This window comes from Anguilla anguilla, chromosome 3 (assembly GCF_013347855.1).
Source record: "Anguilla anguilla isolate fAngAng1 chromosome 3, fAngAng1.pri, whole genome shotgun sequence".
Taxonomy (NCBI): Eukaryota; Metazoa; Chordata; class Actinopteri; order Anguilliformes; family Anguillidae; genus Anguilla; species Anguilla anguilla.
This window is the reverse complement of record NC_049203.1, coordinates 32,159,738-32,281,633: the sequence shown is the minus strand read 5'-3', so window position 1 is coordinate 32,281,633 and position 121,896 is coordinate 32,159,738. Positions and strand designations below refer to the sequence as shown.

The 121,896-nt window shown below is 40.9% G+C and overlaps 3 protein-coding genes and 1 long non-coding RNA gene across 6 annotated transcripts; 1 reads left to right on the top strand and 3 right to left on the bottom strand.

Moving 5' to 3' along the window:
* Positions 1–1,132: 1,132 nt before the first annotated feature.
* LOC118223567 lies at positions 1,133–14,130 on the bottom strand. The gene is made up of 3 exons (XR_004764464.1): positions 14,016–14,130; positions 1,879–1,973; positions 1,133–1,666 (listed from the first exon to the last, which is right to left on the bottom strand). It is a non-coding gene; the product is annotated as an uncharacterized LOC118223567 (long non-coding RNA).
* Positions 14,131–14,186: 56 nt separating this feature from the next.
* On the top strand, positions 14,187–23,173 carry LOC118223566 (cytochrome b reductase 1). The gene is made up of 4 exons (XM_035410268.1): positions 14,187–14,893; positions 15,551–15,759; positions 18,030–18,184; positions 21,717–23,173. Exons 1-4 carry the CDS (start codon positions 14,707–14,709, stop codon positions 22,012–22,014), a joined length of 849 nt encoding a protein of 282 aa, XP_035266159.1. The 5' UTR covers positions 14,187–14,706; the 3' UTR covers positions 22,015–23,173.
* A 15,053-nt stretch (positions 23,174–38,226) lies between these two features.
* Positions 38,227–45,371, bottom strand: LOC118223243. 3 transcript variants are annotated; one of them, XM_035409500.1, is made up of 3 exons: positions 41,119–41,936; positions 40,068–40,425; positions 38,227–38,985 (listed from the first exon to the last, which is right to left on the bottom strand). In XM_035409500.1, exons 1-2 carry the CDS (start codon positions 41,752–41,754, stop codon positions 40,114–40,116), a joined length of 948 nt encoding a protein of 315 aa, XP_035265391.1. In that variant the 5' UTR covers positions 41,755–41,936; the 3' UTR covers positions 38,227–38,985; positions 40,068–40,113. The 3 variants fall into 3 exon arrangements, 2 of the variants coding, with proteins under 2 accessions (XP_035265391.1, XP_035265390.1); XR_004764415.1 differs by lacking the exon at positions 41,119–41,936 and adding an exon at positions 43,225–45,371 and having other exon boundaries at positions 38,237–40,425; XM_035409499.1 differs by having other exon boundaries at positions 38,237–40,425; positions 41,119–41,932.
* An 11,786-nt stretch (positions 45,372–57,157) lies between these two features.
* Positions 57,158–59,767, bottom strand: LOC118222813. Its single transcript, XM_035408681.1, has 2 exons — positions 59,020–59,767; positions 57,158–57,576 (listed from the first exon to the last, which is right to left on the bottom strand). The coding sequence occupies exons 1-2, from the start codon at positions 59,765–59,767 to the stop codon at positions 57,428–57,430; spliced, it is 897 nt and encodes a 298-aa protein (XP_035264572.1). The 3' UTR covers positions 57,158–57,427.
* Positions 59,768–121,896: the final 62,129 nt, after the last annotated feature.

Genomic DNA, 121,896 nt, shown 5'->3' with positions numbered 1-121,896 from the left:
TCAGTGAGGAAAAATGGACAAGCAACTTATCTTTATGGTACAATTGCACTCGGTTTTATACAGTGTTTCTCAGTACAGGGATAAGCGTCTGAAAATGACGCTTGGACGGCAGTTTCAACTTGTTTGCTGGCTAGCTAGTGAGGGAGATAGAGAGATCGCTAGCTAGACAGTTACATATTGATACTTATTTGTAATAATACTATGCATTCATTTAATTAGAAAACAAACATGTCCCATGTATAATGTTTGAAAATAGTGTTGAAAAAATACTGCAGTTGTGTTCCTAAATAATCAGATTGAATTTAACACATGAGTGTGGCTTGTAACCTCTGTCTGTGCTTAATTAGTGTCCATTACTTTAACAACCTAGCCTAAGTGATTGGGGCAATGAAATCAAGATGCTTGTTTGATATGTGGTTTCACAAAAAAAGGCCATCGTCTTGAATCAGTGATTTATGGGGAAAACAATATTGCAGTTTAAAATGAAATTTTATCTGTAAACAGTTATGGTATTTAAGAACACATTTTTCCAAATTCTTTGAGCGTAGAAATAGCCCAGTGCTTGTAGTGTTAATTTTATACTATCTCTTCTCTTTGCGTTTATCAAGGGCATGAGGATACTATAGCATAGGAATCATTATTTGATTGAAATTAGTGCTTATAGTGTGAATCACAAAACTGTTGAAACTATGAACTAATTATGAAAAAATCCACTATAATAGCCTCCTAAATTTGGTGTTGACATATAATCCAATGTACAGTTATATTGATCTTAAATGGTCATATCTCAAGATTTCCACCGTAAATCCTATTGGGTATGCATATAGTCTGGGCCATGCTCATCACAAAACAGTTAAAACTGTGAACTACACTGAACAAAAATATAAACGCAACACTTTTTTTTGCAGCCATTTTTAATGGCGTTTAACTAATACCTCAAAGATTTGTACTATGTGCACAAATTTGTTTATATCACTGTTAGCTAGCATTTCTCCTTTGTCAAAATAATCCATCTCCTGCACAGGTGTGGCATATCAAGAAGCTGATTAAAAGCCATGATCACTACACAGGTGTTCCTTATCATGGGGTCAATAAAAGGCCACACTAAAATGTTGAGTTTTTTGTTGTTCAACACCACGTCACGGATGCCTAAAGAGTTAAGAGATCATGCAATTGGCATGGTGACTGCAGGAATGTCCTGCAGAGCTGTTGCCAGAGTAATGGGTGTTCATTTCTCCACCATAAGCCGCCTCCAGCTTGTAACCACGCCAGCCCAGGACCGCCACATCCAACTTCTTCACCTGCGGGATCGTCTGAGGCCAGCCACACAGACAGCTGATAAAACAGTTGGTTTACACAACCGTAGAATTTCTGCACAAACTGTCAGAAATCGCCTCAGGGAATCTCATCTGCATGCTCAATGTCCTCACCGGGGTCTTGATTTGTCTGCAGGTTGGCATCACAATCAACGTGAGTGGGCTCACCTTCGATGGCCACTGGCACACTGGAGAACAATCCTCTTCACTGATGAATCACGGTTTCAGCTGTACAGGGCAGATGGCATGTAGCACTTATGGCATCGGGTGGGTGAGTGGTTTGCCGATGTCAACTTTGTGAACAGAGTGGCCCATGGTGGTGGTGGGGTGTTGGTATGGGCAGGCATATCCTATGGGCAGAGAACTCAAGTAAATTTTATCCATGGCAATTTGAATGCACAGAGATATCATGAAAAGATCCTGAGGCACATTGCTGTGCCATTAATCCACCACCATCACCTCATGTTTCAGCATGATAATGCACGGCCCCATGTTGCAAGGATCTGTACACAATTCCTTGAAGCTGAAAATGTCCCAGTTCTTCCATGGCCTGCATACTCACCTGACATGTCACCCATTGAGCATTTTGGAATGTTCTGGACCGGCGCATACGACAGTGTGTTCCAGTTTCCACCAATATCCAACAACTTCATACAGCTATTGAAGAGGAGAGGGACAATATTCCACAGGCTACAATCAACAATTTGATCAATTCAATTCAAAGGAGATGTGTTGCGTTGCATGAGGCAAATGATGGTCACACAAGATACTGATCTGTATTCTGTTCATTTCATGGTATCTTCTTTTTTGAGGAATCTGTGATTAATAAATGCATATCTGTATTCCCAATCACATGAAATCAATAGATAAGTGCTTAAAAGGGGCGACATAGCTCAGGAGGTAAGACCAATTGTCTGGCAGTCGGAGGGTTGCCGGTTCAAACCCCGCCCTGGGCGTGTCGAAGTGTCCTTGAGCAAGACACCTAACCCCTAATTGCTCTGTTGAATGAGAGGCATCATTTGTAAAGCGCTTTGGATAAAAGTGCTATATAAATGCAGTCCATTTACCATTTACCATTAATGAATCTATTTAAGTTCACTGATTTACGTTTATTAGTGTGGTTGCCTTAGGCAAACACACTACTATTATTAGTGTGGTTGCCTTAGGCAAACACACTATTATTATTGCACATATTATTTATTAGTGTGGTTGCCTTAGGCAAACACACTATTATTATCCCACATATTTATTAGTGTGGTTGCCTTAGGCAAACACACTATTATTATTAGTGTGGTTGCCTTAGGCAAACACACTATTATTATTGCACATATTATTTATTTATTTATTAGTGTGGTTGCCTTAGGCAAACACACTATTATTATTGCACATATTATTTATTTATTTATTATTATTATTCCACCCATTTTTTGGACCGCTACTCCTCCCAGAGTTTTCGCACCACATACATGTGCAATATGTCAAATCGAGCGGCTTGATCTGGAATGGTTTGCTATTACTTTGTGGAAAGTTTCGTTGCACGGTTCTTGAGAAATTCCACTTTTTTGAGGATGAATGAATGGGGCTGTGACGTCATACATATGTGAGTTATGAAGTTACAGCATTGGTCGGCTTTGCACACGTGATGCACTCTGCTCTACGTTTTTACCCGGTTTATCTACTGGGTATTCGGAACCCATATACGGCGCATATCTCCCTTTTGTCGTAATTACAGAAAACACACATTCGTACACCTCAAATGCTTTACACCACAATTTAGATAAGACCTTGACGAAGACGTACATGCACGGATTGTGTTGTTCAAACGAGGTTTCCTGGCTACTTAGCCACCAGAAAGGATATAGCTGAATGCGGAAGTGAACGCGATAAAACGGTATTCCAAATACAAAATTACAAATTAAAACGTTGTCAGCTAGGTATATCAGCAAACACATGGCTTAGGCATACCCAGACGTCCTCAATAGTAATAGTATTTCACAAGATATTACACAAATTCGTTGACGACGTTTCGTCAGGTGCAGAGTCTTTGAATGCTAGTGCTAACAAACAGTGAATGCATTCAATGCGATGACGAGAAAACTTTCAGTTGACCTAAAACCGATATTCCAAAACCAAAAATAGACGTGTTATACATGGTTAGAAAGCTTATACTCTCACCTACTGAATGAATGAATTCTCAATCAAGCCAGACTGTACTAAAAAGTGCAACAACGCCGTCAACATGTGTTCAGCAGCTTCTGGTCCGGTCTTACTCCAGAAAACGGTGTCATCTTGTAATACCACACGTTGCTTTGGGTGTTGTCGAACTTAGTACAATCTGGCTTTATCTACACTTCATCGATCCAATAGGTGACAGAATAAGCTTTCTAACTATGTATAATATGTCAAATTTTACTTTTGTAACACCGTTTAAAATCCCAGAGTATTGGAAACTTTGGTCTCATTAGAGCTGCATTACGTATTCATTCTGTTGTAGCAGGGAAAGCAACGCTTTCTGACCCCAACGCGTTTGCTAAAGTACACAACTCCACTTGCATGTTGTTGATGCACCCCTTGCTGCAACAGAAGCTAGTAGTACTGGCTACCAGCCGATACTTATTCACAGAAGCTGTATTTAAAATGCAACTATTTTAACACATATTTCTCCATAACCTTAGGCAAAGGCAAACACACTATTATTATCCCACATATTATTATTAGTGTGGTTGCCTTAGACCATCACACTACTATTATCTCACATATTATTAGTGTGGTAGCCTTAGGCAACCACACTAACTAGACAATTCCTGCAGAAAGTGTGGTTGCCGCCAATGCAAAGTCGACTCAGCAAGATTGGTTGCACGGTTTTTGAAAAATTTGAATTTTTGTGGACTATTTTTCCCCATAGGGAATGAATGGCAGAATTTACAGCCTTGTGATGTCACAATGCTCTGTCTTCTCACCCTTGTGATGTCACAATGCTCTGTCTTCTAGCAGCAGTACTCTGGTCTCTCTCTAGATTTGAACATTCTGCCATTCATCTCTGTGGGGAAAAATTGCCCACAAATTGTGCAATGCCTCATTGGACATGGTAGAGAGTCCTATGTCCATTGGTGTAGATCAGCCTCGCCCCCCTTCCTGATTGGCCGATGTTTGATATTTCATAACTTTTGAAACGTTTGTCATAGAGTACTATGGGTCGCGTCATTGGACTCAGTAAAGACCTAGCAACCGCCTAGAACTCCATAGCAACCCCCTAGCAACACCCTAGCAACCGCCTAGAACTCCATAGCAACCACCTAGCAACACCATAGCAACCACCTAGAACACCATAGCAACCACCTAGCAACACCCTAGCAACCACCTGGAACACCATAGCAACCACCTAGCAACACCCTAGCAACAACCTGGAACACCATAACTGCCTAGCAACACCCTAGCAACCACCTATAACTCCATAGCAACCACCTAGCAACATCCTAGCAACCACCTAGAATACCCTAGCAACACCCTAGCAACCGCCTATAACTCCATAGCAATTGCCTAGCAACACCCTAGCAACCGGCTATAACTCGATAGCAATCACCTAGCAACACCATAGTAACCACCTAGAACTCCATAGCATCCACCTAGCAACACCCTAGCAACCACCTAGAATACCCTAGCAACCACCTGGAACACCATAACAACTGCCTAGCAACACCCTAGAAACCGCCTATAACTCCATAGCAAATGCCTAGCAACACCCTAGCAACCGGCTATAACTCTATAGCAACCACCTAGCAACACCATAGTAACCACCTAGAACGCCATAGCAACCAACTAACAACACACTAGCAACCACCTGGAACACCATAGCAAATGCCTAGCAACACCCTAGCAACTGGCTTTAACTCCATAGCAACCACCTAGCAACACCATAGTAACCACCTAGAACTCCATAGCATCCACCTAGCAACACCCTAGCAACCACCTAGAATACCCTAGCAACCACCTAGCAACACCCTAGCAACCACCTGGAGCACCATAACAACTGCCTAGCAACACCCTAGCAACCGCCTAGAACTCCATAGCAACCACCTAGCAACACCATATTAACCACCTAGAACTCCATAGCATCCACCTAGCAACACCCTAGCAACCACCTAGAATACCCTAGCAACCACCTAGCAACACCCTAGCAACTGCCTAGAACTCCATAGCAACCACCTAGCAACCACCTAGCAATGCCCTAGCAACCACCTGGAGCTCCATTGCAACCACCTGAAACTCCATAGCAACCACCTAGCAACCGCCTAGAATTCCATGAAACCACCTAGAACTCCATAGAACCACCTAGCAACACCCTAGCAACTGCCTCAGACATCATAGCAACTACCTACCACTGTTCACTCTGTTCAGCAGAAAGTCGACTTTGCATTGGCGGCAACCACACTTCACAATTTCTGCAGGAATTGTCTAGTTATTATTTATTATTTATTCCACCCATTTTTTGGACCGCTACTCCTCCCAGAGTTTGCAATATGTCAAATCGAGCGGCTTCATCGGGAATGGTGTGCTATTACTTTGTGGAAAGTTTCGGTGCAGGGTTTTTGAGAAATTCCACTTTTTTGGGTAAAAAAAAAAAGTTTTTTCCCATAGAGAATGAATGGCGGAATGTTCACCCTTGTGATGTCACAATGCTGGCCTCTCACCCTTGTGATGTCACAATGCTCTGTCTTCTAGCAGCTGTACCCTGGTCTCTCTCTGGCTTTGAACACTGGGCATTCATCTGTATGGGGCAAAATTGCCCACAAATTGTGCAATGCCTCATTGGACGTGGTAAAGAGTCCTTTGAGTATTGGTGTAGATCAGCCTCGCCCCCTATCCTGATTGGTCGATGTTTTATATTTCATAACTTTTGGACCGTTTGTCATAGAGAATTATGGGTCATGTCATTGGACTCAGTAAAGACCTAGCAACTGCCTAGAACTCCATAGCAACCCCCTAGCAACACCCTAGCAACCACCTAGAACACCCTAGAGACCGCCTAGAACTCCCCGGCAACCACCTAAAACACACTAGCAACCACCTGTAACACCCTAGCAACCACCTGGAACACCATAGCAAATGCCAAGCAACACCCTAGCAACCGGCTATAACTACATAGCAACCACCTAGCAGCACCATAGCAACCACCTAGCAACACTCTAGCAACCACCTGGAACACCATAGCAACCACCTAGCAACACCCTAGCAACCACCTGGAACACCATAACAACTGCCTAGCAACACCCTAGCAACCGCCTATAACTCCATAGCAATCACCTAGCAACATCCTAGCAACCACCTAGAATACCCTAGCAACCACCTAGAATACCCTAGCAACCACCTAGAACACCATAGCAAATGCATAGCAACACCCTAGCAACCACCTAGAATACCCTAGCAACCACCTCGCAACACCCTAGCAACCACCTGGAACACCATAACAACAGCCTAGCAACACCCTAGCAACCGCCTATAACTCCATAGCAACCTCCTAGCAACCACCTAGAATACCCTAGCAACCACCTAGCAACACCCTAGCAACTGCCTATAACTCCATAGCAACCACCTAGCAACATCCTAGCAACCACCTAGCAACACCCTAGCAACCACCTGGAACACCATAACAACTCCATAGCAACCACCTAGCAACCGCCTAGAATTCCATGAAACCACCTAGAACTCCATAGAACCACCTAGCAACACCCTAGCAACTGCCTCAGACATCATAGCAACTACCTACCACTGTTCACTCTGTTCAGCAGAAAGTCGACTTTGCATTGGCGGCAACCACACTTCACAATTTCTGCAGGAATTGTCTAGTTATTATTTATTATTTATTCCACCCATTTTTTGGACCGCTACTCCTCCCAGAGTTTGCAATATGTCAAATCGAGCGGCTTCACCGGGAATGGTGTGCTATTACTTTGTGGAAAGTTTCGGTGCAGGGTTTTTGAGAAATTCCACTTTTTTTGGGTAAAAAAAAAAAGTTTTTTCCCATAGAGAATGAATGGCGGAATGTTCACCCTTGTGATGTCACAATGCTGGCCTCTCACCCTTGTGATGTCACAATGCTCTGTCTTCTAGCAGCTGTACCCTGGTCTCTCTCTGGCTTTGAACACTGGGCATTCATCTGTATGGGGCAAAATTGCCCACAAATTGTGCAATGCCTCATTGGACATGGTAAAGAGTCCTTTGAGTATTGGTGTAGATCACCACCAGAACATCATAGCAACTACCTACCACTGTTCACTCTGTTCAGCAGATAGTCGACTTTGCGTTGGCGGCAACCACACTTCAAAATTTCTGCAGGAATTGTCTAGTTAGTGTGGTTGCCATAGGCAATCACACTATTATTATCGCACATATTTATTATTATTATTATTATTAGTGTGGTTGCCTTAGGCAATCACACTATTATTATCGCACATATTTATTATTATTATTATTATTAGTGTGGTTGCCTTAGGCAATCTCACTACTATTATCCCACATATTATTAGTGTGGTTGCCTTAGGCAATCACACTACTATTATCCCACATATTATTAGTGTGGTTGCTTTAGGCAATCACACTATTATTATCGCACATATTTTTAGTGTGGTTGCCTTAGGCAAACACACTATTATTATTGCACATATCCTTTATTAGTGTGGTTGCCTCAGGCAACTACACTATTATTATCGCACATATTATTATTATTATTCATATATTTTATTCTTTCCACCCATTTTTTGGACCGCTACTCCTCCCAGAGTTTTCACACCACATACACGTGCCATATGTCAAAATGACCGGCTTCTTTGGGAATCGTGTGCTATTACTTTGTGGAAAGTTTCGCTGCACGGTTTTTGAGAAATATTAATTTTTATGCCCAATTTTTCCCCATAGAGATGAATGGAGAAGGTGACGTCATTCATATGCGAACGGTGAAGTTACAGCATTGGTCGGCTTTGCACACGTGATGCGGTCAGCTCTACGGTCTCAGCAGGCAGGATAGGAAATAGCTGATTGCGGAAGTGAAAGAACGATATTCAAAATGAAAAATTACAAATGAAAACGCTGTCAGCTAGGTACATCAACAAACATATGGCTTAGGCATAACCAGAAGTCCTCAATAATAATAGTATTTCACGAGACATTACGCTAATTCGTTGACGACGTTTCGTCACATGCAGCGTCTTAGAATGCTAGTGCTAACAAACAGTGAATGGCTTTAATGCGATAATGAGAGCACTTTCGGTTGACCTAAAAAAAACGATATTAAAAAACCAACAATATACGTGCTGTTATACCTGGTTAGAAAGCTTATGCTCTCAGCTACTGAATAAACGAATTTTCAAACAAGCCAGACTTTGCGTATTTGCATGCTAGTGCTAACAAAGAGCGAATACGTTCTATGACATGATGACATAGCTTTCGGTTGACCTAAAAAAACGATATTAAAAAAACAAAAATAGACGTGCTGTTATACCTGGTTAGAAAGCTTATGCTCTCAGCTACTGAATAAACGAATTTTCAAACAAGCCAGACTTTGCGTATTTGCATGCTAGTGCTAACAAAGAGCAAATACGTTCTATGACATGATGACATAGCTTTCGGTTGACCTAAAAAAACGATATAAAAAAAACAAAAATAGACGTGCTGTTATACCTGGTTAGAAAGCTTATGCTCTCAGCTACTGAATAAACGAATTTTCAAACAAGCCAGACTGTACTGAAAACTGGAACAACGCCGTCAACAGCACGTGTGCAGCAGCTTCAGGTCCGGTCTAACTCCAGAAATTTGGGTCGGCTAACACGTAGTAGGCTATCCTGTGTCTATGAGGTCGTATCTAAGGTAACAGATTAAACTCTGAATTGCAGCACAGTTAAATGTTTTTATTTGAATTGTAAAAATGAGCTGAACTTAACGTAAAACCATAAATCAATCACATTAATCTCCCTAGCCCTGTCTTGCTTTTTAAAATGGAGCGGTTGTGCAGTGCAGATATAACGTTTTTCCAAGACCCTCTGAAGTGGCCAGCTAGCTTTATGATTCGCCGTCACTCGTCACAGCATACCGTGAGTAAATCGCTGATCTCAAGTATTGATGAAGGGTTAATTTAGCTCTGAATATGTGTGTTGCAAATGAACTCGTTGCCGTGATGTTATAGCATGTATAGCATACTCTGTCTCTGCTTATACTACAGAAACTGTTCACTCCGTTGAGCACAAAGTTGACTGCGTTGGCGGCAACCACACTTCACAATTTCTGCAGGAATTGTCTAGTTATTATTATTATTCCACCCATTTTTTGGACCGCTACTCCTCCCAGAGTTTTCGCACCACATACACCTGCAATATGTCAAATCGAGCGGCCTGATCGGGAATGGTGTGCTATTACTTTGTGGAAAGATTGGTTGCACGGTTTTTGAAAAATTTGAATTTTTGTGGGCAATTTTTCCCATAGAGAATGAATGGCGGAATGTTCACCTTTGTGATGTCACAATGCTCTGTCTTCTCACCTTTGTGATGTCACAATGGTCTGTCTTCTAGCAGCAGTACTCTGGTCTCTCTCTAGATTTGAACATTCTGCCATTCATCTCTGTAGGGAAAAAATGCCCACAAATTGTGCAATGCCTCATTGGCCATGGTAGAGAGTCCCTTGTCCATTGGTGTAGATCAGCCTCGCCCCCCTTCCTGATTGGCCGATGTTTGATATTCCATAACTTTTGAACCGTTTGTCATAGAGAACTATGGGGCGCGACATTGGACTCAGTAAAGACCTAGCAACCGCCTAGAACTCCATAGCAACCCCCTAGCAAAACCCTAGCAACCACCTAGAACACCCTAGCAACGGCCTAGAACTCCATAGCAACCACCTAACAACACACTAGCAACCACCTGGAACACCATAGCAAATGCCTGGTAACACCGTAGCAACTGGCTATAACGCCATAGCAACCACCTAGCAACAACCTAGCAACCACCTAGCAACACCCTAGCAACATTCTGGAACACCATAACAACTGCCTAGCAACACCCTAGCAACTACCTGGAACACCATAGCAACGACCTAGCAACACCCTAGCAACCACCTGGAACACCATAACTGCCTAGCAACACCCTAGCAACCGCCTATAACTCCATAGCAACCACCTAGCAACATCCTAGCAATCACTTAGAATACCCTAGCAACCCCCTAGCAAAACCCTAGCAACCACCTAGAACTCCATAGCAACCACCTAACAACACACTAGCAACCACCTGGAACACCATAGCAACCCCCTAGCAAAACCCTAGCAACCACCTAGAACACCCTAGCAACGGCCTAGAACTCCATAGCAACCACCTAACAACACACTAGCAACCACCTGGAACACCATAGCAAATGCCTGGTAACACCGTAGCAACTGGCTATAACGCCATAGCAACCACCTAGCAACACCATAGCAACCGCTTAGAACACCATAGCAACCACCTAGCAACACCCTAGCAACCACCTAGCAACACCCTAGCAACATTCTGGAACACCATAACAACTGCCTAGCAACACCCTAGCAACTACCTGGAACACCATAGCAACGACCTAGCAACACCCTAGCAACCACCTGGAACACCATAACTGCCTAGCAACACCCTAGCAACCGCCTATAACTCCATAGCAACCACCTAGCAACATCCTAGCAATCACTTAGAATACCCTAGCAACCCCCTAGCAACACCCTAGCAACCACCTAGAACTCCATAGCAACCACCTAGCAACACCATAGCAACCGCCTGGAACACCATAGCAACCACCTAGCAACACCCTAGCAACCACCTGGAACACCATAACTGCCTAGCAACACACTAGCAACCGCCTATAACTCCATAGCAACCACCTAGCAACATCCTAGCAACCACCTAGAATACCCTAGCAACACCCTAGCAACCGCCTATAACTCCATAGCAACCACCTAGCAACATCCTAGCAACCACTTAGAATACCCTAACAACCCCCTAGCAATGCCCTAGCAACCAGCTGGAGCTCCATAGCAACCACCTGAAACTCCATAGCAACCACCTAGCACCACCCTAGCGACCGCCTAGAATTCCATGAAACCACTTAGAACTCCATAGAACCAACTAGCAACACCCTAGCAACTGCCTCAGACATCATAGCAACTACCTACCACTGTTCACTCCGTTCAGCACAAAGTCGACTTTGCGTTGGCGGCAACCACACTTCACAATTTCTGCAGGAATTGTCTAGTTATTATTATTATTCCACCCATTTTTTGGACCGCTACTCCTCCCAGAGTTTTCGCACCACATACACGTGCCATATGTCAAATTGACCGGCTTATTTGGGAATCCTGTGCTATTACTTTGTGGAAAGTTTCGCTGCACGGTTTTTGAGAAATATGACTTTTTTTGGCCAATTTTTCCCATTGAAAATGAATGGGGACGTGACGTCATAAAAATGTGAATTATGAAGTTACAGCATTGGTCGGCTTTGCACACGTGATGCGGTCCGCTGTATGTCCTCACCAGCCACCAGAAAGGATATAGCTGAATGCGGAAGTGAACGCGATAAAACGGTATTCCAAATGCAAAATTACAAATGAAAACGCTGTCAGCTAGGTATATCAACAAACATATGGCGTAGGCATACCCAGAAGTCCTCAATAATAATAGTATTTCACAAGATATTACGCAAATTCTTTCACAACGTTTCGTCAGGTCCAGCGTCTTTGAATGCTAGTGCTAACAAAGAGCGAATGTGTTTAATGCGATGATGAGAGAACTTTCGGTTGACCTAAAAAAACGATATTCCAAAACCAAAAATAGACGTGCTGTTATACCTGGTTAGAAAGCTTATGCTCTTACCTACTGAATAAACAAATTCTCAAACAAGCCAGACTGTACTAAAAAGTGCAACAACGCCATCAACAACACGTGTGCAGCAGCTTCTGGTCCGTCTCCAGAAAAAGACGTCAGCTTGTAATACCTCACATGTTGCTTTGGGTGTTCTCTAACTTTGTAGTACAAACTGCCTTGATCTACACATCATCAATCTAATAGGTGACAGAATAAGCTTTCTAACAATGTATAATATGTCAAATTTTACTTTTGTAATACCGTTTTATATTCCAGCGTGTTGGAAACTTTGGTCTCTTTATAACTGCATTCAGTGAGTGAAAGCAGCGCTTTCTCACCCCAACGCGTTTGCTACAGTACACAACTCCACTTGCTTGTTGATGCACCCCTCGTTATAACAGAAGTTATTAGTACTGGCTACCAGCCGATGCTTATTCACAGAAGCTGTATGCAACTATTTTAACACATATTTCTCGCCTCATTTTATTTCTTAGAAATTTGGGTCGGCTGACACGTAATAGGCTATCCTCTGTCTACGAGTTGGTATCTAAGGTAACAGATTAAACTCTGAATTGCAGCCCAGTTAAATGTTTTTAGTTGAATGGTAAAAATGAGCTGAACTTAACGTAAAACCATAAATAAATCAAATTAATCTCCTTAGCCCTGTCTTACTTTTTAAAATGGTGCCGTCGCGCAGTGTAGACATAGGGTTTTTCCAAAACCCTCTGAACTGGCCAGCTAGCTTTATGATTCGCCGTCACTCGTCACAACATACCGTGAGTAAAACACTGATCTCAAGTATTGATGCAGGGTTAATTTAGCTCTGAATATGTGTGTCGCAAATCAGCTCATTGCCGTGATGTTATAGCATGTATACCATACTCTGGATTCTATTGCATGAATACCTGGAAGGTTTTCTTTAAGAATATATTGGACTTTGCAGGAAACCGTTTGATTTCTTTAGTTTATTGCATTAAAAAAAAGGTATGTATAGAATTTAATGACCATTTTGAGGATTTTACGATCCAATAATTCCAGATTCCTACAGTAAAAATCCACAAACACTTTTGCACGTATACCTTGGAAGTAGGACTTCAAAAATCGAGTTTAATTTCCGCGAAACTATTTGAATTGATCATTTTATATAATATTAATAGATTTAACGTAATAGCTATTTTTGAGTATTTAAATCTCAGTTTTGAAGTATTTATTTTTTTATTTCTTTATTGGAGTGCTGAAAGCGCAAGTAATACCTTTATCTGCGGTAGAATTGTGTCACAATCGGTTTACCGTAAAGAGCGACGAAGACCGCGCACAAACTTTTTAGATTGCTTGACCGATCTTTCTCGAAGTGCTGATGGCGTGACCGCAGTTTCCTATATACCGTTATAATGACCTTTAGTCGTCATATCTCCTCAAATCGTACCGTAAAAAATCTATTATTTAGTAGGGTATGCATACTAGTCTAGACCTTTGTCATTCACAAATCCAGAGAAATTGTGGACTATGTAACACACTCGCATACTTTGTATTTGTTATATCCCAGAAGTAATTATTATAATACTGCGGTAAAAACAATTTCATCATAGGTGTGCACTTACTCTGAGCCTGGTTTAATACAAATTTGGCGTAGGCTATGTGTGGCCTAGGTAAATCTTGAAAAATGCGCTTTTATAAATTGCAGCAGTAAAGTAAAATATATTATTGTCCTTCGAGAGTATTCCTTTTCAAAATGCCAGGAGAAAAGAATACTCCGCATTGTTCCGTATATTTTTATATTAATTAATTGACATACTACTAAACTTTCTGTCTTTCTTGACGTTGTGCTTACCGAAGTACCACTATACGCCGTGTAGAGCGGATGGCTTGACAGTAGTAATTTATTGACCTACTACATTAGGCTAGTTCATTTTCTAAATACCACATGAAAAGAATGGCTCTTTCTGTCTTTTCCAGACGTTGTGCTTACCGAAGTAACACTTTAGTGTAGCCGCGCACACAAATTTGACGAGCGGATAGTTTGACAGTTTTTTCAAAGAGCGGATTGCTTGCTAGCAAACCCTAGATTAAAGTCGGGGTTAGCCCACTTTTGAATTTGCCAGTGTGAAACGTCTGTGCAGGGTTAAGAGGCCAGTTAGCCCACAATTAAAATGGTTCTAGAATGCATTTAGCCCAGGGTTAAGTCCAGTGGGGAAAGCCCTTTATTTGGACGTTTCGTTCGCGAGCTATTGTTGCCGGAAGTCCGAATATTTTTATTTTGTATTTATTTTATTTATTTATTATTTTGAAAGTCCGAACATTCCAATATAAAACTAACTTTATGGCGGTAACGTTAAATCACGTGAGGTCAGGTAATACTAGTCCAGTGTGAATTGACACGACTGAAATTCCAAACCAACAAGCACGCAGGGATTTCTGTTAAGTGGCCCAACCCACAGCATAAAGTCTTAAAATTCCTCGAGTTTGCACTCATTTTACCCCAAAGGAAGAAGTTCGCCTCATCTTCCGCTTTACTAGCTGAGATGAAAAATTACAAACAGTTTCTGTTTTTACTTGTCGCGGTCGTGTCAGTCGGCTTCGTCTCAATTGTTTTTGTTCTGCGATGGGTACTGTATTTTAAAGAAGGCCTGGCATGGGACGGAGGACCGGCCGAATTCAACTGGCACCCAGTATTGATTGTTACCGGATTTGTTTTCATACAGGGAATCGGTGAGAGAGCCAACGGTTTTAATAGGTTCTGCCCATGTATTGAAAACTGCGATTGGCGTTTGTCTCTTTGCTAACCAGACATGCCTGGTCTACGTTTAGATTGATAGGCAAATAGGATCATAGCCTTGTCTGCGTTGAACGAATTTATAGCGTGATAATTTATAGGTAACAGTAGTTAGCTGTATAACTATTAAGCACTGCCAAACTCATGGTTCTGTTATGTTGTGTATTCACATTTAGCCAATCTACATTGAATGAGCATGCTGGGATTGCAGTTTTGAACTATGTCAGTCTTCATTTTAGTTTGAGGCTCATGTTGTATTAGTGAATAATAGATTCCTTTATTTAGAGAGCCTCTACAGAATCCAGACAGGATAACTTGATAGGGTCTCTTTCTCATGTGCACGTTCATTCATGTCGGCATGCTATAGCTAAAAAAATCTTGAGATCATGATGTTGTGTCGTCTGTTTTAGAAGAAGTCATTAACTATACAGGATATTGTCATAATTTAATAACATAACTAAGCGGTGTCTGACATGTATTGTCACTTGTAAATAACTACATGGCACAGTGGCCTTTGTTCCTTTAAAGTCTCATAACCAAATTTTATTATGGGGTCCTGACTCTTTCTAATTAATTTTGGACTTTGGTTTCAGCCATCCTGGTGTACAGACTCCCATGGACATGGAAGTGCAGCAAGCTTATGATGAAGTTAATTCATGCTGGCCTGAACATCCTGGCTTTTGTTTTTGCTGCCATATCTGTGGTAGCAGTGTTTGACTTCCACAATGCTGCAGACATTCCCAACATGTACAGTCTGCACAGTTGGGTGGGTCTGGCTGCTGTCATTCTTTACGGCCTACAGGTGAGTGGATAAGATGTTTATCTGAGCAAACTGCATCATGAAATAGGGTATGAAATTAAAACATATTTCTGGGCTTTCCTCATGGCATGCCCAGATAAAGCAGTGATGTAGTGGGCAGTAGTGTAGTATAATGGGTAACCTGCTTCAGTATATATCCAGCTGTATAAATGGAGAAAATGTAAATGCTATATAAAGTTGTGTAAGTTGCTCTGGATAAGAGCGTCTGCTAAATGCCTGCAATCAGTGGCGTAGGTTTCGTTTTTAACGGGGTGGGCACATTAAGCGGGTGGTCTGGGGGTCCTCCCCCAGGAAATTTTGAGCATCAAACACTTCATTTCCTGCATTCTGGTGAATTTTTATGCACCAATTTGTGCCTTTTCTGCATCAATTTATGGTGGAAATGTAAAGGAAAACACAAAATTCAGGGGGACAAATGCACATGTTCAAAATATTGAGGGAGCGCTAACGTTAAAAAGAGATATTAATAGCTAAAACAAACTTGTAATTTTACTCATGTTAGCTAGCAAACAAATAGCAAGAAATCAAGCTTGTTCTAATGAAAAACGTTTCAGCTAAAATTAATAATCCATTCATTACTTTCTAGCCAGCTTACCAGGTTAAAATTATTGTGGTTATGTTCAGTTTAATTCGTTCAAAATCAAAACACGACTTGCAAGAAAATATTGGTAGGTAGCTAACAAGCAAACAAGCTAGCCTTACAATCAAGGTTATTTGATTCTTACAATCCTACTCAAGTTAGCTAGCAATGCGTTTATTACTTTCTAGCCAGCTTTCCAGGTTAAAATTAACTGTGGCAATTCCTTATGACAATGAATTATTTTCCACCACGTAAGTAATTCAGTTCATGTAAACCGTTACGTTGATACACACTCCTCTCTTGAGCGTCTAGCAGCGACTATGGGCGAACTATCGAGATGCTTGTACTCCACGTAGATCATAAACCCTTGAATATAAAAACGACTCATTGAAATCGGTTGAGGAATGTAAACGTTATAATGCTTTTTAATCAGAAAAACCGCAGCTCCCCCGTTTACTTGTATTTGTTTACAGGCCAGTCTTGCCTGGACCAATATGGCGGCGACGTTGACGTACGATTCAAAGGCCAATGCGGCGTCTATGTATATATGTCTACGGGTAAATCTATCGCTGTTTCCGTCACAGAACTTTCGACACAAGCAAAATCGGAAGCGCTATCCTAAATTTTCTTCATACCGTTTTTATTTCTGTAAGGGGTATGGGAAGTGAAGTCCATAGTGTGATCGTCTTGAGCAATCACCTCTAATTGTTGACTACATATCCCATTTGTGCTTTCGTAAGCTCAAACTTTTCGGTGCCATGGGGTTAAATCATTGCTACTGTGTGAAGAGGGGAGTCAATAATTCACGTTATGTTTACAGGCGTTACAGACCTTTCCACAAAATTTTGAAGTCATCTTTTATTGCTATTGCAGCCTTTATTGTATGAAAGCTTTACATGGGAGAGGGATCAGTTATGGTTGGGGTTGACAGTTCGATTCTTTACAAACATTGGGGGGGACTCGTCCCACCCGTCCCACCCGGTTCCTATGCCAATGCCTGCAATGTAATATAGTGAGCTGCCCTGTTATCAGGAATTCAATTTTGGCAGTGTTAGTACCATAGACATATAGGATCCATATGAGGACGGAGTGTAGCACAGTGGGTAAGGAACTAGACTTGTAACCGAAAGGTTGTAGGTTCGATTCCCGGGTAAGGACACTGCCGTTGTACCCTTGAGCAAGGTACTTAACCTGCATTGCTTCAGCATATATCCAGCTGTATAAATGGATACAATGTAAAAATGCTTTGTAAAAGTTGTGTAAGTCGTTCTGGATAAGAGCGTCTGCTAAATGCCTATAATGTAATGTAATGTAATAATATAGTTAGTACAGGCTGACCTGGAGTTTTCAAATCAAGTTTTTTTGTGTGCTGTTTCCGAAACTGAATGATGCAGCAAAGGGAGGGGGGGGGAAAGCATATTTTACTGTGTTCATATGGTGCAAATACAGTAATCATAGTACAGCAATCAGCCATTGACCTCCTCCGGTATCTCATTTTTTAAACGAAATTGTATTATGCCTGAACTGCTGTGTTTGAAATTTATAAGGTCAACGGATAAAGTCAAAGAGTGAGTATATGTGTCTATAAAGCATTATTTTTGAGACAAAAGTATCATAGTACCAGGGCAGATTGACCTCACTTACCTCTGTTCATTCCTCTGGTAATCAACAGATTGCTCTGGGACTGTGTGTGTACCTGGTGCCCATCACCCCAGGGTCCCTGCGAGCAGCCTTCATGCCAGTTCACGTCTACAGTGGTCTGTTAATCTTTACCAGCGTTATTGCCACTGCACTGATGGGAATCACAGAAAAGCTCATTTTTGGTCTGTAAGTATTATGTATAATATAGTGCAATCTTTATGTTTTACCTGAAGGAGAAAACACATAGGACCCATGAAATCGTTTAGCAATCTGGTGAATTTAGTTTGTATGCACTGTAAGACAATTGACAATCCTTTTTCATTTTCCTCTATGAGAATATAAAATGCATTATTCCTTTGTAGACTGTTAGTTTCAACATTCCAACCTTATCTACCACTTCCCCTCTGGATCTTCAGCTCCCTTTGGCCAGTGGAGACATGTTACCAAATGTTTGTGCATTGTAAACCATGCATGAGGTGTTGACCTCCCGCTGGATGATAGCCTCAGACTGCACCAGCTCTGCACCCCGATAATCGCTCTGTTTCTGTAGAGCACCACTGACAACTAGTAGACCCACTTAGTATTTCAAGGCAGCTTAATAAATACCATTCTAATACCCAAACGGTCTGGAAAAGTGTGTGCATGCTATTAGAATCTTACAGTACTGCGTTTCTGAGTTTCCCTGCACCACTAAGAAATAATTCATCATCTCCCCGTAACCTGTACTTAAAGTACTGTAATCATGTTTGGCATGGTTATCTTTTAAAATTTGTGATGACGGTCAGGAGACAAAGTATGTCCAATTGTCTTGTACAGCTGAATAATTCAACCAGATCTAATTTGCCTAAATAGCTAGGAACACACTAACTAACCAGAGCACTATACGGTGAGCAGAGGGCAAAACGTGAGTCAAGGTAAAAAAGAGTGTACAGTCATACACAAAATCCAATCAGCAAACAAACAGAGGGGTTAGGCAAGAATCGGAATTGAATACGAGAGCGAATGGTCAGAAACGCAAAATCACGGGGCAAACAAACTAGAAGGGCTAAGGAAAGAATCAGATTCGAAGGAAACAAGTCAATGGTCATACATGAAACCAGAAGGGCAAGACGGGAATTGGAGTCAAACAAAGATAGGGTCAGATACGCAAAGTCAAATGAAGCAGTCACTAAACACACCACACCAACCACAAGTTTGACGAGCTAGTCTCCGCTGATTGGTGGCAAATGGTGGCTTTTTCAAGCCGAGCAACCGGATACAGAAACAACCAATTAGAACCAATGACAACCAGACGAAGAAACACATGCAAAGGTAACAAATGTAAACACAAACTTACAACGGGGGTCATAACAACACAGAATACTTAATTATCCTCATGACACCATTTTCCTATGACAGAAGGGGAGAATAAATAAATACATATAAAAATGTGAAATATTTATGCCTATAAATACTGAATTTTAAAAACCTATTTAGACATACATTAGCCCAATTAATACACTATAGGTTTGCTAGTCAAAGTTTTGCCAAATACTGTAAGTACAATAGTATACTTTCTTCAACAATGTAAAAGAATAAAATATCTTATTTGTGAACACAAAGCACTTTGGATTAATGCGCTATATAAATGCAGTCCGTTTACTATTTACAATTTTCTAAACCAAACTATTTAATTCATGCATTTTATTCATGATGTGCTTTTCATATACCCAAAGCACTGGATGCAGACAATTGTTTCAGACATATTTTGTTGTCATTTTAAAAAATGTGTAACACAGCTGAATTGCTGATTATTCCCACTATAAATGACTGCCATTTGACACTTTAATGTGACATGCATTCAATGACCACATTCTCTTCAAATGGTAAGATGAAAAAACACAGGGCCAAGTTACTTGAAAAAATTTAGGAAACATTGGGTAGCAGCATTGCTTTGGAATTTGTAATTTGTGTGAGCTAAAATAGCCAGTATTTATTGTAACTTGGCCTAATTTTGCTATCAGTACTTTCACTGGCAGGCCTAAATTTTACAAGACTTATAGACAGTTTTTTGCATGTGTGAGTAACTTGGCATTTTTGTAAATGTGTTTTTCCTAAGATAACAATATGATCTATAGACTATTTTATTAAAAGGGCACAATATTTAGCAGTGCGGCACTATTTCTAATGAAAGCGTTGCTTTGTTGGTATAGAATCCACTGGGAAATGCATACTGAAAACATACACTTTCATTCACGTTATTTAGGCTACATTATATCATGCAGGCAAAAAACGGGGTTAAATTGTATGCCAATTGCTTTCAGTTTCATGCAGGCAAGTGTTTGTCATTGCAATACAAAGACATTTGGGTGAGGGAGATGGTAGGGCTCCAGCAACTGCATAGCTAACTCATTGCGGATTCGGTTCCTTTACGTATTTGTTCTTAAACGTTGCCTTTCAGTTTAGGCACTGTTGCTTTTGATCACACAGACAGGAGGGGCTCGGAGAGCACACCACACTCAAGTGGATCAATTCTGTTGTTGGCTAATTGCTGCTACACAGCCCAATGGTGAAAATTGTTAAATAGGAGTTGCTGCAGCTTCAGTTAATGGCAAGTTTGCAACTTACTGAGAGCTGAGCTAAATTAACTAATCTTTACATGGAAGGGAGTCAGTACCTTTTGTTTCACCAAAAAAGTTTTTTCAGAAGGAACAAATCGTTCACGAATGACACGTCCCTACCTCTGAGTGTTCTGTCCGCTCAAGAACTATGCCTTGAACTACCGATGGGTTCGTGCTGGCATTGACGTCCGCAAAGGTTTTCTGTGTTGCTCAAGCTTGTCTGGTCCAAGCTGTATTTGTTAGCTTTGAATCTAGCACATCTGCCTTGCCTTGGTCTCGGAGATCCCCCTTTTTATCCTCCCTCTTTCCTCTTCTTCTCTCCACATGACTTGTAAGTAATGTCACAATTAAATTTTCACCTTCTGTGAGAGACCCTCTAGCCCTGTGGATATATGTACAGTAATAATCCTGCATGTGCATCTTACCTGTCACCTCATAGTCATATATGTTCATAACTGTTATATCATATTGGGTTTCTATTTAGTGTACTGTATGTCTTGTCCGTCCTGTCATAGCTGTATATTTTAGTATCTTGTGTGTTATATTAGGTTAACATCGTATCCCGTGTTATCAACTTTTAATTGTCAGCGTTACTTATTATTAAAATTCTTCATTGCTAATCGGGGGCGTATGAAACAGGGAGGAAGGTAGGTAACATGAATGCTATGCTATTACTGTTAACGTATTAAAATACAGTGCCTTCGGAAAGTATTCAGACCCCTTCACTTTTTCCACATTTTGTTACATTACGGCCTTATTCTAAAATTGATGAAATTAATTTTTATTCTCATCAATCTACACACAGTACCCCACAATGACAAAGTGAAAACAGGTTTTTAGAAGTTTTTGCAAATTTATTAAAAATAAAAAACATTTACATAAGTATACAGACCCTTTGCTATGACACTCAAAATCGAGCTCAGGTGCATCCTGTTTCCACTGATCATACTTGAGATGTTCCTACAACTTGATTGATACCACCTGTGGTAAATAATCCAATAAATCAGTTTAAATGTAATAACTAACTCAAACAGGTATTATCAGTCTGGCAACACAAACTCTTATGAATAGGTCTAAGGTCTATTCTTATTCTTTTAAAATCCTGTTTTTCTTTCCAGGAAAAATCCTAAGTATAAGGACTCCCCCCCAGAAGCAACTTTTGTAAATGTTCTCGGAGTGTTAATTATGCTTTTTGGAGCTCTTGTCGTTCGGATTGCCACATGCCCTTCCTGGAAACGCCCGAGTGAGCAGCTTGTCAGCAGCCAACACAACAATAAGGGAGACGCCAACAGAACCATGGGGGGCATGGCTCTGTCCACATGCAGCCCCACCGACTGTTATGACCCAGAGGCCAACTGCGATACCCGTAAGAGGAACAGTAAACCAGATGATCCAGGACAGAGGTCGACCGTGTAACTTCATAATACATTAATTTCCATGTATTGTCATGACATACATTTCTTATCAGACCAGGAATTAATGTATCTCCCAACAGCAATTGCACACAGTTTGTTTTGTTTTTGTTTTTCCCTTTGGTATGATTCTGAGCTACTGTATTTAATCCATGTTTTTTTTTCTCCCCGACTTTCTGGTAAACGGCTTTAATCACCAAAGTTACAATAATTCAGGCACTTTCATCATTTAAATGGCATGAAATGTGAATGCTTTGCAAAACAACCGTATTGGCTGAAACTGAATAACTGAGAAGCTATTTTAATGAGTAGTTGCTTCTCACCGAATTCCAAACAAAATTGGACAATTATTTTTTCCTTCTCTCAGCCCTGTGTGCCACTTACATTACCATTACAGAACTTGGTGGAGCTGTAGAAAATGTGTACTTACAATTATCATGCATAAAAAGTGATTCTAGGCCTGATTCTAGGTAAATTAGTAACATTCATATATATATATATATATATATTGCAGCTTGTTTTAGTTTTATCAGTACTACAGGAGCTGAAAATTATGAATGCATGCGCAGCATAAAATGTATCACTGGAAATATTCAGTCGCAAATTCTGAATGGTTGCTATTGAATGTAAGATTGTTTTTGAAATGTTTGCATTTGTTTAAAGGGCACTTTGTGTTTTTATTGGTATTGTTATACATATACATTTGTTGTTACAATTTATTTTATCAGCAATTGCTCTTCCCAGTATTGAATGGTTAATTGCGACTCTAGGTCTGTCAACTAATTCATCATTTTCCAAGGACCCTCCAAAACTCAAGCAGCCCTTGGGCTCACTCAGTCTGCCAGCTGAACTGCTGCTGCACAAGAGGACTGCAAAGTTGATACAGGCAGCACTGCCACAGAATTTTGTGATTTTTGTATTCTCCGAACAATGAATGGAGAAATTTTGAACTTTGTAATGACCTGTGTAAGTAGCAACACTACTTTAGTATATGCATTGTTGTGTCTCTGAAGGGAAGCCATTTTGCATGGTTTTATAAAAGGTCTATTGAAAATGAAATGCAACTTTTGGCTTGGCTTATCTTATAAAATTATAGTTTTAAAGTAAGCTTACTTTATGTTCCTGGATGTAGGCATTTTAATAAAAAGCAAATATGAAAATTAGTTTTTCATTGAAAATGATTTCTCAGGATGGATGCATGTGGATGAATGAGTCATTGTTCTGTTCTGATATATTTAAAAAACCATCTCAAATGCACAAACGTTTTATGGGAGAATACAGAATTCCTAACAGACCTCAGCTTTGTGAATTTTAATCTTTCATATCAGTGCACTAGGACTCCACTGAATGTATTTACAACACCTCAATTTGGCCTTTGGCAAAACAAATACCCAGGCAATTGTTTGATGGGATGCACTACATATTATGTTTGATGTGCAAGCAGGGGTTAAATTGGGGATGGACGCGGGTGGATGGCGTCCACCCACCTTTGGTAAATAAATAATTTTGACCGGCAGTTTTACAAATAACTATGACAATCCAGTCCATTTTTCGTTTGTTCCAGTCTATGTGTACCCTCTAGCCAGTTACTCGCTCAACCAATCAAAAATCCGAAGAAGAAAAAACTCTTTTTATATAGACAGGCACAGAAAGAAAAATAGCGTTGATTGTCTTGATTGTTTGGAAGCGGACGTGGTAGACAATTTCATTAAAGTTACAATCTCGAAGATTTCCGTTTCGTTCTCTTTGGCGGTACCAATGGCGAGAAGTGGTAATTGCAGGTGTGTTTTTGGATCTCACTTCCGATAGATCCAACCGGATCCAACCAGTGTCACCTGTGTGACGTCAGCCAGTTGATACCTGGGCCACGCCAACTGACTGTTGTTATACGCCAAATGGTTGTTATAAAAGTAACATTATGTACATAGTCATTCGTTGTCTAACATTAAGCTCACTTAAACTGTCTTTACACTGCCGAGCTGGGATACAATGCTGTAGCAGACCTGGGGTAGAATTAGTGATGATCAATTTCCATAAATGTTCTTTATCCTTTTGCTCGGTATGAACATCTTTACACTGCAGAGAAGAATTCGCGGGATTCACTGTGGCTCGTGCAATTATGTATCTCGTGCACAATAAACAGTCTTTTTCGTGAATGATCGTTGTGTGATATTTTTGAAACAACTGCCTTGCAAAACGTTACCCCTGGTGTTTCTGGTTTTGCTAGCTAAACTGTTCAAGAATAAAGCTGAGCTGGGTGTTAAATTAACAATCAGAACAAAAAGAATAAAACAAAAACAAAGGAGATTTCATCAAAAAAGGGCATCAAGGCTGAAGGAGCATATGAGGAAGCGAAATAATAACAATGCTAATCCATACTGCCATATTCTTTTATTTAGTTTTCTCCGGCTTGACATCTTTACACAGAAATCAGACCGGGCTCTGCTCCACGTATACCCCGGCTTTATTCCGATCATTATAATATATTGATGAACTTGATGGCAAGGTAAATAACGGTAACGTTAAGGCCAGTTCAGATCAATGATTCTCAACGAGACGAAACGGTTTTAGAATGCTGCAGAGAAAATTGCAGCGGTGTGAACTGGTTAGTAGCAGAGCCGTTGCCTGCCCTGGGGTCTCAAAAGAACCACCATGTCAAATCGCCAAGTGCAGTTTTAGAACGTTTACAATCAGACGTCTTGGAATTTTGCGAGTTGCATCCAGTCTCGTTGCGAATCATTGGTCTGAACTGGCCTTTAGTTAGCTACACTGCAACGTTGCAGCAAGGTAGCATTGCATTCGAGAGACGGTTTGCTAGGTTGGTATCGGTCGGTAGCGTTAGCTAGCGTTTTTTCTAATCATTAGCTGACATTAGATTGTGTTAATTACATTAGCTAGCCAGCTAACACAACGTTACCTGATATGAGAGATGGATACTGCGCAACGTTGTCTAAACTAATGTTGTCTTACTTGACATGGTCCGGTAGCTGGCGTTAGCTGTGCAAATAGCTATGTAATTTAGTAATGTTACATTGTCATCAAATGTAATACGAAATCTACATCAACAACTAATATAACCTCTCATGTTACACAAAAACTTTTTAGGGTTCCATAACCACCACCCCCAACCCCCCGCCCCTGTTATTGTAACGCTAGCAGACCCTGGATAAAACAGTACGCCGCTCACACACAAGTGAGTTGAAGAGCGAGCCTGTTGTGTTAGCTCCGCCTACCCTCTCTGGCGGACCAACCACTGATGGGTGATGGAAAACGCGTCACTAACTATGCGCCGCTTGTGATTTTTTCCCGGGAATGTCGCCACAGATACCCAGTTCTTTAATCATAAATTATATAAATTAATATAATAGACTCAATCACCATTGTGTTACCTAATTCGGCGATAGATAGTGACTTAACAGACATTTATTTTAATGAAAATCTTTGAGATTATTACTTTAACATGTAATTTCATCTTTGCAACATTTTAAAGAGAGATGTATAAACAGCCCCCACGAACGCCGGCTATTATTAACGGCAACTTTGATTGCTTGAGCAAAATCAGGTTGCTGGTCAGCAGCTAAGCTAGGATTGAATATTTCCCACATAGGCCTACATAACGTTTTAGAAGCGGCGACTGGTGAGCTGAAAATTTGCGGGGCGCAAAACTTTCCGTTAAACTAATCATTGATCTCAACCGGTTCTCATTAGTAATTTTCCTTTATTATCAAGTGTGCCAACGATCGGACTAATCAAATGGCAAGTAGCCTAACACACAGCGTCTTCATACCGTGTTAGGGGGATTAAATCATAAATTCAATTTATCCGTTAAAAATATGTTTTAATCACAAAGTGGACTACACTTAAGATACACCAGTCTGTTATCTACTGTGTTAGCTTTCAGAATGACCAGCAAAACAAAACCTGCACTTCAATTTTGTTTACAATTTACGCATTGCAGATATTTGCCATGAATACGCGTGCGGAGAAAGAAGTGCATGCATTCGCAAATAATGTTGATCAAAAATGTGCACAATTTTGTACTGCAAATGAAAATAGCCTAAATGTAGGTTATAAGGCCTAGGCTACTTGCTAAAACTGCCTATTTGGGGAGAGCTGGCTATGATAGTATTGAGCAGCCTATTCTGTGGATTAATTATATTGATACTCAAGGAAAATCAGGGGAAGATTCCGCCACTGCTTAGTGATTAAAACTGATTTTTATAAATCGCATTTATCATTTAATCTCCCTAACACAGTGCGAAGAAGCTGTGTCCCCCTTTCCAATTGCTTAGATCGTTTGCATGCTTGTTAATCACTGAAAATTAATTAAAACGGTTTGAGATCAATGGTTAGTTTAAAGGAAAGTTTTGCGTCCCACCAATTTTCAGCTCACCAGTCGCCGCCTATTAAGAAAGATGGATAAAGGAGGAAGAAAGGGAGGACAAAAGAGGAGGATGACCGATTATTTTCGTGGGTAAAAAAAAATTCTCAAAATTAATGACACTGAATAAACTTTAAATATTTTATGTAAAAGCTTGCATCAATAGTATACATTCTTTTTAAAATATTGTGTCAAGATGAGTCACACCCCTCTGAACCTCCAACACACAGAAACACGGGAAACCACAAGTTCTTTCCGCACTTACGTGCTCTTTTATTTCAGCCGATCTGGCTTTTGGTAGTTATACACCAGACACAATTTTTCTTTCCGTTGTCCCTTTTCTTGTACAGAAAACGTATGTTTGTTATACAAGAAAAGGGACAACTTCTTCTTTCAAGACTCCCGGTCTCCGCTTTTAAAACCCCAGGCTCACTGTTGAACAATCAGAGGCAATCAACGCAATCAAACAATTAGCAATTATCGGCACCGATTACCTCCACCTGACAGCTGTGACGTTGGATCCGAGAGCCGCTCCTGTCACTCCACGCCAAACCACGCCCACCCTACCACACATTGTTTTCCTTAATTACAATTATGTGCACAATACGTTAAAGATACAACTATTTTGAGCTGATGCATTCATTGGTTTGTACCTTTTTTCACCCACCTCCCACCGGATCTCAGGGTCCACCCATCTCCCAAATCCCAATATAACCCCTGTGTGCAAGAACCTTTTTCAAGAGTTTGGGTTGAGTTTGAAATACATTTTAATGAAAAATTCTGATAAACTTTGTCAAATGAAATGTATAAACCTATGTTCTTAATCATCTCTATGCTTTAAGCCTCTATCATATATACTATATTAATTATGCCAGATAAGGTTGTATTAGTTTTGGTAAGGTGTTTAGCAACTCTGTAAGGTTCCATTTAATCTGATAAACAACCCTTTGGGGACAATGAATGTATCACTTTTATTTGATGCTTGGGATAAAATGTGATTTGTCAGTTGTTTCCCATACTGGAGCCTGTTATGTTTAAATGAATTCACACAATATTATCAGAAACAAAAAAAACAAACTAAAAAAAACAGACAAGCCTGTTTACATTGTCGGACGACAGGGCAGCTCCCTTCTTCTGAACAATATGCCCAGACAATGAAAAACTGCGTTCACGCTGTTTTACTCGGGAAAACATGGATTCCCATAGAAAACGCTGCTTTATTTTATTGTTAAGGCGTATATTAAATAAGTAAATAGAGTGAAACCGCTAAACTAGTTAGGCTGCAGTAATACTGAAATGTAAATATTACTGAAATGTAAATATGATATCACTGTCAGCTGTTTCGTTATTGCAGCATTTGTTTCTGAGCAAAATAACGTTTTCTTGCTACGCTGGCTTGCGAAAAAAGTTGCTGATGGATATCGTAACTTTTACATTTCACATATTGCTATAATGAATGGGAAACATACACGATACACGCATATCACATAATCACGCACCCAAATGAAAAAGCATGAAAAGCCTAATACACCATTTTTCTTTCTTACCACGAACTACAAATGCCGCCATTTATCTTAATGTGACGTTACCAATCCGGAAGTCGGAGCTCAGAAATGATGCTCGAATTTCCGACCTATAATTCCGAGTTCTACGACCGTTCAATTGCTTTTTTCACAAGCCGGACCTCGTTTTTTACTAGTTCCGAGTTGCCTTGAATGCAGCATAAGGGTCGGGCAAACGTTCATCGTAAGAGATGTGCGTTAACGTGCGTTAAAAAAAAAAAATTAGTGGCGTTAAAACGAATTTGCGTTAATGCGTTATTATCGCGTTAACTTTGACAGCCCTAATATGAACACAATTATACCAACTGTGGTAGGTTGGGTAGGCATTCGTTTGTGTGTGTGTGTGATCTGTTAAATAAAGGAGAAAACAGAAAGAAATTAAATTAATATATGCACACTTGGCATTTGGGACAATATTGACATTGTTGCTAGTTCACACAAATTATATAAACTGATGACGACCATTGTCATTAAATACAGTATTTACCTAATACGTATCACGATAATTACAATGAAACATAGATTACATCATAGTGATTCTCACTTACAAGAGAAATGCGGCAGTGCGAAACTAGCAAACAAAGTCGGGTCAGAAAACGCGCGTTCATATCGGATTAACATAAATAAGCCCACAATGTGATTCATCCAGAAACTATGCATTTAACTGACTCGAATGCATGATCAAAATAAAGTAAAGTAATTTTCCGATACTCACATTAGTTGCATGAACGCATAAGCGGCAAAAGTAATTCGGGAAGTTTCCATAAATGGCTACCGCTCCTCCAGCGCACATGCCAGACAAACCAAAAGGCAGTTTTATTGAAAAGACCGCACCAGGATACTAGGACACAACATGCTTTCTCACAAATCGAGAGTTGAATTTTGCATTGTAATTCTCGTATTATTCAATAATTTTGTATCCATAGGAATTGTAAAATCCTCATTGACCATGTTCTTAATTTTACGCCATGATCTAATTGTATTATTTATGACAAAATTTCCTACTTTCTTACTCTTTTCATTAAGAGAACATACAGATAAATACAGTCGGGTCCATAAATATTTGGACATTGACAAAGTTATTGTTATTATGCTGTGTCTACCACAGCATATTGGAGTTGAAATTAAATAACAAATATGAGCTCAAAGCGCAGACCTTCATCTTTAATTTGAAGGTACTTACATCCAAATTGGGTGAACGGTGTAGGAATTACAGCACTTTTTTTTATGTGCCCCCCCCCCCCCCCCCCCTTTTTAAGGGACCAAAGGTAATTGGACAATTGGCTGCTCAGCTGTTCCATGGCCAGGTGTGTGTTATTCCCTCATTATTTCATTTACAAGTAAGCAGATAAAAGGTCTAGAATTGTGTGCCATTTGCATTTGGAACCTGTTGCTATTAACTCTCAATATGAAGTCCAAAGAGCTGTCACTCTCTGTGAAGCAAGCCATCATTAGGCTGAAAAAAAAAAAAAAAAACCCATCAGAGAGATAGCAAAAACGTTAGGTGTGGCCAAATCAACTATTTGGTACATTCTTAAAAAGAAAGAATGCACTGGTGAGCTCAGGAACACCAAAAGGCCCGGAAGACCACGGAAAACACCTGTGGTGGATGACAGAGGAATACTTTCCCTGGTGAAGAAAAACCCCTTCACAACAGCTGGCCAGATCAAGAACACCCTCCAGGAGGTAGGTGTATCTGTGTCAAAGTCAGCAATCAAGAGAAGACTTCACCAGAGTAAATACAGAGGGTTTACCACAAGATATGATTTATATCTTGATTTATTGGTAAGCCTCAAAAACAGGAAGACCAGATTAGAGTTTGCCAAAAAACATCTTTAAAAGCCTGTACAGTTCTGGAACAACATCCTATGGACAGATGAGACAAAGGTCAACTTGTACCAGAATGATGGGAAGAGAAGAGTATGGAGAAGGGAAGGAACTGCTCATTATCCAAAGCATACCACCTCATCTGTGAAGCATGGCGGAGGTAGTGTTATGGCGTGGGCATGTACGGCTGCCACTGGAACTGGTTCCCTTGTATTTATTGATGATGTGACTGCTGACAAAAGCAGCAGGATGAATACATTATACTTCATTAATGAAGATTTTTTAAATATTTATCCATTGTTCACTCTCTGATTGTTTGATTATATGATGTAAATAACCTTGAGCAGCTAACTGATGTAACTCAAGATCTGGTCCACCTTCAGATTTGGCCAGATGGAGCACCTGACTTTATATAAGTCTTAGTATATAAGTCTCTATTAGTCTTAGCTTTATTATAAAATCTGTAATAATTAAATTTACTGTCTTAAAATAAGATTTTGGAGGTATAGATGGAAATATATAAAGCATATATAAATCTGAGAAGCCGCATCATTCTAATTACATTAATTTGTTGTTACATTAAGGTAACCTGGAGCTTCTACCCTTCTGATTTCTGTGTCAAATAGGAGACAATCCAGTTAAAGGCAAATGGGCTCAAACCTATTTCCAACAGCTTAAACTCTTTAAGCCCAATGGCCATGAAATTATACGCACGCATCTGACAATAACATTGTCTTAAAATTTTGCTTTCATTGGCCATTGATTCAACGTACAGTACTACAACCCTTGTACCGTTGTAAACTTTGGTGCAGAAATCCACTTCTCAATTGTTAAAACCCACAAGAGATAACATAATAAATAACAAGGCAGAGAAAGTGGCATCTTTCTAAATATGCAACTTCTTACCTTACAAACAGTGAATAAATTATCTCTAACAGACATTTCAGTGCTGAGTGAATCACCTGATGGCAAGCTCCTACTTGAAAAATATTGACCCTCTCTATGATCTACCCATTGTGACTCTAGCCCAGGGGTGGGCAATTCCAGTCCTGGAGGGCCGGTGTGTGTGCAGGTTTTTGTTTCCACCAATTGCCCTGGGTAAATGAGCTGATTGATTGTATAAACCAACACTGATTCCGTTGTAAATTAGATTACAGAAAAAAATTTGGCTGTCATTCATGCGTTTATCAAGGAATGTATCAAAAATGATGGCGTAAATGTTAGGGCTAATTGCATAATTAAGGCCAGAAGTTGGCATGAAAACCAGTAACAGATATGGCCCTTGTTGCCCGCCTCTGCTCTAGCCCTCGCTGGAAACCTCGTAAGAGCGTAGTAGTAGGAGGGATCTTATCTGAGCAGGGTATTGTGGGAAGTGGAGTTCCACAGGGATCGGTGCTGGGTCCACTGCTCTTCCTCATTTACATAAATGACCTTGACACGGACATTTAAAGTACACTAGTTAAATTTGCAAATGATATAAAACTGGGAGGTTTAGCCAACAGTTTGGAATCTACTAAAGTAATCCAAGAAGATTTAAACAGAATCCAGAAGTGGGCAGAAACCTGGCAAATGAAATTCAATATAACTAAATGTAAAGTTCTACATATGGGGAATAAAAACATAGGGTAGGATTACTTTACGGGTGGTACAAAATTAGAATGTGCACATGTCGAAAAAGACTTGGGAGTAATAGTTGATCAAAGCCTATCAGGGTCCGGTCAATGTGCTGTAGCAGTAAAAAAAAAAAAAAGCCAATAGGATGCTGGGATACATAGCCAGGAGTACTGAGTATAAATCTAAAGAGATCATACTCACCCTATACAATACCCTTTTCAGACCACACTTAAGAGTATTGTGTGTAGTTCTAGGGACCGTACTACAAGAAAGATATAGAGGTGCTGGAAAAGGTCCAAAGACGGGCAACCAGATTGATTCTGGGTATAAAAGATAAGTGTTATGAGGAAAGGCTTGAGATGCTTGGACTTTTCAAGCTTAGTAAAAGGAGACTTAGGGGAGATTTTATTGAGGCTTTTAAATTTATTAAAGGGATTAACAAAGTGAACTACAGGAAATTATTCAAGTTGAGTTCGGTTAACAAAACAAGGCGGCATAAATGGAAACTGGCAAAGGGTAAATTTCACACAGACATTAGGAAATATTTTTTTCACACAGAGAGTGGTCAATGTGTGGAATCGCTTGCCTGGACATGTAGTGGAGGAAAAAACACTGGGGGTGTTCAAGGACCGGCTTGATACAGTGTTAGATACTATCTAGCTTTTAGGTAAACTAAGCATCAAGTACAGTTTAGTGGTAGGAATAGACAAGCAGTGTTGAGCTGAATGGCCTGTTCTCGTCTTATGTTATGTTATGTTATGCAATATGATGCAGTTACCTGACAGTCTCATATTCTTCAAGATCATTTCTGCAGTTTGAAATAATACAAATTACAGGGCTACTTACAGGTGGTTCCCCCTCTTCTCTTCCCCTGACAGTTGAGCACAAGAAGGTCAGAGTGCATGCTAAGGGGAAATCAAGTGGTTTGATTGTTAGTGTGTGATAAGCAACCATTATGAGTAGGTGTTGTGTACTCTCCAAAAGGACTATTTTTGACTGCAATACAGGGGGATTGGATGAGTGGTAGTTTTGTCATGTTTTAAATATACTTATTTCAGTGTAGCTACATTGTGATATTAAGGTTCAAAACCCAGCTATCAAGTGCTGGAGCAAAGGTGTTAGTGGTGACATCAGGAGTGACTAGAATAGAGCTGATAGTGGTCAAATTGTTGGATTAGTGCATTAGGAAGTGTTACTATTTTCAACCCACACTCTCAGACTATATATACAACATTACAATACAATGAGAAAAATGTTCGACATTACAACATAATGACAAAAATAGCCAACATAATGACAAAAATGTCGCTGTGAAGTCATCCCAAATCCAACTGCAGCCTGCAATGTTGGTGCAAATTCTTGTTCTGGAAACATGTGTCTGAATGGAACCTGCTCCTACCTTATAAGCCCACAAGGTCACTCCGATCTCAAGACGCAGGCTACTTGGTAGTCCCAAGAATTTCCAAGAACCTAAAAGGTGGTAGGGCTTTCTCCTACAGGGCCCCACTACTGTGGAACCAGCTTCCAAAATTTATAAAGGAGTCAGACACAGTCTCAATATTTAAATCTAGATTAAAAACGCACCTCTATGCTCAGGCTTACAATCAGTTGTAGTCTGGAGACAGGGTGCGAGAAGCCTGTAGTCATAGAGCTTTGTAGGTGGCAATCCTTTCCTTACTGTCACCTGTCAATCAGCTGTGACCCGACTTTACATGGGCTGGCTCTTGATAGGCGGGTATGGTTGTCTACCCCTCATGACTGCATGGGCTCTCCATCCCTGTCCTAGTAGATATGCAGCCATATTCTACTCCTGGCGGGGTCCCCCCAATACACACCACTGCCACTTTACTCACTGTTTGCTATATTGCAAATTCCCTAATTGCCGTTTCCACCCTCTTCCCCACGCTGGAGGGCAGGGCTCTTGCCCCAACCCTCGAGAGTGCTTCGAGAGTCGTCTGGTTTCCCCCACCTCTGCGGTCCAGCCCCTCCTTCGTCATTGCCTCCACCCTGCCCACATCTGCCGCCACCTGCTGTTCCCCATCACCGCCACCCGGCCCCACCCATTATCTGAGCCACATCATCTATCATATCTTGTGCATAAACTGGCTGACATGCTGGTCACCAGTCGGCACCCTGAGCCGACCAGAGGAGGATGAGTTTCCCCCTTGAGCCTGGTTCCTTCCAAGGTTTCTCCCCATCTGCCACAGGGAGTTTTCCCTTGCCACTGTTGCCTTAGGCTTGCTCCTGTGGGGGTTTAGGCTAGGGTTGTCTGTAAAGCGTATTGTGGCAACTGTTGTAAAATACGCTATACAAATAAAATTTGATTGATTGATTGATTGACACGCAGAGAGAGATAGCCCCCAGGGGCTTGAAGGGTAAACAGGGATTATTGTGCCCCATGTTGGGTCTCACCCTTGTATTTTCTTAACCATTTAATGCGGAACCACACCGGAGTTCCGGTCACTGGAAGCAGCTGATGGAATCGTGAGCGTGTGTGGTCCAGACCAAACTTGGATAAAATGTCTTCCGATTATGTTTTTCATCTGGATCTTGTCTCCAGGTTCAACCAGGTATATTTCTTCTTTGTACTCAGCCAGGTCAGGTCCAGTTCTGTGATCCTGTGAAACACACAGGACAAAAGCCTGAAATATTCACCTAAACGGTCACCCATTACATGCAATTCCCCACCAACACACTAATCACCAGGAGTCCTCATGGGTCGACCTGTAAGAATTTCAAAGGGTGAAAGCAAATGTTAATTAATCGGTGTTAATTACTCGGTCCCGCTTTCACGGAGAGGAGCACCGCTGGTGGCTGCGTCACCCAGTCTTACCCTAAAATGGAGAACAAATGATTAGTTAGTTTGGATTGATTAGTTAGTTTCTTGTACTAATGTTAGTTTCTTGTACCAGTCCCTCATTTTGTATTGGGGGCTCCTGCACTAGTCAGGAGTCTCCTATTCACCCACAAGCTCAAATGTCACAAGTCATTTTAAAATCCTTATGCTTACATCCTCAATTATCCACATACAAGAACTTTCAAACACGTTTCTGCCAAATCCCTACTTGCAACTTCCCTGTAAATCTCACTGGCTTTCCAGTGCCTAACTTCCTGCCATGTTTGAGCAAGGTCCTCAGCGTTTCCCACAGTACTGCAGTAAAGGCAGTATACTACCTTGCATCAGAACCCTTCTCTTCAGTTCAATATTTCCGCCTTTTACTTCCATCTTTCACACGTACTTGAATCCTCCAATGCTACATACTAGTTCCTCCATCTCTGGCGTATTTACACGGCCTCTGTTGCCCTTGGTAACCCCACAGATCACCCACAGGTACATTCACGGTAGGCCTAACATAAAAATACGTTATTCTGCAGACATTCAAGCACTTCACCGCACGCACATAACATTTCCAAACACAAGACACAAATTGAGCTCAGTCCATAGCAAACAGGCCTGATGCAACAATACAACGTTTTCTGCAGACATTCACGCGCTTCAACTAACGCACATAAAGTTTCTGGACACATGACACAAATTTAGCTCAGAACAAGCAAACAGAGCACTTTCTCTCACGCATTCACTCGCATTGGCAAACAACCAAGGTTCTGTTCTTGCGCACTTTGGCACACAGCCAAGTTTTTCACAACTCACAGTGCTACCCTGAAGCACTTTCTAACAGCAACCAGCATGCGCCAAACGGCAGCAACACCAAAACCTGTCCAACAAAAACGGACGCTCCCCCGTCCTGTGCGTCCGACATGACCCGAAACGCAGTCGTGCCAAATCCCGACACGCACATTACTAAGCAAATTGACGCTCCCGGCGTCCTGGGTCTGACGTGACCCTACGCATCCTGGGTCCAAAGTGACCCGAAATGCAGTCGTGCCAAATCCCGACACACTGCTACTGACGCTCCCCGCATCCTGGGTCTGACGTGACCCTACGCGTCCTGTGTTAACACTACTACTGACGCTTCCGGTGTCCTGGGTCCAACGTGACCCTACGCGTCTTGTGTTAACACTACTACTGACGCTCCCGGCGTCCTGGGTCTGACGTGATTCTACGCGTCCTGTGTTAACACTACTACTGATGCTCCCGGCATCCTGGGTCTGACGTGACCCTACGTGTCCTGTGTTAAGACTGCTAGGACTGCCACATTAAAGACAACCTTAACATAACCACATTAAAAGACAAAAATCATCATCAGTTGTTACAACAAAGTCCTGCCCACATAACTATTTTTAGACAAAATACAAAACAGGAGTCACTCCCAAATTGCACCAAGGAAAATCAACGCCTAATGAGGGTGGTAGGTTTTGTTTAACCCTCCTGTTCTGTTCATTTTTTAGGTACAGCAAAAATGTTCCCGGGTGATATAAACATACAGGGGGGGTTTGCAAATACATGAAATGAACCATTTTCATTTAGAATGTTGATTACACTAATTAAGGCCAGGAGAAGAAGTTTCATACTGAAAAAATAATTTTAAGCATTTTTCCTAGATTTTCAAACTTTAAAAAGGGTCAATTTGACCCGCAACATAACAGGAGAGTTAAGAAAAGATACTCACCCTCTTGTTGATTCTCGTTGATTCAAGTGGAAGATATTTCCTGTCCCTTTGTGGTCGCCAAAACTGTTCGGATTATTATTATTATTGTTTTGTCCTTCTCCGTGGAGTCAAATGCAGGACGATGAAGAACACGCTGATGATGTCTCCCCAGAGAATTTGATGTTTATTACAATGCGCAAGGGAGAGACAAACTCAGAACAATCGGGCAGTGCGCCAAGCAAGTCTCCGCCGATCACGCTGTGTGGTGTCTTGATATGCAGTCCGTGGTCATACACATCAAAAGATTCAGTTAAGTGGCGGGTCAGAGACGAAGGTCCTGTCCTTCCCTGGGAAATCTCACAGCCATTTAGCAAAGGTATGTGACATCCTTGCCGCAGACACTAGAGGTGTTATACTGAGAATATGCAAACTTTACACAGTAATGGTATGAAAAGGAAACACAATACGCTACTAAAGCCGCATTTCCACCAAAAGTACCCGGAACTTTTAGTCCCAGGAACTACTTTTCAAGGAACTAAAAGGTTCCTTCAGCCCATTGTTGTCTGTGTTTCCACCGCGGTCTAAAGCCCCGCGAAGATTAGGCAAATTAGCCCACTGACGTATGAAAAAGCGACGTTGTCGTCGGTCCATCTGTCCTATAATTTCTTCTGTAACCCCATACTACCACCGAAGTAGCCTACATTATTTTCTAATAACCGGGACAGCCCGGAGGGGTTTATTCCACTTATATACAACAGGTTACCAACAATGACTATATATGGTTACTTTTGCGGCTTATATCAGCCAACTAGGCCAAGGATGGACCTCACTTGGAATTGGGCAGTCCTGGATATTCAATTTCTTTGCAGGCTAAGTTGCACTTCTGTGGGTTGATGGTTAGGCCAGCCTTCTGGAGTTTGGCCCCGACCTGTTACATATGAAAGAGATGTTCTTCCCATGATATGCTGAAAATGACGATATCATCCAGGTATGCTGCGGTGAACTCCTCTATCCCCTGAAGCACTTTGTCTTGCCCAGGGGTGAATGTGTGGGTCCTAACCTTCTTGTCATACCCTTTACCCTGGCTTCCTCTAAGCTGGCTTGGGCCAAAGTTGTCGTCTTGTCTAGCTTCTTCATCCTCTGGAGGATGTATGCCACCACATTTTGGTGGCATACTCTCTGGATTCCCCCTGTGATAAGTCTGACAGTACCACACAGGCATGGAGCGCTAAAGGCTAATTCATACTTTCCACATCCGCGAGGGTCCACTTTGGTCCACGTAACATTAATGTCGTCATCCACCCATGTCCGCGCGGGTCCACACGGACCCCTATGCGGACGTCCGCGCGCAGCCCAAAATTTGTGACCGTGCGGACTGTATGCATAGCAAGCGCGCCGACTGCGCACGCTCCAGATAACAAAATGGATGCTTGTTTTGAAGAGAGGCTGTGCGAGGAGATCCGCCATTACCCACATTTATATTGTCTTGTGTTCATAAAAATATTCTTTCACCACTCAAAAATCGTATTCATTCATAGCAACAAGATAAACCCGTCACTAGCCTTAAGATATGCCAATACGGCAGTGAAAACGCTGCTCACTGAATAACGAAATAAACGAGACAAAGTTTTTAAAAATGATACCATGTCATTCTACAGTCAATATCTAGGACTAAATATTGAATAAATATACAAGCTCCCATTGGTTTTAAGCGTAGAGATGTCCCTTTTGAGACTGAGTGGTCATATATTGTCTTGGACAATCCGGTTGTGCATTTGTGATGCCTGGGTACCTTCCAAAATAGCTGTGCGTAATACCACACCTGTTGTTTACGGCGTTGTTACCCTTTTTAGTACAGTCTGTCTTGATTGAAAATTCATTTATTCAGTAGGTGAGAGTATAAGCTTTCTAACGATGTATAGCATGTCTAATTTTGCTTTTGGAATAGCGTTTTATAGGTCAGCGTAACCGAAGATTTTCTTATCATCGCATTCACTTACGCATTCACTCTGTGGTAATGGAATTGGAATGGAGTGTAGATCGATAACAGACAAATAAGATAAAATGAAGTATTTATTTAATTATTTACCTATCTATTTATTTATTTATATAATTCCACATTTATTAATCTAATTATTTATTTCATTTTAGCACATTTAGTCCTCCATAAATTGAACATCACTGGCTGCTGTCTCAGGGAATCATGAGTTGGTGGTGTTGGTAACCAGAAATGTTGCCAAGAACAATAGTGACCGTCGTTCCAGGTAGAAGCAGATCCGAAGTTAGTGTTTAAAAATCAGGAAGCATTTATTATACAGAAAGCCAGCAACAGGGATTCACACAAAAATGTTCAATTCAACTGTTAGAGTTTGTGGAGTTTATACAGTTACATTTACATATATTCAAATTTGTGCGCAGAATACAGCATGAACTCTGATTGGTTGTTTGTTATACAGAGTTGCCCTATAGGCTGCAATTTCTACCACTGTGTCTTATTGGTTGTCTTTGTAAAACAATGGCGGACTCTCACATGCACGTGAGGTTTTGGAATACACAAATCTGTCTGTCTCCTACAGCACAAACTTTCTGTATCCTAACAGTCCCTCCTTTTGACACAACATGAATCTCATGGTTAAGTCAATTTTACAGTTACATTTATTTAGTCATTGTTCAGGGTGAGGGCGAAAACCTGTCAAAAACCTGTGTTAGGAAAACTTCAGGCAAAATTCCCTAACGTCCCCCTTACGGGCGAACGAGATGTACTCCAAGAACATAACTTGTAAAGAAAAAAGTCCTTCTGTTGCTGGCTGGATGGATAGTGACATTGGTTTGGTAGGGAAGGCTCGATTCAAGGCTTGGTGGGATTTCTTGCAATTTACTCCTGGTTTGCAGCAACATGGTCTTGGAGGGGTGGTGTCCTCGGCGCCGGTATGGTGTCATGGGAGTGTCCTCTCCGGCATATGAGGAAGAAAACAGAATACCATGTGAGGGCATTATCAAGTACTCCCAAGTTATTACAACTTGGTTCTATATTATGTATGCTGTCGGAGTCTTTGTATAGTGAACAACTTGTGTGGTTTGCTCATTAGTTTTACCACAGATTAACTGTACGAAAATTAATTTCACAACTTTAATTATCAATGCCAGTACAGTTAATCCCAGTATAATCAGAAAAATGTATTCAACTACAATTTTGCCAAGGTCACCCAAATAGCTCGATAACCATTCAAGAAAACCAGGTGTTGTAGGTGATATTTCATGTGCGGACCGGGAAACATTATTGATTTTTGAGATCACACGTTTCAGGTCATCCTGATTATCGGGAATATAGGAACAGCATTCGATGCCAATTATTTTACATGTCCCACCCTGAGCTGAGAGGATATAATCTAATGCAGCTCTGTTCTGTAGAGCCATCACTCTGACAGCTGTCAATTCCTCTGAAATTTTGCCTAGACCTAATGCCGTGCTATTGGCCAAAAGCTCTACCTCTTTGGAGAGGTCGCCAATTTGATCTAGAGCGGACATAACCCCATAAGTAGGAATGAGAGCACCAAGTGCTCTGTTCCAAACAGACTGATGGTGAGTTCCAAAGACGTCAGTTGATCTTTCATATCTGACTCGGTCCGGTAGAATAGATGTAATTCTCATGGCCGGGACCAAATGTCCTAAGGCGCAGATACCAGACCATGAATTAGGCAACTCAGAATAGGCATTGTTCCCACAAACCCAATAGACTCCCATAGCTGTGTGGTTTTGTACAGGTTTATCATGGTAGTTAATAACCGTATTGCAGTCCAGGGTCTCTCCAACATAAATAGAGCCATTTTGTTTGAGGCACCACAGATATGGGCCAAGAGACAGAGCAATGTTAATGGGTTCAGGATCACATATATGTTTAGGTCTGGTAACAAGTTCACTTTTGCTATCGCTATCTGCAGTGTTATACTTGGAGGCGATAGGTACGGACATCATTGGAACACCAAGTGCGACAGAATGTGGTATTAATCCACAGACATAGCAGCCAGTCTTATTTGCATGTTTGGCTGTCATGTGAACTAATTGCATGTAAATGTTATTGTCCACAGCACTTACTCCACCATGGCTCAAAACTGTGATTATAATTACAAATGAATTCAGCATGTTGGATGGGAGCATAACTTGAATGCTCAATTTGGTTGAGTATGTGAAAAAATTGGAACGTTTGCACCTGATTCGTGAAGGCTGCAGTCGTCCGTGGCAGGGAGTTCTTCAGGCTTTTTGAGGTCTTCGGGTGATGGGCATGGTTTGGTCCGGGATTGGTGGATCCAGACCGGGATGCCTGTAACTCGAAGAGCAGTCTCAGAGGTTAGTAAGACCTGGTGTGGTCCTTGCCATCGTGGTTGGAAAGATCTAGGATGAGGGGCTCTTATCATAACCCATTGTCCAGGTTCATATGTCTGCGATTCTTGCCCCCCCTCCTTTTGTTTATCTTTCAGAGTCTGTAATGACAAAGCCTGGGAGGTTAGGTTTTTCACCGCTTCATTCAAGTTTTGGCAATACTTCAGCAATGCATCTCCCACTATAAGAGAGTCTTCTGACCCCTTACAAAGGCCAGGGGCTAGTGACATGGCTCTGCCAGTCACTAGTTCGTAGGGAGACAGTTCAGTTACTGCATTAGGGGTTGCTCTCATCGCCATGAGTGCAGCTGGGAGGCCTTGGACCCAGCTTCCCCCCTTCGACAGCAACACCTTGGTCAGCTTTTCTTTCAGTGTTCGATTTGTTCTTTCGACCAGACCTGAACTTTGAGGATGGTAAGGGCAGTGGAATTTTTGTTTGATTCCCAGGTACGAACATACCTGTTTTATTACTTTACCGGTGAAGTGGGTCCCTTGGTCTGAGTCTATGTAGCAGGGAAGGCCCCAGCGTGGGCAGAATTCAGATGCGATTATTTTTGCCGTGGTTGCGGCATTTGCACAGGCTACAGGGTAAACTTCTACCCAGCGTGTGAAGTGGTCTATGAGAACGAGACAGTGTTCTTTTCCATGGCTCTTTGGAAGAGGGCCAATGAAATCCATCTGGATTTGCTGAAAGGGTCCAGTAGGCCGTGGCTGGTGTTTCATCATTACTTTTATTTTTGGACCTTGATTGCTTTTTGCACAAATGATGCAACGCCTAACGAAATCTTTCATTACCTTGGTCATTTTGGGAGACCACCAATGAAGTGACATGTTGTGCCGCATTGTTCTTTCTCCATTGTGTGCAATGCCATGGTATACTTCACAAAGCAATGAAAGGATGCTCTGAGGGGCAACAACTTTCCCGTCCTGTGTGTGCCAAATGTTGTCATCATTAAGAGTGCATGCATTTTCAATCCACGTCCATTTTTCAGCTCTTGTACAGGCATCCTGTAGTTTAGCTATGTCAATGTTAGTTGGACCCGACATGTCAATAGCTGCAATTTTGTAAGTAGGCAGGAAGTCATTTAAAGCTGCTGCTTTGGCAGCTTCATCTGCCCAGTGGTTACCCAAGCTGATTGCATCTTGTCCTTTAGTGTGCGCTTTCACTTTTACAACTGCTAGTTTGTTTGGTAGTTTAGAGGCAGTTATGAGATTCTGAACAACCCCCCCATTTTTTATCGGGGTACCTGATGAAGTCAGGAAACCCCGAGATGACCAGTTAACCATAAAGTCATGGACAACACCAAATGCATACCTGGAATCAGTGTATATAGTAAGTCGTTTCCCAGAACCCAACTCACAGGCATGAGTGAGGGCAACAAGTTCAGCCACCTGTGCTGAATCTGAACTTGGAAGGCGGCCTGATGCCATTACCTGACCAGCAATGTCAACAACTGCATATCCTGTAACTGGGTGGGCCCCATTGTAAAAACGAGATCCATCAACAAAAAGTGAGAAATCATTGTCAGAAAGAGGTGTTTCAGAGATGTCTGAATTGGATGGGTGATCTGGAGACAATGGGCACTCATGTGGCTCCCCATCTCCCTCGACAGGTAAGAGAGTGGCTGGGTTCACAGCTGGGGAGTGGATGAGTGTGATAAGCGGAGCTAACAAGATGGCTTCCCATCTAGTCCACCTGGCTGCTGAAACACGAGAGAAACGGCCTTGGGTTAGTATGTTATGCACAGCATGAGAGACATTGACAGAGAGTGGAGCTCCTGAGACTAGTGCAGCGGAGACCGTTACTGCTGTGGCGGCAGCCTGCACTTCCTGTAAGCAAGGGGAAAGACCAGAAGCGACAGAATCCAGGCGAGAAGAATAGTAAGCAACGGGGCGTTGTATGCCTCCATGGGGCTGAGTAAGAACGGCTGTCATGTGGCCTTGTTTCACAGCTGACCATAGAAAGAACGGGAGGTCAGAACAAGGGAAACCTAAAGCAGGGGCAGAAGTGAGAGCAGATTTGAGAGTGCTGAATGCATCTTCACACTCGGTTGTCCAATCAACGGTCTCCAATGGGCGATGGGAGCCCTTCAAAAGAGCATTGATTGGTGTTGCAATAACAGAAAAGTCAGGTATGTGGTTCCTGCAGAAGTTAAAATGTCCCAGAATCTTACGAACATCACGGACAGTGCGGGGACGCGGAGCAGTGGCAATGGCAGTTCTCCGGTCAACAGTGAGTTGCTTCGAGCCCTGGGATATGGTAAAGCCCAAATACTGGACAGCGTCTTGTGCGATTTGGGCCTTCTTTGGACTTGCTTTCATATTGTATTTTTCCAAAGCTTTGAGTAAAGCTTCCAGAGCCTGGAAATGAGAGACAGGGTCAGAAGAAGCCAAGAGAATATCATCAACATATTGGAGGCACTGTGTTCCTTCATACTGAGACCATGAAACTGTTGCTAGAATCTTGGCCATTGCGCGATGGAAAAGCGTAGGGCTGTTATGAAAGCCCTGAGGCATGCGTTTCCATGTGTATTGCGTGTTCTGGTGTGTGAAGGCAAACCAAGCTCTTGAGTTTTCAGCAACAGGCAGGGCCCAGAATCCATTGGCAATGTCTATCACAGAAAATATACAGTGACTAGGTTTGATATCAGCAAGCAGCGTGTTTGGGTCAGAAACAATTGGAGCAAGTTTGTCTGCAGCAGCATTAACCGTTCTGTAATCAATTGTCAGGCGCCATGAGCCATCTGGTTTTTGCACAGGCCAGACAGGAGAATTACAGGGTGAGACACATGGCTCAATGACCTCCTGTGAAAGCAAGGACTGAATGATTGAGCCAACTGCTTGAGCAGCTTCTGGTTTAATCGGGTATTGTTTCACAGGTGAGGGCATAGTCCCTGTTACCTCAAGTGGTGGTAATGGTGCAGCTCCACAATCCAGTTTGTGCACAGACCAGCATGCAGGGAATGTTGCACATAAAGCTTGGAACTTGTTAGTCAAATCCCAGGAATGGACAATAGGTGTTGCAACAGATGCTATAGCAGTATGGGAAAGAGCAGCTAATGGCAATGTCTTGCGTTTATGAGAAGCGTCACAAACTGATAAAGCCATAGGCGAGTATGCAACAGTAGCTTTCAGTAATCTCATGCCGTCAGAACCGAGGATGGTACCTTCTGCAGTCCTACAAATGAAAAATGATTGTGTCCAATAAGCATTATTGGATTCCACAAGTACTGGAAAGGATTTATATGCGCGGACAGAATTACCCCCAATGCCAGCAAGATCAATGGAATGCTTTGTACAAGGGAGCGGTAGGTCAGTGATAGAAACAGAAGCGCCAGTATCAATTAGCATATCGCATGGCCGGCCTCCTACCCACGCACTAAGATACGGTCTGCAATGAGCCTGAGTTTCTATACTACTGACTGAAAAGGAGGCCGGTAATTCCTATGCTTTCAAACTGTTTAACATGGCGACAAGTTGTTCTCGGTTCAAATGCGCGTAATCGTCATTGGAGCAGTGCGCGATAGGCCCAGCTTCTTTGTCTGAGGTTGCGTATTCTCCACTGGAGGCGTGCGCCTTAGGTAGGGCAGCTAAACATTGTGGCGCTCGATGTCCCTGTTCTCCACATCGAAAGCATTTATCTGCTTCTTTGTTTGGGGGGGTGTTACGCCTACTTCTCCTATAGTCCCTCCCTTTGCATCGATCCGTGCTATGGCCCGTTTTCCCACAATTATCGCACTTCAGAGAGTTGTAGCGAACAGCAGCAATGGGATGTAAAGTTGAACTCTTCTTCCGTATCTGTTCCTCTAATCGCGAGGCCCACGAAACAATGTCACTAAACGTATTACCCGGGTGTATGCCGATTGCTAGTACCTTCTGAATATGCGGGGCAGCCTCTGCCAGTAATTGTTGCGTAAAAACAGCCATGTCTCTATTTGGATTAGGGAAGCCACAATGCGTTTCAAATGCTTCATACTTCCGATCGGCGTATTCAGCAAAGGGCAAGCTATTTTGTACTACTGCCGTGAAACAATGCCATTTTGGCGCACCTTTACCTAAAGCAGTCTTTACAGCCTCGCAGAAACCGGTAATCGCGTTTTGTAATTCATTATGATTCGCCCAGGGGCCAGATGCCCATGGTTCCTGTCGGAGATCAGCTGGTTCAATTTTGTTCCAGCTTGAAACTGGACATTTTGCACGCACAACTGAAAACATGTCTAGAGGGTGTAGAGACATGCTACGCTGTAGCTCATTTAGTTGTCGCCAAAACGGTAAATTGTCGTCTTGCGCATTAAGATTCGGCAAATCCTTTAATAAAGCTCTCATTTCGATCAGGCTTAAAGGAACGTGATCAACATGCAGTCGTTGTTCATTTCCTCTACCGCGAATTTTAGTAACCATAGGTGCCATGGGCACCGTTTTATTCTCCTTTTCAAAATACAGTGGGTCAGTTATAGTGTGACAATTTAAATCTGGGTACAAAGATGGAACACCTTTTATTTCAGTCGGAATGCACGCAAGCGCTGTGCTCTGGTCAGAGCTGTTGCCTTTGTTCTCAAGAGATTCTATCTTCTTACGCAGACCAGCTAATTTCGTATCTTGTGCTTGTAGCCGATTATACATTTCGTCACACTTCTCTATGAGCCTCATATGCTCCGTAATTAGTACAATGGTACCGTAAGCCGTCCTATTCTTTTTTTGTTTCCCCCACCATTCTAAGGAATCCGGCGTGGATCCTTCGGGGTCCCAGCCATTTTTACTCATCGCCTTTGCTTGCTTTACATACTTTTGCTGCAGATATGTGGTTATACTCCCGTTTGCATTCTCCTTGTTTGGGGCCATTTTTGCTCGCGAATTATACTTTGTTGGTAATAAGTTACGTCTCTCTGTATAAACGCACGTTACTGGCTAATAGGTTACTAAAGACAACCAACACGAAACAATAAAGACTAAGAGGCCAATATTAAACGTAAAATTCAATAATGTCCACAAAACTTGTCGGGAGTGCGACACACACGCTCTCTCACGACCTGAAACAGAGACAGACTACCCACGTGAAAGAAACTCCGTCTCTCAACCCTGGGCCCGGGGCGTCACTGACTGACTCTCCCTTAAACGAACAAACAAAGATGCGGCTTTGCGCTTCTTAGGTATCTTCGACCTAATACCCAGTAGTGAAAATTAATCACTTCTGTGCTGTGGGCGACACACTCGCTTACCACGGCCACGCAACCACGTGTAGAATTTAGCCTGGATTCACACTTTCCATAGGCAGGGGTGACTCACAAACACCCGGTCACAATAGGCTTAATACACAGGCCTATATCACAGTCAGCAGCACTGGTAACACATCATCAGCACTGATATTTATAACAAACAATCGTGTAACGTTACACAGACGTTATACCAAAAGACACAGTTTTTAAGCACAAACAACTGATCGCTTCTACACCGGTCAAGATATACGTTATCGTACCACTAGGTGGAGCGTTCCAGACTTCCGCAGTTTTGCCGTCCAATTCGCCAAGCCAATGGTAGTAAAACCCGTTTACTCACTTTTTTGGTCAGGAAAACAACGAAGTTCTGGAAGACGAATCCACCCTGCTCGCAGCGCCAAATTGTTGGTAACCAGAAATGTTGCCAAGAACAATAGTGACCGTCGTTCCAGGTAGAAGCAGATCCGAAGTTAGTGTTTAAAAATCAGGAAGCATTTATTATACAGAAAGCCAGCAACAGGGATTCACACAAAAATGTTCAATTCAACTGTTAGAGTTTGTGGAGTTTATACAGTTACATTTACATATATTCAAATTTGTGCGCAGAATACAGCATGAACTCTGATTGGTTGTTTGTTATACAGAGTTGCCCTATAGGCTGCAATTTCTACCACTGTGTCTTATTGGTTGTCTTTGTAAAACAATGGCGGACTCTCACATGCACGTGAGGTTTTGGAATACACAAATCTGTCTGTCTCCTACAGCACAAACTTTCTGTATCCTAACAGTGGTGAACACCTGCGTGTCCATTCTGCTTCTTCCGCTCCAGCTTCTGAATGGATTTGCCAGGGCACCTGCTGCTGAATTTGCTGGAAACAGAATGCAGCAAACAGGAGATCGACAACAGAAATAGGGTGAATGGCGAAAATCCTTTTTGTGCAGCAATAATAATAATAACAATAATAATAATAATAATTAAAGCCGCAAGCGGCGTTGGGAGGGGGCCTATGGAGCGATTTTAAAATGGCTTTGTCCTCATGATCACATGCCTTCACCCAACATATCTACTGAATATCATGATGATCGTATAAAATATTGATGACTTATGGCCAATTTTGTGCTAAGAGATGCTGTCGGATGACTTAGTTGCGTCGCCATAGATGTGTCCTGGCCGCTTCCCGTACAGGCCTTTACTATGTCGTAACGCTTAGATGGGATGTCGTAACACTTAGATGGGATGTCGTAACACATATATGGCCCGGCGTGTATGTACAGCTGCAGTGCTTCCATGCTGTAACTAAAAAAGGCGTCACACTAGTGTTGTCACGATTCCAAAATTTTGACTGTCATACCGATACCAGGTTTAGTATCACGATACTCAATACTGAAACAATATTGATTCAATATTCGGTACCTAACAATTCTGAAAATACCTTCATAGATCAGAAACCTAATGTCCAAAAGGGTTAACCTCATTTTCGAATTCACAGTTTATTAAAAACCTGGTTTATTAACAACCTTTAAGTTGAAGCCTGTTCAACATATTAACCCTCTGGGGTCTAAGGGTAAAATGAGGCACACTGGTGATTGTGCGATGCTCTGACATTTGTGTAAATTTCATCAACTTTATATACAGTGATTCCATAGTGTTTCATATCTTTGTTTTCAGCACAGACTCAGCTACAATAATATGGCAGCAGTAAGTAGGTCATAATCATGTGTGGATTGTAAACTGCTCTAAAAACACACAAACTGTAAACAGTAGTTTTGAACATGCACAGGAATGTTGTAATAAAGCACACTGAACAATTGTGAATAAGACTTTTGGTCACTGAACTGTGTTCATCAAGGTCTTGGGTATCAAAAGATGACAAAATATTTTATCAAATCCAATGAGAAATATAAAATACATTGCTAAAAGTTAGTGTTGTGACTACTATTTTTCAACACCAGGTGAGAATGGGAGGGAAAATGGCCTTTCTGTAATAAATATGCATTGGGTACGACGACCTGCCAGCTAAGTAGGCTATTCACACCTGGCCGCATGCCTCCCCACCACTAAGACAAAGACTCAGTGAGCCATTTAGAAGACAGAAACAAAGACATCTTTTGATTTTCAGAACATTTATTGAAGCAACTATACGCATGGAAGATGAGACTGGTGTACTCTTGCAACGCTTGCGTGGCCTCTTAGCTAGTGGTGAACTAGGCCGTGTTTCCTGATCAGCATCTCTGTAAATATGATAAAAACAAAATTGTTAGGAAATGTGACATCAAATCAAACTTTATTTATATAGCACATTTCCTTCAACGGGTGAAAATTAAATGTGCTTTACAAAAAAGGGGCAAACCACTAACTAATGAAAACAAAACTTAGGAAATGTGACATGGTTACATCATATACAAACAAAGAACCAAACAAACACAACCAGATGCAGAGAGGTAGCCTATAATTTTGAGAAGCAATGGTTAGAATCGTTCGTAGTGTGGGAATTTACAAGCGCGCATATTAGTGAATATTCCTACAAACACACAGAGAATGCAATACAGCACACGTTTACAAATAATGCAAGCTATCAACGAAACAACATTAGCTAAACTAAATAAACATTGCTATTCCAGCTCAACTACACGCAACTCATCAATAACAATGCCTCAATCTGAAGTAGGCTAGGTCTGTTTAGCTAAGTGGTTATTATATTGCTATTTCCCGAATTTACTTACAGTATGCTAATATCGATTGTGCGAGGACATCAGTTTTAGAATCTTAGCCACGCCACGGGCTATTTATTACCAATATGATCGAAAAACATACAGCCTACCTGATACTTCTAACACAACCAGACGCAGAGAGCCTAGCCTATAATTTTGAGATGCAATAGTTCGAATCGTTTGTAGTGTGGGAATTTACAAACACGCATATTGCTGGATATTCCTACAAACACACAGATACGTTGCAATACAGTACACATATTTACCAATATGATCATAAGAAATATACTTACGCATGAAGTTGATCCTCAGCTGGATCAGTTCGCTGTTCGAAATGACACCGCTCTTCATCAGTGTCGGCTTCCGGACGGACCATTTTCCAAAATTAAACGAAATGTTCACCTCAAAAGAAGTGAATTAGGCGGCACTTTGACATTCTATCCCGCTTTCGCAGACTTGGCATTTCTCACATGGATCTCGCATCGCCCCTCCTTTAGTCTCCTTCTATGGAGGGTAATTATAATGTTGTTAACATGTGAATGCGATTTGGGCGGACTTCCTGCTGAGCGAAATTCACATAGTAATGAGTAAAGGTTAACAAAGAATACATGATCTAATTAATCACATTTAGAACATTTAAAACAATTCATATTATTTGCCAATGGGCGCATTGGAAAGTCGCGATTCTAAGGTTTCTGTCAATGTTTTTGTTGCGTCTGTATGATAACAGCACGTGAAGTTAATCATCCAAATAGAAACGAAAGTTAATTTCATCTTGTCGAGCTCCGCCGGCGGAGCTCTCAACCCCAGAGGGTTAATAAGCATAGGCCTATCGTGTTACAACACTAAACAATAGAAAAATATATTAAATATATTTCAAAAATTTAACTATTGTAAACTAAATAATCTTTAAACAGGTCTTTCACTTTTAAATAGATCTAAAAACAGAATATTCTAATAACAATACAGCATCTTCCTATAATAAAATATTTACAAATTAGAACACCTATTGCTACTGAAGTCAACTGAGTGGAAGCTTGCGCTGTATCAGGGAAGTGAATGCACAAGCGCAGGTCACCTCACTTGGCAACCTTAGTTGCTACTGCCATCTAGCGAAGATTCTGACAAACTACACTTTTCATCCTCTAAATCAGTAATGCGGGAGACACATTTCCCTGGCTTTTACATTTGACGCAAAACTACCGTCGGACAATTGTAATATGGAACCTTTTTTTTTTTTTTTTTTTTTTTTAAGTACCGAGAAAGTGCTGAAGTTTCGTATACGGTGCAACTCTACGTCAGACATATATTCCAATCCATAGCTCAGCTTAGCAGAGAATGCACATTTCAGAGCGCCTCAGAGACAGATAGAACAATAACACATAAATACGCATTTCAAATAATAAAGACGACATTGAGAAAAAACGAAACAAAAGACGAAATATCAACTCGCAACCTGCGTAGTGCTCGCAGAATAGCCTACCGTATTATTTATTTAGACACTGGCATATAAGAAAATATTCGGTTATGCTGACCGATAAAACGCTATTCCAAAAGCAAAATCAGACGTGTTATACATCGTTAGAAAGCTTATACTCTCACCTACTGTATAAATGAATTGTCAATCAAGCCAAATTGTACTAAAAAGGGCGACAACGCCATAAGCAACAGGTGTGGTATTACGCACAGCTATTTTTGAAGGTAGCCTACCCAGTTATCACTAATGCGCGTATATTTCACAGACGGATTGTCCAAGACAATATATGACCACTCAGTCGCAAAAGGGACATCTCTACGCGTAAAACCATTGGTAAAATTGTAGATTTATTCAATGTTTAGACCCAGGTATTGACTGTATAAAAACAAGGTATAATTTTTAAAAACTTTGTCTCGTTCATTTCGTTATTCAGTGAGCAGCGTTTTCACTGCTGTATTGGCATATTTTAGGGCTAATGTCGGGTTTATCTTGTTGCTACGGAATATTACATTACATTACAGGCATTTGGCAGACGCTCTTATCCAGAGCGACGTACAACAAAGTGTATAATCATAATCAGGAACAAGTGTGTCGAAAACCCTAGAGAGAAGTACCGTTCCAAGTGCAGGGAACAACCGCATAGTGCAACTTGGACCCTGTAAGTTAAACTGATTAACACTAACACAAACAAGAACAGCAACAACGCAGTCTATGCAAAAATACAAGCAATAGTTAAGACGAGTTAAGTCACCTACGAAACTACCTAGTTACAACCCTAAGCTTACAGTCAATTTAGAGATTAAATTGAGAATACGATTTACAGCATAAATTGCGTCTTTTGTTTATATTCAATATTAGAAATTGCAGCGAGAAACTGCAGCTGTAGACACAAGATAGTTTATGTTATGGTAGCAACGGAACGAAGCGGACTACATATATATTACCGTTATTGTTATATTATACCAGCCTGTTTTCGCGCGTTGGCACAGAAACTCAAAACCTACCAATAAAATGGTTTAGCTATTTCTCAGCATAATGACAGATTTAAAGACTAAAAGAACTCACCCGATACTGTCTTCAAATGGATCCATGCCAAAGAAAAGTAATTATTCATCTTCTCAAAAAGCATTTACTAACAAACCTTTAATAGCCTAGCATGCACTCTGGCTGGCACTGTCTTCCATTGCTTCCCCGATGTTCAGACCCTCCCCTCACTGATAAAAACTAGACCTTACGGTGTCGGATTACTTGCGTCGCCATGGATGTCGCTTGCCGTAAAGAAGTTTACTAGATGTCGTAACCGTTTAGATTTGGAGCCACAGCTCTTCCGCACCCCACCTAATAAAAAAGTCCAAATGGCAGGCAAACAATATGGCGGACATATGTAGTCCCAATAGCAAAGTTGTAGAGCACATTCACATGCATCGTTCGATGAAGTTTTGTGTTGATCTGACTTACAGTGTAGGAGTTATGACCTTTTAAACATGACCCTTTGTTATAGCGCCACCATCTGGCCGACATAGGTGATTTGTAGTGACTGAATAGTGGGGGGCCATAGGAACCCACCTACCAAATTTGGTTGGTCTACAACTTATGGTTGCTGAGCCTCAGACATTTTAGCGGAGAAAACTGCCACACCCCAACTAAAAAGTCAAAATGGCGGGGAAACAATATGGCGGACATAGGTGGTGCCAATGGCAAAGATGTAGAGCACGTTCAGATGCATAGGTTGATCAAGTTTTGTGTTGATCTAACTTATGGTGTGGGAGTTATGGCCTTTTACGCAAAACCCTTTGTTATAGCGCCGACATAGGTGATCTTTAGTGCCTGAGTAGTGGGGGGCCATAGGAACCCACCTGCCAAATTTGGTTGGTTTACAACTTATGGTTGCTGAGCCTCAGACATTTAAGTGGAGAAAGCTTCCACGCCCCAACAAAAATGTCAAAATGGCGAGTAAACAATATGGCGGACATAGGTGGTGCCAATAGCGAAGTTGTAGAGCACATTCAGATGCATAGGTCCATGAAATTTTGGGTTGATTTACCCTATGGTGCGGGAGTTATGGCCTTGTACGCATGGCCCTTTGTTATAGCGCCACCATCTGGCCGACATAGGCGATTTGTAGTGCCTGAGTAGTGGGGGACCATAGGAACCCACCTGCCAAATTTGGTTGCTCTAGGACTTATGGTTGCTGAGCCTCAGACACTTTTAGCGGAGAAAAATAAGAATAATTAAAGCCGCAAGCGGCGTTGGGAGGGGTCCAAGCATTGGGCATACATGTTTTTTGGCTGTATTGTGGCTGCTATGGAGTGATGTTAAAATGCTTTTTTATTGTCATGATCATATATGTTCATCCAACATATGTAGTGAATATCATGATGATTGTAGGAAATATTGATGACTTACGGGCAATTTTGTGGTAAGAGACATGTTTCGTCGATGTTAGAGAAGTGTGTTGGTTGACAGTGGGCATAACATGTATGTGACTGGGCCCATTTATATTGCGTTTATGTAGGTTGTTCTGCTGAGGCTGTGTATGTGATTTGGTGGTGAGTGGGGCAAAATTGAAAAAGCCTTGTAGAAAAACCTTTTTTTCAAAAAAGTAAAAGTGGTGGGCAAAGAATATGGTGGACATAGGTGGATAGAATGGCAAAGTTGTAGAGCACGTTGAGATGCATAGGTGAATGAAGTTTTGTGTTGATGTGGATTATGGTGTGGGATTTATGGGCTTTTTAAGCATGACCGTTTGTTATAGTGGCACCATCTGGTGGACATAGGTGATTTATAGTGCTTGAGTAGTGGGGGGCATAGGAAGCCATGTATCAAATGTGGTTGGTGTAGGACGTATGGTTGCTGAGTCTGAGAAACTTTTAGCAAAGAAAAATAAGAATAATTCTAACAGAGACAATAGGGTTTCAGCAGCTTTGCTGCTTGGAGCCCTAATAAGAACTAGATAGTATAGATGGCAGTAATGTTGATTCCCTTTGGAGATGAGGTAGTATGACATGGCTTGTATCCAAGATCTGTAGTTTCATATGATACCACTACTGTCAGGGTAGCTTAAAAAATGGGGCTGCTTGAGGTAGACTGTAAAATACAAATGTAGCTAAGTATAAAATGAAGTCTGTACAGTGTGTTAAGAAAGTTTTTGTAAGACAATGTGAGAATGGTAAAGATGTAGTGATTTTTAGTCCAAGAAGTCCAGTTAATGTCGTTAAGGATAATTGCATATTTAAATGTATTATTTAATGTAACCAGTAATAGGAGAAAAGTAATTGTTTATTTGAAAGTGTTTTGGAAAATGACACAGAAAAGACTGGGAATCGCAATAAAATGGCAAGTGATGAGAAAAACACCAAGTAAAAATGTATGCAAATAAAAAATGTGAAAAGACAAATGAAAATCATGAAAAAAATGGCAAGAGATCAGAAAACACCAAGTGAAAATCTATGGAAATAAAACGTGTGAAAAGGAAAATCACAAAGAAAAAAGGCAAGAGATCACAAAAAGATTAAGTAAATTTTTTTAATTGTAATATAAATAAAGAAAAAAATACAGAGTAAAATCATAAGTAAAATGGCAAGAGCACAAAAACGCAAAGGGAAAATAAATGTAAATGTAATATACAAAACAACGCACATGGGCCATCCAATTATTGGTCATCCCCTGTATGCCCCTCTCCACAGAATGAGATTGTATTTTTAGCGGTAGCTGACTGGGGGGGGGGGGGGGAGGGACACGCTTTTTAAAATGAGTTATGAAATAATACCATATAAGGTGGGGCACTGGAAATATTTGAATTGGGAAGTACTTTGTGAGAAAGAAATAACAGAATACAGTTCCATGGCTTCAAGTTGTGTCAAACAAATAAGGAAATATATACAGTGGTCTATAGCTTTAATTTGTGTGAAAGAACTGGAAAACATATACAATGAGTGCTCAATTGGTAGAGTTTGTGAAATAACGGGAAAATATACAGTACTCCACTGGCAACACTTCGTGTAAAATAAATGGGAAAATATACAGTGAGTGCTGCATTGCTACACTTTAAGTGACTGCTGCACAGCCTACTTGTTGCAGTGTGCGCACTGTTTGTTTCAACATCTTATTTTACAGGGCTTTGTGGGAAAATATTCCAATGCACAGTATGGGAAGGCGTCAGGATGGGGTCCATTTATGGAGATGCTGAAGTAGGCAGCCAGGTGTTGAAGCTGGTTTCAGAGGTCTGTTTTCACCTGAGGATAAAGGAAAGAAAAAAGGAAAACCAGAAAGTGCAGTAATATGAAGAAAATGCGTAATTATTTGTTGTGCTTTTCAAAGTGATGCTCTTAACCTGTTCATCGTCAAGAAATCATGTTGACAGTTCATACTGGAAATGGGGATAAGTAGTGCAATGTATTTACAGAATATAGTGTTGTTTCCCCAAAGATGGTATTTGTTGATATAACTGTGGTGCATATCGATTTTCAATTTTCAAAATGTATCCCAAAATTTCTTCATGATTAGAAGCAATTTTGGGATAGCGCTTCCGATATTGCTTGTGTTGAAAGTGCTATGACTGAAACAGGGATAGATGTAGTCACTTGCCACATCTGTCCAAAATGTAACACTGCTGTTTGGCCAGCGGTGTTGTCTGTGGGGAAAAGCCAACAACAAATCTTCCTCCTGTGCATGATCACGTTTTGAGTGTGCACGGAGAGGAGGGCCTATTCACAGATGGGTCCATTGTCGATGTGTTTGTGAGAGAGAGAGAGAGAGAGAGAGAGAGAGAGAGAGAGCGGGGCAAGGAGGGGCTGAGCGAATCAATGTGGTGTGCGCAGCTGTGGAATATTTTACCCATTTTAAAGTGTAAAAAAATAGAAAATTAATATGTGGTGGGCTGGGACAAATAAATCAATGTATCGGAAAGAGTTCATTGTTTGCTTCAGTTAGCTAATGGCATTGGTCTTGTGTCATAGGCTGCATGAGAGGCAATAATTTGATTCAGCATTTGTTTTCTGGAATTTGTATTGATTTACTGGAAAACATCAATGACAAGACAGTTATGGAAACTGAAATATGTTTGCATTATTTGAATATCAATTTTATAAGCTGTGTTATCTTTGACATAGATATGGTCGATTAAGGTGGCCTTTTCAGTAGTTGCTTGTTTAACAAGTTGGGTATATCCATGTTGCTGCATTAAATCTTGAACAGTTTGTGTAATGAAGAGATTTTCATTGAAGTCGCCCATTATTATTTTGGTTCCCAAGAATGTGTCAAGATGATGAATCAAACGCAGCAGTTTTGTTCTGAAAGTAACCAAACTGTAGGATGGTGGTCTGTAGAGGATGGCAACGTTTGCTTCCAGTGACTTTATGTTGAATGTTAAAGATTCAATGTTTAGACATGGCAAATGTGTGATGTTGCAGTCTGCATCATTTTTAAAGTAAACTCCAACACCACCACGCTGCTGTTTCTTCAGTTCCATGAAGATATGTTCAGTGTCATCATATGCAAGGCACCTTGGTTTGCTGTGAAATGAAAAGTTGTTGAGATGAGTGTCTTGGGTAGAATGTTCTTGTTTTAGCCATGTTTCTGTCACACAAATGACGTCAGCTGTGAAATACCTGTGATCACATCGAATGTCTTTGATATGAGCAGAAAGTCCTTGAACATTGTGCAGAAAAATTCTGTACGTTGTATTGAAGGATTGAAGTGGTGGCTCAATGAATACAGGCATGTTTTGTATTGAAGTGTGAATTGTGTCATTAGCATATATAGCAGTGGCTTTAAAATCTTCGATGATGAGTCCTTCAAGAGATGTTACACGACTCAGTGCTACATATGCTTGTCCAGAGCTAAACATTTTCTTGAGAGAGACAACAGCTTTCTCCACTGTTAAGCCTTGTACTTTGTGAACAGTGCAAGCCCAAGCTAATTTCAGAGCAAACTGACGTCTCACACCACCACTGTTTGTTATTCTGTCCTCTTCAGGCTCAATTGGTGTGGCTTTTTCCAGTCCAGCTTTGGAAGATGGTTTTTTATTTCGAGCCATTTTTCCGACTTTTTCATTATCAAAGGTGACATATATCCTTGATGGGAAAGTGTCATCATCCTTGTAACATATGTCAGAAACTGTTCCTGTTAGGTGATGAGTTGTCTGATTTTGACAGAATTCTGTACTGTGATGCAAAGGTTGCCAAACACATTTCAGGAAATGCTTCTGTTTTTGGTCTTCCTTTGTATTTGTCTGTGATGCTGTTCATCCATATGCTGTCATTTTCAGTGTTAATACATTTGAGTCTTTTCTGAAGAAGATGAAGCGGAAGACTCATTTTGATAGGATGTTGACCAGTTGGAATGAACTGAACCTTTCTTGATCCCTCTTTGAGTCTCATATTGGTTAGTCGGTATATGCTCTGTCAGGACCACTGTCATCAAGTAGAACTTTATTGACAATAAAGGCAATACAGTTATGTTTGGCGGTATGGCTCTGTTCTGGAGCTCTCCCGCCAACCACGCAGCCCGCGTGGAAAAGGCCGGGAGGCCAGCGGCCAAACCCCAAAACAACCATATGCCAATATGCTATTAATAAGTGTCTCCGGCTGATGTGATGACTATGTGTACGACCACCTGGAGGAAGCCCTTCGTCCAGTCGAGCCTTTCGGCTTGAGGCCGTCTATTTTGTACGTGGATCAGTGGTTATGTGTACCAACAGCATGTTGGACGTTCCCCTGAAGCCAATACTTAGATGTATTATTAATGAATAACCCAAAGGAACATACTATGTGTGGTATGATATTAGGCTATGTGTACCGACAGCTTGTCGGTATTTCCCCCGAGCGCCGAATTTAATGAATACTTAGCTACTAACTGCATCAGTGTAAATGAATCCTCACTCGTTGCCAGACTTGCAGAACATTTATTATTAGACATATGACGGAGGCGGAATGCCTTACTCTATGCAGCTGAGCTCATAGCTTTTTGAACTGAAATTATTTCGTCCACGCCCGGTCGAATATAATGTTCGTAAGCATCAGAAGACCAGCGCCCCATGGCTTTCAGAGTGGAGACTGGGGCGAGTGTAGCAGCTGTCGTCGATGCCCCAATGCGGAAGGAGTGGGCGGTGTATAGCTCCGGAGAGAGATTGCAGGATTGGCAAACTAGCCGAAGGCGGGCAGCAAACCATGATCTCGTCATGGCATTCCCTTTGTCGGTGGCGAAGAGAGGCTCGTCCGGGCTCGCGTGGGGACGCCACCGCAGGTACCGTGCCATGGAAGAGAAGGGACAGAAAACAGTGCCAGTTTGCGCAATAATGATGGGAGTTCCTTTAGCATTTTTGTCAGTTTTTGAGGTGAATAATAAAATACTGTGAACCAAAAGATAAATTTGAGTATGTGAGATCGAGGGACGTGCGATACCAGTTTGTGAGTTAGAGAGATAGTGAGGGGGAGACGTTTGTCTATGCTTTCAGGGCTTCTTTTCATCAAGCCATTGAAGAGCAGACGAAGGGATGGATTCCCGAGCAGGCTACCAACCGAGGGATCCATACATCTTAAATGGAATTGGATTCCTGCTACGAGTGTCTTGATGGAGGAAGGCTGCATTTTTCTAGAACTACGAAGGCGCAGACGATTGATATATTGATGGGCGAGACGGCGACTGAAAATGCGGCGCAGAAGGAGGAGAAGTAATACCATGCCGAATCGTACATTTTTTATGTAGATTTGGTCAGTCCTGATCTCATGTAGTGGGAGGCGGAAGCCAGGTATGTTTGCAAGGAGGCATTTAGTCTAGCACCGTTTGGTTGAAGGTTGGGCATGGCAGGCTGGAAGGTGCGGCGTCTGGACACAGGGTTCGGAACTCCTGGAATTTAAATCAGGACAAAGAGTCAGCGATTCGATTATTGAGGCCTGGTATGTGAACAGCGCGGAGCGTGAAATTATTTGTGACGCAGATCCAAGTGAGGCGTCTAACTAGCCTATTGATAAAACGGACGAATGAACGCCCTTTATTAATTATCTTCACCGTTGCCTCATTATCGCAATAGGCTAGAATTTGTTTCCTTGGCCAGCGGCTTCCCCAAATGATACATGCGACGACTATGGGGTATAATTCGAGCAGTGCTGTAGAGTGGGCATTTAAAGTCATTGACTGCAGCTCTTTAGGCCATGCATCTGCGAACCACTGATTATTGAAGAAACCCCCGAAACCGATTGAGGGTGCTGCTTCGGTAAAAAACTTAAGGGTGGCTGACGTTTCTACCTGATCATTATGGAAGAACGAGATACCGTTCCAATTGTCGCATAGCCTAGACCAAAATCGCAGGTCGGATCTGCAACCTGCGTCCAAGGTGATATTATCGTGCAAGTTATTTGCGGTTTTTGAAAGGTCGAGGAGTCTGGATATAAAGGAACGTCCCTGAGGGATTATTCGCGTTGCAAAATTAAAATGCCCCAGTAATGAGAGCAACTCCTTTTTTGAAAGAGATTCCGCGTCCGCCGCAAATTTAATAGCTTCGTGAATGCGGACCAGTTGACCAGGGATGCCTGCATGAGGTTACTATCCAGGATAATGCCCAGAAACTCGATGGCTTTAGCGGGGCCTTTAGTTTTCTCCTCCGATAGAGGAGTTCCTTAAATGTGTTTTTTAAAACACATTTTTACAAGGCGCATTCACCTGGGGCACACAGACTTGGGATGCCCGTCTCCGCAGTAGCTGCAAGCATGTATGAATTTACAGTTAAAAAAAAATGCGCAGAAATTTTCATTGAAATTATAGCACAGCGGGGTTTGAAGGGCAGTCTTCACAAGATTTCCCCACTACGCTCGTGTTTTATTTTAGGGACAGCGGGTTTGAACAGTGACGCCGCCTTGGGGCAGAAGCTGGTGGTGTGGGTAAATGAATCGCACACCGTACAGGAGAGGGGGCGATGCCCCGTGAAATGCCTACTAATTAGGGCCAAATCGACCACGGACCATTCAAGCCTCTGGTTAAAACGCTGAATGTACATAGCCGCTTTAGCGGAAAAGGACTTATGGTATTCGTAAAACAAAGTCCCCCCGTACGACATGGCTAAGTCAGAAATAATAGACAGGTAAGTGTCCAGTTCCTTCCTGCGTTCGGGATTGATTTCGCATATTGTGTCTCGGTAAACTCCAAATGCTGTGTTAAATTTGGCCATGGTCAGACTTTTGGCAAGCCTGGGGTCGCTATCTTTAAGCAGCACTGAAACGTCCTCGCAGTCTATTATGCGATTGTCACTGGTCTCCGAGCACAGCAATATTTTTGCTAAGTTGATGTTATTACCTGCCAGGATGAAAGCTCGCAGCTGGGGAGAAATGGCAGCCGCTGGAGGAATGAAGGGCACCCCAGCCAGGGCCGCGGGGACTGCAGTTGCCAGCGTCCTCCGCGGTGCCATGACGGTAGGAGGTGGCGCGTAGCTGACATCATCGACGGCGGACGGGGAGATGTCGGGTCTGTTGTTCCCTTGGAAGTAGGTAGCGGAGCGGGGATCTGAGGTAGAAGAGGGAGCTTCTAGTGCTTGGATCCGGACGTCCATCTGGGAGAGGGAAGATTGGATGTTGTGCAAGGTGGCCAGGACTGGGTCTTTGTTTTGCTTATTTGGATTGGACGGCTGTTGTGTTCTTGCCCTTTTGGCGGGGGCGGTGGCTGCGGTAGGGAACTCGGGGGCGCGGGCGCAGTTTTTGCGTTTTGCTGTAGCTCTCCTGGGGGCGGATGGTGTGGCTGCGGGACCTTCTGCGGCTGTGGCCGTATCCAGATCGGGAACCTTCTCGATCAGGAAACTGAAGAGTTCTTTGTGGCTGGCTCCGAGGGGAGGGTGCAGTCCACGTCGAAATAGGGCTTCCAGGATTTTCTCCACCGGCCAGTTAGAAGCGCTTCGGTTGGAGGGGCTGTGGGTTGCCAGGCGGGAACTCCTACGGACGGAAGTGGAGTTTTCGTCCTGGACATGTCTGGTTGTACCGTCTGGTTGCGGTTGCGTCTCTACGGCATCGTCCTCTGTCCAGAGATGTTCATCTTGGTCGGCGGTGGACATCGTATATTTAAGCCAGGTAAGAATGACGGGTATTGATATTACTGTCAATAGTCACATCTCAGGTTTGGTGCCGGATTGTTGAGCTAGCTACTTGCGAATGCAACGTGCAGCACTTGCATGCAGGAGGAGCTGCCGAATGAGTAGAGGGAGGCTGTTTAAATAGACCGCTCTGTTAGTGAATGTACTGTGATAGGCGAACATCACTCAGCTGAGCCATCAGCCGATTCGGCCGGAGCGCTTGACTCTCGTGACCTGCCAGAACTACGCGATGCTCCATTTTTCGTTAGGCTCACTATTGTGGTGCATTTCTTCTTCAGAAATTTTATTCCTTGTGATGAAAGTGTTTTTTGATGGTGGCCGCGGGAAGTTAAAGCGACAGAGTTTTGTTTTTTCTGCAGCTCTTTGAATGCCTTTTGCTGTGTTGTTGCACAGTAGAGACAATGTTGTGCATTTTCTTATCATCAAGAGGTGGCATTTCACATGTCACATATTGATTAATAAATGCTACACATCTGCATCATCAGCTTTATCAACTTGAGGTGCATTTTCAACCGAGAATAGACAATGAGTATGAGGTGAACCTCGTTGTTGAAATTCCACTCTGTAGAAGTAGTCAACAATTTTTCCAATTGGTTGAGCTGGTGACATGATGACATCTTTAAGGAAACAATGAAAGCGATAATCAAACATTCTGGCAGCTGTTACGGGATTCTTTCTCAAGAGATCACATCTCTCTGACTAGTCCAGATCATCAGTATTTATATGTTTGCCTTCTAGCTGGAGGAAAATTAGCAATGTCTCTTTCCATCGCATGTCAGCTGAAGAAAATGAACAAAACCATGTTGGGATTCCAAGCTGTCTGACCATAGCAAAAAGATCTTTCTGAACACTTTGCCAGAAAGCAGGTGTGCCTCTGATAGGTTTCATGAATTTGTATCCCTCGTCAAAATGGAGAATTCTTTGTAGTGAATCTTCGTTCATTAGCATGTCTGATGTAATTTTTCTGCCAGAGTCACATCCTTTTCTTAGTGCAATAGATACATTTGAGACCACTTGGTTAATCTCAGATAAATATTGTGCATAAAAAATGTAGTCCAGGTTCTTTGCAAATCTTCCATCTGCATTGAGTATCCGGTTATTGAAATATCTACATATGGTTAACTTTTCTTCCCTAGTATCATTAAATGTACCGGTTCCTTTGGGGAAAAGAACAGGAAAGCATTTTGCTTCATTGCCTTCATTGGTTAATAATCTGACTGGGTTGTTGTCTTGTGCTGGGGCCAGAGACAAAATTCCATCAAAGTGCTGATCCATCACCTCTTGGACAATATCAACAGGTTGTAAACATGTATCATTGAACATTCCATGTTTCTGTGTTTTATGTATTGATTCATCAATGTGTTCATCATCTGGTGTTGTTTCAGTGGATTCTTCATCATTAGCGTTTTCTGGATTAATCTCAACACAGGTTTCATTGTCAAAAGACAGAGGTTCAGATGTGTGCTGATTTATGTCATCATTTTCATTGGGTTGTTGAATTTTGTTCAGTGGATTAATCCATTCGTTGTTGAAGGTAATATCTTTATACCATGGGTTATGTTGTTTCAAATATGAGAGCTTTATGAATAGCAGCACTGTTTACATATTGATATTCATAGTGGCCTTTGTATGTTAACTTTCTCTATAATTTCACACGGATCATCAAATCATCATGCTCTGGTCTTGGAAGTACACTTGCAATCTGAGGGACATTAGATGGTACACACGTGACAGGTCCATGAACACCATTTTGTCCCCCTTTCGGTAAAGCAAGCATCTTCATAAAAGGAATGTTTATTGCAATCAAATGTTGTTCCAACGAAGTTAAGTTCTTCAGCTGTGGTGGAATGGGATTCAAAACCAAATTATTAGCAACACTTTCCGGAGGCATTCTTCCATCAAGAAGTTTTCTGTGACATGTGTAACAAATCCACAGTGTACTATTAGGATCTGTGCAGTGTTTTACACAGGCGCTTTCACGTTTGTGAAGGTATGTTTCAGTAATGCATTTACTGGCCAATGAAGCTGTAGTATTGCCTTTTTTTTTCCATATGTGTCTTTTTTACATTGTATGACTTGTTGTTTAAACAATTGTCGATGGCATACGGAGCAGACATATTGGGGACCAGTGCTAACCTTGTTTTTGAATTCCTGAACAATGTAGTCCATTTGTTGTCTTTGTTTCTTTGATTCAATCCTTCTGGTAATATTACACTGTTTCAGATTTTCCTTGTGTTGTTCATCAGTGGCATATTTGTCTGTGCTGTATTGTTTTGTACTTGCACGGTGTTGTTCATCAGTGGCGTATTTGTCTATGCTGTATTGTTTTGTACTTGCAAGGTGTTGGTCATTAGTGGCATATTTGTGTATACTGTATTGTTTTGTACTTGCACGGTGTTGGTCATGAGTGGCATATTTGTCTATGCTGTATTGTTTTGTACTTGCACGGTGTTGTTTATCTGTGGCATATTTGTCTATGCTGCACTTTTTCTTATTTGCACGATGTTGTTCATTAGTGGCATATTTCTGTGCACTGTATTGTTTCACATTTGCCTGGTGTTGGGCATCAATGGCATATTTCTGTGCACTGTACTGTTTCACATTTGTTCGGTGTTGGGCATTTGTTTATGCTGCGTTCTTTGATAGTTTTCTTGTAGTTTTCATCTTCATTGTATCTTTTAATTCCTCTTTTATTTTTTGCATCTTGGAATTGTTTGTTCATTTCATATTGCTTGTTTTTTCTGTCAAGCTCACGTCGACTTGAAGAAATGCTTATCTGATGTGACTGTGGACAGTCATTGGACTTCTTGCAGAGTTTAGTGCATAGGTCAGAATTGTGTTGCTTAACGCATGTAACTACTTCATAATGAGATGCGTTGCAGTGTTTTAGGTATATAGCTGTGGGAATTGTCTTTCCATTTGCTGTGGAATACTTGAACCACTTGTTGCGACTGTATGTGAAAACATCAACTCCAAAGAGATCTGCAGCTGCTTGTATTTCTACCTCAGTTGCCCAAGTTTGAACATTACATTACATTACATTACAGGCATTTGGCAGACGCTCTTATCCAGAGCGACGTACAACAAAGTGTATAACCATAACCAGGAACAAGTATGACGAAACCCCTAGAGTGAAGTACCGGTCCAAGTGCAGGGAACAACCGCATAGTTCAACTTGGACCCTGAAGGTTAAACTGATTAACACTAAACAACGAGAACGGCAACAACGCAATCTATGGAAAAAATACAAGCAGTAGTTAAGACAGTTAATGCACCTAAGTCACCCACGAAACAGCTGCCTAGTTAGAACCCTAAGCTTACAGTCATTTACAGGGGGGTAGGGAGGGATGGGGAGAGGTGCAGCCTGAAGAGGTGAGTCTTCAGTCGTCGTTTGAAATGGGTCAGTGTCTCAGCTGTTCTGACCTCCACAGGGAGGTCATTCCACCATCGTGGGGCCAGAACAGACAGGAGACGTGTTCTGGAAGTGCAGGTGCGAAGAGGGGAAGGTGCTAGGCATCCTGAGGTAGCAGAACGGAGGGATCTGGCTGGCATGTAGGGTTTGAATATCTTGTGGAGGTATGCTGGGGCTGATCCCTTGACTGCCTGGTATGCTAGGACCAATGTTTTAAATTTGATGCGAGCTATAACAGGCAGCCAGTGGAGGGTAGTGAGCAGGGGAGTGACGTGGGAGTGTCTGGGGAGGTTGAAGACCAGACGAGCCGCAACATATTTCATGCGTGATGCTTTTACATAGTTTTCAACAGAAAAATATCCATGTCGGAGAATAGCAGCATATTGTAATGCATTTGTTTCCATATGTTTAACCACAGCTAGTCGGATTTTTCTGTGATGACCTTCACTTCCACTAATGGAAAATGACAAAGCTCTGAAAAAGCAGTTACCATCACCTACAATAGCCTTTGTCTCACAAGGATCTTTCATTGGGACATTCATTGGAACTGGTTCTTGTGTATGAACGTATTCAGGTGAGTTGTGGATGATGTTAATTTTTGAACAAAGTTATTTTTTTTGCTGCATAGTCAAATGGGAGAATGTGAGACATGGGCTTTCCATTTCATTGACAAAAACAACTTCATCTGCACTTGGATTTGGCATTGTTAGGTTGCTCTTGGACATGTTGTAATGTAATTGACATTGTTTTGACCTGCTCAAATGTATAAATGCAGTCCATTTATGTACCATCAGCCTTTGAAATAGCTTTTGACAGCCCTTGCATACATCTAGGGAAGTCATTGTTATGGTATCAGTGGTATTACTGGCTTCATGTAGATTGTGGGATTTAGGACCTATATTTTGAATCTGGAGATTACTGGTGATAGCTGCAAGATCTGTTCTTTTGTGGCTTTCTTTGGCGTGCTTACATGTTGTTTCATTTGTTCTGGGACAATCTCTTTCTGTGTTATTATTATTTACATTACACGGTGAAACATTTTTTCCTGTGACATCTACAGGATTACTCTGCAACTGTCTCTTCCTTGTAACTTTCATCTTTATTGCACTGGTTTGAATTGGAGTGGCCTCTTTCTCTTTTTGACATGGTAGAGCTTGTTGTTCAACATGGTTTAGGCCTACATTGACCTCAGTTTGCTTATGTTTTTGCAGTTTTTGACGTTTGGCAGCTTGCCATAGAGGTTTTTGGTCTGCGTGTTTCACAATTACTTCTTGATGCAAAGATTGGAAGTTGTAATGTAATTGACATCGTTTTGACCTGCGCAAATGTACCAGCAGCGTTTGAAATGGCTTTTGACAGCTGTTGCATACATCTGGCAAAGTTATGGCTACGGTATCGCTGGTATTATTGCCTTCATCTAAATTGTAGGATTTTGGAGCATAATTTTGAATCTGGACATTACTGGTTATAGGTGCAAGCTCTGTTCTTTTCTGGTCTTCTGTGGCCTGTGTACATATGGTTTTATTTGTTGTGGGAGAATCTGTTTCTGTGTTGTGTAAATCATTTCCAATGAGGTGAAACATTTGTGCTAAAGACCTAGGAGTCGTATACGTGCCAGTCTTGTATGCATCCACCAAAACAATTGTTTTGTTAACATCAACATTAGAAACAGGAATGAGGCTTTCAAAATGATGGCCATTGTATGCCAACACCAATGGAACATCAGTATCTCTTGCATTTGCTGGATCTATTGCATCTGCAGATATTACATATATTGGACTATGAGGTTGAGCAGTTGTTGTTTTCCAAGGTGTGTTGAAAACAAGGATATCTTTCTTAGTAGTATGAGCACAACTAAGGATAGCCATATCACCAAAATAGTCAAGGTCATAATGGTTAGTTGTTTGCAAAGTTTGCCATGCTTCTCTCCACTGCTGTTCTGTATATATGTTTGGATAGTATGGAGATGCCTTAATTTTCTGTTCACCTACAGTATTCCAGACCTTTCTATAGTGCTCAGGCCTTTCTGGCAAATGTTCTGCAAAACATTGTCTTGCATTTATGTTATCAATAATGGATTCATACAAGCAATTACCATTGGCCTTGTTTGGATTGCCACTTCTAAGTTGGACACCATGCTGCTCTGCTATGCTAATTGCCGTCTCAAACATTGAGTTGCCTTCACCTATACCTCCTCTTATGTGGTTCGTGACCTTTTTTATGGCAAGTACTGCAGCTGGTCTGCTGTTTATTTCTTTTTGTTTGTTTTCAATATCACCATGAGCAACTGTCTGTAAGCACACTGTCTTGTTATGGTCTGAATCTCCCCCACTTGTGTCATGCACAGAAGGCATCCCCCCTTTGTTGTCCAGTGTATTTGGTGGCTTACTTGGCAATGATTTCACCCCATTTGGCTTACAAGTTATTGGCAATGTGTTGTCATCACACAGTTCTGCAATACTAAACTTACTGGGACATTCAAAAGTGCGCTGGAAGGGAACACAGAAATTACTTACCATCACCCACCTATATACCCCATTTATGTGTTGTGTATCCTGAAGCCCTTTGCCTACTTCTGAAGGCATGTGACCCCCTTCCCCCTGACCAACAACACTTCCTTCATCCCTAGCAAACTTCTGTTTCTGTACTATTTGACTAGCCAACTCCTGTTTCAGTCCTCTCTCAGTAGGCAACTCCTGCTTCTGTTCTGTCTGTGTAACACTGGTGTGTATGTTTCCCATCTTTCTCCTCCTTACTACCTTATCCCTAACATCTTCCTGTTCTACAACTTCTTTGACCCTGTCAACTACTACCAAAGGCCTATGACCCACATGACCTGAACCAGCACCACTTTAGCTTTTTTATGTGCAGGGGTTTCTTCTCAGCCACAGACTGGGGTGCTGGGTCATGGACAGGCTTGGCGTTCTGGCGGTAGGCCGAAGGGTAACATAGGACGTATGTGTCAAAGATGTGTTCCATCCTACCCCCGCTGAGAATTCGCTGTAAACACAAGTTGATGTTAGGAGTTAATTACGTTGAATACTTACAGAATACTTTTTGGAAAACGTAATTGAACAGTTGTACAAAGTGTATACATCAACAGAAACGTACTTGCTGTATGTCAACAAACAGTCCTTTGGCAGCATGCTGACGTATACAATGACGCCGATCCCGAACCTGCATCCTCACATCTAGAAACAAGCACAAACAACATGACTTAAATGAAATATGGGTCTCCAACGTAACAGTAACACATCGGGATGCAGACACATTGGCATGCAAGAATTACCTGGAACAGTAGGCAGCAGGTGTGTCCATTGGTCATGGTCGACATACTTCATTTTAACAGCTGCACAAAAGAACATACAGATGTTTGGGTTTTTAAAAAAAAAAAAAAAAAAAAAAAAAAAAGCAGAGACAGAACATTGTTCAAATATTGGACACCACTAACAATGGACAATTTTATGTAACACACAGAGCAGTTATTACCTGGAAAGGGCTGATAGGATGTTGCTGAGCGCTGAGATGGAGCAACACACTGTGGCTGTGATGAAGTACCATGCTCCTTCTTATTTTTGTGGAAGCATCGTTTGAGTGTAGGATGCACTCTAAGTGGCACAGGATTGACAGGGATGTGCAGGATGCTGTATGAAGTGTTCCAAATGAAGTCCGCAAGGAGAGGCATACCTTTGTCATCACTTAGGTGTACCAAATCCTGACACCACAGATGCCTTAAACAAAAAGTAATGACAATAATAATTAAGTCCCAGAGAAACATGCATAAGAATGTACTATGTACTCCAAGAACAGTGATGTTGTAACCACAACTTCTTGGAACATACCTTTTCGATGGCTGGAAAACATTGTTTGTTGAGAAGTACCGCACTCCCATCTTTGCTGCAACTCGGTGATATTCATGCTTTAGCAGAAGCTGGTATTCCAGTGTTGCATGTACATGTCGTATGGGGAAATCCACCACAAACACCTACAAATAACAAATTCCTATTAGCATTAAAACAAAACCTACTTAATTTCTGTGACTATTACTAGTCCCTTTGTGAACACATAACATTTCACTGAAGGACATTATTGCCTTTGTCTGAGTGTGTTTATGATTTCACACATACCTTGTTTTGCCAGTGTTGCAATGCAACACTGAGGAGAGTCCCAAAGGCCCTGGCAGCCTCCTCAATAGTGCGACTTGAGGTCATGTTGTTCCCCGGAGCAAGTAGGCACACTGCATCCGGAGTACGTGGAGTATCACCAAGATGGGAGATCTCCAAACGCAACGCTGTTGCATCTCCTCCAGGTGTGGCCATAAAACAAAGGACAGCCGACCCTCTGGCATGTTCACAACTCCATCAGCAAAAGATCTGAGATGTGAATCGCCAACAACGAACACAAACTACATAAAGAAAACACAAATCAAACATGTTACTACATAAGGGAAAAGACAAATCAAACATGTTAATAAACAGTGGTCTAAAATAGCTAGGGGTCCAGAAACAAATCCAAAATCTGTCCAAAAAGGAATAAATGCCTTTAGTCCATTGTAAAGCATATACATGAGCCCCTTATGAAGGTTTAAGACGAAACATTGATATCAGATTTAAACACAATGCACAAATATTGTCACACAATGCTGCACAGTACCTAAATGTGTAATAATTAACTATGGTATGTATTTCTATACTCTGTACTCTTACTGTATGTTTTTTTGTATGGGGATGGGACGACATGAAAACAATTTTTAACCATCGACCACGTTTTGGCAATGTTCCAACACTCTCCTCATCACTGTTGTATGCGTCACAAAAACGATTAGACTACTAACTAACGCTTACATTACAGTGTGAAATATCCACATTATGTAATACCACTAACCTACTTAAACACACTCAATTTCAAAAATAACGTATATACCCGAAAGCAGTAATACTTACATAGCATATCAGTAGATAGAGACAGAGACGGTAAATCAATGACAGTTCTATCCGCTTCGGTTTTCTCCAGAAAACGATGTCAGATAGGTATTAGCAAACATTTGGCTTAGCTATGGCCCGAATATTGCCCCGCAGTCGCGCTGACAAGGTTTTGTTAGGTGTAGCGTCTTTACTGCTACCAAAGAGTGAATGTGTAAGTAAATGCGGTAAGAAAATTGTCGGTTACGCTGACCTATAAAATGCTATTCTAAAAGAAAAATTACACGTGACTGAATGCATTCACATTCCACAAATAACTGCTAACAACATTTATAGCACTTTTTGATAATTTGTATTTGTTCTAATACTGTAGCTTATTCTTCTGCCTAGTTGGCTTTGGAGAGGTTAGGTCAGAATAGTGTTCACTGTGTGAACTAAACTGTGTTCTTGGCTAGAAATAGCTGTACAAAATAAGTATTCTATCTTATTGAACCTGTGTTTTGTAATTGTCCATGACCATGAAATGCACTTTTTGCAGCGTCTGCCAAATAAATGTAATGCAATGTAATATAGCAGAAAACATGCACACGTCATAAAGATTTTGTTGTTGAATTGATGAATTCAACTCTCATCGTCATTTCCATATAATCGCAAAATGACAAGAATAAATACAATGAAAACTCGGACTTGCGAGTTTTTAACTAATATTGCAGTGGTACACCCACCGTTTGCTTTCATCTATTTTAGATTCCTTCAAACTTACTGCTAGCGAAGCAGCTAAATACTTGAGTGCAGTAAAATTATGGCACTTTGCAAAAGCAAAAGGGACGATTACTAGAATTAACCTGTTATTTTACCCTGACAAAAAGTGCAGAAGGCGATTTTTCCCTGTATATAGGTTTGATTTTACTGTATATCCAAAGTAAATTACGCTGAACTACCGCATACCTCACATAACTGTGTCAAACGTTTTGAGTCAGTTATAAGGGGCTAAGAAACAAAATCCGGATGGAAATATTCAGCAACCGAATTAAAGCGTTTGCATGTTTTGGTACATAATATGCTGTCCGAGCACGAATGCTTAATATTTTATAAAAACAGACTTGATGCTAAAGCAAGAAAAGAACAGAAGAGCATACATGTTATAATCCTTGATCTTAATTTCTCATCTGTTCCAAGAAGTTGGCAGGCTATAACCAAAAGTAAGGCTACTGCGCGACATAACATAAAAGTTTGAATTGAAGTTATTATTATGAAAATATCGGTTCACAGCTGCAGATTTTTACTCGACCAATGAGAAATGTTCATCGCTGCTAGGCCCACCGCCAAAGTTCCTGTACTTTTGGAAAGTACTACCCGCCGAGCAGGGACTTTTTGGGGGGTAAAATAATTTAGACCCTAGTCCCTGTGGTGGAAATGCACTGAGATCCTAAAAAGGTTCCTAGTTCCTGCGCCAGAAACGTGGCTAAAGTCAGCACTTTGAACCGCGTACTGAGAGGTGGATTACACTGTTGGGCGCAGTATATTTATTCGCCTCTGGGCGGCGGTGTTATGATACGTGTGGACGGGGCCTAGCAGCCAAGTTAACGTTAACCGACTATTTTATATGATCTAAAAGAGTACATTAGCCAACGGTGCAAAAGTAGCTGCATAAACAGTTGATTACAGTGAGATTTAGCACATTCGTTGCAAAACACGTAGCCAAGGTAGGAAGCTATTCGCTAAACAATGAAAATGAGAAACTTACCCCAGGCCTGGTTTGTGAACGCTGGTCTTCAATGAAAACTGTGGTCGTTTGTTAACGTGTCGATTCCAATTGCCTTAATAAACAAATGTTTTAATATGAATTTGACTATCAATGTTTATTATTTGCTTTTTAATTCAACTATGAGAGATATAATGGTTTCACAAGGAAAACAACCTCAAACGAAGGCGCTTGCTAAGTAGCTACCCAGAAGTGAAATGGCAGGCAGGAAGCCTGTGGGGTTTTATCGACGCTGAGAATGCTGGGATTTTTCCCAGAAGCCACTGACTTTCAAACTAGGAAAAGGTAGAAGCTGATTGTAGAAATCTTCACGCACTTCACCGTATAGATAAATCGTCTCCATTCCACTCATAGCTACCTAGCTAGCTAGCATGTCCTCACCTCTGCAACGTCATTTGTTGTCGTCCGTGTGTCCATACATCTGTACTAGCTCATTCAATGCACGTTTGTAAATATGTTCATATTCTTGTGTTTTTATCTGTAGGCCAATGTATTTTATGCTATGTATGTATCTATGTGCCCCCCCCCCCCCCCCCCGCACCGTTTGGTGAAGCTGTAGCACTCATTTCGTTTACATATGTGTCTGCACATTGTGTTAATGTCAATAAAATTGCATTTGTCCCACATTTCTTTTGAATCGTATGAGCCTGGTCTCAAAACTGTGTAAATGTCTGATTTTTTTTCTCAGAGTACCGATTTAACATAACTGGACTTCCAAATGTATTTACTCCCATTTCTCCCCTACTTTTGAGACGCACTAGCAATTAAAAATGCTAAGCGATGGCAAAACCTATAGCCTAACTATGAAGCTATTATGCTACTGCATACTATCATACTATCTCTTCTTGAACATCATTCCGATACTTTTATTTGTTTCATTCATGGGGAAGGCATACGTTTGTGGAAAGCAACGCACGCGCATTTACGCAGATACCCGCCGTTGCCTTTAACATTATTTTACATCTACCAGTATGCTTTGGTTATACTTTTCTGAGTAGTAACTGTCTATATCTCGGTTTTTGCCCCACATATCATTCGTGCAGATAATACAGAAGCCTGAGATATGCTTGTATCCACCGACATTGTGCGCATGAGAACTACAGTCTCTTGATGTGTGAATGTGTGAACATTTCCAGCCTATTTGTTGTTGCGTAGTTAGTGTGGCTGCTTGTCTCTGAGAATAATGTGAGGACAAGCATTAGATTGCTCATCCTGCGTCCTGATGTATATTGGCCCTGTTGTTTTAAAGACATATGAATACAGCCATTGGCCTCCTGCCCATCTTCATAATCACACTATTGTTAACATAACTGGGCGCTTTTAATGCAAAGTGGTCATCATTGCATGTGAATGCATGAACGCGCCAGATCTCCGCTCCACAGGACAGCCATTTACACGTCTGGCCGCTCCGGAGGACAGGCATTCACACGTCTGGGTACCACCGCTCAGTGCGCGCTGCCTAACTATCAACCTATTGTATAGTCTATGCTGCTGCATACCATCTTTTCTTCAACATCATTCCGATACTTTTATTTGTTGGATTGATAGGGAAGGCATACGTTTGTTGAAAGCAATGCTCGCGCATTTACGCAGATACCCGCCGTTGCCTTTCACTTTATTTTACATCTACCAGTATGCTTTCGTTATACTTTTCTGAGTAGCAGCTGTCTATATCTGGGGTTTTCCCCACATTTAATTCGCTTACAGCTTAGCAGAGCATGCACATTCACAGACAGATACCATGTCCAAAATCTCTCCAAAAAGTAATATAATGCTTTTTGTCCACTGTAAAGCATTTAAATGAGCCCCTCATGAAGGCTTAAGATGGAACATTGCTATCAGATTTGAAAATAATTCAAAAATATTGTCGCACAATACTCTACAGTACCTAAATGTGTAATCATTCAGTCTCGTATGTATTTGTGTACTCTGTACTCTCGTATGTTTTCTTGTATGGGGTTGGGACGATATAAAAACTATTTTCAACTGTCCACCACGTTTTGGCAATGTTCCAACACACTCCTCATCACTGTTGTATGCGTCACAAAAACTATTACATTACTAATAACTACCTTGTCTGAAATACTAACGTTTACACTGTGAAATATCCATATTTCACATATTTAAAGGTTAATATAATGTCATGTAATGATGCTGGCCACTGTGCTCTCCTGTTTGACTGAGGATAGCAGATATGAAACGCTGGTTGCGCGTCATCCAAAACCGGTTAAATAACTGAACAGTTTATGAGTAATACAAACGTTTTGGATTGATGTTTTAAAAAATTATATACAGTTTCACGCCGTAAAAGCCTGTTTTTTTTATTTTCCCTTTGTCCCCCCACTACGTGGTAGAATCCGGCGCCAGTGGGTGTTAGGTGTCAGAAATGGTTCTAAGGTGACGAGACTACCTGATGACGTTACGAATAGCAAAGGGTCGCAGAGTATTTAATAATGAGCGCGAAGAGCTGGGCCACACAAAAAATATAATGGCTGAAGGAACACCTCAACACGCGTCGCCATCCAAGTTACCAACGGTACACAGCGAAGACGGGAAACAGCTGTGGGAAAAATTCCAGCTACTTGTTGTAAGTGCAAGCCTATATACTAAAATCAGCAGTAGTCTACTTTATGCGTATACAACTGTTGAATGGCTTATAGGTGGCGGTATAAATAACACGAACCAATACTTCAATCAGGACGTACAGTGACGGTTTATATTTTGATGTCATATTACAGTATGCCTGCTGAGACGAGTCTACCAGTCGGGACGAATTGGCAGAAGAGGCCTTGAAGGCGGCCACATGGGCACTGGCCACTATAGGCAGATTGGAGCGGCAGAACCGCGCCGCCAACCAGCGAAGTCGCCAACAGCACGAGCGAGTGCTCAACTGCAGCACAAACTAGAGGCTTCTGACCTGGAAGTAACAAAGCTGCAAGCGACCGTGGCTTTGCAGTTTGATGGTACGTTGCTACTCTGAAGGAGAAATTACGTATTTCTAATGTTAAAGCAAACACAGATCGCCTGACAATGAATAACTGTTCAATCCATGTATTCCTTTAGATCGGAGAATGGCGACCACGGCTCATGCAGATGTGGAAGAAGGAGCTGATGAAAGCGCAGACAGTGAGCCTACTTACGATTACCTGCCAGACTGAGAGAGGGCAGAACATACAAACACGGACACGGTTTTCCCCACATTTCATTCGCTTACAGCTTAGCAGAGCATGCACATTCACAGACAGACATCATGTCCAAAATCTCTCCAAAAAGTAATATAATGCTTTTTGTCCATTGTAAAGCATTTAAATGAGCCCCTCATGAAGGCTTAAGATGTAACATTGCTATCAGATTTGAAAATAATTCAAAAAAATTGTCGCACAATGCTCTACAGTACCTAAATGTGTAGTCATTCAGTCTTGTACGTATTTGTGTACTCTGTACTCTCGTATGTTTTCTTGTATGGGGTTGGGACGATATAAAAACTATTTTCAACCGTCCACCACGTTTTGGCAATGTTCCAACACACTCCTCATCACTGTTGTATGCGTCACAAAAACTATTACATTACTAATAACTAACGCTTACCTTGTCTGAAATACTAACGCTTACAGTGTGAAATATCCATATTATGCAATACCACTAACCTATTTAAAGACACTCAAGTGAATGCGATGACAAGCAAATTTTCGGTTACGCTCACATAAAACGCTAGTCCAAAACCAAAATCAGACATGTTATACATCGTTAGAAAGCTTATACTCTCACGTACGGAATAAAAATGGCGACAACGCCATAAACAACAGGTCTGATATTACGCACAGCTATTTTTGAAGGTACCCAGGCATCACACATGTGCGTATATTTCACAAACGGATTGTCCAAGACAATATAGGACCACTCAGTTTCAAAAGGGACACCTCTACACGTAAAACCAACGGTAAGGTTTTATATTTATTCAATATTTAGTCCCAGATATTGACTGTAGAATGACATGGTATCATTGTTTTAAAAGTTGTCTCGTTTATTTCGTTATTCACTCAGCAGCGTTTTTTAAAAACTTTGTCTTGTTTATTTCGTTATTCACTCAGCAGCGTTTCACTGCCATATTGGCATATCTTAGTGCTATTGTCGGGTTTACCTTGTTGCTATGACGGAAAAAGATTTTTCAGTGGTGAAATTTTTCAATTTATGAATGCCCAATATTGTCCCTTAAGAAGTTCAGACCGTCTAGACCCCACGGTCTAAAAACTAGACCCGACGGTGTCGGATTACTTAGTTGCGTCTCCATGGATGTCTTCTAGCCGCTTGCCGTAAAGAAGTTTAATAGATGTCTTAACACTTAGAATTTGGAGCTACAGCTCTTCCGCAACCCCAACTAATAAAAAAAAAAAAAAAAAAAAAGTCCAAATGGCAGGCAAACAATATGTCGGACATAGGTCCCAATAGCAAAGTTGTAGAGCACATTCAGATGCATCGGTCGATGAAGTTTTGTGTTGATCTAACTTATGGTGTGGGAGTTATGGCCTTTTACGCATGACCCTTTGTTATAGCGCCACCATTTGGCCAAAATAGGTGATTTTTAGTGCCTTAGAGTAGTGGGGGGTCATAGGAACCCACCTGCCAAATTTGCTTGCTCTAGGACGTATGGTTGCTGAGCCTCAGACACTTTTAGTGGACAAAAATAATAATATTATTAATAATAACTAGACAATTCCTGCAGAAATTGTGAAGTGTGGTTGCCGCCAATGCAAAGTCTCTGCTGAACAGAGTGAACAGTGGTCGGTAGTTGCTATGATGTTCTGATGGTGACTATGCTGTTTTAGGTGGTGTCTAGGTTGTTGCTAGATGGTTGCTATGGAGTTTGAGGCGGTTGCTAGGGTGTTGCTAGGTGGTTCTATGGAGTTCTAGGTGGTTGCTATAGAATTCTAGGCGGTTGCTAGGGTGTTCTAGGTGGTTGCTATAGAGTTCTAGGCAGTTGCTAGGATGTTGCTAGGCGGTTGATATGGAGTTCCAGGTGGTTGCTATGGAGCTCCAGGTGGTTGCTAAGGCATTGCTAGGTGGTTGTTATGGAGTTATAGGCAGGTGCTAGGGTGTTGCTAGGCAGTTGTTATAGTGTTCCAGGTGGTTGCTAGGGTATTCTAGGTGGTTCTATGGAGTTCTAGGTGGTTGTTATGGAGTTCCAGGTGGTTGCTATGGAGCTCCAGGTGGTTGCTAGGGCATTGCTAGGTGGTTGCTAGGGTATTCTAAGTGGTTGCTAGGATGTTGCTAGATGGTAGCTATGGAGTTATACGCAGTTGCTAGGGTGCTGCTAGGCAGTTGTCATGGTGTTCCAGGTGGTTGCTAGGGTGTTGCTAGGTGGTTGCTAGGATGTTGCTCGGTGGTTGCTATGGAGTTATAGGCAGTTACTAGGGTGCTGCTAGGTGGTTGCTAGGCAGTTATGGTGTTCCAGGTGGTTGCTATGGAGTTATAGGTGGTTGATAGGCTGTTGCTAAGCAGTTGTTATGGTGTTCCAGGTGGTTGCTAGGGTGTTCTAGGTGTTTGCTAGGGTGTTGCTATGTGGATGCTATGGAGTTCTAGGTGGTTGCTATGGAGCTCCAGGTGGTTGCTAAGGCATTGCTAGGTGGTTGTTATGGAGTTATAGGCAGGTGCTAGGGTGTTGCTAGGCAGTTGTTATAGTGTTCCAGGTGGTTGCTAGGGTATTCTAGGTGGTTCTATGGAGTTCTAGGTGGTTGTTATGGAGTTCCAGGTGGTTGCTAGGGTGTTGCTAGGGGGTTGCTATGGAGTTCTAGGCGGTTGCTAGGTCTTTACTGAGTCCAATGACGCGACCCATAGTTCTTTATGACAAACGGTTCAAAAGTTATGAAATATCAAATATCGGCCAATCAGGAAGGGGGGCAAGGCTGATCTCCACCAAAGGACAAAGGACTCCCTACCATGTCCAATGAGTCATTGCACAATTTGTGGGCAATTTTTCCCCATAGAGATGAATGGCAGAATGTTCAAATCTAGAGAGAGACCAGAGTACTGCTGCTAGAAGACAGGGCATTGTGACATCACAAGGGTGAGAAGACAGAGCATTGTGACATCACAAGGGTGAACATTCCGCCATTCATTCCCTATGGGAAAAAATTGCCCACAAAAATTAAAATTTTTCAAAAACCGTGCAACCAATCTTTCCACAAAGTAATAGCACACCATTCCCAATCAAGCCGCTCGATTTGACATATTGCACGTGTATGTGGTGCGAAAACTCTGGGAGGAGTAGCGGTCCAAAAAAAGAAGGGTGGAAAGAAAGAAATAAAAATAATAATATGTGCAATAATAATAGTGTGTTTGCCTAAGGCAACCACACTAACTAGACAATTCCTGCAGAAATTGTGAAGTGTGGTTGCCGCCAACGCAAAGTCGACTTTGTGCTGAACGGAGTGAACAGTTTCTGTAGCATGAGCAGAGACATAGTATGGTATACATGATATAACATCACGGCAACGAGTTAATTTGCAACGCACGTATTCAGAGCTAAATTAACCCTTCATCAATACTTGACATCAGCGTTTTACTCAAGGTATGCTGTGACGAGTGACGGCGAATCACAAAGCTAGCTGGCCAGTTCAGAGGGTCTTGGAAAAACCCTATATCTACACTGCGCGACCGCACCATTTTAAAAAGCAAGACAGGTCTAGGGAGATTAATGTGATTGATTGATGGTTTTACGTTAAGTTCAGCTCATTTGTACCATTCAACTAAAAACATTTAACTGGGCTGCAATTCAGAGTTTAATCTGTTACCTTAGATACCAACTCATAGACAGAGGATAGTCTATTACCTGTCAGCCTCAATGCAGTTATAAAGAGACCAAAGTTTCCAACTCGCTGGAATATAAAACGGTACTACAAAAGTAAAATGTGACATATTATACATAGTTAGAAAGCTTATTCTATCACCTGTTGGATCGATGAAGTGTAGATAAAGCCAGTTGGTATTACAAAGTTACAGAACACTCAATGCAGTATGTGTGGTATTACAAGCTGACGTCTTTTTCTGGAGTAAGACCGGACCTGAAGCTGCTGCACACGTTTTGTTGACGGCGTTGTTGCACTTTTTAGTAAAGTCTGGCTTGTTTGAAAATTCGTTTCTTCAGTAGCTGAGAGCATAAGCTTTCTAACCAGGTATAACAGCACGTCTATTTTTGTTTTTTTAATATCGTTTTTTTAGGTCAACCGAAAGCTATGTCATCATGTCATAGAATGTATTCGCTCTTTGTTAGCACTAGCATGCAAATACGCAAAGTCTGGCTTGTTTGAAAAATTTTTTATTCAGTAGCTGAGAGCATAAGCTTTCTAACCAGGTATAACAGCACGTCTATTTTTGGTTTTTTAATATCGTTTTTTTAGGTCAACCGAAAGTGCTCTCATTATCGCATTAAAGCCATTCACTGTTTGTTAGCATTAGCATTCTAAGACGCTGCATGTGACGAAAAATTTGCGTAATTTCTCGTAAAATACTATTATTATTGAGGACTTCGGGGTATGCCTAAGCCATATGTTTGTTGATATACCTAGCTTGACAGCGTTTTCATTTGTAATTTTAAATTTGGAAAACCGTTTTTATCGTGGTCACTTCCGCATTGCCCTATATGCTTTCTGATTGCTGCTGAGGACGAACAGTGGCCCGCATCACGTGTGCAAAGCCGACCAATGCTGTAACTTCACCGTTCGCATATGAATGACGTCACCTTCTCCATTCATTTCTATGGGGAAAAATTGGGAATAAAAATTCATATTTCTCAAAAACCGTGCAGCGAAACTTTCCACAAAGTAATAGCACACGATTCCCAAATAAGCCGGTCAATTTGACATATGGCACGTGTATGTGGTGCGAAAACTCTGGGAGGAGTAGCGGTACAAAAAATGGGTGGAATAATAATAAATAAATAAAGAATATGTGCGATAATAGTAGTGTGGTTGCCTTAAAGCAACCACACTAACTAGACAATTCCTGCAGAAATTGTGAAGTGTGGTTGCCGCCAACGCAAAGTCGACTTTGTGCTGAACGGAGTGAACAGTTTCTGTAGCATGAGCAGAGACATAGTATGGTATACATGATATAACATCACGGCAACGAGTTGATTTGCAACACACGTATTCAGAGCTAAATTAACCCTGCATCAATACTTGAGATCAGTGTTTTACTCACGGTATGCTGTGACGAGTGACGGCGAATCATAAAGCTAGCTGGCCAGTTCAGAGGGTCTTGGAAAAACCCTATATCTACACTGCGCAACCGCACCATTTTAAAAAGCAAGACAGGGCTAGGGAGATTAATTTGATTGATTTATGGTTTTACGTTAAGTTTAGCTCATTTGTACCATTCAACTAAAAACATTTAACTGGGCTGCAATTCAGAGTTTAATCTGTTACCTTAGATACCAACTCATAGACAGAGGATAGCCTATTACGTGTTAGTCGACCCAAATTTCTAAGAAAGAAAATGAGGCGAGAAATATGTGTTAAAATAGTTGCATACAGCTTCTGTGAATAAGCATCGGCTGGTAGCCAGTACTAGTAACTTCTGTTATAACGAGGGGTGCATCAACAAGCAAGCGGAGTTGTGTACTGTAGCAAACGCGTTGGGGTGAGAAAGCGCTGCTTTCACTCACTGAATGCAGTTATAAAGAGACCAAAGTTTCCAACTCGCTGGAATATAAAACGGTACTACAAAAGTAAAATGTGACATATTATACATAGTTAGAAAACTTATTCTATCACCTGTTGGATCGATGAAGTGTAGATAAAGCCAGTTGGTACTACAAAGTTACAGAACACTCAATGCAGTATGTGTGGTATTACAAGCTGACGTCTTTTTCTGGAGTAAGACCGGACCAGAAGCTGCTGCACACGTGTTGTTGACGGCGTTGTTGCACTTTTAAGTACAGTCTGGCTTGTTTGAGAATTTGTTTATTCAGTAGGTGAGAGCATAAGCTTTCTAACCAGGTATAACAGCACGTCTATTTTTGGTTTTGGAATATCGTTTTTTTTAGGTCAACCGAAAGTTTTCTCATCATCGCAATAAATGCATGAGCTCTTTGTTAGCACTAGCATTCAAAGACGTTGGACCTGACGAAACGTCGTCAACAAATTTGCGTAATATCTTGTGAAATACTATTATTATTGAGGACTTCTGGGTATGCCTAAGCCATATGTTTGTTGATATACCTAGCTGACAGCGTTTTCATGTGTAATTTTGCACATGAAAACGCACCCGTAAAGGCCTTTACTATGTCGTAACACTTAGATGGCATGTCGTAACACTTAGATGGTCCCGTGTGTATGCACAGCTGCAGTGTTTCTCCACCGCAACTAAAAAAGGCATCACACTAGTGTTGTCACGATACCAAAATTTTGACTTTGATACTGATACCAGGTTTAGTACTACGATACTCAATACTGAAATGATACTTGAAACTTAAACGATGCTAATTCGATACTCGATACCTAACGATACTGAAATTACCTTAATAGATGAGAAACGTAATGTCCACAAGGGTTGACTTCATTTTCGAATTCATAGTTTATTAACAACCTGGTTCATGAACAACCTTTAAGTTGAAGCCTGTTCAACATATTAATAGGCATAGGCCTATAGTGTTACAACACTGAACAATAGAAAAATATGTTAAATATATTTCAAAAATTAAACAGTTGTAAACTAAATAATCTTTAAAACAGGTCTTTCACCTTTAAATAGATTTAAAAACAGCATATTTTAATAACAATACAGCATCTATCTATAATAAAATATTTCCAAATTGGAACACCTATTTCTGCTGAAGTGAACTGAGTCAAAGCTTGCGCTGTATCGAGGAGTGAGTGCACAAGCGCAACGTCACCTCACTTGGCAACCTTAGTTGCTACTGCCATCTAGCGAAGATTCTGACAAATTACACTTTTCTCTCAAATCAGTAATGCGGGAGACACATTTCCCTGGGTTTTACATTTGACACAAAATTACCGAACGTCAGAAAATTCTAATACCGAACCGTTTCTTTTTTTTTTTTTAAGTACCGAAAAAGTGCTGAAGTTTCGGAATACCGTGCAACACTACGTCAGACACATATTCCAATCCATTGCTCAGTTTCGCAGAGAATGCACATTTCAGAGCGCCTCAGAGATAGATAGGATAATAATACATATTTCATATAGCCTAATAAATACGACATTAAAAAAAACGAAACAAAAAACGAAATATCAACTCGACATCCCTGCTAGCATGCGTGCTGCGCGAAGAATACCTTATTATTTATTTAGACATTGGCAGACTACAGCATTTGCGTCTTTTGTTTATATTCAATAGTAATTGCAGCGAGAAACTGCAGCTGTAAACATAAGAAAGTTTGTTATATTATGGTAGCAACGGAATGAAGCGGACTACATATATAGGCTATATTTACCGTCATTGTTTTATTATACCAGTGTGTTTTCGCGCGTTTGCAGAGAAACTCAATTACTATCAAAAAAATGGTTTAGGTATTTCTCAGCATAATGACGGATGGAGATGGGACGAAAATAATTTTCAACCGTCCACCACATTTTAGCAACGTTCCAACACTCTCCTCATCACTGTTCCATGGGTCACAAAAACTATTACACTAACGCTTACATTGCAGTGTGAAATATCCACATTATATAATACCACTAACCTATTTAAAGACCCTCAATTTCAAAAATAACGTATATAACCGAAATATTTTGAGCAGTAATACTTACATAGCAACATGACATTTTATCTGTGTTTAGTAGTATAGAGACAGAAAATCAATGACAAAGTCCTATCCGCTTCTGTTTTGCCTCAGAAAACGATGTCAGATAGGTCTATCAGCAAAGAAATGGCTTAGCTATGCCCCAAAGTCCTCAATAATAATAGTACTCTCCAAGAAATTATGGAAATCGTTGACAACGTTTTGTTAGGTGCATCGTCTTTAATGCTACGCCATAGTGAATGCGCAAGTGAATGCGATAAGAAAATATTCCGTTACGCGGAACTATAAAACTCTATTCCAAATGCAAAATCAGACATGTTATACATCGTTAGAAAGCTTATACTCTCACCTACTGAATAAATGAACTGTCAATCAAGCCAAATTGTACTAAAAACAGCGACAACGCCGTAAGCAACAGGAATCCCAAACGGATTGTCCAAGACAATATATGACCACTCATTCGCAAAAGGGACATCTCTACGCGTAAAACCAATGGTAAGATTGTATATTTATTCAATGTTTAGTCCCAAATATTGACTGTAGAATGACATGGTATAATTTTTTTAAAAGTTAGTCTCGCTTATTTCGTTATTCAGTGAGCAGCGTTTTCACTGCTGTATTGGCATATTTTAGGGCTAATGTCCGGTTTATCTTGTTGCTACGGAATATTGCATTACATTACATTACAGGCATTTGGCAGGCGCTCCTATCCAGAGCGACGTACAACAAAGTGTATAACCATAACCAGGAACAAGTGTGTCGAAAACCCTAGAGGGCAATACCGTTCCAAGTGAAGGGAACAACCGCATAGTTCAACTTGGACCCTGTAGGTTAAACTGATTAACACTAACACAAACAAGAACAGCAACAACGCAGACTATGCAAAAATACAAGCAATAGTTAAGACGAGTTAAGTCACCTACGAAACAACTACCTAGTTACAACCCTAAGCTTACAGTCAATTTAGAGATTAAAGTGAGAATACGATTTACAGCATAAACTGCGTCTTTTGTTTATATTCAATATTAGAAATTGCAGCGAGAAACTGCAGCTGTAGACGCAAGATAGTTTATGTTATGCTAGCAACGGAACGAAGCTGACTATACATGTATTGCCATCATTGTTTTATTATACCAGTGTGTTTTCGCGCGTTTGCACAGAAACTCAAAACCTACCAATAAAATGGTTTAGCTATTTCTCACCATAATGACAGATTTAAAGACTTAACGAACCCACCGATACTGTCTTCAAATGGATCCATGCCAAAGAAAAGTAATTATTCATCCTCTCAAAAAGCTTTTACTAACAAACCGTTAATAGCCTAGCATGCACTCTGGCTGGCACTGTCTTCCATTGCTTCCCCGACGTTCAGACCCTCCCCTCACTGATAAAAACTAGACCCTAAGGTGTCGGATTACTTGCGTTGCCATGGATGTCGCTTGCCGTAAAGAAGTTTACTAGATGTCGTAACCGTTTAGATTTGGAGCCACAGCTCTTCCGCACCCCACCTAATAAAAAAGTCCAAATGGCAGGCAAACAATATGGCGGACATATGTAGTCCCAATAACAAAGTTATAGAGCACATTCACATGCATCGGTCGATTAAGTTTTGTGTTGATCTGACTTACAGTGTGGGAGTTATGACCTTTTAAACATGACCCTTTGTTACAGCGCCACCATCTGGCCGACATGGGTTATTTGTAGTGCCTGAATAGTGAGGGGCCATAGGAACCCACCTGCCAAATTTGGTTACACTAGGACTTATGGTTGCTGAGCCTCAGACATTTTAGCGGAGAAAGCTTCCACGCCCCAACTAAAAAGTCAATATGGCGGGCAAATAATATGGCGGACATAGGTGGTCCCAATGGCATGGTTGTAGAGTACATTGAGATGCATAGGACCATGAAGTTTTGTGTTGATCTAACTTATGGTGTGGGAGTTATGGACTTTTACGCATGACCCTTTGTTATAGCGCCACCATCTGGCCGACATAGGTGATTTTTAGTGCCTGAGTAGTGGGGGTCCATAGGAACCCACCTGCCAAATTTGGTTGCTCTAGGACGTATGGTTGCTGAGCCTCAGACACTTTTAGCGGAGAAAAATAATAATAATAATAATAATAATAATAATAATAACAGATACAATAGGGTTCCACCAGCTTCGCTGCTTGGACCCCTAATAATAATAATTCTAACAGATACAATAGAGTTCCACCAGCTTCGCTGCTTGGACCCCTAATAATCCGAACAGATACAATAGGGTTCCACCAGCTTCGCTGCTTGGACCCCTAATAATCCTAACAAATACAATAGGGTTCCACCAGCTTCGCTGCTTGGACCCCTAATAATAATCCGAACAAATACAATAGGGTTCCCCCAGCTTTGCTGCTTGGACCCCTAATAATAATAATAATAATCCTAACAGATACAATAGGGTTCCACCAGCTTTGCTGCTTGGACCCCTAATAATAATAATAATAATAATCCTAACAGATACAATAGGGTTCCACCAGCTTCGCTGCTTGGACCCCTAATAATAATCCGAACAAATACAATAGGGTTCCCCCAGCTTTGCTGCTTGGACCCCTAATAATAATAATAATAATCCTAACAGATACAATAGGGTTCCACCAGCTTTGCTGCTTGGACCCCTAATAATAATAATAATAATAATCCTAACAGATACAATAGGGTTCCACCAGCTTCGCTGCTTGGACCCCTAATAATAATCTGAACAAATACAATAGGGTTCCACCAGCTTCGCTGCTTGGGCCCCTAATAATAATAATAATAATCCTAACAGATACAATAGGGTTCCACCAGCTTCGCTGCTTGGACCCCTAATAATAATCCTAACAGATACAATAGGGTTCCACTAGCTTCACTGCTTGGACCCATAATAATAATCCTAACAAATACAATAGGGTTCCACCAGCTTTGCTGCTTGGACCCCTAATAATAATCCTAACAAATACAGTATGGTTCCACCAGCTTCGCTGCTTGGACCCCTAATAATCCTAACAGATACGATAGGGTTCCACCAGCTTCGCTTCTTGGACCCCTAATAATCCTAACAGATACAATTGGGTTCCACCAGCTTCGCTGCTTGGACCCCTAATATTAATGACAAGAACTAGGGGCCGTCTGGGTAGTGTAGAGGTATAAGCACTCGCCTACCACCTACGAACACAATTGGCAATGTTCGCAGGTGGGAAGCCGGTGAGGGTATGAGTCCTGATCATTGCATTAGCAACTCCTTGGTTGGGGCGCCTGTTCAGCAGGGAGGGTATCTGGGGGAGATAGCGTGAACCTCCGCACTCTCCCAGTGAAAGTCCTCGCTGTCAGGTGAAAAGAAGCGGCTGGCGACTCCACATGTATCAGAGGAGGCATGTGGTAATCTACACCCTCCCCAGGCCAAGAGGACAGCGCATCGACCAGGACCGTGATTCACACAGGGAATTGGTATAACGACTAAATTGGGGAGAAAATGGGAGAAAAATGGCAAATAATAATAATAATAATGACAAGAACTAAACGAATGAATGATCATATATCATTGCATTTATATAGCACTTTTCCAAACACTCAATGTGCTTTACAGTGATGATTGGGAACTCACCTCAACCACCAATGAATAGCACCCAACCAATGTGTACCGTAATGTTCCTTGCCACCTGTACCAAGTCAGAGCCACACAAAAAGCTCAGGTCATCTTATTGGACTCCCAGCACCCTTTACACAGTGAGTTTAATTTGCTCCCCTTAAGGCAGAGGTTTTAACCCCCTAGAGGTGACACTAACAGATATATGAGGTCTTTTATTCCATCAGCTATTGGCTTTTTAAACAAAATGGGACTGTGACTATCTGTGGATGTGATACAGGTGCCCCCCCCCCCCCCCATTTTTCTTTTTTTTCTTTCTTTCTTGCTGCTTCTTCTGATGGTTCTGGTGACAAGTTACAACGATATCAGTGATGTTGGCGCTAACTGTGTACTTGTGTTTATGTGTGTATGTATGTTTATATTGTATGTATATATTGTATGGATTCCAGTTTAACTTATTATTGACTGCTGTTTGTAAGCCAAATTGCCCCTCGGGGACATTAAAGCTTTACTCTACCCTACTCTACTCTACCTGGGTGATGCACGGCAGCCATTTTGAACCAGAAAGCTCACCACACAATAGAAAATGCAGAAACCAGGCGGTCACTCCACAAATGTATCCTTTTGTAGGATTGAATAGAGTCTTAACTGAACCGCAGGCTCTCCCCTACTGATCCAAATGGAGGCCCGAAATAAGTTTACCCCACTCTGATTGTACCATTATTAGCATTAAAATCAGAGCCCGACTGATGCCAGATTTTTGGGTCTGATGCCGATCCTGATTTTGAAGAGTCCTAGCCCACCTATTACCGATGTTTTGACCAATATTTTGTCAAAAAGTGCAAAATATTCAAATCAATTAAAAAAACTTATATTTTATTAAAGTTTCTATATTTGAGAACATTTAACTTATAAGTATATAACAAATAAACACACAAAGATATTTTTGATAGATAAAAAAATGTAAAAGATGACAATCCTTCTCATGTTATCACGACAGAGCTAGATAACATGGCTTAAAATTATATACGTTAGAATTGTTTTATCGGGTTTTTTTTACTGCCTGGTTAGCTCGCTACGATGACACGTGAATAGATGACACGCTCGCTTGCAATAACGCGTTGCTATTGACACAGCATCACATCATTATCTCAGATAAAATACAAATGTGTGATGCATTCAATCACCATTTTATTTCGGCTGGTTATTTATTTGAGAATACAGCGATGTCCTCTGAAAATGTAGATCCTACGCTGTTTATGTGCTCACTGCCACTTCATAAAGGCTTGCTAGTCAGCTAGCTTGCTAACGTTAACCAAACGGTTTTCCCTACCATAGAAAGACTTAGGCGCATCGCCTAAGTGATTTTGCGGAGCGCCTTAAGCCGAATGAACGCAAAAAGGCATTTAGGTGACATATCAAAATGAATGTAAAAATAACGGTGATGCGTGACAAAAAAAAAAAAAAAAACCAAGAGGCGGCTTTCTGGTTTTAAACACTCCGCGCTATGATGGCATTATAAATAGAAGTGGGTGATTGACGAGCGTTTTTATGTTTTTATGCATGGTAGGTTAAATGCATTTACAGAATATAGCGTTTTTTCCCCCAAAGATGGTATTTCTTGATATAATTGTGCTGCCCTGTTAACACATTACTACGGTTGCGGGTCAGGCACTCTTCATGGTAAAAATACATTTTAGGATAGCGCTTTGAATTGCTTGTGTCGAAAGTGCTGCGACGGAAACAGCGATAGATTTACCCACTAGCCACATCTGTCAAAAATGTAAACAAGTAATCCAGTTTTCACGGTCGGGAAAACGTGACAACGTTAGCCAGCGAAGCTAGCTAGTTGACGTTACATAAAGACACCTCGACTGAACTAACGTTAGTATCTAATGTGGCTTGGTAGCTAAACAAAGTTCGGCTGTGTTCACACGTAACGTCTTTTTCTGATGAAAACCGCTGGTCAAAGCGTTTTTTCATATATTTAAAAAAAAAAAAAAACACTGTTCCAAAATCTAGCTGAGAGCGCCTAAGCCCTCTGAAAACCTAGGGAAAACCCTGCCAAATATGTTAGTTAGCTAGCTCGCTTGATAATGAGGATTGATAAACATAGTGGTCGTATAAATGCATTTAATTAAAAACTTTCACATGTTCATTGTTGAGCATTGTTGAGAAAAACGTGTGATCTGTGTGGAAGTGCACATAAATAAATATATAAATATATATTGCAGCAATCGAATCTGTGCAGACAAAGTCTTGCTGTGGAGAATATTGGATCAAGCATGAGTGACAAACGTCTTATTACAGAAGTATTGCGTCAGCTGCTGCAGTTCACACTTGTATTAGAGCTCCCTCTACTGGATTCTAGTAAATAGCCATTACAACGTTCAAACCGACAAGTACAGGATAAATAATCAATGTTTTTTTGTTTATTATACTTATTTAAAAATCGGGACACATCGGCTGAAAAGTAAAATAATGGCCAAACCGATATATCGGTCGGACTCTAATTAAAATGAATGAACTAAACAGAAATAATAAAAAGTGTAATTTGCTAACCCACATATACAGCATGAAAATACACAAATACACATTCAACAAATACGTTTACCCCACTATATCACAATTATACAGAATATTGATACCAATTCCCCCCTCAGCATTAAACCATCGTCCGACCTTGCACTTTGCAGTCATTTACATTGGCAGTGCGCCATCGTCAAGTAACTGTCTAAAAGCGTGAAATTTTTTTTGGTCAAATGTGTCCTTGGTTTTAAAGAAGAAGGCCGGTCAGTAAGCACAGCTGAGCTCCGGTTGTATCCATATGGCCTGGAAATATTGTAGGAGGTTAACTGTAGGTGTAGATGGTATGTCATAATGCAGTGTATACGTTCGGTGAACAGCAGGTAGATGTGTTGCAAAAGCAATCGTTGAGAAATAAAAGACAATTATTAGTGAGCAAATAAGCATGTGTAAGAAATTTTCTTCAGATGGGGCTTGAACCTGTAACTGAACGATCCATAGAGTCCCGTGATATTACCACTGAGACACGAAGTGACTAGCTGCAAAGACTGGCCATTTTCTTGGGTAAAAAGATATGTCCATTTTGCATGTGTATATGACATTTTGATTGGCTGGTGTATGTAAAATGACCAATGGGGAGACATATTCTTTGCGGGCTAGGAGGCAGGAAAAAGTAGAAGAAGAAGAAGAAGAAGGAGAGAATGCAAAATTCCCTTAGTTTGGGGTTTTATTGTGTGGACGTGATGTTGTTAATGAATTCTGTTGAAATGGAGTCAGAATGTACCACAATTAATGTTTTTAATGGCTGAGAGTCTGTGGCTAGTGCGGTTATTTCTGTGGGGTACCCTGAAAAGTGTCAAACTCTCTGTATAGGTATGGGGCATGCCCCGCCAAGGCGTAACTGGGCTGGATGGCATCCCAATGTTTGATCCAAACAGCTGTATCAGTCAATGTAACATGTCACCACATAGGCTAAAGTTAAAGTTGATATGTACATATTTGTATGAAGATCCGGTCTGAGTTGAGCATATCCAGTCAATTGGTTAATTAATAGTCTAATGACAACAGGCTAACAACCCCGTTCTGTTTAGCTCCGCAGGTGGGGGGTGTCTGCACTTTTGCCTGGCTAGTAATTCCAGCAAGCCATTATGCAATATCAAAACTATGCGATCTGTTAGTTACTAAACAACTGTTTACAATTACATGCATGTTTACAATTACATACATTTGGATTCCTTGACATACTCACACAACATACAGTTGAGGCCAAAAGTTTACATACACCTAAGCTAAAGACATATGCAAGCACGATTTGTTTACTTGATTAATGGTTGATTAAGTACTTGAGGGAGTTTCAGTTTTTAAGCTTTTTAAAACTCTTTGAAGAGTAGGATCATTTGGTCTATGCTTGTGGACTGCCATCTTCAATTCAAACCACAAATTTTCAATTCAACAATTGTATATATGTACATCATTCTTATATTTATGTGGTACAATTTAAGAATCAGCTGTTGGTAATTCAAGATGTTACCAAAAACAAGTAAAATGACCGTTATCCCAGGAAGAAGCAGATCAAAAGTTTGTAGTAAAAACAGGAACATTTATTACGGCAACAACTCAGAGAGAAAGTTAAAAAAGGTATTGGTGGGTAATTAGTTTTATACAGTTCTCAGTAGATTGATATTTACATATAGTAGAATTCTATTGTTGAAAGGGAGCACTGCCTCTGATTGGTGATAAGGGGCCGTGCTTCCTTCTGATTGGACCATTCAAATCCATAATGGTCATGGGGGGCTCCCAGTGGAAATTCCCAGGAGGGGAAACCTTGAAACCGACAGGAATGGAGGCCCATATATGGTCATGGGGGTGGCCCTTCCTCCGGGACTTAGAATACACAAACTGGGACTTAGAATACACAAAACTGTCTGTTTCCCAACAGTCCCTCTTTTTTGACACAACATAAAGCATATGGTGAGGTCAACTTGGTTGGCTTACAGGAAATCATAACAGTATTGTCAATTGGTCAGTTACACCTCTTACATATAGAACCCAGGCCTAAAATCCCCTTGTGGCACGCCTATGGCAACCGTGGCAAGGAAAAACTTCCAGATTTTAATATGAAGAAACCTTGAGCAGAACCCGGCTCACAAGGGGAAACCCATCTGCTGCTGGCCGGCACTGGGCGGCCAGTAAAGGAGGTTGACCAATATTCTAAAATTGTATATAGACATGATGTACGAGAACAGAGTAAGGCCGGCTAGATAATAAAGGGACAAAAAGAAAAGAAAGAATTCTACGAACGTCGTGTACAAGGCCTATTACCAGATACAGGCACCTCTACTTACAATGCGACAATACATACAAATACTTCCTTCTAGCCATTGGGTCACATTTGTTGCCTTTTAGCTGTATTTAGTTATTTTGGTTTAACACCCAGCTATCAAGTGCTGGAGCAGAGATGTTTACTGGTGACATCAGGAGTGATTAGAATAGAGATAGCGGTAGAGGTGTCAGTTGTTTTAGCGCAGTAGGAAATGTTAGGCATTGAGTAGTTTGGTTAGAAAGTAGTCCTCCTTTTGTCACCAATATTGTGCCATTCGCTATGGACCCAGTGGCTACCTTTCACATTTAGACTATATACAACATTACAACAAAACAAAAAGTACAACATTACAACGTAACACCAAAAATGTACAACATTAAAAATGTCCTTTGTGAGGCCATCATCCAGATTCAACTCCCGCCTGCCACGTTGGTGCACATCTTGTCCTGGAAATATGTGTCTGAATGGAGACACATAGAGAGAGAGAGCCCCCAGAGGCTATAAGGGTAGACGGGGATTATTGTGCCCCATGTTGGGTCTCACCCTTGTACTTAACTTAACTATTTAATGCGGAACCACACTGGAGTTCCGGTCACTGGAAGCAGCTGATGGAATCGTGAGCATGTGTGGTCCAGACCAAATTTGGATAAAATGTCATCCGATTATGTTTTTCACCAGGACCTTGTCTCCAGGTTCAACCAGGCATGTTTCTTCTTTGTCCTCAGCCGAGTCAGATCCAGTTCTGTGATCCTGTGAAAGACACTTGGGACACAAGCATGCAATTCCCCACCAATACACTAATCACCAGGAGTCCTCATGTGTCGACCTGTAAGGATTTCAAAGGATGGAAGCAAATGTTAATTACTGGGTGTTAATTACTCGGTCCCGCTTTCACGGAGAGGAGCACCGCTGGTGGCTACGTCACCCAGTCTTATCCTAAAATGGAGAACAAATGATTAGTTAGTTTGAATTGATTAGTTAGTTTCTTGTACCAATCCCCCATTTTGTGTTGGGGATTCCTGCACTAGTCAGGAATCTCCTATTCACCCACAAGCTCAAATATCACAAGTCATTTAAAATCCTTCCTCAATTCTCCACATACAAGTACTGTCAAACACGTTTCCGCCAAATCCCTACTTGCAATTTCCCTGTAAATCTCACTGGCTTTCCAGTGCCTAACTTCCTGCCGTGTTTGAGCAAGGTCCTCAGCGTCTCCCACAGTACTGCAGTAAAGGCAGTATACTACCTTGCACCAAAACCCTTCTCTTCTGTTCAATACTTCCGTATTACTTCCATCTTTCACACGTACTTGAACCTTCCAATGCTACATACTAGTTCCTCCATCTCTGGTGTATTTACATGGCCTCGGTTGCCCTTGGTAACCCCACAGATCACCCACAGGTACATTCACGGTATTAACAGCAAATGCCAAGACAAAATAGATAAGAGAAGAAGTATGGGTGGAGGAATGTTATGTAAAGGTTTTAAGAGCTAGAGTAAAAAGTGTTGCATGTAAAATTCTCTTAGTTGCTTAGTAAGGTTAGTTTGTTGTATACCAATACCAGTCTGAGATCTCCAAGGGGACTGGTAAGGCTCCTGAATTAACTGTCCTCTTTTTCTTAGCTACAGATGGTTGGGATTGGTGTTTCTGGTGTTATTTTACAGTACATAACCTCATTATAGTATTTCACCATGCCCCATAATTAATTTCTATAAGTAAAGTCAAACTGGAGTGATTCAGCTTCCATTTAATGTTAAAAACACAGAGTTGAGTATCTGGTTTGTTGTGTAAAATCTGTCACAACGTTCGTGCTGGTAATGATCCTGCCTTGTTTTGCTGTTGTGCTTTTTATTTTCTATCCAGACAAAATGTATTCAGGTACAATTTAATATTGTATAATATTTATAACTATATGTAGGGCTGATACCCCTATAGGATGATACCTTTTTTTATTTTTTTTTATTTATTTATTTATTGTTACTCCCTTATCTTGGGCTCATAAATTAAGAATATTTAGGGGCATATGGTGTCCACGTCCTTATGCTATTTCGTAAAATATATATGCAGCCCATGCCCAATAGATCACTACAATCTCTCAAAGCTTAACCAATTTCTCCACAATGCTTTGTTTCTAAAAATGGGAAGACTACCATCAATTACCACGGTCAGGAAATCACCACTGTCTCTACTCAATTCATTCCCTGAACTACCATAAGCTAAATACAGCAGCGTATCTCTAAAGGCCCATTCTCACCTTGTTCCCTAGCAGAGAACACATACAAGCCTTCCTAACCTTCTTCACTTAATCTCTCTTTCACCATTTTTAGTCCCCACAATTGAAAACTCTTCAGAGATCTGTAGATTAGTCATTATTAACAATAAACAGCTAGTACATGGGTATAAAATACTTGTCTGTAGCTACATCCCTGTGTGTAAGAGAGTTGCTAAGGGCAAGTAAAGTATGTGTCTTGTACTTTATCATATTACACAGAATATAGGAGACATTCCTATGTGTGTTACTATTTTATCATAAATTCTTTTAACCTTACTTCATTATTTCAGGCTCATATAGTGTCCGCAGTCCTTAGGCTATTAGACCGGAACCTCAATCAGTTTATACTACTATCTATGATCATTCTATTATATTACTTAGGTAATATATTCTGTCGACTATATTGTGTACACTTCATATAACAAACATACATTGCTGCATATTTTATTTTATTTTTTTTTTTTTGGAATCAAATTTAATGCTTTTTAAGACCTTTTTAAGACCTTAAATGCTGAAAATCTTATTTAGGACTTAAGACATTTAAGGATCCACATTTTTCATCTAACTCTGTATCTAGATATAATAATATATAATTATAAATGCGCGTTACTGGCCAACACTTAACATACGATCAAGAACAATACGAACACGAAACAATAAAAACTCAGAACAATGTCAAACGCAACAATAATGACCCAAAACAGTATCGAAAACACAACAATGATGTGATTCACGTCGGACACGGGTAAGCTTCTTAGGAAAAGCGGCTATAATAGCCTGCTCACCTAATACTCCAGGTACGGTACAACCTTCGTCCCCTGGACTGAGGGCCAAAAACTCAGCCTGCCTCAGCACAAACTCACAAAAACCTAAGTGAGAGACTACTCCCTTGTCTCTCACTCTAGGCCGAGGCGCAAAAACTCACTCTCCCCGGGACATAAAAACGCAGACAAGAGTACGCTTCATAGGTATTTCTAAACCTACTACCCAGGATATGAAAATAGTTTGTCACATTGGACCGCGGGTTGAAATGTCAACCTGCCGCGGTAACGTACTCACAAATACTCAAGTTAGAGACACTCCCTTGTCTTTTAACTCTGAGCCGGGGCGCAAAAACTCACTCTCCCCGGGACATGAAAACACAGACACGATATGCGCTTCTCAGGTCCTCATGACCTAATAACCAGGCGTGAAAATAATTAGTCACTCTGGGCCGCGGGCCAAAAACCCAGCCTGCCGCAGCTACGCAACCACGTATTCACCTTTTTTGGTGTGAAAACTCATTCTCCTCAGGTTAGGATGAACTTCACCCTGTCACAATATAGCTATATTCCAAAACACATACTGCGCTGGTACATTCAAACATTAGCTGATACAAAATCAGTTAAAACATAACATCACAGTAGACACGTTACAAAAAGCTTTTAACTACAAACAATTAATTGCTTCTACACCGGTCAAGTTATAGTATAGATTACGTACCACTGGGTGGAGCGTTCCAGACCTCCGTAAGTTTGCCTTCCAATCGCCTAACAATATGGTGGTAGAATAAAGTACTCACTCCTCTTGCATCGGTCGGGGAATCCACGGAGGTCCGGAAATGAATCCACCCTGCTCGCAGCGCCAATTTGTTCGTAAGTCAAGATGTTACCAAAAACAAGTATAATGACCGTTATCCCAGGAAGAAGCAGATCAAAAGTTTGTAGTAAAAACAGGAAGATTTATTACGCAGCCGGCTACGGGAACAACAACAAGAGAGAAAGTTCAAAAAGGTATTGGTGGGTAATTAGTTTTATACAGTTCTCAGTAGATTGATATTTGCATATAGTACAATTCTATTGTTGAAAGGGAGCACTGCCTCTGATCCTTCTGATTGGACCATTCAAATCCATAATGGTCATGGGGGGCTCCCAGTGGAAATTCCCAGGAAGGGAAACCTCGAAACCGACAGGAATGGAGGCCCATATATGGTCATGGGGGTGGCCCTACCTCCGGGACTTAGAATACACAAACTGGGACTTAGAATACACAAAACTGTCTGTTTCCCAACACAGCTTACCACTTTAAACCTGCTTTAACCCCTTTGATTTTATAACATTTAATTTTCCTCCATTGTCCAGTCTTTTTATCTTCCCCAGTATCTTTTTTTCTCCTGTACATTTATCTTTCTGTGTTCTCTAACCTGATGGTTTGTGTATTTATAGAATATGTTGTCCCTGTAATGTTTTCCTACCCAAAGTGCAGGGGCATTCCTGTACTGCTGTGACTTCTCCCTGCGTACCATTCAGCTGGTGAAGGTAAGCACAGAGATTTAGGCCGAAATTACATCAGAAGCGGAGTGTACGCATAAGCTAAGTGTGCCAGTCCCAGCATGTCAGTTACATGTCAGTGCAGTCCATCAGCGTATCTTCTGTGCATTGTTGTTAATTAAATTTTCATTAACATCACAATTATTTACATTTTTAAAGTTAAATGCTATTTTGTATTATTGTTGACACCAAATTTTCTGCATGCATTTTTGAAAAAGTATGCTACTTTTTTGAAGTAGGCTATCTTTAATGAACGAAACAATTTTTGAGTGTATCTTATTTGCTGTAGTTTGATATATTTTTCAAAGTGAAGTATCATTCTTAGTGAAACTCTCTTTCGAAGTGGAGCGGTTTCACTAAGTGGAGCTTTCAGCAAAGACTGTTGGGGAGGGTGGATGAATTTGGTTTTAGGTCTCCAGGCCACCTGACAACCTTTGTTCAGTTGGAGATAAAGGATAAAAACACAGTATATAAACAAACACCAGTGTCTGTATTGGCAAATGTAGGGAACATCTTTTGTTTTTCCCTGAGAAAAAATACAAAGAGATGGAGTGTCCAGAATGAATTAAATAGGCTACATCATGCAATACCCCTTGCAACAGCCACGGCTGTGCTGGGTGTCATACCACTCCCAGTGCTTTTCTACCTCAGCAATTAACTTTCTATGGTCCATCTTGTCAACTTTCTCAAAAGATTCCTGTGCAACCTGTGTTTACTTTGAATGTTTTATAAGGTTGTGTTGTGACCTGATTGGTTAATCTTCGTTGAACCCTAGGGGACGTATATATTTGCATCCCTTTAGTTAGGCCAGTGGTAACCAACCCTGTTCTTGGCACTAGTTGTACCAGCTGGTACATTATGTACTAATGTACTATGTACATTATGCCTGGTCTGATGCTTACGTTCAGTGTAGAATGTGCTCAAGGTCAGACGTGCACCAACTGGGCTACACCTGGGTGTAAATTATAAAGAACAACCTCTGAATATGGCATGTCTTGTTTGTAGATGGCCCAACCAGTGCACTTTCAGATGCGAGAGAATATTGCAAGACCCAACAAATTCTCTGTATATATGTGTATAATGAGTTGGTTGAACACTCTTGTTTCGTCAGGGTTGAGCTGTTTGAATTAATCGACGAGCTCTCACCTCAATTAGATCATGTGTCTGACCAGAACAGTGCGCTGTCTCTGGCATTGCAGTTGCTAATAGCACTATACTCAGATTTTACAGCAATGGTGCTTTTGAGAATACTTTTATGGGATAGAATTAATGTTAACAAATCAAGCAATAGTAGTATTGTAGCACAGCAACGTGCACTGCCTAGCAACATTTGCACAATAGAATGTATGAACATGAACGAGCATTGAGTACGCTGGACTTTTCTGTGCTTTGTCTTATTTTTAGATGGTGCAACAGGTGTAAATATTAAACGCAATGTTGGACGTAGCTACGACCGACTTAACAGTTAAGCCCCCCTTTTTTACATCCAGCTGGTGCTACCATCCTGTGGTTTTCACTCCAGCCCTAACAAAGCTCACCTCATTCAACAGCTAGAGATCTCATTTAGCTGATAATTACAAGTCAGGTGTGCCAAATTAGGGATGAAAAGACGAACTACATGATGATCTCCAGGAACATGGTTGGTTACCACTGAGTTAGGCTATGTGTTTAAACAGCTACCTAAACATTTACTAAACACCTATTTTAATTTATTTGGGTGACAGTTATGTGATATGCCCTATGTTTATTTCAAAAACAGACATTTATCATCTCTGTGATGACGCTGGACATGTGTACCAAAATGACCAAATCCCCTGATCCTATGGGAGTCCGCAAATTTTCAGGACATATTTATTTTGAAAAACAAAGAAAATCCAAAAATGATATTGTATTTTATTAATTCTGTAGTGAATATCTATACTTCTGATACTGGACAAAACTTTGATATGCATTTTCCCAAAGGTGGGCCCCAATACCTCTCTAAATGGCACCAAACCTCTTCAAATTGGAATATTGTGTCTATATTTTTTCCCAGCCACATTCCGCTTCCCCGTGCTAATTCCATTCAGGGTGGTACCTCTGGAACCTCACAAAACAAATATTCTTTATTTATCATTCTCTCTTTTTGATGAAGCTCTGTATTTCAAACAAATTGTGTCCTTTTGGAGAGGCTTTCTGTACAAAATGTGTTCATAATGGTCACTTATCACACAAACTAAATTCATTTAGAAACAATCAAACCATTTGGTTTTACCTTGCTGTGTGCTGTGACCTGCGCTCAGCTGTCAGGCTTGCTGTAAATCAGGCTTGTAAGCAGTAAGTAGGCTTTAATTTTTAGGCTGTAATTTGCATGAAATGAGGCACAGTGTCCCAGTACCCCTATTTTTAGTTATCAAAGCTTACAAAGGAATTTCACAGGGAAGTGTGAAGTAAGTGAACTCACGTTTTTTACCAAAAGCATCACAGGCAGACACACTTACAGATCTCACCCTGATCACAACAGGGTGAGAACCACAAGGAGGAAAATTTTGAAGATATAAAATCAAATCATAAACGATTTACAATAATATAGTCCCCTTTATCACCACTACAGTGTTTTTTATGCAAGCATTTGCTGATAAACAAAGCTGTGATAAACAATTGATCAAGTGTGTGCTAAGCACAATGCACAATGCAAAAACGCAAAGTGAAAGTAACTGGGGTACACAGCAGTATACAGTAGCTAAAACATCATTTCAGCAATAAGAAAAATGTGAACTACATTCAAAAGCTGTATAATTGAGCTTGAAACGACGACACTGTATGGTTACTGTACCCTATATGGGTTTTATAGATGATAGAGAGGGTAGATTTTTTCAGGTAGTAGCTTGCTTTTAGGTCATTTACTTGGCACTGGAATGTCTAATTGAGGTCATTTTTGCTCTTTGTAAGGTAAGAAGTTGTCTTCTTAGAAACTGCACTTTTCAGTTAGAAACTCTATTTATGTACATAGACATGCTCATCTTCAAATTCTCCAGAAAACCATTTCAGCTCAATGGAAATAACCCATAATGAATGCTGATTTTTTGTAGCCTGTTGACAAAGAGCAGATTGATTGCTTGAGGGGGATTTTAGTGATATCAACACCATCACTGTAGTATTAGCAGTTATCTGTTATGGGCATTTATTGGATTATAAAAAACCATAATCATCAACCTTTGGGGAAGGGGGCTTCCTTGTTATTTATTTTGTTATCTCTAGTGGTTTTACCAGTTGAAATGGGTTTTTTTGCATCAAAGTGCGAAGCTTTACAATTGTGTACTCTAGGTGTTACAGCTGTGCACCTTGAATCAGTGACCGATGAAAGAAATAATTTAAGAGAATGCTATTTTTAGGTGAATATTAAATATTTTTATATGAAAATTGAAGGGAGAGGCTGGTTGGAGAGCTCTATAAATGTTGATGCGGTGAAACCGCTTCTCTTATTTTAAGAGGGAAAGGAGAGGAAAATATATTTTTGAGAGGAGCTGTAATTAGGGACAGGCTGGCCTTGTTACCCATAGCATTTTTGTGGGTATTTGAGTGAAATTTACATTTATAAACGGTTATTCATAGAACTTTGTGGTCAGTCTGTGAAACTTAACAGTAGTCAGTTTTAAGCACCGTCTGTTGGCCAATAAGTGTATAATTTGATTTAATTCAATAATTATGTTTAAAATTTGAATTATCGACTAAATTGCCAAATTTATTTATAGGTCAGTCTACAGAAAACTGGTGGAATCAACCAACAAATCAAAACAAGGTCTATATCAGGTTTTAAGATTAAATAGTTGAATTTACTAAAAAGCAGTCAATTACATTCTTTACTGAATGCAGATTCACTACTTCTAAATGACAAAACAGAAGAACGTCATGCGCATCTGTGTTCCCGTTTCTCGCCGCTGCTTCTTCAAGCGTCTTTGAGACTATGAAAAGCGCTATATAAAATAAATTATTATTATTATTATTATTACATACAACAAAACATTAAACAATTTATTATGAAATACCAGAAAAGAGAGAGGGACGGATAAGCCAGACCTTGCCAAAGTATCACCCACTTCCAGTTTAAGCCCCACAGGATGAAAGGAAACCAGCTAAAAACACACAACCAAGGAACCACCACAAAAATAAAAAGAGAAAAACCCTTCTTCTTCAAGGCTCCAAAATCAACACAACAACATTTTTCTTGTGGCAATCTTAAATACATTACCCAGCTTGACTTGAGTATGTTTGCCCTGATTGGGTGATGCCGAGTTAAGGTGTAGGAGAGAAGGGAAGGGGGGTCAGACTAGATGTTTGCCCTGATTGGGTGATGCCGAGTTAAAGCTAATTCATACTTTCCGCGTCCGTGTGTCCGCGAGGGTCCGCTTTGGTCCGCGTGACATAAATGTCGTCATCTGCCTATGTATTCCGTCTTAGCAACAAGATAAACCAGACAATAGCCCTAAGATATGCCAATATGGCAGTGAAAACGCTGCTCACTGAATAACTAAATAAACGAGACAAAGTTTTAAAAAATGATACCATGTCATTATACAGTCAATATCTGGGACTAAATATTGAATAAATATACAACCTTCCCGTTGGTTTTACACGTAGAGATGTCCGTTTTGAGACTGAGTGGTCATATATTGTCTTAGACAATCCGTTTGTGAAATACATGCGCATTTGTGATGCTTGGGCACATTCCAAAATAGCTGTGCGTAATACCACACCTGTTGTTTACGGCGTTGTCACCCTTTTTAGTACAGTCTGTCTTGATTGACAATTCATTTATTCAGTAGGTGAGAGTATAAGCTTTCTAACGATTTATAGCATGTCTAATTTTGTTTTTGGAATAGCGTTTTTTAGGTCAGCGTAACCAGAAATTTTCTTCATCGCATTCAATTACGCATTCACTCTGTGGTAACAGTAAAACAAAGACGCTGCTAACGAAACGTTGTCAAATTTTTCGGAATTTCTTGGAAAATACTATTATTATTGAGGACTTCTGAGCATAGCTAAGCCATATGTTTGCTGGTAGACCTAGCTGACATCGTTTTCTTGTGTAAGACATGAGCGGATAGAACTATATCATTGATTTCCTGTCTCTATCTCTATCTACTGAAAGCAGATAAGATTTCATCATTGCTATGTAAGTATTACTGCTCAGAAAACTTCGGTTATATACGTTATTTTTTAAATTGAGTGTCTTTAAATAGGTTAGTGGTATTATATAATGTGGGTATTTCACACTGTAATGTAAGCGTTAGTTAGTAGTGTAATAGTTTTCGTGAAGCATGCAGTGATGACGTGAGAGTTGGAGCATTGCCAAAACGTGGTGGATGGTTGAAAATTGTTTTTATGTCGTCCCATCCCCATACAAGGAAACGTACGAGAGTACAGAGTATAGAAATACATACAAGAGTTAATTATTACACATTTAGGTACTGTACCGCATTGTGTGACAATATTTTTGCATTATTTTTTAACCTGATAGCAATGTTCCATTTTAAAACTTCATAAGGGGCTCTTTATATGCTTTATAATGGACAAAAAGCATTTTATTCATTTTTGGAGAGATTTTGGATATGTTTCTGGACCCCTGGATATTTTAGACCACTGTACTGATGGAAAGCTTGTAATCCCCACTTGAAAATGATGCAACACTGAGTTTCTTGAGACAAAACAGTTGATTTGCAGTGAAATATGTGAATGTGTTGTGATTTACAGCAATGCATAATTTAGACATTTTGGATAGATTTGGAGACGCTGGGTACACTGCTTAGTTTTTGCTTCATGAATCTATAGTAGTTCTACATATTCACCCTTAGATTTTATGAACTTGTGGTCAAGAAGTTTTTGATCCAGCACATGTACAAACAGCTTCGTGACCGGGTTAAATCCCCGTCGGATCCGAACAGTCTCTGCCGAAAGATCCTGCGCGATTGATATTTTGACCTCTTCGTATGTGATGTCTCGCTGCCTTGATTCACGATAGACAAACTCCTTCTCCTGGAACTTAAGAAGCGAATGAGGACCGCTCTGTTCTGGTTGGGCTTCCCCGACGCCAGCGGATGATGAACCCTCTCCAGGGTGAACGATCTTTCATCAGGATTCAGCCCCAGCCATCATGGTAACTTAACATTGAGGAAGTCGAAGAGTGATTGCTTGCCCTCGGCCCCCTCTCGTATACCAAAGAGCCGAAGGTTCTTTCTCCTGCCCCGGTTCTCCAGGTCGTCTGTTTTGGATTCAAGGTAAGTGATTTGCTCGGTGGCCGAGATTAGTGTGGCTTCTGTTTTTTCAAGTGTTTCTTTCTGCCTCGTGTATGCGGCGTTCAGCTTCTTCAATGCGCGTTGCATTGGAGGAGACATCTCGTTTTATGTCCATCACTTTGCATTCCAACGCAGCCATTGAGTTCTCCATGCCAGTCAGACGAGTGTCGATATTATCCAACTTTGTTCCGAAGTCTTCCAGGAGCGATTTCAGCTCGCTTAGAACGTCAGCTATATTAGCCATGTGGTTAGCTTCTGCGTCACTCGATGGACCTGGCGGAGTTGATTTAGTACCAGTCTTACGTCCACGAGTAAAAATATCACACTGCTTGGTTGTAGGCGTTTTTGACATATCAACGCCGAGGTTCTATTTTTAAAATTAGCAGTAGCCTATATATTAGGGATTTTTAATTAAATCGTGCACGGTTGTTTGGAGCCTCCTCGCTAAGCTGCCATTTTGGTCTTGGTCACGTGACCCCCGGTCATTAATTTTACTTTCAATTAATTTTGTGTAAGATAGCCTATTCTTGTTTGAAATGAAATGGTCTGTTGTCAATTAGATAAATGCCTTATTTTGCAATGGTGTAGAACAATAAACATAACTTCATTCACAGGTCACTACATTGTTTTTATGCCATCTTGCAGAACTTACAACATGCTACTTGGAAGTTTTGATGTACAGAAATTTACAATAATGGGAGTAAAAATCCTGCATAATTTATCCAACTTGATTAAGTTAAGAATGTAATTGAAACTGTAATGACTGGGCTACTGACATCACTTATCCTGTCTTTTTGTTTACATTAAGGTAGGGGCATCCCACCTATGGGCACAAGTGACCGTGAGGAGCAGTTGTTCCTTCTGTTTGAAGTCAAAATGTGCCTTCAGGTTAGCGATTGAATTAAATCATCACCAAAAGATAACAGACAGTATCAAGTTGGTGATTTTAAAATGCTGTCATTTTTTAGCTAGCAGTCTTTTAGTAATCACGTAAAAGAAAATAGGACACAACTGACCCTCATTTCCTCTACAATCATATAGCATATACAATTGTATAGCTAACAGTAGAAAGGCCAGGGGCAACTCCATTGGGTGTTTAGATTAAAATTAATATTACCTCAATGCTGTAGATACAATAGCCTAGCAACCCTCCTCCTTCCATGACTTTTCCTAAATATTTTGGCTTAAAATTACTGCGTTTTCAAAATTCTGAAAAATCGAATCAGTAAAGAAATACGAGCAGTTTGTGCCATTTTTTTCTGAAAAATCTCCTGCCAGCCAATCCACCTTTTTCACCTGCCGGGTATGTAAACCAGATGTAGGGGTCACTTTCTTCCAGTACCTTCTTAGTTCATCATGGAAAATGGGTGAGTTGAAAGGCAAAACATTTTTGCACTGTTTTTTGCTGCAACAAAAAGGAAGAAACAAGAGGAAACAACCTTTTGTCATTTTATTAATTCCCTGAGGACAAAGGAAGTTGTGGATAAGAGCTATTGGGAGAGATGAAGGAGAAGGGTTAGTAGTAAAAAAAGGCAGCACTTTCATGCAATAGTAGTTTGCTGTAGGCACAAAGCCCCGCATCGATAAGCACCAGTTGTGTATGTATAAAATTTTAAAATGCAAATAATTGTTTTCAAAGAAAAGATTTAATCACAAGGAAAACTCAAATTTAAGTACTTTTAAATTGGCAGCATTAAATGCAACAGAAAGGCTCCATGGAGATAACGCCGCCGACATATTCAGTTTTTCACTGAAATAGAGACCATGAACAAATTGAAAAGACTACATGACAACTGCAGACAGGTTACTAATTTCTGTGCAGTCCCTGCTTGATATGACTAAAGAAAAAAATTGCCTATTGCCATTTTTAACAGAATGTTCTGCCCACAGTGTAATCACAATTGGCGTTACACACACAAACATACTGTAAAACAAAATTGGCATCTGGGCTCACTTTAATAGGTCATTTAACAAGGAAAATGTCAGGATGCGTGGGGGGTTTGGACCCAAACGCAGAGGGGGGAAAAATACAAAACTCCAAATGATAAGAACAAAAGACTTTACTTAGAAAAAGGGAACAAAAGGGAACAAAAGGGAACAAAACGCCTCGCAGGGCAACTTTCCACAAACGAAGGAAAACTTACAACAACACAGGAACAAAGAAAATCCAGAAAATCCAAACACTAGGAAACCAGAACATGGGCAGGAACACATGGAGCAGGTACTTGAGTAGGGGCTTACGCACAAACAACCAGACATAACCAAGGATCCAGCACCTGAGTCAAGGAAGAGAGAAACTTAAATAGAACAGACACTGACGAGACACAGGAGGGCACCATGAACAATCAGGCCACAGAGAGGGAAGGGAAAACGGGACAACCAAGAACCAATAATAGGACAATTGAAAACAATCATACAATTACACAGGGGGAGCAGGACACAAAACAGAAGTGCCGCCATCTGGCGGCCCAACAGGGAAAACACAGACAGGAACACAGAACCATGACAGAAAAAACTAATTGGAGTAGATAAAGTTAAGTTGTTTCAAAAGTGCACTGACAGTTCAGCAATGTTTCTTTTTCACTTTTGAAGTCAGAAAATATGCTAACTTGCTAATTAAATATGCTATTTTGACTGTTTACGAGCATTTTTCCTGCACTTAATGCTGCACCGAAATCAATGGGATCATTATAACGCACTGAAGGCATTATTATATATTTAATTGAAACGGCTAATGACTGCTGACGTATCAAAGCTGTTTCAAGTAAAATTTCATAATGCTTGGGTAAATATGTTCTGAATAAATTAACAAAAATCTAAACACTGTTATATTTATGGTGACACTCCTTAAGAATGGCCATGTTTATCTTGTGCCGGAAAGATAACACCCGCTTTTCGCAGACATGAAAAAAACAGGATAAATATGCTGCAACGGCCACCAGCCATGATAAATCATCTTTAGCTGTGCATACATTTCCATTCTTTTCTTCCATATATTTGCAGTCTACCATCAGAACACCCTAAAATACATATGCATTAATGCAAACACACAAATTTTAGGGTTGCCACTGTGGTGAGGTTTGGTCAGTTCAACAACCAGTCAGAATTTTGCACATCTATAGAGCCCAACTTAATGAAATAACATAGACACGACAATGGTTTGGAAATAAAGGATATATACTTATTAGCTATAATAATGAATATGTGAATAGGCTAATTGAAAACAATAATTTGCATAAATATGAGGAATAATATACGATTCTTAACCGCTTTGCGCACATGCCAAATCTGGCCAATCCTTGCCCATTTAGGGGGTACCCTATTTAAAGCTTTATAACTCCAGATGTGAGCATCACAGAGACTTGCATGGCTTAAATGAAGCAAGACATTTGTACCATTTACAATACTAACTTAGATTAGTTTATATTCACAATTTAGGAAGAAATAAAGTGCCACAAAGGCAATTGATCAGGCAAAAAAGCAAAAATGAATTTGCTCTTTTTTAGTTTGCAATGAAATACTGAGAGATCCCATATATACAGCAGGTTAAACTATACATGTCCTGCAAGGTTCAACAATAAGGCTTGCCCGGGGCAAGTAAAACGCCATGTCGGGCTAGTAAATCTAGCAACTCACTTGCCCGATCGGGCAAGTGGGAAAAAAAAGTAAAAAAAATAATAAAAAATGTTTCAATCATTTTTTTCGATCATCGTCATATCATAAATTATGTTCTCGTTCTCTGGCACACAGCATAGCCCCCTCCCCTTAAACGTGTCGGAGAATATGGGCGCGCACCGTTGGCCAATCAAGAATTGAGTAGGCTAGTAGTGTGACGCGTGGCTGTCAGACTTGTCACTTGTGAAAAAAATGGCGGCGCGTAAAGACAAAATGTATGAGCTAAAGCGCAGGACATGACAAGAGCCGACAGCATCTCGCTTGCATGGCAGCTAAGAGGACTGCCGACAACCCCTCCTCCGGGGCCTTATTATTATTATGCTGAGAAAAATCATATTCTGTCATAGCAACAAGATAAACCCGACATTAGCCCTAAGATATGCCAATACGGCAGTGAAAACGCTGCTCACTAAATAACAAAATAAACGAGACAAGTTTAAAAAAATGATACCATGTCATTCTACCGTCAATATCTGGGACTAAATATTGAATAAATATACAACCTTACCATTGGTTTTACGCATAGAGATGTCCCTTTTGAGACTGAGTGGTCATATATCAGAATCAGAATCAGAATCGGGTTTATTGCCAAGTAGGTTTACACATACAAGGAATTTGTTTTGGTCAGGTGGTGCGTAACAGTGAACATAAAATAAGATAAATAGAGTAAGATGAACAATAGTGCAGTAAAAAACATAACAGACATAACATAACATAACATAACATAACATAACATAAACATAGTGCAAAACAATAACAATAGTGCAAGGGGATAAAGTGGTTTTAAGTACAGGTGCTGTCTGTTGGTGTCCGTGGGGGTCAGGATAACAGTACAGTGACAGTGGCATCAGTGGGGGTCCCGGGCCTTGTTGATAAGGCCAGCTGCAGTCGGGAAAAAACTGTTCTTATGACGTGAGGTTTTGGTCCTGATGGACCGCAGCCTCCTGCCGGAGGGGAGTGTTTGCAAGAGTTTGTGTCCAGGGTGGGAGGGGTCGGCCACAATCTTTATTGTCTTGGACAATCCGTTTGTGAAATACATGCGCATTTGTGATGCCTGGTTATCCTTCCAAAATAGCTGTGCCTAATACCACACGTGTTGTGTGGTATCAAATACCGAATGAGCCTTCGTAAACGTGGCTCATTCGGTATTTCACTATTCCAGACATTTAGTTAGAATTTGGATGATAATATGGAATCCTGTGTGGAATAAGTAACACTAGCAGGCCGTAGGTCCATCATAGCTGTCACACTTGTAAAGTGAATGACTTTTTCATGAAGTTATCCGTAGCTTATCCAAATATTAGCTTCTTTATTTTCTCAAATACAACAAAATATGTATATGTTCATGGCTATGGATAACTGGTACCTAATGCAAATAGTAACTACTTTATCTGACCTGTGTTCTGTAGTTGTTCCAACATCCTTCAGCGTGCAGTTATTGTGTGTCACTATTTGCAAAGCCATTGAATAGAAGCATTATTAACTTTGTTAGTGAAGTTGGCTACATGTAGCAAGCTAGATAGCATGCATGCTGTATGGAATTCAGTTCCCCTGTTTGAAATAAATGGAAGTGAATTAACTAGCTAGGTAAGTTGCAATTATAAACAATAACAACAGTTCCTATGGAGGGGAGGACATCTTGATGGGAGAATAGAATGTGATACCGAAGATATTCAACCTCAGGCATCTAGCTGCCTAACTTAACTAGCTCAAAGTAATGTTCCTCACAGGTCCATCAGAAAACAGGCCAACTCCGTGTCGCTTTTGGTAATGCCACCAAGCAAAAGCAATTTCAATTACACTTTGCTGGGATCTGATCCCAAATCACAGGCTCTGTAGCCACACCCACCCCTTCCCACACAGAAAAGAGTGCCACACCCAGGGACATCCCAAACACATTTTCGAATAATAAATGCAGGTAAAAGGTGCACACATTCGGCTAAAGTGCGTAAAGACTGAGATTTAGATCCTAGATATGCCTTAGCATAGTTCTTTTACAATATTTTCAAGTAGAAAATCTTTTGTATTATGCCTTTAAATTTTTGGTGGGTTTTTCTGATCACAAATTCACTGACACGACGGAATCCCATGTGCATTCCCTGGAACCTTTTTGGTAGTGTAGATTATTATGGGCACACAAAAATTTGATTGGCTTACAGTGATAGATAAACAATTTATTGCTGCTTTAATGTTTAAGCATGTTAAATCAGACTCCCATTTCCTCCTAAAAGGATTATTCTAGACCAAAGCTGGTTCCTAACTGATCAAGCAGAGATCATTGCAGGGTCACAAGAGAAAGGGGACATTCACATCATTATGCCTTTGTTGACCAGAGATGTTAATTATGTACATGACGGGAGAGGAGAGCCAGTTCTGTAGTCAGGGAGCCAGAGGCCAACCATTTCCTGTGTATAGTAATACATCATTACGCTGCATTTCTCTCGTTTTACTGGTGCAAACCTCCAGTGTGGCAAAAACACAATTTGTCTCATTAGCATCTTTAAAAGCCCTCCAAATCCTTCGTAAACGTGGCCCATTGCCTCTAAACATATCAGCCTATCAAAATGACTGCCAGTACACTGTCTTCTTCACAGGCCAGCAGACATTTGATATGTTGAAATTCTTATGCTTTCATAAAATGGCAGCAGCAAGTGAGTTGACTGACTTTGTTACTGAGTGCCCCTTGTGGGAAATGCCTTATTCATGTTTTATGGGAGCTAAACCCCTCTGTCTGGAATCATGCTTGTACACACTTAATCATTAAGTAGCATATATTGTTCACCCCGTGTCACTGATGGACAGGGGTAATGAAAGAGTCATGCATGGTAACAGTGCAGTTTTGTTTTTGTTAACTTATAACTGACAGTGAATTACAACCCCAATTCCAAAAACGTTGGGACGGTAAATGAAATGCAAATAAAAACAGAAAGCAGTAACTTGTAAATTTACTTTGACTTGAGTTCAAACAAAAACAGTATAAGGACAAGGTATTTAATGTTTTACCTAATTAAGTTAATTGTTTTTTGAAGATGTACATTTATTGTGAAGTTATGCCTGCAACACGTTCCAAAAAAGTTTGGACAGGGGCTATTTAGGACTGATAACGATGTGACAAGTTGAAATATCACGGTGATGTGATACAGGTGATGTTAAACAGGTGAGGCAATCGTGTTATAAGCAGCCTCCAAGAAAGGCCTAGTCCTTCATGAGCAAGACAAAAATGGGTCGAGGCTTGCCAATTTGCCAACAGATGCGTCAGCGAATAATCCAGTACTTCGAGAACAACGTTCCCCAAAGACAAATCAATAGGATTTTGGGCATTTCACCCTCTACAGTGCACAATATAATTAAAAGATTCAAGGAATCTGGTCATATCTCAGTGTGTAAAGGGAAAAAACCACTTCTGAATACATGTGATCTCTGATCCCTCAGAAAACACTGTCTTAAAAGTTGTCATGCGTCTGTAATGGATATCATGACATTGGCTCGAGAATACTTCGGTACACTTTGTCAATCAACACCATTCGCCGCTACATCTACAGATTCAAGTTAAGGCTTTATTATGCAAAGCAGAAGCCATACATCAACACTGTCCAGAAGCGCCGCCGACTTCTCTGGGCTCGGTCTCATCTGAGATGGACAGTAGCACAGTGGAAGTGTTTTGTGGTCCGACGAGTCAACATTTCAAATAGTTTTTGGACAAAACAGCCGTTGTGTCCTCCAGGCCAAAGAGGAAAAGGACCATCCAAGCTGTTATCAGCATCAGGTCCAAAAGCCAGCGTCTGTCATGGTATGGGGGTGTGTCAGTGCCCATGGCATGGGTAACTTGCACATCTGTGAGGGCACCATTAACGCAGAAATATATGTACAAATTTTGGAGCAACATATACTGCCATCCAGACGCCGTCTTCTCCCGGGACGTCCCTGCATTTTCCAGCAGGACAATGCCAAACCACATTCTGCCCGGATTACAAGTGCATGGCTGCGTAAGCAGAGAGTGCAGGTGCTAGATTGGCCTGCCTGCAGTCATGACCTGTCTCAGATTGAGAATCTGTGGCACATTATGAAGCACAAAATACGGCAACAACGCCCTGTACAATTTTGCAGCTGAAGACCTGCATAATGGAAGAATGGGGGAAAATTCTGCTTTCTAATCTTAACCAACTGGTGTCCTCAGTGCCCAAATGCTTAATAAGTGGATTTTAAAAAATCGTGATGTTACAGTGGTAAACACTGGACTGTCCCAACTTTCTTGGAGCATGTTGAAATGAGTGTATATTTTCAAAAAACAATTAAATTAAAGGTAAAACATCAAATAATGTTCTGTTGTAGTGTTTTCAATATAGTACAGGGTGAATAGAATTTACATTATCACTCCTTTTTGTTTTATTAGCATTTTCCATACTGTCCCAACTTTCTTGGAATTGGGGTTGTAAACCCGAAATATATATTAGGTCATGTCTTTGTATAATCCACAAATAACCAATAAAGTGTATTTTGGTTTAACACCATAAATTTAATACAGAAATATAAAAATTGCTTTGCTCCATGTATGGATCATTCACTTCTGGACACAGAAAGATTGTTGATAAGATTTGTGTGTGTGTGTGTGTGTGTGTGTGTTTGTTGTTGTTTTTGTGTGCTTTCAGTGTCTTTTGCTGAATAAATTGGGTTTTAGGCATTTTCAAATAGTGATTTACTGATTTAAGTTCCAACTATAATGACATCTGTAGGTATAGTGCATAGTTTCCATAGAAACCCATCTCATGACAGGTGAGGTTATCTGTGTTTAGGTGCATAAGGTTGTTTGTATCTTATTTTCTTTTTTTACACTCAAATGGAATTTGACTTCTGATGTAATCTCAATTTAGCTGAGATAAAATGAGAGGCAGAATACAGAAACTATAACCTAGAAACCACAATGCCAACATCACGCTGTTGAGCAGTCATTCAGAGTGCACAACATAAAATATGTTTTTTTCCGCAGGACTTCTGAAGTTATTTATTCTTACATTTTGACACTAGAAAAACTGAAAGCTGCCTGAGAAGTTTTTTCAGTTGCATAATCCAAATGACGCTTGAATTCATATGGTAAATTAAGTATTTGTGTTTTTGTGGGTTTGTCTGAATTAGGCAGTTCTGTTGTAATGAAAGTAGGTTATTCAATGTCTTGAGCTCTGGCCCAATTAAGAGTTAGTCTTAAAGGGGCTTCTGAGTTAAAGCTTAATTTGCATTGCACAATCGTAATCAAACAGCCCTGTATTTTAATCCGTCAAATTGGCCTTCTGCAAGATTATTTACTGATATGAATATTTGCATTCTCATTTCTCTTTGTGTTTATTTGTGTTTTAAATCCACTACCTCCTTGCTTCTTTCGCAGGACCACCCCAACTACAACCCGTCTCTGTGTCACGCCTTTGTTCAGGATGTCTGCGATGAGATGGCTGCCTCCCTTTTCCACCTCTGAGCCTGAATGTCATTCTGCTGGTCTTCGTCCTCTCAGCCATCCACCCAGCTCGGTAGGCAATGGTCAGGTGACAAAGAGGGGCTTTCGATTTGTCACCTACCATTACATTACATTGATTTGGCAGACGCTTTTATCCAAAGCGATGTACAAAAGTGCATTTTCATGATCGTAGACAACTGCTGAACACGGGTTCAGTAAGGTACAATTACTTATTTTGCACAGCTATTTCTAGCCGAGAACAATGAACACTATCCTGGTCTAACATCTGCAAAGCCAACTAGGCAGAAGAATAAGCCACAATTCACCCCCTTCCCTTACCCCTACAGTGGACATCCTTTATTTCTCTCTCTCCTAGTTGAGCTTTAAACCAGCCAGGGGAAACAATGTTTAAAAAGTGTGTAAAAAGTTGTGTAAGTCGCTGTGGATAAGAGCATCTGCTAAATGCCTGTAATGTAACGTAATGCATCTGCATGCTGCTCTAAGCAGAGTTGTAGTTGGCTTGGAATGGTTCCTTTTGGAAGTCCGCAGCAGTGCCTGGCGGACCCTTCGCCAGGTTCTCCTGCAACACCTGATGAAGTGGAGGACTGAAGGCACACCGACATCCTCCTCTTGTTCAGAAAACAGCGGTGGCTGGAACCCAAGCTGACACTGGAATAACGACATCCCTGTAGCTGAGGACTGGAGGGTGTTGTGGGCGTACTCTGCCCACAGCAGCTGAGAGCTCCAGGACGAGAGGTTGTTAGCCCCCAGGCTTCTCAGTGTGGCCTCCAGCTCCTGATTAACCCTCTCGATCTGCCCGTTAGACTGGAGGTGGAACCCGGAGGAAAGGCTGGCTGTGGCCCCAATCAGCTTGCAGAATGCTCGCCACACACGGGAGGAGACAATGTCCTGGGGGAGACCAAAAACTCGAAAAACATGGTCAAGAACAAGTTTAGCTGTCTCAAATGCTGTAGGTAACTTAGGTAAAGGTGTAAAATGGCAGGCTTTGGAGAACTTGTCTACTATAACTAAAATAACACTGTTACCTGAGAGGTGGGACCAGGGACGACTTGGGATGGGGAGGGGATGCAGCAGACCTTGTGGGCGTTGTTGCTGGTTCTTACTCTGGACACACACAGAGCAGCCGACCACAAACACTTTAATGTCCTTCATCATATCAGGCCACCAGAAACATCTACAAAGAAACACGTATGTTCTTTAGAATCCAGGGTGGGCAGTGAGGTGAGACGAATGTCCCCACTGGAGGACTTCGGATCTCATGGCTCTGGCCGCAAACAGAAGTCCACTGGGGCCTGTTCCGGGATCTGGGTCGTTCTGAAGTGCCTGTTTTACTGCAGTCTTGATTCCCCAGCGGATAGGTGCCACTATTCGTGATGTTGAGATAACCGGCCTCGCATCATCATCTCGACTGGTGGGAAGAAGTTGCCTTGATAGAGCGTCTGGCTTCTTGTTCTTGGTTCCGGGGCGGTTGAGAGTGTGAAGTCAAAACGACTAAAAAAAAGTGCCCACCGGGCAGATGCTTGGCTTGTTGGAAGTATTCCAGATTTTTATAGTCCGTCCACACCAGGAATGGATGTTGGGCCCCCTCCAGCCAGTGTCTCCATTCTTCCAGAGATAGTTTAACAGCCGGCAACTCCCGGTCTCCAACATCATACCTAGACTCAGTAGGAGTCAAGCGGTGAGACAGGAAGGCACAAGGGTGCAGTTTCCCATCAGATGAGCATTGAGAAAGAATGGCACCTATTCCCACATCCGAGGCATCTACCTCAACAACGAATGGCAATGCTGGATCAGGAAGCGCCAAGATGGGCGCTGAGGAAAAACATTGCTTAACCCCTTAGTGCACATGCTAAATCTTACCAATCCTTGCCCATTTAGGGGGTACCCTATTTAAAGCTTTATAACTCCAGATGTGAACACCACAGAGACTTGAAAAATGGCTTAAATGAAGCAAGACATTTGTACAATTTACAATACTAAAGCAGATTAGTTTATATTCATAATTTTGGAAGAAATAAAGTGCCAGAAATGCAATTGTCTAGACAAAAAATCAAAAATGAATTAGCACTTTTTTTTAGTTTGCAATGAAATACTGAGAGATTGCATATACAGCAGGTTAAACTATACATGTGCTGGATCAAAAACCTCTTGACCACAAGTTCATAAAATCTAAGGGTGGATATGTAGAACTACTATAGATTTACGAAGCAAAAACTAAGCAGTGTACCCAGCGTCTCCAAATCTATCCAAAATATATAAATTATGCATTGCTGTAAATCACAACATATTCACGTATTTCACTGCAAATCAACTGTTTTGTCTCAAGAAGCTCACTGTTGCATCATTTTCAAGCGGGAATTACAACGTTTCCATCAGTACAGTAGTCTAAAATATCTAGGGGTCCAGAAACATCCAAAATCTCTCCAAAAATGAATAAAATGCTTTTTGCCCATTATAAAGCATATAAATGAGCCCCTTATGAAGGTTTAAGATGGAACATTGCTATCTGATTAAAAAATAATGCAAAAATATTGTCTCAAAAATGCGGTACAGTACCTAAATGTGTAATAATTAACTCTTGTATGTATTTCTATACTCCATACTCTCGTTTGTTTTCTTGTATGGGGATGGGATAACATGAAAACAATTTTCAACCGTCTACCACGTTTTGTCAATGTTCCAACTCTTACGTCATCACTGTTGCATGCTTCACAAAAACTATTACAGTCCTAACTAATGCTTACATTACAGTGTGAAATATCCACATTACATAATACCACTAACCTATTTAAAGGCACTCAATTTAAAAAAATAACGTATATAACCAAAGTATTTTGGTTATTTAATACTTACATAGCAATGAATGAAATCTTATCTATGTTCAGTAGATAGAGACAGAGACTATAAATGATACTGTTCTATTCACTTCTGTTTTGCTCCAGAAAACGATGTCAGCTAGGTCTATCAGCAAACATATGGCTTAGCTATGCTCAGAAGTCCTCAATAATAATAGTATTTTCCAAGAATTTACGAAGAATCGTTGACAACGTTTTGTTAGCAGCGTCTTTGTTTTACTGCTACCACAGAGTGAATGCGTAATTGAATGAGATGATAAGAAAATTTTTGGTTACGCTGACCTATACGTGACCGGGGCTAGTGTTTCTTCACTTGTTCTTGTTTGAGATGACATCATGGTAAACTGGTTGCATGTTTTTCCCACCCCTCTTCGCTGAGTGGTTCGCCAATTAGGTAGGCTTCTATGTAAGTGAAATGTACCTGTCGCTTTACCTTGTTTCCTGCTCTTGTGCTCGCCTCTGTTTCTGAGCGTCTTCCTGTTTTGGTGAGAGGTACGTGTAACTGTGCAGTCTTGTTCCTCTGTTTTAAGGTTCAATATCCACAGCAGTGAATTCATAACCCTTTGCATTTGTAGTTTCCTGGCTTCTAGTAAATCGCTGGATCCTACTGGGAACCAGTTGTTGCTGCATATGGGTAGGTTCAGAAGACGTGTATATTTAACTGAAAGCCTGTGCTTCCACTGGCAAACAAACCCTACCATTCATTCGCAGGTATCCGTAAGCCAGAGCGAGTGATTCGCCTGGCTGAGGTAGCCTAATAGTAAAGTGAGGGTGTGTCTTCACTAATCAAGGTGCGTGCATTTTTGAGGCTTAAGGTAGGCTAGAGGTATGGTAAGTAGGATTGCCTTATGGCATCCGAGGTAATTTTTCATAGCGATTGTCCGGTTACCTTGTTTGTTTTTTTCCCCTTTTTAGGTTGCCTCAATGTGCTGCTGTTTTGTCTCTTTTTATTAGCGCAACATTACTTGCCTACAACTTATTAACCATTTGTAGGTTTCCGCTGTGCTTAGGATTTGGTAGGCTAATCTAGCTTTGTCAGAAGGGTGTTTCGTAGTTGTACTACACTTGCTACCCTGAACGCTCCTGAAGTTTATTCGCGCTGGTCGTGTTTTACTGCCATTGTTTAGCTGTTAAATCTCCGTCCTTTTACCTTAAATGGGCTAAACTGCGTTTGTTGGCGGAGATACGGGAAGGACTGGCCTACCCGAATTGCCATTTTTATTTCGAAATGATCGAAACTAACCAACCGGTTCTTTATATTTGATTCATTGTTTTTAGCTAGATCTATTACATCGTTTAAATTAAGATTGGCGGTGAGCCCAGCACTGCTCTGGTGGGGAGGTTAGTCGGTGGTTAGGTCCCTCACTGTTTGCATTCCTGTTAATGGTAATTGCACTGAATCACTTATTTAACACAAATTTGATTGTGTTTCAGATGAGGTGGCATGCGTGGTGGTAAGTAGAATTCACTTGTACAGCCCTTATTGTTAGTATACCTCCCACCGAATGGATTCTCGGCTCATTCATTAGCGCCGTCTAGTGGTCATTTTTAGTAATTTTTAACAAAGTAGTCTGGAAGTCTGTGTATGTATTTTGATGTTAAATTAATAAAGGTTTGGTATCATTGCTTAAATTCTTCTGCTATTTTCTTGTAGCTTCTAATCGTTTTGGCTATTTGAGCTTGATTCTTCCATACAGGTACTTCCAGCCCTCTTAAATCTCAATAAAGGTTAAAATCATTTTTTTTTAACCACGTCTCTCTCCTTGGGTGAAATTCCCAAGGTGGCGTAGTCTGGCTACTTGCCCTTACCCATTGCCACATATAAAACGCCATTCCAAAAGCAAAATTAGACATGTTATACATCGTTAGAAAGCTTATACTCTCACCTACTGAATAAATTAATTGTCAATCAAGCCAGACTGTACTAAAAAGGGGGACAACGCCGTAAATAACATGAGTGGTATTACGCACAGCTATTTTGGAAGGTACCCAGGCATCACAAATGCGCGTATATTTCACAAACTTTTTCTCGTTTATTTTGTTATTCAATGAGCAGCATTTTCACTGCTGTATTGGCATATCTTAGGGCTATTGTCGGGTTGATCTTGTTGCTATGATGGAATACGATTTTTTAGTGGTGAATTAATATTTTTATGAATGCCAAGATAAACAATATTGTCCATTATGTAATGGGTGGGGGGTTTAGTTGTAGATGAGACTGCAGGGAGCAGGGCGTGTTAAACAAACGACCAGAGTGACAATGGTGGCGCTGTGAAACTCCATATTCGGCATAGTTGTCGTGTATCGTCTACTTATGAAACTAAAACAACGCATTCCTGTTTTTAACTCGTACTTTGGTTGCAGTAGCACTTAATGTCTGAGTTCAGTAATCTCGGCATGCCAGCATGCCGACCACTAGGGGGCTTGCGCGAAGGGCTTAAGCTCCCAGAATGCCTGGTCAGCCTCTTGAGTCCAGGCATAGGGAGCACCACTCTTCTTAGTTAGGGAAGAAATGGGAGCAGCCACCGAACTGAAGTCTCTGATAAACTTGCGGTTAAAAATTTGCAAATCCAAGAAATCTTTGGACCTCCTTGATGGACCTTGGAGTAGGACAGTCACACACTGCTTGGGTCTTCTTTGGGTCCATTTGAATTCTACCCTCCCTAATGACAAATCCAAGGAAGGAGACCTCCGTGACATGAAATTCACACCTCTGGTTAGACAAAGAGGTTATTCTTGAGCAGGTTATTCTCTGGTGGTCAAAGGTAGTTCAACCCGTGACACACACAAAACATTTGTTTTTTATCTGAGATAATGATGTGAAGCTGTGTCAATAGCCAACTTGTTATTGCAAGCGAGTGTGTCATCTAGTCACGCGTCATCGTAGCAAGCTAACCAGAGTAAAAAACTCAATAAAACACTTCTAACGTAGATCATTTTGAGCCATGTTATCTAGCTTTGTCGTGATAACATGAGAGAAGGATTGCTGTTGGAGAAGTGAATCAACCAACAGTTAGCGCGAGTAACCTGCACGAAAGCGCACTGTAATTTTTTTCACCACCAAATTCTTATGGACAGGGAAGCCTCACGGTACGTATTTCATCCAGTCAATTTAATTTCATCTAGGCTAACGTTACACTTGATTCACTCATTAGCTCCGCTAGATAAAGTCTTACTCTTTGAGATCATGTAGTAGGAATAAAATAAGAAAATATAATTCGTTTAACTTACTGAGAATAGATAATAAGAAATAATGAAGCTGTGTCAATAGGTAATGCGTTATTGCGAGCGAGTGTGTGTCATCTAGTCACGCGTCAGAGCACATAGTCGTTTTTTCACCACCAAATTCTTATGGACAGGGAAGCTCGCTAGATAAAGTCTTACTCTTTGAGATCATGCAGTAGGAATGAAATAAGAAAATATAATTCATTTACTGAGAATAGATAATAAGAAATAACAAATTAAAAACAACAACAATAATAATATTCATAAAAATACATATTTGACACTGGAAATTAATGTTTTATAGATGGCTGGAAAAGAAAGGAGTAAAAGCAAGATGTGGAGTTATTTTGATTTCACACCACTTGAAGATGGTGTTAATATATATATTTAATTTAATATCATCTTCTACATTTTTTATTTAACAAAAAGTTATTTGTGTGTTTATTTTTATTTATTTGTTTGCTTATAAGTTAAATGTTCTCAAATATAGAAACTTTAATAAAATATAGGTTTTTCAAATTGATTTGAAAATTTTGCACTTTTTGACAAAATATCGGTCAAAACATTGGTAATCGGTGGGCTAGGCCTCTCCAAAATCGGGATCAGCATCGGACCCAAAAATCTGGCATCGGTCAGGCTCTGCTTTTATGCACTGCAGATTTATTGAAAGTACCTGGAATTGTTAGGTACATAAATCATATCTGTTTTGTAATTGGCTATTAATTCTGGAATCTGTGATCTTTGATTGCCTTGGCTCCTCTGTGTCAGTCTTTTCATTTGAGCCAGCAATGCAAGTAGCACTTTCTCTAATGGGCTGTACTTTTGAGCAGGTAAAGATGGTTAATGATGTTTCTGCATAAACAGACAGAGCGTGTTTGCCCCTCCTTAAATGACCTAATAATGTGTTTGCACTTAAATGAGGCAACTGTTTCAAGATGTGTGGCATAAAGAATGGACTGAGCCATATTTACCAGCTCCCAGTCATCCTTGTTGCTGGTGGTTAAATATTAAATCATTTTCATTATATTGTGAAACTGATTAAATAAATGAATTTATTTTTTCCTCTTTCCTTGGCAGAATGCAAGGAGTTGTAGCTCGACTGACCACGTACCTCAAGCCTGGAGGGATGTTCCTGTTTCGGGATTATGGTAGACACGACTTATCACAACTTCGATTTAAAAGAGGTATTAGGCATCACCGCTGTCAAGGGGTTTGTATTAACTCCCTTGATATTGACTGTGGTCTTGACTTTTTTTGCAGAGCTCTGCCCTTTCGGTAGCCATGCTCTCTCTCTCACACACGCACGCACACACACACACACACACACACACCACTCTCACATAACTCATGCATAGACACAGACACACTGACATGCACACACACACACACACACACACAGATATCTTATCACTTTTGTCCATATGTCCATCTCGTTTGCTATTTCTTTACTTCCTCCAATAAGTTGGAGAAATATCCCTTCTGGAAGGTGTCTCTCCCACCTAACTGTTTGTCTTTATCTTTTTTAAAATACAGACCTTGTGTGCAATTACAGAATAAATCATCAGGGTATCTTTAATATTTTTTTTCCGTAGCTGAGACCAGATGTCTTTATCAGCCAGAAGGAGCTCATTCTGTTGTTTTAATGCTCTTTAACCCTTTCGCGAAGGCCCCCTAGTGGTCGGCACACCAGCGTGCCCAGATTACTGAACTCAGACATTCAGTGCTGCTGCAACCAAAGTATGAGTTAAAAACAGAAACGCGTTGTTTTAGTTTCATTAGTAGACGATACACGACAACTGTGCCGAATACGGAGTTTCGCAGCGCCACCATCGTCGCTCTGGTCATTCGTTTAACACGCCCCCCTCCCTGCTGTCTCATCTACAACTAAACCCCCCACCCATGACATAATGGACAATATTGGCATTCATAAAAATATTCTTTCACCACTAAAAAATCGTATTCCGTCATAGCAACAAGATAAACCCGACAATAACACTAAGATATGCCAATACCTTAGTGAAAACGCTGCTCACTGAATAACGAAATAAACGAGAAAAAGGTTTTAAAAAATGATACCATTTCATTCTACAGTCAATATCTGGGACTAAATATTCAATAAATATACAACCTTACCATTGGTTTTACGCGTAGAGATGTCCCTTTTGAGACTGAGTGGTCATACATTGTCTTGGACAATCCCTTTGTGAAATATACGTGGATTTGTGATGCCTGGGTATCTTCCAAAATAGCTGTGCGTAATGCCACACGTGTTGTTCACAGTGTTGTCGCCCTTTTTAGTACAGTCTGGCTTGAATAACAATTCATTTATTTAGTAGGTGAGAGTATAAGCTTCCTAACGATGTATAGCATGTCTAATTTTGCTTTTGGAATAGCGTTTTATAGGTCAGCGTAACCAGAAATTTTCTTCATCGCATTCAATTACGCATTCACTTTGTGGTAGCAGTAAAACAAAGATGCTGCTAACAAAATGTTGTCGCCGATTTTTCGGAATTTCTTGGAAAATACTATTATTATTCAGGACTTCTGAGCATAGCTAAGCTATATGTTTGCTGATAGACCTATCTGACATTGTTTTCTGGTGTAAGACAGGAGCGGATAGAACTATATCATTGATTTCCTGTCTCTGTCTCTATCTACTGAAAGCAGATAAGATTACATCGTTGCTATGTAAGTATTACTGCTCAAAATACTTTGGTTATATACGTTATTTTTGAAATTGAGTGTCTTTAAATAGGTTAGTGGTATTATATAATGTGGATATTTCACACTGTAATGTAAGCGTTAGTTAGTAGTGTAATAGTTTTTGTGAAGCATGCAACAGTGATGACGTGAGAGTTGGAGCATTGCCAAAACGTGGTGGACGGTTGAAAATTGTTTTCATGTTATCCCATCCCCATACAAGAGAACATACGAGAGTACAGAGTATAGAAATACGTACAAGAGTTAATTATTACACATTTAGGTACTGTACCGCATTGTGTGACAATATTTTTGCATTATTTTTTTACCTGATGGCAATGTTCCATCTTAAAACTTCATAAGGGGCTCATTTATATGCTTTATAATGGACAAGAAGCATTTTATTCATTTTTGGAGAGATTTTTAGATATTTTAGACCACTGTACTGATGGAAAGCTTGTAATTCCCACTTGAAAATGATTCAACAGTGAGTTTCTTGAGACAAAACAGTTGATTTTCAGTGAAATACGTGAGTATGTTGTGATTTACAGCAATGCATAATTTAGACATTTTGGATAGATTTGGAGACGCTGGGTACACTGCTTAGTTTTTCCTTCATAAATCTATAGTAGTTCTACATATTCACATTTAGATTTTATAAACTTGTGGTCAAGAAGTTTTTGATCCAGCATATGTATAGTTTAACCTGCTGTATATATGCAATCTCTCAGTATTTCTTTGCAAACTAAAAAAGTGCAAATTAATTAATGTTCACATCTGGAGGCTTTAAATAGGGTACTCCCTAAAGGGGCACGGATTGGCAAGATTTGGCATGTGCGCTAAGGGGTTAAGCAAAAAAGACGGAGAAAGCACTGCCTATCGAATGTAGCACACAAGCTTTTTAGAGCTAATTAACTCAATTTGACTCAACACACTCTTTTACTCCAAGATAACTAAGAGAAAAATTTGCATTAACAGTGCAAGTGTGCAAATGCATTTTTAATTGTTTGTGGGTGTGCAGATTGCATCTTGTATACGTGCAGACATTTCATCGGCTAACATTTGAGTGTTTATTCATAATCTTTCACTTTTGGATGGATTGAGCAACATCTGTTGTCACTGGTAGTAACAACAGTTTATTTTCATATGCCAAATTCAAGAGTTCCCAGTGTTGTGCATGAACGTGCTAAAGCGGCGTTCATTGAACGTGCTCATATTTCTGGTGAACGGTGAACTGAATGTATCCTTTTGCAACTAATGAACGTGAACATGAGCGTTGTTAACTCTAGCAAGAGTTAACGACGCTCATGCACTGCTTACCATAGACATATATACATTTGTTCATAAAATTTTTTCAAATAGTCATATGAACTGGCTTCAGCAGTACTTGTAGCTGCGTTGCTAAAATTAGAGCCGGTTTCACTAGCCATGGTGGCATGCTGGTTGCCGTAAATCCTCGTCGGGTGCTGTAAGGTTTTTAACTGGAACCTGCACCCCAGTTCTGAGGTGCTGAGCACCCTAGGGCACTGGGTACACAGGCATCCTTGGGAAAGACGGAGAGCGGAGAAGCGAGGTGGCTGGCAAGAGTCTATGACGGGATTGGCCATCGGGTGCTGGCTTGCCGATGCGTTCCGGGGATTGGCCCTGCCCGCAAAAGGAACGGCCAGGCCCAGGGCCTTCAAAGCCGGCTAAAGGCACTATAAAGTCCTGGCTTCTGCCAGAGTGGGTGGGGCCAGTGTGTTTTCCATGTACTGCGTGCTGGGGTTGGAGCATGCCTCACAGAATACATCACCTCGCCTTTCAACACTGATCTGGAGCAGCCCCTGGAGGTGGTCCAGACACTTCCCTGGAAATCACAGGGGCCGCAAGGACCATCATGCATCTGCTGGACTGGACTGGGGTAGCCATGCTTGGCCATGTGCCTGAACAACCTTGGGCATGAGCACTAGCCCCACGCATCAAGTTGTTGACCTCCTGCAACATCTTCACCGCTAAGTCACTGGGAGCAGGAGAGGACATGTGCTGCAGGAACTCCTCCAAATGCACCAACAGTAGTACTTTTGTGCTGGCTAGCTGAGCCAACAAAGCAGAAGCCTGGAAATCTTTGCACAGCTGACTGTCAGTAACCCAGCAACACTTATGGAAATGCTGGGAATCTCGTTCAGCCCAGCGAACAGCCCCTGCGAGAATTGCAGATACAGGCCCAATCTGTGGGACCACCAGCACCCGCCAGACTGGAAAGTTGGGTCTCAGGTAGGGTAGAAATCTCTGGACCCTGCTACGATGATTGTAACTCAATCATGAAGTCAAACAGAAGTGTCAACGCCTCCAGCTTGCGCCGCTGGAACTGAAGAAAAAAAAAACTGAAAAAAAAACTGAAGGCGCAAAAGCCGAGGCTGGAGAGGGAAGGTGAGCTCGCTCAGGTGCCCTGAAAACCATAACTCGGTCAGAAGGATCCAAGGCAGTGGCCCTAGATGAATGGAGTACTCCTCCTGGTTGGACTCTGACACCTCCTTCGGCTTTACCTGTTTGGGGTCAGAAAGCCAGTCTAGGCTGTTGTGGACAACCATCATTGGGGTGACAGGGGAGGTGTTTAGCCATTGGCTCCCAAGAATCGCAGAGCCTAGGGGGCTGCTGTTGCAATGCTGCTATCCCTTGCAAGGTCTGCTACATTGACTGCATCGACTGCATCATCATCTGTAGCTGAAGGAGCTCGGGTTCTTGATGCCAGTCATTTCTAGTACGCTTCTTGCCTGCAGGCTTCTGCCTGTGTAGCGCTCCTTCATACTCTTACAAACTAGCTTACCAGGTCAGACGTCCCCCACGAACGAGCCACTACCTTCCAAATCCTGCGCACTAAACCACAGCCCAAACAGTATTATTGCAGTGACAGAAGGGGTAGATGACATACGGCGCAGTGGCTACTTTCAGCATCTAAAATTTTTTCTAAGAAAATTGCTGTAGATTACTTTAAGCAACCAGCTATACATACTCACACATCAGCAGATTAACTACACCAAACAACGTGGGATTTCTGAGTGGAAATTTAACGTCTCATAGCGTATTCCTTATCAAAGGAAGAGGCTGTTATGATGTATATGTAGCAAACAATGAGTACGATATACTATATGTATAATAACATACTATATGTATATTCTCAAAATGTAAAGCATCAGTAGTGAACAGAGCCAGTTTTAGCCTGCTATATTAGGGTGGGCTGGTAGAAATAATAGGTGGGCATCTTGGGCGCAGTGGCGTCACTAGGGTTGGTGTCACCCAGTGCGGTCAACCGGGGGGCGGGGGGGGAATGGGGAATGGGGTGCTGTTGGGTGTGGGCGCGAGGAATTGCGTGTTATGCATTCAAATGACAAAGCGCTTCTCGTCACATTAACCCCTTAGCGCACAAGCCAAATCTTGCCTATACTTGCCCATTTAGGGGGTACCCTATTAAGCTTTATAACTCCAGATGTGAACACCACAGAGACTTGAAAAATGGCTTAAATGAAGGACATTTGTACAATTTACAATACTAATGCACATTAGTTTATATTCATAATTTTGGAAGAAAAAAAGTTTTCAGTACTAAAAAAATATTTTACTTCACCCAGTAGCCTCTATTGTTACACTCAAAATATGCTCGAGGGAAAGGGAATATGAAATATATTTTATTGCTTACAGTTGTGAATTAACAAATTATCAAGCAGTTGTTTACTTAATTTAAAATATTGAGAGAAACTGAATCAAATGGACCATCTCTGACAGCTCCATTAAAATAACATCCCATATGGCAGAAAAATTATATAAAATAACCCACCTGAAAATCATGCTATGTTCAGGTTTTTTTCAGGTTTGTGCCATACACTGTATACTCTAATTCACCCATTACACAAAATCTAGTGCATACTCTACATCAGGGGTGCCCAATAAGTTATTTTAAAAAATGTATCTGTTAAAATTTGAATTCTCCCCGATTTCATCCCTCTTCACTACTTCTGCTTCTG

Coding starts and splice junctions, on each gene's coding strand:
- LOC118223566 (XM_035410268.1), top strand. CDS start 14,707: ATGAAAAATTACAAACAGTTTCTGTTTTTACTTGTCGCGGTCGTGTCA. Junction 14,894..15,550: donor TGTTTTCATACAGGGAATCG/GTGAGAGAGCCA, acceptor CTTTGGTTTCAG/CCATCCTGGTGTACAGACTC. Junction 15,760..18,029: donor TCATTCTTTACGGCCTACAG/GTGAGTGGATAA, acceptor GGTAATCAACAG/ATTGCTCTGGGACTGTGTGT.
- LOC118223243 (XM_035409500.1), bottom strand. CDS start 41,754: ATGGCATCAGGCCGCCTTCCAAGTTCAGATTCAGCACAGGTGGCTGAA. Junction 40,426..41,118: donor GGTCTCCCAAAATGACCAAG/GTAATGAAAGAT, acceptor TTGTCATTACAG/ACTCTGAAAGATAAACAAAA.
- LOC118222813 (XM_035408681.1), bottom strand. CDS start 59,767: ATGTCCACCGCCGACCAAGATGAACATCTCTGGACAGAGGACGATGCC. Junction 57,577..59,019: donor GCGAGCTTTCATCCTGGCAG/GTAATAACATCA, acceptor TTTAAATTCCAG/GAGTTCCGAACCCTGTGTCC.